The sequence below is a fragment of the Bos taurus genome, chromosome 4 (genome assembly GCF_002263795.3).
Source record: "Bos taurus isolate L1 Dominette 01449 registration number 42190680 breed Hereford chromosome 4, ARS-UCD2.0, whole genome shotgun sequence".
Taxonomy (NCBI): Eukaryota; Metazoa; Chordata; class Mammalia; order Artiodactyla; family Bovidae; genus Bos; species Bos taurus.
The window spans coordinates 73,649,556-73,793,734 of record NC_037331.1 but is presented as its reverse complement, the minus strand read 5'-3'; the positions used below and the strand labels follow the sequence as shown (position 1 = coordinate 73,793,734).

The 144,179-nt window shown below is 37.5% G+C and overlaps 1 long non-coding RNA gene across 1 annotated transcript; it reads right to left on the bottom strand.

Moving 5' to 3' along the window:
* Positions 1–58,436: 58,436 nt before the first annotated feature.
* On the bottom strand, positions 58,437–130,469 carry LOC112446400 (uncharacterized). The gene is made up of 4 exons (XR_003034384.2): positions 130,324–130,469; positions 65,049–65,080; positions 60,001–60,186; positions 58,437–59,446 (listed from the first exon to the last, which is right to left on the bottom strand). It is a non-coding gene; the product is annotated as an uncharacterized lncRNA (long non-coding RNA).
* Positions 130,470–144,179: the final 13,710 nt, after the last annotated feature.

Genomic DNA, 144,179 nt, shown 5'->3' with positions numbered 1-144,179 from the left:
GAAGCAGTATGTATCTAGCAAGGTGTACCATATTACAATTCCTATTGCTTTCTTTTGTATTATAAAATCTCTGTGAAATAGAGTTAAATCTTATTGTAGAAGAGATCATAGATTTGCTGAAAATGAGGACTGTTAGTTCCTTAAGTGTTAAAGAACAGCAATATTCAAAGCAAGAGAGTGAGGAGAAACAAGAAAAATAACTGCAGAAGAAAACATCTTTACTTAGGAAATGGCAAGGTATTCCAAATTGAAGAGGCTCTGCAAGGAAAGATAAAAGAAAGATCTACAATTAGGCATATTTCAGTAAATTAATTTCAGTGAATAAGAGAATCATACTAGCATCTAAAGAGAAAAAGTACATACATAAAACAAAAGCAAGAATCTAATTTTCATTGGATATGTCATCTCCTCCCCTTCCCTTCCTTTCCTTTCCCCCAGTGCTGGGAGATAATAAGAGTCTGATCCTATAATTGGACCTTGCCAAAATTTCCCTCTAGGCTTTTTCCGTAGTGCTGAACTGCATCCTCACTTCTTTCCTCAAATAACCAGAAGGAACATTGGTCTGAGAATTAGATTTGGTTTCTGATTCCTGCTCTGTCCCATCCAAACTTTTTCATTTTCAAGGTAGTATATTCTGTCAATTGGGACTTTGATTTCCTTGCATGTTAATCAATTTGAATTAGTTAATCTATAATGTCTGTTCTAGCTGTAACATTCTTTGATAGTGAGGTGATCCAAAACATGCTTTATGATTGTTAGAGTTTGAGAATTAACTTTGTACGATTGTTACAGAATTTGAAAACTATGTAATTTGGAAGCAGAAATCAAATGCCATGGGCATGTGAGATTTTTTATTACTTTCAATGATATTGGCAGTTTCATTCAAAAGTGTATCCCAATAACCTTCTAATTAGTTCTAGACTGACCAGTAAATATGGAAGCACATAGCATGCTTGCCTAGAGTTTGGCATTATTGGCATAATTTTTTTTTAATTTTTGGCATAATTTTAACGTCAATAGAAATTTAGTGAAAGTAATCACCATCTACAATTTGAAGACTAATGACTGCTAGACCAATTAATTAGCAAGTTTCTAATTAGTAACATTCTAAGTCAACAGAAAAATTGAATAATTTTTTTAAAAAGCCAAGAAACCAAAAATATTTTAAATAAAGTTATGTTTATAGACTACAAACACATTTGTAGTCTACCTCTTTCAGTACGATATTCAGAATCCCTTTGTGAAATCAGGAATTTGATATCAACTTCATATAGAACATAAAGAATAAAGTTCTTTCAACAACTTTCATAAATTTTTTTAAAAATGAAAAATTTTAAAATATTCATAGTCTATCTTGATATATTACAGAGTTTTAATACTTCCCTTCAAGATGAGTATATTTAACAATGAATCAATGTCAATTCTAAGAACGTACAGCAGTCAAGTTTGGAATATAGCAGTCTTCCAACAGTGACTAAACCTGAAATGAAGGCTTTGATCATTAAGTTTACAGATTATTTCAGATAAGGTAAATAGAAAGACCTAATGGACTTCCCTGGTGACTCAGCTAGTGAAGAATCTGTCTGCAATGCAGGAGACCCTGGGTTGGGAAGATTTCCTGGAAAAGGGATAAGCTACCCACACCATATTCTTGGGCTTCCCTGGTGGTTCAGATGGTGAAGAATCTGCCTGCAATGTGGGAGACCTGAGTTTGATCCCTGGGTTGGGAAGATCCCCTGGAGGAGGGCAGGGCAACTCACTCCAGTATTCTTGTCTGGAGAATCCCATGGACAGAGGGGCCTGGCAGGGTACAGTCCATGGGGTCACAAAGAGTTGGATACAACTGAGTGACTAAGCACAGCACAGCACAGTTATAAAGTAATCTTTATAAATTGAAAAGATAACCAGGACCAGGCAGAATGAAGTTCATTGAAGTTAAGTGCACTACACATATGTGCAATTGGAGAGCTGGTGGTTAAGTATAATGTTTTATCCTGCATGGTCGATACCACACACATGCCTCTTGAACTAGGAGATAAGAGTATAAAGGACAATTCAGTCCTTATAGCAGGCTTCACTGTGATGCTGTGGGAGGCAATGTAGAGGAAGGACTGTCTCGGATCACTGATTTCAAGGTTTTTCAAATGACCTCAGAGTTCATGTTTTCTAAGGCCTTAAAGGCTTTTAGGCTATAATTCCAAAGGAAAACATGGAGTAAGAATATGACATCTATAAAAACATACCTAGAATTTGAATCTTCCCCCAAATGATTTTGGACTCCCAAAATACAAAGCAATACTCTAGAATAGATAGCCTAATTTTGTCAATAGCCACAGCTGCTAATCAAAGAATTCTCTGTGCCTCACAGTAGTAGAAGTAAAGTCACTATTTTAATTCTGAATTATTCCTTAGCCAGTTTAATTGTAGAAGAAAGTGAAATATATGACATTATATAGGTACTAGATATCACAGTATTTTATTAGGTTATAGAAGATTATTAATTTGTACACCTATATCCTCAAAGCAGAGTTTTTAATTAAGCGTTTGTCATAATATTTATGTATTTTAAAATACAATTTTGGTGATAAATCCATGAAGAATTTAGAGAGTCTTTTATGATGTGTTTACTGATTTTTTAGAGCTCTTCAAATATAATAATAAAGTATTCTGAATTTGTAATAGAAAGCATATAATGAGAATGTCACCAGTAGCACTTACATATTTTAAGTTATCGTAAAATGACTTAACATTAGGGTGATATACAATATGAAAAGAGAAAAACACAATTCTTAAAATCAGACCATCCACCAAATGTGATAGTTTTTATAGGAGGAACTTGAACACAGGCATAAAAAATATAGATGCATATTAAAAACAAATACACTGAAGAGCTTAGGAAAAGACCTGCTAAACTCATAAAATAGAACTCACTTGGATTAGTAATAATTTTATAAAAGGAGATTTTCTTACATGTTAATATTAGGTTCTGTATTGAGTTGAGACTGATATAAGTCTTAGGTGCAATTACACATTGCTTTCCGTTTGTTGGCTTATTTGGGGACAATTCAACTCAGTTTCTTGAAGCCATTGTTAAACATGAAATCCTATTGATTTTAAACACCCTGTAACTGTAGAAAGAACAAAATTAACCATATTTTCTTCTTCTGAATTCTGTACTCCAAGTTCTCAGGTATATATGTTTAGGTGTGTTACCATATTTCGATAGCAAGTTGGGCTTGTATGTTCTTTGATTTTATTTACCCTGAAAATCGCTAGCAAATGAGGATTATAAGTAGATCAAAGAGACACTAAAAGGAACACTGAAAGAAGAGTGGAGAAACACATGGGAGAATAATGTGGAGAAAGTTAGACATATACTTGTATTGTTCCTTGTAAGAAATTATGAACGTTCAAACCAATGTAGTAGTATTGAGGATGAGGAGAAAAAAATAATCAACAACATTTTTTTTTGTTTGTTTCTATTTTTCCTTGTTTCATGAAAAAATTAAGGTAGCTTTTAGGGATATATAAAATGCTACAGAAAAACATCGTAGCTTATAGGATTATCTTACTCTCAAGGGGATTCATGATTGATCAATCAACAACTAGTCTAGGAAGAAGGAGAGAGGATAGTGCTTTGGCTTTTATGCTTGGAGAGTAGACATATGCAATTCTTCTTTACTGAAATAGGAAATAACATGGAGAAATTAGCTTGCCTTGAGAGAAGGTAAATTCATTTTTGTGTATATTAAATTTGAGATACCTATGAATCATCCAGGGCTTCCCTGGGGGCTCAGATGGTAAAGAATCCACCTACCTGCAGTGGAGGAGACCTGGATTCGATCCCAGGGTTGGAAAGATCCCCTAGAGAAGGGAATTGCTACTCACTCCAGCATTCTTGCCTGGAACATCCCATGGACAAAGGAGCCTGGCTGGCTACAGTCCATGGGGTCACAGAGTCGAACACAACTGAGCGACTAACACTTTCACTTTCACAAAGCATCCTGGTGAGGACATTAAAATGAGAGTTTGAAATTTTTGTTTAAGCTTCAGGAGAATGATTTGAGAGACATTAACAAAGAAGTGGCAAGTGGCATAGTAGCAAATACTTGTATCAAAAATTCCAAATAGAAACTGTCCCAAGACTCAGTGGTTTACTGACAAGTACTTTTTTTTTTTTTTATTTTGGGTCTTTGGATTAGCTGTGGCCCTGCTGAACTACAGGGTTGGCCAAAAAGTTCGCTCAAAGATTTACATAAGATGTTATAGAAAAAACAGAATGAACTTCTTGGCCAACCCAATAGATTGCATTTTCTTCAGGCTGCAATTCGTCTCATCACTGCTTCATGGGTCTCCTTATCCTGCGGTTAGAAATTTCTTAAGGGATTTTTTTTTTTTTAATTTTTATAGTGGATAATGGCAAAATGCTAAAAGAGCTAGCAAAAGCTCATGATGTCTCTTGAGACCTTGGGGTACATCAAATAAGTTGCCTTATGCTCATTGTCCAGTGACCAAAACAAATCACATGGCCAGGTCCACCATTAGAAGGACCAAGAAGTATAATCTGCCCTCCATAGAGGGAATGATGGAAATCATAGGAAACATTCTAAAGAAAAATGCTGTCTCCCACAGGGAGTATATGGATTATTAGAGTTGGATGACATCACTAAAAGTAGGTAAAAAGAGGATGATGACAGCACCCTCAAAAAACACTGATATTTAAAGAATAACCCCAAGAATGAAAATGATGGAAGGATTATCGAGGGTCCATACAATCAAATAAGGGAAGCTTCAATAAGTAGAAGGAGGAAAAAACATTGTCTTATTCAATGCAAACTTCAAGTCAGGATTGAAAGTGTCTATTGTGTAGCAGTTTCAAGGTCATTAATTAGACTTGTTTCTGAATAATGGAGGAAGAGACTAATAAATTGAGAAAGTGAAAGCTTTAGTCACTGTCGTGTCTGACTGTTCGTGACCACAATGAACTGTAGCCCACCCGGCTTCTCTGTCCATGAAATTCTCCAGGAAAGTATACTGTAGTGGGTAGCCATTCCCTTCTCCAGGGATCTTCCAAACCCAGGGATTGAACCCAGGTCTCCTACATTGCCGGCAGATTCTTTACCATCTGAGATACCAGCGAAGCCCAATAAATTGAGAAATGGAAGGGAAGTGAGGAAGTAGATGTCACTAGAAAACTACCCCTTCAAAAACCTCTGTTATGCAGTCTGAAATTGGTAAACTGCCTATGATTGAGAATATGATACTCCTCTAAAACCTCTCAGTTGAAAGTTAGAACAGTTGAAAATGATCTATTATTTGTAAATGATAAATCAAGAAAACCTACACTTTGAAATCTACTTAAAATGTTAGCTTTATATGAACCAATTGATTTATTGTGATTATTATAAAATTCAGTCAATAAAAATTTTATTCCTCTATGCCAGACATTATGAAAATATAGATGTAAAAGTAAGAATAAAACATAACACTGAAATTCAAGAAAATTGCCAGATGAAAGACCTCTGTGTCTAGAGTGATGGTTGCAAAAGCTGTGTGTGCCCATCAATTCACCTGAGAAATTCTTAAACTATATGAGGCCTAAAAAATCATGATTTACTCCAAGTACTCATTTTCCAGATTTATTCCAAAGAATGAAAATTTGATTTAATGGATCAATTTTGTGGATTTCCATTGCTGTAAGTTTATTATTTCACATCTGATATTTGCAGTTTAAAATGTAGAAGTATCAATGAAGATTGCTGCTCTCTTTGGTGGAAATTTATAAACATAAGCAGAGAAATGTGTGGAAAAGACAGAGAAAAAAGTTCTTGAATTTCATATAAGGTCAAAAAGGATGCATTGAGAAAAATTATGCATATGCATATTTAAAAGTCAAGGCACTTGAAATCATTGCTTAGCTAGAAAGACTACTCGGTAATGGTATTTACAGGAATTACTCAGTTTTCGTATCTCTTAGACTGCCATTCATCACTCTTTTGCTGCGGCTAAGTCGCTTCAGTCGTGTCCAACTCTGCAATGCGATAGACGGCAGCGCACCAGGCTCCTATGTCCCTGGGATTCTCCAGGCAAGAATACTGGAGTGGGTTGCCATTTCCTTCTCCATATCAATCCTCAGTTCAGTTCAGTTCAGTTGCTCAGTCGTGTCTGACTCTTTGCGACCCCATGAATCACAGCATGCCAGGCCTCTCTGTCCATTACCAACTCCTGGAGTTCAATCAAACACATGTCCATGGAGTGGGTGATGCCATCGAGCCATCTCATCCTCTGTCATCCCCTTCTCCTCCTGCCCCCAATCCCTCCCAGCATCAGGGTCTTTTCCAATGAATCAACTCTTTGCATGAGGTAGCCAAAGTATTGGAGTTTCAGCTTTAGCATCAGTCCTTAAAATGAACACCCAGGACTGATCTCCTTTAGGAAGGACTGGTTGGATCTCCTTGCAGTCCAAGGGATTCTCAAGAGTCTTCTCCAACACCACAGTTCAAAAGCATCAATTCTTCGGTGCTTAGCTTTCTTCACAGTCCAACTCTCACATCCATACATGACCACTGGAAAAACCATAGCCTTGACTAGACGGACCTTTGTTGGCAAACTAATATCTCTGCTTTTGAATATGCTATCTAGGTTGGTCATAAATTTCCTTCCAAGGAGTAAGCATCTTTTAATTTCATGGCTGCAAACACCATCTGCAGTGATTTTGGAGCCCACCAAAATAAAGTCTGACACTGTTTCCACTGTTTCCCCATCTATTTCCCATGAAGTGCTGGGACCAGATGCCATGATCTTCATTTTCTGAATGTTGAGCTTTAAGCCAACTTTTTCACTCTCCTCTTTCAATTTCATCAAGAGGCTTTTGAGTTCCTCTTCACTTTCTACCATAAGGGTGGTGTCATCTGCATATCTGAGGTTATTGATATTTCTCCTGGCAATCTTGATTCCAGCTTGTGCTTCTTCCAGCCCAGTGTTTCTCATGATGCACTCTGCATATAAGTTAAATAAGCAGGGTGACAATATACAGCCTTGACGTACTCCTTTTCCTATTTGGAACCAGTCTGTTGTTCCATGTCCAGTTCTAACTGTTGCTTCCTGACCTGCATACAAATTTCTCAACAGGCAGGTCTGGTATTCCCATCTCTCTCAGAATTTTCCACAGTTTATTGTGATCCACACAGTCAAAGGCTTTGGCATAGTCAATAAAGCAGAAATAGATGTTTTTCTGGAACTCATTTGCTTTTTTGATGATCCAGTGGATGTTGGCAATTTGGTCTCTGGTTCCCCTGCCTTTTCTAAAACCAGCTTGAACATCTGGAAATTCACATATTGCTGAAGCCTGGCTTAGAATATTTTGAGCATTACTTTACTAGCATGTGAGATGAGTGCAATTATGTGGTAGTTAGTGCATTCTTTGGCATTGCCTTTCTTTGGGATAGGAATGAAAACTGACCTTTTCCAGTCCTCTGGCCCTGCTGAGTTTTCCAAATTTTCTGGCATATTGAGTGCAGCACTTTCACAGCATCATCTTTCAGGATTTGAAATAGCTCAACTGGAATTCCATCACCTCCACTAGCTTTGTTCATACTGATGCTTTGTAAGGCCCACTTGACTTCACATTCCAGGATGTCTGGCTCTAGGTGAGTGATCAAACCATCGTGACTATCTGGGTCATGAAGATGTTTTTTGTACAGTTCTTCTGTGTATTCTTGCCACCTCTTCTTAATATCTTCTACTTCTGTTAAGTCCATACCATTTCTGTCCTTTATTGAGCCCATCTTTGCTTTAAATGTTCCCTTGGTATCTCTAATTTTCATGATGAGATCTCTAGTCTTTCCCATTCTGTTGTTTTCCTCTATTTCTTTGCATTGATTGCTGAGGAAGCCTTTCTTATCTCTCCTTGCTATTCTTTGGAACTCTGCATTCAGATGTTTATATCTTTCCTTTTCTCCTTTGCTTTTTGCTTCTCTTCTTTTCACAGCTATTTGTAAGCCCTTCTCAGACAGCCATTTTGCTTTTCTGCATTTCTTTTCCATGGGGATGGTCTTGATCCCTGTCTCCTGTACAATATCACAAACCTCCGTCCATAGTTCATCAGACACTCCGTCTATCAGATCTAGTCCCATAAATCTATTTCTCACTTCCACTGTATAATCATAAGGGATTTGATTTAGGTCATACCTGAATGGTCTGGTGGTTTTCCCCATTTTCTTCAATTTCAGTCTGAATTTGGCAATAAGGAGTTCATGATCTGAGCCACAGTCAGCTCTCAGTCTTGTTTTCGCTGACTGTATAGAGCTTCTCCATCTTTGGCTGCAAAGAATATCATCAGTCTGATTTTGGTGTTGACCATCTGGTGATATACATGTGTAGAGTCGTCTCTTGTGTTGTTGGAAGAGGGTGATTGCTATGACCAGTGTATTCTCTTGGCAAAACTCTATTAGCCTTTGCCCTGCTACATCAGTCCTCAGAAGCATCTAAATAGGTCTTTCCCCCTCTATTCCTCTGATCCTGTATTTGACCCAAAATGTTACCTACATTTGCCCATTCTTCAGATTCTTACAGAGTGATAGGTGTTTGTAGATTAAATATCCTTAGGGTAGATTCAGTTCATCTTCTAACATTTTTTGCTATTTACCAAAGGACATCAGACCATCAGCAAATAATTTTTTATTAATGAAATAGTTAACAACTTGTCCTGATTTTTAATGCTGTATTTTGATAAATTATCTACAATTTGACACAGAATAAATCCACCTGCAATGCAGGAGACCACAGTTTGATTCCTGGGTCAGGAAGCTCCCCTGGAGAAGGGAAAGTCTACCCACTCCAGTATTCTTAGGCTTGCCTTTTGGCTCAGCTGGTAAGGAATTCACCTACAATGTGGGAGACCTGGGTTTGATCCCTGGGTGGGGAAGATCCCCTAGAGAACAGAAAGGCTACTCACTCCAGTATTCTGGCCTGGAGAGTTCCATGGACTATATAGACCATGGGGTCGCAAAGAGTCGGACATGACTGAGTGACTTTCACTTCACTTCAAAAGCTTTGGTTTAAGGCTTCTCTTCTTTGTACCCCCATAGGATCTTTATATGCATATGTATTTTAAAATTTATTGAATTACATTAATTTCGTGCCTGTTTCACTCTATATTAACCTAAATGGGAAAAGAATTTGAAAAAGAATAGATATGTATAACTGGGTCTTCCAAGTTGGCTTCTCAGGTGGCAGTAGTAGCAAAGAACCCTCCTGCCAATGCAAGGGACGTATGAGATGTGAGTTTGATCCCTGGGTCAGGGAGATCCCCTGGAGGAGGGCATGGCAAACCACTCCAGGATTCTTACTTAGAGAATCCCCATGGACAGAAGAGCCTGGTGCGCTCTCTGTGTCTATGGGGTCACAAAGAGTCAGACATGACTGAAGTGACTTAGAATGTACACCGAGGTCACTTGAAAACAATCAGCAATAGGGTATAAGTATATTTAAATGTATAAGGGGGGCACTAAGAAGTCTAAAGAAAAATAAGAAAAGTAGATAAAATCCAGTGGTAGAAGGGAGGAATGTCTTGTGAGAGAAGAGTGGAAATATGTATGAGGGTAATCATGAGAAAACTCCTGGGCCAGTCATGTGATGCTTTCATATCTTTTTCTGTCCTGTTCTTTGTATCATAGCAACTAACCCCTGAAAAATATGTTTTCTAGGGCTCTGCCTTTGACAATGTATTCTCTAGCTTCTACTATTGCCAACTTCCCAGCTTGCCAATAACAGAATCCAAAACATTGTTGCAAGAGATGAGGGGCATCTCTTCTACTTTCTGGGATACTTTCGAACTCTTTCTTCATTGCGATGAAGTATTCTCATCAGAATACATACCTATTCTATGTACACCGATTTGTATTGATGTTGCAAGTCTGCAGTGCTTGTGCCATCATCACCACTACTGGGTTACAGAATGTCTTAGAGGTGATCAGTCTCTCACATGCTTCTGCCCATGTAAGTCACTGATCTTATCACAGACCTCACATCTAAAAGCATCTGCCTTACAGAAATGTGGAATTGCTCACTGAAACTTACATTACAGTTCAGGTTGGGAGACAACTTCCTGAAGAGTTGGGTGCTATCCTATAGAGAAAATATGAACTTTAACCTGTTGACCAAAATACACATGTCCGGGAACTTAACAGTAGAAATGGAGGTGGTCTTCTCTTATGTCACTTAACTACTCAGTTACAGAATTTTTGTCTTCTCATAATTGGAGAAGGCAATGGCACCCCACTCCATTACTCTTGCCTGGAAAATCCCATGGATGGAGGAACCTGGTAGGCTGCAGTCCATGGGGTCATTAGGAGTCGGACACAACTGACTGAACTTCCTTTCACTTTTCACTTTCATGCATTGGAGAAGGAAATGGCAACCCACTCCAGTGTTCTTGCCTGGAGAATCCCAGGGATGGGGGAGCCTGGTGGGCTGCTGTCTATGGGGTCGCACAGAGTCAGACACAACTGAAGTGACTTAGCAGCAGCAGCAGCAGCAGCAGTACTCATAATTCTGCTCTCTGCTACTTTCCCAATCATGATTTCCAAAAGGATGGTTATTATGAGAGGACACATCAATGGCTTCATTGGATTTGGAGGCTGAAAATGCCATATGGACTATATTTTGACCTCAAGAAATTTGGTGGTTTACATGTTGTTTACATGTTGAATGTTGAGGGTAGACTTCAGCAACCTAGTAAAGGCTGTGTCATTAAGGAATCAGACCCTTCAGGAAGTTGCAATAGGAGATTCTTATTTACCAAAAAAAAAATTGTTTTAAAGATAAAAGAAGTAAGAATAAAGCTAACAATAAACTGACAAGCTCTCTCTGAAGGATTCTGAAATGCTATTGAAGAACAAAATGATGACTTGAAAAAATGCTTTGGATAGGATAGACTTATTAATCATCACAATAAATATTATCTAAATTAACATATAAATTATTGAAACTGCAACATCCCAATAAAAACAATAGAATTTCTGAAGAGCTAGAAAATCTGATTATAAAATTCATATATTAAAAAGAGAAGTAACAATACCAGAATATTGGGATCAGGCAGGGGAAGTAATTAGTTAGTTGTAACAGTCTTTAAAATGTAAAATAAAGCCAAAGTAACCAACATGAGGTAATTGTACACAAATAGAAAGTAGAAACCAATGTCAAGTACAAAAATATGTGTACATATATTTATTTACATGTGTACATGTAAATAAATACATACTCAAATCTAGATTTCATATTTTAGCAGAGGAATATAGTTTTATTTAAGTTAATAAAATAAATTATCAAAAACCTAGAGTTAAATTACATTTAATGTTGAAAGAGTGGATACTTGACCTCCAAAATCAAGAAAAATGTATAAGTATTACCTCCTCCTATTGCTACTCAATAATATGTGTCATTCAAAGGAATAAAAGTCACATATATTAGAAATAAGTAAAACTGTATTTATTTGGAAACTATATGTACAAGTATTTATGGAACTTGTAGGAATGCACAGTGCACTATGAAAACTAAGGTAACTTTTGCAACTCTTTCTATACGCTATCAGCATACAACTAGAAAAGAAAAATTTTTAAATATCAGTTGTAATAGTATACAAATACAAGAAACACTTGAGATAAATGCAACAAAGATATATAAGACTTGTTAATGGAGAATTTTAAAATATAGAAGGTATTAACATAATAGACAACCCAACAGAAAATTTTGAGTAACATCCCCATAAAATATATTACTGGAAAGTAAACATATTTAAAGATATCCAACATATTTATTTATTGTGCATTTCAAACTACAGTGAGATACCACTATACATTAACTTGAATAGCTTAACGTGAAAGACTGACATAACATCAGGCAACCAGAGCTTCTCATATATTGCTGGATGGAGAGTGAAGTTTTCCAAACACTTTGGAAATCAGTTTGAATTTTTTTAAAGGTTAAACATTGTCATATAAAAAATGAAAATACAAAAATAATAGTCACATGAAGGCTTGTAAATAAATTGATTTGTATTAGCCCCAAACTGGAAACAACCCAAATCAAGTGTCCATCAGTTGATGAAATGATGAACAAATTTTGTATATTCAAACAATATAATACTGCTCAGGAATGAAGACGACTATGCTACAGACATAATATGGACAAATTGTAAAACATGATGCTAAGCAGAAGAAGCCAGGTAGTAAGAGTATATACTATGCATTTATATACAGGGTTTTAGAATAAGAAAACTAATATATAGTTATAAAAACCAGATCATGGTAACTTGGGAAGAGAAGAGGAGAGAAAGGATGAAAGGGGGAGTGAGAATACTATTTAGGTATTTATGTTATGTAAACATTCTATATCACATGGTACAATACAACTGTACACTTAAAATGGGTGAATTTTATTGCATGTAAATTATGCTTCAATGCAGCTGAAATAAACAGTCAAAGGCAAATAACAACATGGAAAATTTGTTTTGTGTGTTTCAAATCTAATTCTTAAGTATTTATATGAAAATTAATAATATAACTAAAAAATGTTAATAACCTATAAAAAGAGACATAGAATAGACACAAAAACAAAGGTAACATACAAAGACATTTTCAATACACTCTTCAGGAAACTGTAAATTAAAGTAATAAGGAGACAACATTTTAATCTAAATAATATTAAAATGTGATTATACTGCTGGTGAATTTTAGGGAAATGTCTTTTCATGTATTTTTTGCTGGATGACATTTTGATGAATTCTGTTAAAAGAGGGTGACCTTTGAGTTAGAAATTCTGTGTCTATGTTGTTACTAATAAATTCACATATATCCAAGTTGATTTACATACAGGGATATTCATTGCAGTGTTGTTTGTAATTTCATAATAAGGAGAATAACAATGTCTACAATATATAGCAGGGGAAATAAATTACGTAAAATCAATTCTGTGGATTGCTCCAGAGCCATTACACAGGATGAAACGGCTCTTCATGAATAGTGGGAAGAAGCTCCCAGATCCTGAATAAATGGTTAAGGGACAAAAACAAGGTGCAAGACCACACACACACACACTGCTCTCACACACACACACACACACACACACACACACACACACACACACACACACCCTCTCTCTCACACACACACACACACTGCTCTCTCTCTCACACACACACACACACACACACACACTGCTCTCTCACACACACACACACCGCTCTCACACATGCACACATACCTGTAGATGCTAGGGGGCAATTTTAGATAACAAGGCTGAATACTGCTTTTATTTTGGCGTTCTTTGCTCAGATCATGGTGACAAACTGACTTTTTCAGAGTGTTTTGTGATTGGGGGAAAATCCCATTTTCTAGAAGAATTATACTTGCAACCTTAATTAACTTTTAACATTTAATAATTGATCCTGTTCACCCTTCAGGATACATGACTATCAGAATAAGACATAAATGAATACTGTATCATTAGCCAGCACACATCACTATTGTACCATATTCAGAGTTGTTTTTCCTGGATTCAGTAAGCCTTTCGATCCTTTGAGAATCCAATCTTGTTAAATCCCTGCTGCTGCTTGCAGTGACTTTCAATTAATAAGGTCATTTTGTGGCCTGACATGGCAGTCCAGTCAAACTGATGTCTGTTGTGTGAGCCAAGCATTGTAATTTATCTCTGAAAAGAGCTTTTGATTGTTGCCAAAGGAGGAAATGCACTGATGAATTATGACTTTTCAGAATACTGTCCCTAATTTTAGGTGTTGGATTTTCTTAAATGATTTGCTGAAAGTATAAATGTGCAAAATGCTTGAATGACTTTTTAGTGCATGGTGTTTGAAGTCATGTGTTTGTAATAAGCACAAAGGGAAAGTCATATTAGTGGAAAAAGGAAAATAAATCTGAGAGGGGTAAAATAATATCAGTTATAGCTATTTTTTTCTACCTAAATTATTGCTGTGACTCCAAAGATTAAATCAAAATTCCATAGATAAATTATACAGAAATGTATTTAAAGCAGGGAGAGTTTCTAGGTCCTCTTTTTTTTTAATTAATTTTTATTGGAATATAGTTGCTTTGCAAAGTTGTGTTAGTTTCTACTGTACAGCAAAGTGAATCAGTTATTTGTATATATACTTTCCCTCTTTTATGGATTTCCTTCCTATTTGGGTCACCACAGAACACTTAGTAGAGTTCCCTGAGCTATACAGTAGGTTCTCATTGTATTTTATACATAGTATCAAAAGTAAGTCTATGTCAATTCCAGCCTCTCAATTCATTCTACCCCCTTTGATTTTGTCATAAGATTTAGTTATGCCAAAATATATTTTGGTAAGGATACATCATACTTGTGTAAGTTTTTTCATTACAGTTCACTGAGTTATATAATGGTAGTTGAATAAAAGTGAAAGACAAATTAGATAGAAATTTTAAAAAAGAAACAAGAGGTGATATTTTATTCACCTGAGTTTTACAATAAAAAGAAAATGTGCTATTCTAAAAAGTACAATCAATATTTAATATTCTAATTTAATAGAGTTTCACAATGCAGTTCCTTAAGGAGGTTATAAGCATAGTAAGGAAGAGAGAAAAGGAAAGAAAATATAAATGTGGCATTAATACGTGTATGTGTGTGGAGGAGGTGCTCAAATTGTAGAGATTGACTCAGACAAATTAAGAAGTCAGGGAACAAAACTGTGGAAGCATATTCTTAAAATTTAAGACAATGCATGAAGAAGGGGTGAATAAATGAAGAGACGGCAAGACAGGGAGATAATTAGGAGACAGAGACTCCAGAGGTTCCAAAGTGTTAGGTAAATTACTCTTGTCAACCATCTCCCTGAGGCTGGGACTTCAGGGTGTCATTACTTCTTATCAACACTGCTATTAAACACTCTCAGATTTCATTTGCTCTTCAGCTCAAGGAGTTCCCCAGGTGAAAGGTTTTTGTATGACCTCTAGGGGTGTGACCACATCAATTTTCACAGAATGACAGCCTGGTCTGAACTTCAGATCGGAAATTCCTACTCCTGCTCTCATTTTGCATGCTTCTTTTCCACTTTCTGAAAATTAAAGGTTTTTTTTTTTTTTTTTTTTTCCTTCTCTTTGCATTGCAAAAGGAGTCCTGTAGAAAGGGTGGTACGGGTTGCAATAGGAAAAGTCTCAACTTGTTACTGCCCTAAATCTCTGAAGCACAGTAAAAACATTTTTTTCTCTCTTTTATTTAAAATCACTTTCATGGAGAATCCATTTTAAGTGAAAAAATTAAGCTGTCTGTTAAAAGGCAAGTGTAACATTGTCTTATTATATTTTAAACTTTGAAAATTATTTCTATTATTTCTTTTATAAATACAACATAGATATAGCTAAAAATGAATGATTCAATAATTGGAGGATGGTGACATTGTGAGTTGAATAGGAAAGGTTTATTTTACAAATATACTATCTACTTTATTAAATTTTTTTTGGAAAATGCTTTGCTTGTACTTAGTATATTTCACAATAATATTGTGGTCTAGACTCTAGACAAATCAGATTTCCAGACCAATTTACTCCTCCTGTTGAACTACTTTCAGAAAAACCTAAAAAAAACTTTCTCTTTAAACATTCATTCTGATGTAATCATTCCTATGAAAAAAGAGTATTTCTTCAGAGAGTTTAAGTCCAGTCTGCCACTTGTTGGTATAATTTAATTTTATGGTTTGCATTTAGAAGGATTTTTTGTTTTAAAAAAGATGGGATCATATGAAATTCACATTTCTGAAAAATAAATTTAAAAAATGTCAATATCATATGGACCATCTGTCTGTACAATTGTTTTGTGCTGCATTCAGCCATTCTAGAGACAACGGTTATCCTTAAATACATACAGTCTTAAAAATCACAATATGTTTTATGTTGACTAATATTTGTATTTATGTAATTTCATACATTACCCAACTACCTGCGAACATTTTGATACCATCTAGTTATGAAATATTTGATTTTAGAAAAATTCTCCAGGGTAGCTTTAAAATTTGGAGAAAGGCAAGGAAATTTTGTATCTGGAAACTATTTTTCTATTCTCACTCTTTTCGTTATAACATTGTCTATTACTTGATATATTCAGTAATTACTTCAAAATCAGATCATTAGAACTTACTTAATTTACTGGTTTATTTTAGGATTCTATTATATACCTTCCCTTACACCATTCAGAGAAGGCAATGGCAAGCCACTCCAGTACTCTTGCCTGGAAAATCCCATGGACGGAGGAGCCTGGTGGGCTGCAGTCCATGGGGTCGCTACGAGTCAGACGAGATTGAGCGACTTCACTTTCACTTTTCACTTTCACACAATGGAGAGGGCAATGGCAGCCCACTCCAGTGTTCTTGCTTGGAGAATCCCAGGGACGGCAGAGCCAGGTGGGCTGCCGTCTATGGGATCGCACAGAGTCAGTTTGTATAGGCAGGCAGATTGGTAATGCTGTGCTAAGATAAATCCAAATGAATTATCATTTTACAGAATATTCTTTATGACTTCTTAAATCTTGCTAATACATACCTGAGAGACATCAGGATTTATCTGAGATGTGATTCAAACAAAATCAAATGGAAACCAGTTGTTTATTAAATGTCTGTTAAAATGGTGCTTTAGATATTGGCTATAAAGTTGGGACAGATGAATCAAATGCTTTTGAAACTACATTTAGAGACAATCATAAACAAGCATCACAGTCACTAAAACATTTTTGTAATGTCAGCAAAAGCCAGAATTGAAAGGTAGATGATTTAATTTTTCTTAATTTTCCCTAACCAAATAGTAGATAGTGGTCTTCAAACGTAAAATCACAAAAGACAACAAAATGTATTTTGATAATCTATCTGACTGCTCTATTTGAAACTTCAGATTTTCTAGTCTCCTACATTCAGTTTATCATGTGACTGGCAGCCATTGGTACACTACTCAAATAAATGATTGCGAGCCAACCATAAGGGAGACAATAGGTACAACTGACCTTTCAGTTCAGTTCAGTTCAGTCGCTCAGTCGTGTCCGACTCTTTGGGACCCCATGAATCGCAACACGCCAGGCCTCCCTGTCCATCACAAACTCCCGGAGTTCACTCAGACTCACGTCCATCGAGTCAGTGATGCCATCCAGCCATCTCATCCTCTGTTGTCCCCTTCTCCTCCTGCCCCCAATCCCTCCCAGCATCAGAGTCTTTTCCAATGAGTCAACTCTTCGCATGAGGTAGCCAAAGTACTGGAGTTTCAGCTTTAGCATCATTCCTTCCAAAGAACACCCAGGACTGATCTCCTCAGAATGGACTGGTTGGATCTCCTTACAGTCCAAGGGACTCTCAAGAGTCTTCTCCAACACCACAGTTCAAAAGCATCAATTCTTCAGCGCTCAGCCTTCTTCACAGTCCAACTCTCACATCCACACATGACCATAGGAAAAACCATAGCCTTGACTAGACGAAACTTTGTTGGCAAAGTAATGTCTCTGCTTTTGAATATGCTATCTAGGTTGGTCATAACTTTCCTTCCAAGAAGTAAGCGTCTTTTAATTTCATGGCTGCAGTCACCATCTGCAGTGATTTTGGAGCCCCCAAAAAATAAAGTCTGACACTGTTTCCACTGTTTCCCCATCTATTTCCCATGAAGTGATGGGACCGGATGCCATGAATTCGTTTTCTGAATGTTGAGCTTTAAGCCAACTTTTTCACTTTCCACTTTCACTTTCATCAAGAGGCTTTTTAGTTCCTCTTCACTTTCTGCCATAAGGGTGGTGTCATCTGCATATCTGAGGTTATTGATATTTCTCCCTGCAATCTTGATTCCAGCTTATGTTTCTTCCAGTCCAGAGTTTCTCATGATGTACTCTGCATATAAGTTAAATAAGCAGGGTGACAATATACAGCCTTGAAGTACTCCCTTTCCTATTTGGAACCAGTCTGTTGTTCCATGTCCAGTTCTAACTGTTGCTTCCTGACCTGCATATAGGTTTCTCAAGAGGCAGGTCAGGTGGTCTGGTATTCCCATCTCTTTCAGAATTTCCCACAGTTTATTGTGATCCACACGGTCAAAGATTTGGCATAGTCAATAAAGCAGAAATAGGAACAAAAGGAACAGATTTTTCTGGGTGGTTTCTATTAATTTTAGCACCGTCTTCTCTCTCATTTGAAATGTTAAATGTGTATGAATTGATAGAAAGTGTACCTTAGTAAAGGCATTTTATATTTTTGTTATCATTGTTTAACAACATATTTCCTTAGTATAAAAGACAAAGTGATAAAAATAAGCAAGAGAGTACACTAAATGAATAAAATAAGCAAGAGGGTACATTAAATGAAAATTAATTTAGTTTTTAAACATATTATCTAAATCAGCTATACCAACACAATCAAGTCAGACCTCACTGAAAAGATGTACTCAGTTTTTTTTTTTTTTTTTATTGTAACCCAAAATATATATTCAGTTCAGTTCAGTCACTAAAATGTGTCTGACTCTTTGCAACCCCATGTCCGCAGCACGACAGGCCTCCCTGTCCATCACCAACTCCCGGAGTCCACCCAAACCCATGTCCATCGAGTTGGTGATGCCATCCAACCATCTCATCCTCTGTTGTCCCCTTCTCCTCTTGCCCTCAATCTTTCCCAGCATCAGGGTCTTTTCAAAAGAGTCAGTTCTTTGCATCAGGTGGCCAAAGTATTAGAGTTTCAGCTTCGACCTCAGTCCTTCCAATGAACATTCAGGACTGATCTCCTTTAGGATGGACTGGTTGGATCTCCTTGCAGTCCAAGGGACTCTCAAGAGTCTTCTCCAACACCACAGATCAAAAGCATCAATTCTTTGGTGCTCAGGTTTCTTCACAATCCAACTCTCACATGACCACTGGAAAAACCATAGCTTTGACTAGACAGACCTTTGTTGGCAAAGTAATATCTCTGCTTTTGAATATGCTGTCTAGGTTGGTCATAACTTTCCTTCCAAGGAGCAAGCATCTTTTAATTTCTTGGCTGCAATCATCATCTGCAGTGATTTTGGAGCCCAGAAAAATAAAGTCAGCCACTGTTTCCACTGTTTCCCCATCTATTTCCCATAAAAAGATGGGACCAGATGCCATGATCTTAGTTTTCTGAATGTTGTGCTTTAAGCCAACTTTTTCACTCTCCTCTTTCACTTTCATCAAGAGGCTTTTGAGTTCCTCTTCACTTTCTGCCATAAGGGTGGTGCCATCTGCATATCTGAGGTTATTTTTATTTCTCCCGGAAACCTTGATTCTAGCTTGTGCTTCTTCCAGCCCAGCATTTCTCATGATGTACTCTGCAAATAAGTTAAATAAGCAGGGTGACAATATACAGCCTTGACATACTCCTTTTCCTATTTGGAACAAGTCTGTTGTTCCACGTCCAGTTCTAACTGTTGCTTCCTGACCTGCATACACATTTCTCAAGAGGCAGGTCAGGTGGTCTGGTATTCCCATCTCTTTCAGAATTTCCACAGTTTATTGTGATCCACACTGCCAAGGCTTTGGCATAGTCAATAAAGCAGAAATAGTGTTTTTCTGGAACTCTCTTGCTTTTTCATGATCCAGCAGATGTTGGCAATTTGATCTCTGGTTCCTCTGCCTTTTCTAAAACCAGCTTGAACATCTGGAAGTTCACGGTTCACGTATTACCGAAGTTGCCTTGGAGAATTTTAACCATTACTTTACTAGCATATGAGATGAGTGTAGTTGTGCAGTGTTTGAGCATTCTTTAACATTGTCTTTCTTTGGGATTGGAATGAAAACTGACCCTTTCCAGTCCTGTGGCCACTGCTGAGTTTTCCCAATTTGTTGCATATTGAGTGCAGCACTTTCACAGCATCATCTTTCAGGATTTGGAATAGCTCCACTGGAATTCCATCACCTCCACTAGCTTTGTTCGTAGTGATGCTTTCTAAGGCCCACTTGACTTCACATTCCAGGATGTCTGGCTCTAGGTAAGTGATCACACCATCATGATTATCTTGGTCATGAAGCTCTTTTTTGTACAGTTCTTCTGTGTATTCTTGCCACCTCTTCTTAATATCTTCTGTTTCTGTTAGTTCCCTACCAATTCTATCCTATATTGAGCCCATCTTTGCATTAAATATTCCCTTGGTATCTCTAATTTTCTTGAAGAGATCTCTAGTCTTTCCCATTCTGTTGTTTTCCTCTATTTCTTTGCACTGATCACTAAGGAAAGCTTTCTTATCTCTCCTTGTTATTCTTTGGAACTCTGCATTCAAATGGGTATATCTTTCCTTTTCTCCTTTGCTTTTCACTTCACTTCTTTTCACAGCTATTTGTAAGACCTCCTCAGCCAGCCATTTCACTTTTCTCCATTTCTTTTTCTTGGGGATGGTCTTGATTTCTTTTTCCTTTACAATGTCACGAACCTCCATTCATAGTTCATCAGGCACTCTGTCTATCAGATCTAGTCCCTTAAATGTATTTCTCACTTCCACTGTATAGTCATAAGGGATTTCATTTAGGTCATACCTGAATGGTATAGTAGTTTTCTCCACTTTCTTCAGTTTCAGTCTGAATTTGGCAATAAGGAGGTCATGATCTGAGCCACAGTCAGCTCCAAGTCTTTTTTTGCTGACTATATAGAGCTTCGCCATCTTTGGCTGAAAAGAATATAATCAATCTGATTTTGGTGTCGACCATATGGTGATGTCTATGTGTAGAGTCTTCTCTTGTTTTGTTGTAACAGGGTATTTGCTATGACCAGTGCGTTCTCTTTGCAAAACGCTATTAGCCTTTACCCTGCTTCATTCTGTATTCCAAGGCCAAATTTGCCTGTTACTCCACGTGTTTCTTGACTTCTTACTTTTGCATTCCAGTCCCCTATAATGAAAAGGACATGTTTTTTGGGTGTTAGTTCTAAAAGGTCCTTTAGGTATTCATAGAACTGTTCAACTTCAACTTCTTCAGTGTTACTGGTTGGAGCATAGACTTGGATCACGCAGGAGCTACTCCGCATCTGAGGTAAGGAGCAGTGGCTGCACTTTGCTGGAGCAGCCATGAAGAGAGACCCCACGTCCAAGGTAAGTGAAACCCAAGTAAGATGGTAGGTACTGAGAGAGGGGATCAGAGGGCAGACAGACTGAAACAACAGTCACAAACAACTAGCCAATCTGATCACGTGGACCACAGCCTTGTCTAACTCAATGAAACTAAGCTATGCCATATGGCCACCCAAGATGGGCGGGTCTGACAGAATGTGGTCCACTGGAGAAGGGACTGGCAAGCCACTTCAGTATTCTTGCCTTGAGAACCCCATGAACAGCATGAAAAGGCAGAAGGATAGGATACTGAAAGAGGAACTTCCCAGGTCTGTAGGTGCCCAATATGCTACTGGAGATCAGTGGAGAAATAACTCCAGAAAGAAAGAAGCAATGGAGCCAAAGCAAAAACAACACCCAGTTGTGAATGGGACTCATGATAGAAGCAAGGTTCAATGCCAGTAAGAGCAATATTGCTTAGGAACCTGGAATATTAGGTCTATGAATCAAGGCAAATTGGAAGTGGTCAAACAGGAGATGACAAGAGTGAACATCAACATTCTAGGAATCAGTGAACTAAGATGGACTGCAATGGGTGAATTTAACTCTGCTGCTGCTGCTAAGTCACTTTAGTCGTGTCCGACTCTGTGTGACCCCATAGACAGCAGCCCACCAGGCTTCCCCATCCCTGGGATTCTCCAGGCAAGAGCACTGGAGTGGGTTGCCATTTCTTTCTCCAATGCATGAAAGTGAAAAGTGAAAGGGAATCTCTCAGTCGTGTCCAACTCTTTGCGACCCCATGGACTATAGCCCACCAGGCTCCTCTATCCATGGGATTTGCCAGGCAGGAGTACTGGAGTGGAGTGCCATTGCCTTCTCCGAATTTAACTCAGATGACCATTATATTGACTACTGTGGGCAGGAATCCCTTAGAAGAAATGGAGTAGCCATCATAGTCAACAAGAGAGTCCGAAATGCAGTACTTGGATGCAATCTCAAAAATGACAGAATGATCTCTGTTCATTTCTAAGGAAAACCATTTAAAATATATATTGACACTATACATCTAATACTACATTATGGTATAAACATGTGTATGTGATACAATTGATGCTATAAACTTAGAATTTTCTTCCTCATTCTGACATTGGCCCATTCTCTTGAAATGCTCTCATATAATTTTTTGTAGGTGGAGATAGTGAATAGAAAAATGTGCTGCTTTTTCTAACATGGACAGTGAATAAGGATTCAGCTAAGTAAAACACACTGTGATTGTGTGGGTGTGCATGCACACATTTACTATATTTTCCAATAAAGTTTTGTAAGACAAATGACAGTATCACACCTACAGTCCTGTGACCCTGTATCATTTTACTCTAGTTGCTATTTTGTTTTAGAGAATCACAAGTAATCTTAAAGCCTTCAAGTCTAGGTAACACAAGTAGGTTCTAATGCTTCTGCCAGTTTTGATCACTACTGGTGGCTATTGGTTATGTTGAGGATTCTCAAAGCTGGCTCCTCAGGATTCTGTGTGGCAGTTGCTTGGAAATAGCTGCTATGTGTATAAGATTAGTAGTACCCTTACATCCCATTTGATATTTCAGACCTAACACAATTTATTTTTCTTTTTTTACATCTGAGCAAACAGGGTGGGAAAGATGAATGCCGTTTATTGAATATGTACTATGTTCCAGATCAGGCACTCTGCTAAGCATATTATGGCTTTTATTCCATTTACTCCTGATAGAAACTTCATGGTGGAATCATCTCCACTTTATAGGTGAGGCAGTTGAGTCTCATAGAGGTTAAGTTATGTACCTAGGACACAAAGTCAAGTCAGGACTTTCATTCAGCAAAGTAACTCCAGCTCTCCCACTCAGAATCATTTCACTGTGCTACCTTTACTTTTCCCAGGGCAATCTGCTAGATTTAGAATGCTATTTTTGGATTAGGATCTATTAGGGTTTTTTCCCATATTAATTTTTAGTTATCATGAAGGGTTTTAGATAAAATATGATGGGATACTTATGTTTTTCATTACAAGTATAATTCTCTGAAAAAGAGACATAATTTTTCCCACTGAAAAGGACTTCAAAAATCCAACCCTCCTTTTTATGCTCAAGCCCTCCCTCCACTATCACTGGTAAAAATCTTTCTAGCCTACAATTAAACAACTGTACTAACTCCAAACCTACCAAAATTCCAAGAAATAGTATTTTATACACCTGTGTGTGCTTCTGTCTGCTGAGTTATTTCAATCATGTCTGACTCTGTGTGACTCTATGGACTTTAGCCTGTCAGGCTCCTCTGTCCATGGAATTCACCAGGCAAGAATACTGGAATGGATTTCCATGCCCTCCTCCAGGGGACCTTCTCTACTCAGGGATCAAACCCCAGTCTCTTATGTCTCCTGCATTGGCAGGCAGGTTCTTTTTTTTTTTTTTTTACCACTAGTGTCACTTGGGAAGCCCTTTATATACCTATGCTGCTGCTGCTGCTAAGTCGCTTTAGTCATGTCTGACTCTGTGCAACCCCATGGATGGCAGCCCACCAGGCTCCCCTGTCCCTGGGATTCTCCAGGCAAGAACATGGAGTGGGTTGCCATTTCCTTCTCCAGTGCATGAAAGTGGAAGTTCCTCAGTCCGTGTCGACTCTTAGCAACCCCATGGGACTGAGCCCACCAGGCTCCTCTGTCCATGGGATTTTCCAGGCAAGAGTACTGGAGTGGGGTGCCATTGCCTTCTCTGTTATATACCTATACATTTTATTATTTTCAGTTAAAACCATTTGTTGTATTAGTTCTGCTAGTTACTTCTGATTCCTATGGATATGTAAATATATTATGTCAAAAATACTCAGAGATGCTGTTTCATGGAAAGAGCTCTACTTGGGGTATCAGGTAACTTCCATCCTAATTTTACTACTTCTCAATTCCAAACCTTGTAAGTAGATTACACACTCAAACGTAAAATTCTAATTTCTAAGAGATATTTAATATGTACAATCACTACTCCAGTCTGTTCAATTCAGTAAATGTTCTTCGTGGTCTTTTGTGTGATTGGTATTGTAGAGGGCTGTGAAACGAGAAAGAATAAACTGGAATGTTTGTTGATATGGAAACAAATATCTATCTGGTTGATACAGTTTTATTATTTATTATTATTTAATGTGATAAAGATATTTACAATGGTAAGGGGACATGGAGGAGAAAGAAAACCCTTAATACATTTCTGGTCCTTGTCTAAGAATAAATGCATATGTACTTTAAGAACAAAATTGCAGAAAGACAAATAAAGTGTTATAATTATTATCTATAATTATTATCATTACCCTGTATATGCTTCTTAGTCTCTTAGCCACAGAAAACAGCAGAAATTCAATAGATCTTAAAAACAAGAGATTAATTATTTTAAGAACTTGGAGGTGATTTTAGTAAGAGTAAGAGTGATCATAATTACATTGTAAGATTGCTTTAAAATGATTACTTGTGCCTGATAAAATTGTGGGGCTTTGACTGGTGACTGCATTAGAGCCATCACTCTAGACTGAAAAATTCATACCTTCTAGAAAGTGGCACTTTTAACATCTTGATACCAAATTGTTTCTCTGTAATATGAAACAAACAACACATAAATGAAACAGAAAGCAAACTGTTAATGGAGAAATTTGTACAAATTCTGTTATTCCCTGAAAACACATTTAAGTGCAAAGTAGGAACCAAGAGTAATACTCTGAATCTCTGGGTGAAAGGGACTTCCGAAGGTCAGAGGTAATATTTACTGTTGGGGTGTGAGGGCAACCTAGTGTCAAATGTATTTGATTTTCTTGAACAAAAACTTTGATGTTTGTATAGAATTTATGAATTTTGCTTGTATAGAACTCTGCATTTCCACAGTGTTAATTCCTATTTAAGCCAGCACCTATTTGTCATGAAATCTAGCAAGTGTTTCTGCAACCTAGAATTAAAACAGACAGATCTGAACACTTATTACAAAGTGACAGATTGATATTCATCAACTTGTGTTTATTTAACTGAATCTCTATGACAATATGTATGACAAAGTATCCCATCTCTGGTGAGGAAACTGGGTATGAAGTCACATATGTGTTTTTTCATGCATTATCTTTAGGTTTGTTTTTATTCCATCACTAAATTTTATCCAACTCTTTGTGATCCCACGGACTACAGCATACCAGGCTCCTCTGTCCTTCACTCTATCCTGGAGTTTGCTCAAACTCATGTCCATTGAGTCAGTGATGCCATTCAACCATCTCATTTCTGTTGCCCTCTTCTTCTCCTACCTTCAATCTTTCCCAGCATCTGGGTCTTTTCAAATGAGTCAGCTGTTTGCACTAGGTGGCCAAAGTATTGGCGTTTCAATACTTTGTTGAAGTTTCAACTTCAACATCAGTCTTTCCAATGAACACCCAGGACTGATTTCCTTTAGGATTGACTGGTTTGATCTCCTTGAAGTCCAACGGACTCTCAAGAGTCTTCTCCAACACCACAGTTCAAAAGCATCAATTCTTTGGTGCTCAGCTTTCTTTTTAATCCAACTCACATCCGTACATGACTACTGGAAAAACCATAGCTTTAACTAGATGGACTTTGTCAGCAAAATGATGTCTATCTTTTTAATATGCTACCTAAGTCTGTCATAGCTTTTCTTCAAAGGAGCAAGCATTGTTTAATTCCATGGTGGCAGTCACTGTCTACAGTGATTTTGGAGCACAAGAAAATAATATCTGCCACTGTTTCCTTTTTTTCCCCATCTGTTAGTCATGAAGTGATGGGACTGGATGCCATAATTAATTTGTTGAATGTTTAGTTTTAAGTCAGCTTTTTCACTCTCCCCTTTCACCCTCATTAAGAAGCTCTTCAGTTCCTCTTCAGGGTGGTGTCATCTGCATATCTGAGGTTATTGATATTTATTCCAGCAATTTTGATTCCAGCTTGTGCTTCATCCAGTCTGGCACTTCACATGATGTACTCTCAACCATATAAAAATTTTTTTGGGCACTGACATTGTGTATAGCTCTTGTAAGGTACAGGGGAACAAGAGGGGGTAAGAAAACTGATATGGCCTCTTTCTAGAATTTAATTCCAGAGGGAGGAATCTAAATTTAGATGATAAATAGGCATATCATTACAAGTTGTTCTATATAGGAAAAGAATATGAGCCATGAGAGAGCATAATAATAGGGGATCTGCTCTTAATTGGGTGGTCACAGAAGGCCTTTATGAAAACTGGTACTTAATGTGAGATAGAAAGAAGCTTCCACTGTGGAATGGAAGGTGAAAACGGATTTGGCTAATATAGGTTGTATAATGGGCAGAGGCATTTGAACAATTCCTAAGACAAGAAAATGGTTAGTATGGCTGGGAATGAGCGCAAGGAAGCAGGGGCAAGAGAGATGTGTCTGGATCCAAGTGATACGGGGTCCTGTTAGCCATGATCGGGTATTGAGATTTTGCTGCCACAGTACATATTGAAATCCATCAGATCAGATCAGTTGCTCAGTCGTGTCCAACTCTGTGACCCCATGAATCGCAGCACGCCAGGCCTCCTTGTCCATCACCAACTCCCGGAGTTCACTCAGACTAACGTCCATTGAGTCAGCGATTCCATCCAGCCATTTCATCCTCTGTTGTCCCCTTCTCCTCTTGCCCCCAATCCCTCCCAGCATCAGAGTCTTTTCCAATGAGTCAACTCTTCGCATGAGGTGGCCAAAGTACTGGAGTTTCAGCTTTAGCATCATTCCTTCCAAAGAAATCCCAGGGCTGATCTCCTTCAGAATGGACTGGTTGGATCTCCTTGCAGTCCAAGGGACTCTCAAGAGTCTTCTCCAACACCACAGTTCAAAAGCATCAATTCTTCGGCACTCAGCCTTCTTCACAGTCCAACTCTCACACCCATACGTGACCACAGGAAAAACCATAGCCTTGACTAGACGGAACTTTGTTGGCAAAGTAATGTCTCTGCTTTTGAATACACTATCTAGGTTGGTCATAACTTTCCTTCCAAGGAGTAAGCGTCTTTTAATTTCATGGCTGCAGTCACCATCTGCAGTGACTCTGGAGCCCAGAAAAATAAAATCTGACACTGTTTCCACTGTTTCCCCATCTATTTCCCATGAAGTGATGGGACTGGATGCCATGATCTTCATTTTCTGAATGTTGAGCTTTAAGCCAACTTTTTCATTCTCCTCTTTCACTTTCATCAAGAGGCTTTTGAGTTCCTGTTCACTTTCTGCCATAAGGGTGGTGTCATCTGCATATCTGAGGTTATTGATATTTCTCCTGGCAATCTTGATTCCAGCTTGTGCTTCTTCCAGTCCAGTGTTTCTCATGATGTACTCTGCATAGAAGTTAAATAAACAGGGTGACAATATACAGCCTTGACGAACTCCTTTTCCTATTTGGAACCAGTCTGTTGTTCCATGTCCAGTTCTAACTGTTGCTTCCTGACCTGCATACAAATTTCTCAAGAGGCAGATCAGGTGGTCTGGTATTCCCATCTCTTTCAGAATTTTCCACAGTTTATTGTGATCCACACAGTCAAAGGCTTTGGCATAGTCAATAAAGCAGAAATAGATGTTTTTCTTGCTTTTTGAACTTTCTTGCTTTTTCCATGATCCAGTGGATGTTGGCAATTTGATTTCTGGTTCCTCTGCCTTTTCTAAAACCAGCTTGAACATCAGGAAGTTCACGGTTCACGTATTGCTGAAGCCTGGCTTGGAGAATTTTAAGCATTACTTTACTAGTGTGTGAGATGAATGCAATTGTGCGGTAGTTTGAGCATTCTTTGGAATTGCCTTTCTTTGGGATTGGAATGAAAACTGACCTTTTCCATTTCTGTGGCCACTGCTGAGTTTTCTGAATTTGCTGGCATATTGAGTGTAGCACTTTGACAGCATCATCTTTCAGGATTTGGAATAGCTCCACTGGAATTCCATCACCTCCACTAGCTTTGTTCGTAGTGATGCTTTCTAAGGCCCACTTGACTTCACATTCCAGGATGTCTGGCTCTAGGTCAGTGATCACACCATCATGATTATCTGGGTCATGAAGATCTTTTTTGTACAGTTCTTCTGTGTATTCTTGCCATCTCTTAATATCTTCTGCTTCTGTTAGGTCCATACCATTTCTGTCCTTTATCGAGTCCGACTCTTAGCGACCCCATGGACTGCAGCCTACCAGGCTCCTCTGTCCATGGGATTTTCCAGGCAAGAGTACTGGAGTGGGGTGCCATCACCTTCTCCGTCAGTTTTCCCATTCTGTTGTTTTCCTCTATTTCTTTCCATTGATCGCTGAAAAAGGCTTTCTTATCTCTTCTTGCTATTCTTTGGAACTCTGCATTCAGATGTTTATATCTTTCCTTTTCTCCTTTGCTTTTCACTTCTCTTCTTTTCACAGCTATTTGTAAGGCCTCCCCAGACAGCCATTTTGCATATTGAAATTTATAAGTCCCCACAAAAACTGAACTCATTACATAATTTGTATGCTTTATATCATACTTTAGAAACTTATAGTCTTTAATTCATTCTTTGATTCATTCATTTTCTAAGTGCCAATCTGAAATATCAAGAGTCAAAGAATTCATAAGATAAATCTCTCCTCATCCTGATTTCATAAACAAATGGGGATAGGCAGGTTTCTAGAAAGACAAAGTATATCATACTATAAATTATATTAGTAATAAAACTGAAAGTACAATAACATCTTGTTAAACAAAGGATTTGCCAGGCAAGAGTACTGGAGTGGGGTGCCATCGCCTTCTCCAGTACTCTTTCCTGGCAAATCCCATGGACGGAGGAGCCTGGTAGGCTGCAGTCCATGGGGTCGCGAAGCGTCAGACATGACTGAGTGACTTCCCTTTCACTTTTCACTTTCCTTCATTGGAGAAGGAAATGGCAACCCACTCCAGTGTTCTTGCCTGGAGAATCCCAGGGATGGGGGAGCCTGGTGGGCTGCTGTCTATGGTGTCACACAGAGTCGGACAAGACTGAAGTGACTTAACAGCAGCAGCAAACAAAGGATTTAGGCCTTCGGTGATGGAATCCAGAGAGTTAGGAAAGGCTTTTTAGAAAAGAAGTTGTATACCTGGATACTCTGAAGAACTAGTAGACATATACTGAGTAAGTCAGGCATTCTAATCAGAGGGTCCAGGACCAGGGAGTTTGTTCCAGGGATGCATCTGTCATGTGCTGGGCAAAGAGGAGATAAGGCCCAAGAGATAAACTGGAAAAAAATTACTAACATGTTTAAATACCATACTCAATGTTTTAACAAGTAATCTATTAGACCAAAGTCATTTCAAGTGGGAATGTGACTCAATAAGGAGGTGGATTTCAGATGACATTTTTAGGTTTTCAGAATAATTGCTCTAGCCTCTATCCTAGAACACCATTTAGCTCCTATCAGTCTCTATACTGTTCTCTTGTGTTTTTGGAAATTTTAGTAGTGCTCATTTTTTATCATGACTATCATCCTTATGATATCTCTAAGCAGTTAGAAACCTACATTCATTATGAACATTTGATATATGCTAATCGGTTCTTATATTAGTTCCTTATGCCGCTGTGACAAGTTACCACAAACTTAGTGACATTAGAAAATCATATTCTGACAGTTCCAAAGTTCAGAAGTCTAAAATCAAGGAGTTGGCAGGGATGTGTTCTTTCTGGAAGCTTCAGGGGAGAATCACTTTCCTTGCCTTTATCAGTTTCTAGGGGCCACCTGCATGCATTCACTTGTGGCCCCTTCCTCTGACTTCAGAACTCAGCACTCCAGCAGTTGGTTCTGTGGTCACATCTCCTTTTTCTGACTTTGATCACTTTTTAATTACTTTGGCCCTCTCAAATATTCCAGGGTAACCTTTCTATCTCAAGGTGCTTAACTTAAGTACATCTACGAAGTCACCTTTCCCAAGTAAGGCAGTATATCTACAGGTTCCAGAAATCAGAATGTGGATATCTTTGGGGGCATTATTTAGCTGACTAGAGTTCTGCAAATGTCATTGCCAAATTGTGAGTTCTGAACTCTTTGAGTCCCCAAAACTTGACTGAACATTTTTATCTTCACAGCAAAGCAGGGGATGACAGAACTTTAGAGGTGCTGAGTAGGCGACAAAAAGCTGCGTGATTTCGCTTTACCTTTTTACCTGGTCGCGTTTTACTAAAGTGACATTGTCCCACTAAAGCGAATAAGGGAGACTTTGAAATTCTGCCATGTGCAGGACCCTGTGATGCTGAGATCCAGTAGAGCTTTCATTCCTGTCTTTCTTCCTCAGAAGGGAGTCTGTCACTCTGTGGGAAGCCTCTTTGAAGCTGCCACAGCTTTGGGATTGCTGAGTGCAGGGACTTCTCAAAGAAAACAGTGTTCTTTTCATTTCCTATCAACAAGGAGTTCAAGTTCAAAAAAATATGCTCTCTTTTCTTGCTTTCTCATATGTCTATTAATAGGACAGTGCCAAGGTTCTGACCAGGAGTTTATAGTAGGTTCATGGGACTAATGAGAATGGAATTAGGTTACTAGATTTTTCATCTCTTTGTGCAGTTATGAAACAACACAATGGAGACATTAATGACCCCTTGCCTATTAGTGAGATCTTACTCTTGAGGACACCAAAAAGATTTTAAAGACATGAAGTTACTGATCTTCACACTCTAATTAGCAAGAATGTAAAAAAAACTATGGCCCATTTCAAAAAATGAAGGCTACATCTGTACAAGTAACCAAATCAAGCAGCCTGAGGATTTAGTCCCTTTTTCATGTTCATATGAGTGATCATATAGTATCATGTCTGGAAAATATTTGCAACATAGGGAGTCATTGAGGAGGTTCAGCCTAGTTATCAAGTCATTATGGCATGACCTGTGGGAGCCCAGGTACCTGAGCAAAGCAGTTGATGTATTTGAAATAAATGAAGACTGCCAAACTTGCTGAGATTTTAAAGAGTTAAGGTCCGGAATCTAGGTAAGTGAATAAGCAGCAAATATTCAGAAACAGTGACGTGCTCTGGAGCATAGACATTTACCTCTTTATAAATATACTTGTTAAATACAGGTGGTTCTGAATATATATACATGTATATATATAAGTTGGTTCTGGATTTACTAGTCAATGATTGAGCAAGGGCCAGAAGCTGAAGTGAATTTCTCAGGGTTTACTGGGAGGTAAGTCAACTGATTTCCAAGTCTATAGTCATCTTGACTCACTGCCTTTTCCTAGTTAGCTTAATTTAAAATTTTACTACCAGCTTGTTAAAATTTGATCCATTGTGTTTATAACTTAGTGGGCTATTATTATCAATTTAAAGTGATGTCTATTGATTTAAACCAGATCAATGTTTAGAAATTTCAGATTTTGAGTGTCCATGGCAAATGTCCTTCAGTTCTCAGAATTTAATCATGCTCCTCACTCAGGAAATAAAGTTTAATAGTTCATTAGTTAAAAAAATTTTTTTCTGTTTTTATTTTTACACTGTAATATGTTTGGAAATCAGAATGCTTTTTTCCAAGGAAACAGTAAATGATGGTTAAAGTGACTGATTACCTTTTTAAACTCACACTTGGCTTATCTATAAGCCTTCTGAGTTTCTTTGAGGTTTTTAATGAGTGTACAGATGAGGTAAGAGGTTTTGGTTTCTGGTGGAAGTGACAGTGGAGGGGGCCCGGGATGTGGAGGGTTTACAAGTCAAGAGGGGCCTAGAAATAATTTTCCATTCAATACTACTTTTATTTCTTTAAGTATAACCCCTGGGAATCCAACACAAGCTGTGATAAGCGGGTTTACTCCCCTTTGGTAGAAGTTTTGTAGGCTATGGGGATGCTCTTGGGCACTCTCAGTGCGTTTCTTTTTCCATAAACCATGCACATTATAAGGTAATGGGACTTGGGCATTCTACACTTTCCTAGAAGTATACTTTTTATTACATCCTTTCTGGAAGGTATTTTGGACAGCATATCAAGGTCTCAAAAATGTATATAACTTTTGAAATAGGAATTCTTCTCCTAGGAATTTTGTTTAAGGAAATAATTATAGACACATGCAAAGATTTATGGTTAAAGATGTTGGGCTTCCCTGGTGGCTCAAACAGTAAAGTGTCTGTCTGCAATGTGGGAGACCCAGGTTTGATCCCTGGGTCAGGAAGATCCCCTGGAGAAGGAAATGGCAACCCACTCCAGTACTCTTGCCTGGAAAATTCCATGGACAGAGGAGCCTTGTAGGTTACAGTCCATGGGGTTGCAAAGAGTCAGACATAACTGAGTGACTTCACTTTACTTCGGGTTGTTTTATTTATGATAGTGAAATTATGAAAAGTAAAGAGGTTCAGTTTGAACTGGTCAATTGTATTGTAACCACCTGGATCCCATCAGGAGATGGAAACATACAGGGGAGGTTTGCAATAGTATCATTAAACTCTGATAAAGAAAGTAACTAATACACACACACACCCCTACACACCTGACTAACATAACAAATACATTTGAAAAAGGGATGATGGAGCTTACTGGATAGTAGAAACAAGCTGGGCCATCACTGGCAAGTAGGAAGCAACCCTCCAGAATGCAGGCAAGGGTAGTCGAAGGCAAGAATTCAGCAAGTGGTAGTCGAAGTGTACAGAGAGGTGAGAATACTTTGGGCTGAAGGGGAGCTGTAAGAGTTAGCAGAAGGCTCAGTGAGAATCCCCTGGGGTGTGGGCAGGCTGCATAGGGAACTGCAGAGAGGACAGCAAGGACACAGGATCCTCAGGTTGCAGGAATGCTGCTCAGAGAACTGTAGAGGACATCGGGGTGCTGATGTGGGTGAGACACCTTTACGGCAACAGTTGTCTGGGCCAGGTAAACCACAGAAAGTTTATTTCTAGGCCAGGGCTGTAAGGCTGCCAAAGACTCTTGCATTCTGGGGCAGTGGCTACAGCAGAGCTCTACCCATTGTCTTCACAGCCATAATGCTGACACTTCTACCTTGTGCTACAGCTCGAAGATAGCGAAGGGCCCCTTCTACCTGACTATTTCACTCCAGCACTCTGTACTAAGAGAGCTTAAAGTCCTGCTTAATAGTCCTGTTCTATTATCACAGAACATATATCAAATGGTGAATTCCAAGGTAAAGTGAAAGTGAAGTCGCTCAGTCGTGTCCGACTCTTAGCGACCCCATGGACTGGAGCCTACCAGGCTCCTCTGTCCATGGGATTTTCCAGGCAAGAGTAATGGAGTGGGGTGCCATTGCCTTCTCCAAGGTAAGAGGTGATAAATTAATAAATAGCATATACATGATGGTGAAACATAAGATAGCATTCTGTAAAGTGAACAATCCTGCAAATATATAATATATATAGTATATTCCTTTTAAGCAGAGGTTTTCTTAAATCCAGTATAAGAATTTTGAGTTTCTTAGGGTTAGAATTTCTCGCCTATAACACAACTCATTCTGTGTTCACATTGCTGACTCTTTGAGTCACTCTAAAGGAACTGGACTTTGAGTAGACAAATGCTACTGCTGTGAGTACTAACAGAAGTTGCCTTTGACCCAGGAGTCTCTTGTCTTTTGCAAGCAACCATAAATATATGACAGACTCATGTATTAAGTTGCAAGTAAAGTAAACTTTCAGATCCACCTCTATTCTTGACTCACCTGAACCAACCAGCTAACTAAACTGACCAGGAAATTTCTAGACCTGTCAGGTGCTTTTAAATAGATAAAATGAGAGAATAGATTTAGGGGCACTGCTTTAGTAATCTGGGTAAAGAAGGCTACTTTGAAGAGCCAACTCAAAGTTGAGACATAAGTAATAATAAAGAAAATGTCACTATAAAATTTCAGTGAAAAGAGTTATGTAACAGAAGGAGCAAATGCAAAGTTCCTGAGGTAGTATCAGGGTTGGCCTGTTTGAGGGACAGCTAGAAGGTCACTGTGACAGCAGTGAATGAGGGAGCCACAGGGGTGAAAGAGGGAAGGAAACAGCAGAACAAAATCCTTTAGTATCCGTAGGCTTTAGCAACAAAACAGAAGCCAGGGGAAGGATGATCTGATTGTTTTACAATGATTATTCTGCCTCTATAAACAGGTGGCTCACATGGTAAAAATCTGCCTGAAATGTAGGAGACCCGGGTTTGATCCCGGGTCTGAAAGAGCCCCTGGAGAAGGGAATGGCTACCCAATCCATTATTCTTGCCTGGAAAATCCCATGGACAGAGGCTCATAGCAGGCTACAGTTCATGGGGTCACAAAGAGTTTTGGACATGACTGAGTGACTAAGCACTCAGTCACTCACAAACAGGTTGGAACAGAAGGATTAACGGTAGAGGAAACCATTAGGAGAGGATCAATATAAGAAGTTTGATGATTGTGGCTTGGATCAGCATTCTAACTAAGAAAACAAACAAACAAAAAATCTAGTTTAAATCAGCATTTAAACATAATAACGAATAACTTTCTAATATAAGCTCTGACATGTGATGTCCAAAGAGAAACAAAAGCTTTTATCATGGAATGTTAAAAGGTGTTTGAATTCATGCTTAGAGATCAGAAGTGCTTTGTAAAAGATAATGAATCAGAAATTTCAGTCAAGTGTTATTATGTTCATCTGGCATGGAAAATAGGTATGAAATATCTTTAAGAGCCTACACGTTTATAGAAAATCTCAAGGGGACTTGCTACATTAGGACCAGATAAAGAAAAATATGTTACAACTGATAGTTCAGAAATACAAAAGATCAGAAGAAATCTTTGGGGGTGATCAAAACCATCTCAAGAAAAAGAAATACAAAAAGGCAAATGGTTGTCTTAGGAGGCCTTACAAATAGTTGAGAAAAAAGAGAAGCCAAAGGCAGAAAGGAGAAAAGGAAAAATATTCACATCTGAATGCAGAGTTCCAGAGAATAGCAAGGAGAGATAAGAAAGTCTTTTTAAGTGAACAATGCAAAAAAACAGAGGAAAACAATAGAATGGGAAACACTAGAGATCTCTTCAAGAAAATTAGTGATATCAAGGGAATATTTCTTGCAAAGATGGGCACAATAAAGGACAGAAATGGTGTGGACCTAACAGAAGAAGAAGATATTAAGAAGAGGTGGCAAGAATACACAGAAAAATTATACAAAAAATATTTTATTAACACAGATAACCATGATAGTATGATCACTCACCTAGAGCCAGACATCCTGGAGTGTGAAGTCAAGTGAGCCTTAGGAAGCATCACTATGAACAAAGCTAGTGGAGGTGACAGAATTCCAATGAACTATTTCAAATCCTAAAAGATGATACTCTTAAAGTGTGGCACTCAATATGCCAGCAAATTTGGAAAACTCAGCAGTGGCCACAGAATTGGAAAAGATCAGTTTTCATTCCAATCCCAAAAAAGGCAATGCCAAAGAATGTTCAGACTACCACACAATTGCACTCATCTCACACGCTGGCAAAGGAATTCTCAAAATCCTTCAAGCTAGGAGTCTTCAACAGTATGTGAACCAAGAACTTCCAGGTATACAAGCTGGATTTAGAAAAGGCAGAGGAACCAGAGACTAAATAGCCAACTGCTGGGTCATAGAAAAAGCAAGAGAATTCCAGAAAAACATCCTACTTCTGCTTCACTGACTATACTAAAACCTTTGACTGTGTGGATCACAATAAATTCTGGAAAATTCTTAAAGCGATGGGAATACCAGACCACCTGACTTACCTTCTGAGAAATCTGTATGCAGGTCAAGAAGCAACAGTTAGAACTGGACATGGAACAACAGACTGGTTTCAAATTGGGAAAGGAGTATATCAAGGCTGTATTTTGTCACCCTGCTTATTTAACTTCTATGCAGAATTCATCATGTGAAATTCTGGGCTGGAAGAAGCACAGGCTGGAATCAAGATTGCTGTGAGAAATATCAATAGCCTCAGATATGCAGATGACACCACCCGTATGGCAGAAAGTGGAGAAGAACTAAAGAGCCTCTTGATGAAAGTGAAAGAGGACCGTCCCAGTGCACCAGCCCCAAGCATCCAGCATCGTGCATCGAACCTGGACTGGCAACTCGATTCCTACATGATATTTTACATGTTTCATTGGCCCAGAGGGATGGTATGGGGAGGGAGGAGGGAGGAGGGTTCGGGATGGGGAACACATGTATACCTGTGGCGGATTCATTTTGATATTTGGCAAAACTAATACAATTATGTAAAGTTTAAAAATAAAATAAAATTAGAAAAAAAAAAAGAATAAAGGGAACTGAAAAAAAAAAAAAAGAAAGTGAAAGAGGAGAGTGAAAAAGGTGGCTTAATATTCAACATTCAGAAAACTAAGATCATGGCATCTGATCCCATCACTTCATGGCAAATAGGTGGGGAAAAAGTGGAAACGGTGAGACAATTTATTTTTCTGGGGTCCAAAATCACAGCAGATGGTGACTGCAGTCATGAAATTAAAAGACTCTTGCTCCTTGGAAGAAAAGCTATGACCAATCTAGACAGCATATTAAAATGCAGAGACATTACTTTGCTGACAAAGGACCATCTAGTCAAAGATATGGTTTTTCCAGTATCATGTATGGATGTGAGAGTTGGACTATAAAGAAAGCTGAGCACCAAAGAATTGATGCTTTTGAACTGTGGTATTGGAGAAGATTCTTGAGTCCCTTGTACAGCAAGGATATCCAACCAGTCCTTCCTAAAGGAAATCAATCCTGAATAGTCATTGGTGGGACTGATGCTGAAGCTGAAGCTCCAATACTTTGGCCACCTGATTTGAAGAACTGACTCATTTGAAAAGACCCTGAGGCTGGAAAAGATTGAAGGCAGGAGAAGGGGGTGACAGAGAATGAGATGGTTGGATGGCATCACTGACTCAATGGACATGAGTTTGAGTAGGCTCCAGGAGTTGGTGATGGACTAGGAAGCCTGGTGTGCTGCAATCCATGGAGTCACAGAGTCCGACATGACTGAGTGACTGAACTGAACTGAAAATTCAGTCCTAGCCCTGATAGTCCCCTTACAAGATGGAGAACCAAACATTTTTAATAGCTTTTGCATTTTTGTTGCAACTCTTAATTATGACTGTATAGATAGATGCCAGGTATGCACTTCAGGGTGTGTAGTTATTTGAAGACCATGCTAATCAGAGGTGCATATTTTCTGTTCTTTTCTCTCTGGCTTTAGGTGCTAGGGTGAATTGTTTAGGCATCAATATAAGAAAATAAAATGACTCCTGTCTGAAGGATTCATTGCCATGCCATAAAAGCATTTTTAATATATAATTGTTCTCTCTCATCACAAATGTTTTCACCACAGAGATAATCACCTTGACTTATAAGGAAGGTATGATCATAAGAATAAGAATTTGTCATTTAAACATTCCATAGTCACTGTCTGTAGCACTGCTTGTTTTTTGAAAGAATAAAGCAAAATAACAGGTTTTACATTCATTAAAAATAACATGTTTTTAATAAAGGGAGATGAAATAAAATGTTGCACTTGTTTTAAGTTTTAAAACTTACTTTAACAATGATACTTCTAAAGTTAGTATCTTACCTAGCATACATTTTAGTTTTTTTTCACATTAATCTTTCCTCCAACTATCTGGTACCCTTTGATTTATAAACTTTAAAAAAAGATTATAAATCAGGAAAGGGTCAAATCACAAGGGCTATGAAAGAAAGTACAGATCTGAAATACATTCATGAACATCAAAAAAAAAAAAGTTAAAAACAAGTTTGTAATTTACAGCTGCCTTGAGGCAGCGATAACTAATACACTGAAAATTTACCCATTTTATGCATCTATTTTGCTTGTTTTACTACTTTGCTTTTCATAAAAAACACATTTATTTCAGCAACCTTCACTTCTTTTGGCATTTATGTGATCTCTGAGCTATGTGTGAAAATACACATATTTCTACTTTACAATTTTTATTGAAAAATTATTTCTCTTACAAATTTATATCAATGCTTTTTTGTTCTATGCTAGAATTATTTTCATTGTTCCTTTTTCTTTCAGTTACTTCAGAAAGTCAGTGTTACAGCTTATTTACTTTAACATCTGCTTTAAATCTTTTTTTAAATTGCCATTTGAATAATGTTTTATCATTATCTATAAAGAGGAAGAAGTGGAAATTTTCAGAATCACAGGTCATACCAATTATTTAATAAGAATAACACTGTAGATTACACCTAAATGACACTGCCTTCATAAATACTCGATGCGATTCACAGCTGTAACCTAATGAGTTTTCATATTGTTCCTGGGAGTCAGTGGAATAGTGTGAACAAATGATTATTTTCATATATATGATAGTAGTATACACTTGAGCAGAGTAAACAGAAGCAGGTGGCATCTCAGTACTTGCTTCCCAAAAGAATAGCCATGGAGACACTGAGGCTTGGATTTCATATTTTATTGAATAAAACTTTAGATAATAAGGCAAGGGCCTGTAGCGGGTACCTCCTGCTTTTGCCTGCTTAGTGTTCATTCTAACATCTTCTGGTAAGAGCATCCATATTTTTTCAGTCTTGCATGTGTATTTAAAATGTGGCTGTCTGAATCCTGCTTTGATGATGGTGCCTTGATGCAGGCCTGGTCCTTTAGGACCTTACTTCCTCTTGAGTGCAGTAATTGATTCAATAATTTACAAGTAACTGATTCAGTAATTTACAAGCAACCACTCAATTTACTGTTCTGTCTACCAGATACCTCTCAGTCTTCCTTTGTGGCATAGTCCTTGTTGTCACAATTTGAGAACTGCAGAGGTAACTAGGAGTCTCTGAAGAGATCTAGGTTTAGGGTAAGGGAGAGAACCTAACTACACATCCTAGGCTACTATGCTTTAAAATTCCTTAGAAACCAAGACTAAAGACATTAAGATGAGTTCTTGATTGGGGAGACAGGTAGGATGGTGAGTTGGCAAGAACAACAAAGCCTGTTGCTAACAGTAACAATATCAGAGTAAGCTATAGATTAAAAATTCCTGATTCAATAAGGCCCCTCTGGTGGACCAAATGCAACCACCCTAAGTTCTACTCAACTCTGAAGGGAGTGGTATTGACAAGAAATTAACACAAAAAGGTTTATTATTGTTCATGCCCTATAACAATACCTGTAAAGTAATCTTCTATCCTTATCCCACAGGAGTCAAGGAATTATCTGTTGACTACAATGAGTGATTTGATTCCAGAAATTGTGTTTTTAAAACACTTTTTAGATAGTGTCCTCACCCAGACTAGGAAGCTCTGATTCATCCAAAGTTTGCCACACACACACAAAGAAGTTGGCTCTAAAATCCTTTCATTCAGTTCAGTACCCCTAGTCATGTCCAACTCTTTGCTACCCCTTGGACTGCAGCATGCAAGGCTTCCCTGTCCATCACCAACTCCCAGAGCTTGCTCAATCTCAAGTCCATCGAGTCAGTGATCCTTATGTATTATAACTGTGGTATAACATTTGATTGTCTGTCTTTAGAAGTAAGAACATACATTTTTAGTTAAATGTAAAACTGAAATAGGAGGGAAGTGGGCAGGTGGTCACAACCTTTAAAAGAAAGACATGGCTATAGGACATGACAAAAACTAGTTACAGCCAATGAGGTCCAAGATGGCAGATGTGACATCCAATAGACCTTGAGCTTCATCATATGCTCATTGTAATATATTAGCATGCTAAATGAAACACTCATCAGTACTATGACAGTTCTGAGGCTAACCATAAAAGGTCAAAAAGTGGGTGGTAGCTCAGTTCCTGGAAACCATGCCCCTTCCCCCCAAATAATTGTAATAATCCTCCCATTCATTAGCCTATGAAATTACTCAGCCCATTAAAAACTAACCGTGTTGTATTTTGAGACTCTCTCTCACCTTCTGAGATGCCTCACACTCTGTCTGTGGAGTTTCTTTTTACATAAATCTTCTTCTTACCTATTACTTCGTCTCTGAATTGTTCCACAGAAAAGAAAGATCCTTAAATCCACCTGCAACAGAACCATCTTAAAAGTTTGATAAACATGTGCTTTTTGATCCATGCAACAAACATATTTCAGAATAGGTATGGATGTATAAAAAAGTTGTGAAGGTAATAGAGTCCAGATAAACACATGGCCAGTTTCTCTTCTCATTAAAATGTTATGACACAGTTTCCCAATTAATGAAACAGTAGCTTTACATTATCCTAAAGTCCATATCTTATTCAGATTTCCTTAGCTATTACCTAGTTCGGTCCCAATATAATCCCATCCAGGATATTGGATTACATTTAATTGTGTCTCCTTAGGCCCCACTTGACTTTGACAGTTTCTCCAACATTCCTCAATTTTGATGCCCTTGATAGTTTTGGTGAGTACTGGTCAGATATTTTGTAGAATGTCTCTTAATTGGGATTTGTCTGATGTGTTTCTCATGGTTAGACTTGGGTTATGGGTTTTTGGGAGTAGGAACCACAGAGGTTAAATACCATTCTTGTCACATCACATCAAAGATAAATACTACCAACACGATTTATGACTGTTGATGTAGGTCCTTTATCACCAAGGCTGAAGTAGTGCTTGTCAGGTTTCACTACTGTAAAGTTACACATTTTTTGCTCCTTGTACTCTTTGGAAGGGTTTCACTATTGTGCAACACAAACTTACATACTGGAGAGTTATGCTCTACCTCCTTGAAAATGATTATCTACCTTAATTATGTAGTATTCTTCTGCAAGGCAGATTTGTTTGCTCTCTGTTTATGTAGTCAATCTCCTATCTGTATCAGGATAGACTCTAATTATTTTATACTTCAAGTTGAGTTATAATCCAATGCCACTTTTTTGATTATCACATTGTTCCAACTTTGAGAGTAGTAAGCTTTTTAAAGTGGTCCTGTGTCTCTTGACATACCCCCAATCACTGTGGGTTTTTTCCAGAGTACTTTCTGGCATTATAAGGTACACCATGCTCATCTTGTATGTTTCCTGCCCCAGCAGAAAAATAAGCCATTTTTCCAAGAAGCCTTAGTTCCTTTATCAGAGGATAATATTAGAAATAAAGATGAGTGCTAGGTATGATTGTTACTAGTAGTGTTAGCTGCTCAGTCGTGTCTGACTGTTTGCAACCCCATGGACTGTAGCCCACCAGGCTCCTCTGTCCATGGAATTCTCCAGGCAAGAATACTGGAGTGGCTTACCATTTCCTTCTCTAGGTGACCTTCCCGACTCAGGGATCAAACCTGTGTCTCCTGCAGTGCAGGCAGATTCTTTACTGTCTGAGTCACCAGGGAAGCCCAAATATAATGTAAGTGCTATGTACACAGTTGAGTGGCAATTCAAGTTTTGATTGTTACCACTGGGGTGCCATTATTTCTAGGCCCTCTCAGCTGACAGATCAAATAAATATATTTGCATATATTAATTGGTATATATACACATACTTTTAAATATTAAGGTATTTATTAAATATTAAGGTACACACATACCTACAGCTATTAAGCTAAACTTGATGCTGTATTGGTGTTTCCCTTACCACAAGGATCATTCTGGCCTTCTTCTCCAGCTTTGCTGTAATTGTGAATGTCAACAGTGTGAAACTCAGCTCCCATCATGCATTATTCATTTGCTTAATTATTTAATTATAGTATAAATGTGTAGTGATTTCAGAATTGTTTACTCATACCCCTTTGGTAAACAACTTTATCAGTTATAGCAAATTTTCATGTGTAGTTCCTTTTTCCTTTAGTCTTACAGAAACCACACATTTCTGAAGTTATTTAGCTTAGCCTCCTTGCCTCTTTAGATTGTTTCATGTATTTGCACTGTAGTTAGGTTTTTGTGTCACAGCCTATATTTCATCCTGGGGTCCTCAGCTTCCTAAATATTTTCATCTTTAAGGTTCGTTCTTAAATGAGGGTGTAAAGTTTTAATTGTTTTGACAAAAACATAGTTTATATATCTACCATTTAAGTATCACATAAAAATAACCACCCTAAAAAATTCCTTGTACCTTGTCTGTCTCACCCTCCAGATCTCTCCTACCCCTAAACCTTTGGCAAACACAGATCTATTTACTGGGTTTCCCTGGTGGCTCAGTCAATAAAGAATCCACCTGCAATGCAGGATACCTGGGTTCTGTCCCTGGGTTGGGAAGAAACCCTGGAGGAGGGCATGGAAACCCACTCCAGTATTCTTGCCTGGAGAATCCTCATGGACAGAGGAGCCTGGCTACAATCTATTTACTGTCTCTATAATTACTTTTTGCAAATACCATATAAATGAAATCATGTAGTATGTAGCCTTACTTCACTTTTCAGTAAGGAACGAAGATTCATCTGTCTTTATATGGCTTGAGAGCTCATGCCTTTTTCTTGCTGAAGAGTATTACATTTTATAAATATGCAACATTTCATATATCTATTTACTTCATTGTTTCCTGTTTTTGGTGATTATGAGTAAAGGTGCTGTAAGTGTTCGTGTGTAGGTTTTTGACTGAACTTAAGTTTTCACATCATATGGGTATATACCTTGGAATGTGTATGCTAGATCATATGGAAAGACTACATTTACTTTTGTAAGAACTGCCAAACTGTCTTCCTAAGTGACAGAACATTTTGCATTCTCACCTAGCACTGAAAGTTAACATCTATTGTTATTGTTAGGTTTGGGGATTTTGGATATTCTAATAGGTATGTTGTGGTATTTCATGGTATTTTTATGCAGCCTTTTCTTAATGACAAATGATTAGTTCAGTCACTCAGTCATGTCCAACTCTTAGTGACTGCAGCACGCCAGGCTTCCCTGTCCATCACCAACTCTCAGAGCTCGCTCAAAGTCATGTCCATTGAGTCGGTGATACCATTCAATTATCTCATCCTCTGTCGTCCCCTTCTCCTCCCCTTCAATCTTTCCCAGCATTGGGGTCGTTTCCAATGAGTCAGTTCTTCGCATCAGGTGGCCAAAGTATTGGAGTTTCAGCTTTAGCATCAGTCCTTCCAATGAATATTTAGGACTGATTTTCTTTAGAGTTGACTGCTTTGATCTCTTTACAGTCCAAGGGACTCTCAAGAGTCTTCTCCAATATCACAGTTCAAAAGCATCAATACGTTGGCGCTTAGGTTTGACAAATGATACTATGTATATTTTCATATGTTTATTATTTCTATATATTCTTTGGTGACATGTCTGTGTTCTTCGGAGAAGGCAATGGCACCCCACTCCAGTACTCTTGCCTGGAAAATCCCATGGATGGAGGAGCCTGGTGGGCTGCAGTCCCTGGGGTCGCTAAGAGTTGGACTCAACTGAGCGACTTCACTTTCACTTTTCACTTTCATGCATTGGAGAAGGAAATGGCAACCCACTCCAGTGTTCTTGCCTGGAGAATCCCAGGGACGGGGGGAGCCTGGTGGGCTGCCGTCTATGGGGTCGCACAGAGTCGGACACGACTGAAGCAACTTAGCAGTAGTAGTAGCACCTGTGTTCTTATCTTTGCCTATTTTATAAAATGGGCTGCTTTAAGTGTTCTTAGGGTATTTTAGATACAAATTCATTATCACACATGTATTGTGCAAAATTTTCTCCCAGTCTGTGGCTTATCTTTACATTCTCTTATCAATGATTTTCACAGAGATTTTAAATTTTAAAAAGTCCAAACTATCAATATTTTTATTTGGGATTGTGTTTTTGGTCCTGTATCTAAAAACACTTTTACTAAGGTCACATAGATTTCTCCTGTTTTCTTCTAAAATTTCGATACTTTTGCATTTTATATTTGTATATAATAAGTTCAGAAACATTCCCCCCCCTTCTGTATTTTGGAAGATTTTGAGAAGGAGTGGTGTTAATTCTTTTTCACATGTCTGAAGACATTGTGTCCTGGGCTTTTGTTGGAGTTTTTTAAAATTACTGATTCAATTCCTTACTGGGAATCACTATATTTGGATTTTTTATTTCTTCATGATTCAGTCTTGGTAGGTTGTATATTTCTAGGAATTTATCCATTCCTTCTAGGTTGTTCAATTTGTTGGTGTATAATTGTCTCATGATTCTTTGTGTTTCTGTGGTATCCGTTGTAACTTCTCTTTCATTCCTGATTTATTCGAGTCTTATTTTTTTCTTGATTTCCTTTAGGATTTACTGGTTTGATCTCCTTGCCCCCCAAGAGACTCTGAAGAGCCATTTCCAGCATCACAATTCAAAAGCATTGATTCTTTGGCATTCAGCCTTCTTTATGGTCCAACTATCACATCTGTACATGACTACTGGGAAAACCATAGCTTTGACTATGCAGATCTTTGTTGGCAAAGGGATGTGTCTGCTTTTTCCATACGCTGTCTAGGTTTGTCATAGCTTTTCTTTCAAGGAACAGTTGTGTCTGACTCTGCAACCCCATGGTCTGTCCATGGAATTCTCCAGGCAAGAATACTGGAGTGGGTTGCCATTCCTTCTCTAGGGGATCTTCCCAACCCAGGGATTGAACCCAGGTCTCTTGTATTGCAAGCAGATTCTTTACCATCTGATCTACCAAGGAATCCTGCCTGCAGTCTCTGTCTGCCGTGATTTTGGAGCACAAGAAAATAAAATCTGCCACTATTTGCCATGAGGTGAAGGGACCAGATGGCATTATCTTAGTTTTTTGAATGTTGTTGTAAGCAAGATTTATCACTCTCCTCTTTCACCCTCATCAAGAGGTTCTTTTGTTCCACTTGGCTTTGTGCCATTAGAGTGGTATCATCTGCATATGTACTCTGTGTAGACATTAATAAGCCGGGTGACACAACATACAGCCTTGAAGCACTCCTTTCCCAATTTTGAATCGCTCTCTTGTTCCATGTCCATTTTTAACTGTTGCTTCTTGTCTTGCATACAGGTTTCTCAGAAGATAGGTAAGCTGGTCTGGTATTCCTATCTCTTTAAGGAATTTTCCACAGTTTGTTGTGATCCACACAGTCAAAGGCTTTATCATAGTCAATGAAGCAGAAGTAGATTTTTTTTTTTTAATTCCCTTGCTTTTCCTATGATCCAACAGATATTGGTAATTTGATCTCTGGTTACTCTGCCTGTTCTAAATCCAGCCTGTATGTTTGGAAATTCTTGGTTCATGTACTGTTGAAACCTAGTTTGAAAGATTTTCAGCATTACCTTGCTTGCATGTGAAATGAGTGTGATTGTATGGTAGTCTGAACATTCTTTGGCATTGCCTTTCTTTGGGATTGGAATGAAACCTGACCTTTTCCAGTCCTGTGGCCACTGCCGAGTTTTCCAAATATGCTGGCACATTGAGTGAAGCACTTTAACAGCATCATCTTTGAGGATCTGAAATAGCTCAGTGGAATTCCATCACTTCTACTAGCTTTGTTCATACTAATGCTTCCTAAGGCCCATGTGGCTTCCCATTTTAGGATGTCTGGCTCTAAGTGAGTGACCACACCACTGTAGTTATCCGGGTCATTAAGAGCTTTTTTGTATAGTTCTTCTGTATATTCTTACCACCCCTTCTTAATCTCTTCTGCTTCTGGTTAGATGTTTATGAATGTATTCTCCCCTTCACTTCTCCAGGAACCATCTTTCTGTGTAGTTATTATTCTCTATTGTTTTCATTGGTTTCTATTCTGTTTTGTCTTAATTTTTCTTGTGTATGCTTCACGTTTATTTTCTGTTTTCTAGTTTTATATGGTAAAAGCTTGTGTTATTACTTTTAGAGCTGTGTTATTAGTTTTTCTAGTCTTATATCGTAAAAACTTGTGTTATTAGTTCTTTCAATATGTGTATTTAGAGCTATTAAACTTCTCTAAGCATTGCTTAAGTTACAGCTCACAAATTCTGAAAATAATTTTTATTTTTACTGAGTTAAAATCATTTTCTATCCATAACTTGCCTCAGTTTTGTATTCATTTTGCTAGTAAAAGTAAAGTGTAGAAAAAGTTCTTCACATTAACTTTTTTTATCCTCCTACATTTATAATCAATTGTCATAGCTTCTTAGAAGTGGTACATTTAAAGCCACTTCAGAGTGTGTTATAATTTTGCTTCAATTGTAAAACAATTTACCATATTTTTACTTGCCACCTTGTTTCTCTGTGATGTTCTAAAGTTCCTTCTTTTATCATTTCCTGTTTATGAAATGTCCTTTAGCTGTTCTTTTAGGGTAAGTCTGCTGGTGAAAAATCTCTTAGTGATCTTTATTCTAGAATGCCTTAATTTCTCTTCTATAGGGTATTTTTATTGGAGCTAAGATTTTTGGTTAATCGATCTTTTCTTGGATTATCTGCAAAACACAGTGCCATTTCCTTTTTATTTCCATAGTTTTTGATGTAAAATCCACTGCTATTTGAATTTTCTTTTCCCTGTAGATATGGTTTCTTTTCTCTCTGGTGCCTTGTAACATTTTATACTTAGCTGGCAGAATTTTAATTTTTTGTGTCTTTGCATTGATTTATCTCATGTATGCCTTGTTAGCTCCTTTAAGCTGTAGTTTTATATTTCCTGCCATATTTGAAAAGTTTTTAGTCATTTCTTCAGTACTTTTTCATTCCTCCCCTCTGTCTTCTTCTTCAATGACATAAATGTTAGGACTTTTATTATAAATCTCAATGTCACTGTACTTGTTTTTTTTGTTTGTTTTTAGTCTAATTCTCTGTTTAAATTAAAGAACTTCTATTTTTTAGTCTTTCAATTTCAAATTTTTTCCTCTATCTCTTCCACTCTGCTTCAGAGCCTATCCACTGAGCGTTTTATGTAGTATTACACTTTAATCTTCTAAAATTTCCATTTGTCTACTTCTTTTTCTTACCTAAAGCTTTCTATTTCTTTACTGAGGCTTTTAATTCTTTCATCATTCTCAAGCATGTGAGTAATTGATTTTGGAGCTTCTTTATGACAGCTGCTTTAAAACCTTTGTGACATAATTCTAACAAATTGTTGTGTTCATATTGAAATCTTTATTTTCCTTATGGCTGTTATAGCAAATTACCACAACTGTAGTGGCCTAAAGCAATATAACTTTGTTATCTTATATTTTTATTGGTCTCTCTAGTTGAATGTCACTGTATTGGCAAGGCTGTATTCCTTTCTAAAGGCTCTAGGGGAAACTTTTTTCCCTTATCTTTTCAAGCTTATAGACATTTCCTGCATTCTTGAATTGTAGCTCCTTTCCATTTTCAAAGCCAATAATGTCTGGTCAAATCTTCAGTTGTATCTCTCTGTCAATGATGCTCATGCATTTGTCTTATATATTTAAATAAACCTGTGATTGCATTGAGCCCATCTAGCTTAAAGCCAGGTAATTAGCAATCCTAATTCTATCTTTTATGTTTTTGTTTTTGTTTTTTTCATTTAACCAAACATATCCACAAGTTCTGGATGTAGACATCTTTGGCAAGGGGCATTATTCTATTACATTAATGCCCCCAAAGGTTTACAACCTTATCACACACAAAATGCCTTCATCCATCCCATTCAAATATTCTCCTAAATCTCAACTTATTACAGCATCAACTCAATCTCAAAATCTTTATCATCTAAATCATAGAATCTCATGAGTCCCAAATCTCATTATCTAAATAATAAATATAAGGATATAGTGAGTCTCTGAGTATAATCTATCCTGCAAATTAAAGTTGCTCAGTCATGTTTGACTCTTTGCAACCCCATGTACTATACAATTCATGGAATTCTCCAGGCCAAAATACTGGAGTGGGTAGCCATTCCCTTCTCCAGGGGATCTTCCCAACCCAGGGATTGAACCCAGGTCTCCCTCTTTGCAGGCAGATTCTTTACCATCTAAACCACCAGGGAAGCACAATTCATCTTTATTTGTGAATCTTTGAAATGCAAAAATCAAATTTTCTGTTCAAGAATATAGTGAGAGAGGCATAGGATAGTAGTTATAGATATTCACATTCAAAAAGAGGAAAAATAAAGGGAAAACACAGTTACTGGCCCCAAGCCATTTTCAGATATAGTTGGGCAAACACTTTTTGTCATCAGTTCAGTTCAGTCGCTCAGTCGTGTCCGATTCTTGGCGACCCCGTGAATTGCAGCACACCAGGCCTTCCTGTCCATCACCAACTCCCGGAGTTCACTCAGACTCACGTCCATTGAGTCAGTGATGCCATCCAGCCATTTCATCCTCTGTCGTCCCCTTCTCCTCTTGCCCCCAATCCCTCCCAGCATCAAAGTCTTTTCCAATGAGTCAACTCTTTGCATGAGGTGGCCAAAGTACTGGAGTTTCAGCTTTAGCATCATTCCTTCCAAAGAAATCCCAGGGCTGATCTCCTTCAGAATGGACTGGTTGGATCTCCTTGCAGTCCAAGGGACTCTCAAGAGTTGCCTGGGAATAATCTTATGAGGTTCACAGATTCACTCTTTGAAATCACAACTCTGTCATGGGGTTTTGACTTCATCTTCTGAGTCATTTGTCCCTTTTCATGGATAGTAGAATATGTCTACAGCTGAATAGTGTTATCAACCTATTATCCTGCTTATAAAATATTGCAGGTTCAATAGCCAACTATCATTTTCCTTCCTTCTCTTTCAAGCCAAAGCGGTAGAGTTTCTACTCTTAAAACATTCTGAGGCACCTTGTAGATCTCGCACATATGCCCAAGCGATTTACTATATTATCATGAGATTTGTACACAGGTTTTTCTTGAAACAATCTTCTCTATTTTTTATTTTTACTGACATAGTAGAGGGAATTAAGTCAACCTTTAATTTCTTTTTTTATTGAAATATAGTTGATTTTACAATATTGTATTAGTTTCTTGTAAAAAGTTAAGTGATAGTTATACATACATATTTTTTCCAATTCTTTTCCATTATAGATTAGTATAAGATATTGAATATAGTTCTATGAGCTATTTAGTAAATCCTTATTTAATCCCTAATTTCTTTAAAAAGACTTCTCTAACAGCATACTGTGAACTTTTGATCCTTTGAAAGTATTAGAAAAAACCCTAAAAAGCCCAAATCTCAGATTTTTCTCTATAGGATACTTGGACAGAAAATCTCTTAATTTCAGCATCTTGGTTTCTTTATCTTTAAAAATCTGTCTCTTAATTTATCTATTTCTTATTGCATTTTACTAAAAGCTCAAGAAGAAATAAGGCCAATATTATGCTTCAACACTGTTTGGAAATCTGCTTAAATATCTACTTTTTTTAATCCTAAAATTTTTTGCTTCTTCTTTACATTTTTTTGGGGGGGTTATATTTTCTGTCAGAGAAGGCAATGGCACCCCACTCCAGTACTCTTGCCTGGAAAATCTCATGGACAGAGGAGCCTGGTGGGCTGCAGTCCATGGGGTCGCACAGAGTCGGACACGACTGAGCGACTTCACTTTCACTTTTCACTTTCCTGCATTGGAGAAGGAAATGGCAACCCACTCCAGTGTTCTTGCCTGGAGAATCCCAGGGAGGGGGAAGCCTGGTGGGCTGCTGTCTATGGGGTCGCACAGAGTCGGACACGACTGAAGTGACTTAGCAGCAGCAGCAGCAGCATATTTTCTGTATTTTTGCTGAGTCATTATATTTTGCTGTTTGATTTAAGCATGTTAACAGGTACTTGTTGAACATTTATTCAAATGATGTCAGCTTAATGTCTTTGTCAGATAATTCTAACATGCCTGTCACCTTTGTTGTCTTCTCCTGAGATGTTTGTGGTTCTTTGAGATCTTTGTGGTTCTTGTTATGATGAGTGATAGATTTTTTTAAATTGGACATTTGGCGTACATTTTTATGAGACTCTGAATCTTATTTAATGCTATGTAGTTGTTTTTCTCTGGTGCTGTTCCTGCCAGGGATGAGGGGTGTTATCTCATCACTGACACGTGAATATAGAATATGCTTTCTCCATTTGGCTCTTACTGAGCCAAGGGAAACAAGGGAACATTCTCATTACTGCTGGGTAGGAGTGGGAGTTCCAGCTATTTACATCGTCATCACTGACACCACAAATAAGGACACTTTATTATTGGATGAAAAAAGGAAAGGTCTGGTTTTCTGCTTGGCCCTGATCAAAGTTTGTTCCTAGTGTCTATTAACTGGAGGCATAGGAAGAGGTGATCAGAGAGAGATAGCACAATAATTTTGATGAGCTCAAATATTTCCTTTATGACCAAAAATGACTGAGATGTTGATGTAGGCTGTAAGGACGTCATGCTCCAGTTTCTTTATGTTTAAAAATTTGTCCCCTTGGAGAAGGGAATGGCTACCCACTCTAGTATTCCTGCCTGGAAAATCCCATGGACAGAGGAGCCTGGCAGGCTACAGTCCATGGGGATGCAAATAGTTAGACATGACTGAGTGAATATTACTTTCAAATTCTTTAACCGCATCTTTTCTATCCAACTTTGAAACTAGAGAAGAGTAATTTTCTTTCTTTTTTCTCTTAGCTTTCTAAATTCTGAAACTATTTATACCTGCTTTGAATTTCAACTTTACAAATAAAAAATACATGTTATGATTAAAAAAATTGTCCCTTAATTTATCTCTTTAAAATTGCAGTTTACTAAAAGTGCAAGAAGAAATTAGGCCATACTATATTTCAACACTTTGCTTGGAAATCTCCTTAGCTAAATATCTAAGTTTAAAGAAGTGAAGGCAGAGGTACTATAAAATAACATATGTAGGTGTTGATATTTCCATGAAATTTTGGTGCATTCATGGAGAGGAAGACTAAAATATTCAACAAATAAATACAGATGATGGCACAATCTAAAAGAGCTTCAGTAGAATAGTATTTTTGAGGAAATATACAAGAAACATTAACTGTGAGTATCAAAAGGGCAACTATCCACTCACTCTAAGATCTGTCAAGAATAGAGAAGAATGAAGAATGCTTTTTTTCCTTTAAATCAGAGAATAATTTCTTTACAATATTGTGCTGGTTTCTGCCATACAGCAAAGCAAATGAATCATAATTTTATATATATATATATAAATATAAAAATCCCCTCCTTGTTAAGGCTCCCTCCCCCATCCCATCCCACCCCTCCAGGATGTCACGAAACACCAGGCTGGGCTCCCTGTATTATATTAAAGCAGCTTCCCTCTAGTTATCCATTTTACACATGATAGACTATATATGTCAATGCTGCTTTCACAGATTGTCCTCTCCTTTCCTTCCCCCACTGTGTCCACACATCCTTAGGAAGAATGCTTCTGTATAAACTGTTTTAGCAATGTCTTTGGGTTACAGCAAGGTTTTCAGTTCAGTTCAGTCACTCAGTCGTGTCCGACTCTTTGCGACCCCATTGACTGCAGCATACCAGGCTTCCCTGTCCATCACTGACTCCTGGAGCTTGCTCAAACTCATGTCCATTGAGTTGGTGACACCATCCAACTATCTCATCCTCTGTCATCCCCGTCTCCTCCTGCCTTCAATCTTTCCCCAAATCAGGGTCTTTTCCAATGAGTCAGTTCTTTGCATAAAGTGACCAAAGTATTGGAGTTCCAGCTTCAGCATCAGTCCTTCCAATGAATATTCAGGATTGATTTCCTTTACAATGGACTGGTTTAATCTCCTTACAGACCAAGGGACTCTCAAGAGTCTTCTCCAACACCACAGTTCAAAACTATAAATTATTCATTGCTCAGTTTTCTTTATTGTCCAATTCTCACATCCATACATGACCACAGGAAAAACCATAGCATTGACTAGACAGACTTTTGTTGGCAAAGTAATGTCTCTGCTTTTTAATATGCTGTCTAGGTTTGTCATAGCTTTTCTTCAAAGGAGCAAGTGTCTTTTAATTTCATGGCTGCAGTCACCATCTGCAGTGACTTTGGAGCCAAAAAAATAAATTCTTTCACTGTTTCCATTGTTTCCTCACCTATTTTCCATGAAGTGATGGGACCAGATGCCATGATCTTAGTTTTTCTGAATGCTGAGTTTTAAACCACCTTTTTCACTCTCCTCTCTCATTTTCATCAAGAGGCTCTTCAGTTCTTCTTCGTTTTCTGTCATAAGGGTGGTGTCATCTGCATATCTGAGATTATTGATATTTCTCCTGGAAATCTTGATTCCAGCTTGTGCTTCATCCAGTCCTCAATTGCATGATGTACTCTTCATATAAGTTAAATAAGCAGGGTGACAATATACAGCTTTGACGTACTCCTTTCCTGATTTGGAACCAGTCTGTTGTTCCATGTCCAGTTCTAACTGTTGCTTCTTGACCTGCATACAGAATACTCAGGAGGCACGTAAGTTTGTTTGTGATCCACAAACAAACTTTTGTTTGTTGTGATCCACACAGTCAAAGGCCTTTGCATAGTCAGTAAAGCAGATGTAGAAGTAGATGTTTTTCTGGAACTCTTGTGCTTTTTCAGTGATCCAACAAATGTTGGCAAGTTGATCTCTGGTTCCTCCACCTTTTCTAAACCCAGCTTAAGCATTTGGAAGTTCATGGTTCACGGACTATTGAAGCCTAGCTTGGAGAATTTTGAGCATTAATTAGCTAGCATGTGAGAGGAGTGCAATTGTGTAGTAGTTTGAATATTCTTTGGCATTTCCTTTCTTTGGGATTGGAATGAAACCTGACCTTTTCCAGTCCTGTGGCCACTGCTGAGTTTTCCAAATTTGTTGGTATGTTGAGTGAAGCACTTTCACAGCATCATCTTTTAGGATTTGAAATAGCTGAACTGGAATTCCATCACCTCCACTAGCTTTGCTTGGAGTGATTCTTCATAAGGCCCACTTGATTTCACATTCTAGGATGTCTGGCACAAGATTACACCATTGTGATTATCTGGATCTTGAAAATTTTTTTTGTATAGTTCTTCTGTGTATTCTTGCTGTGTCTTAATATCTTCTGCTTCTGTTAGGTCCATACCATTTCTGTCCTTTATTGAGCCCATCTTTGCATGAAATGTTCCCTTGGTATCTCTAATTTTCTTGAAGAGATCTCTAATCTTTCGCATTCCATTGTTTTTCTCTATTTCTTTGCATTGATCACTGAGGAAGGCTTCTTATCTCTCCTTTCTGTTCTTTGAAGCTCTGCATTCAAATGAGTATATCTTTCCTTTTCTCCTTTGCCTTTAGCTTCTCTTCTTTTCTCAGCTATTTGTAAGGCTTCCTCAGACAACCATTTTGCCTTTCTTTTGCTTGGGGATGGTCTTGATCATTGCTTCCTGCACAATTTCATGAACCTCCATCCATAGTTCTTCAGGCACTCTGTCTATCAGATCTAGGTCCTTGAAGCTATTTGTCACTTCCACTGTATAATCATAAGGGATTTATGTCATACCTGAATGGTCTAGTGGTTTCCCCTACTTTCTTCAATTTCAATCTGAATTTGGAAGTAAAGAGTTCACAGTCTGAGCCACAATCAGTTCCCAGTTTTGTTTTTGCTAACTGTATAGAGCTTCTCCATCTTTGGCTGCAAAGAATATAATCAATCTGATTTCAGTATTGATCGTCTGATGATGTCCATGTGTAGAGTCTTCTCCTGTGTTGTTGGAAGAGGGTATTTTCTATGAGCAGAGCTTTCTCTTGGCAAAACTCGGTTAGCCTTTGCCCTGCTTCATTTTGTACTCCAAGGCCAAATTTGCCTGTTACTCCAGGTATCTCTTGATTTCCACTTTTGCATTCCAGTCCCCTGTAAGGAAAAGTACCTCTTTTTTGGGTGTTGGTTCTGGAAGGTCTTGTAGGTCATAATGCAACCGTTCAACTTCAGCTTCTTGAGCATTACTGGTCGGGGCATAGACTTGGATTACTGTGATACTGAATGGTTTGCCTTGGATATGAACAGAGATCATTCTGTCATTTTTGAGATTGCACCCAAGTACTGCATTTTGGACTGTTTTGTTGACTATGAGGGCTACTCCATTTCTTCTAAGGGATTCTTGGCCACAGTGGTAGAATAATGGTCATGTGGGTTAAATTTGCCCATTTCATTTTAGTTCACTGATTCCTAAAATATTGACGTTCACTCTTGTCATGTCCTGTTTGACCACTTCCAATTTACCTCGATTCATGGGCCTAACATTCTGGGTTGCTACACAATATTGTTCTTTACAGCATCGGTAACTACTTCCATCACCAGTCACATCCACAACTGGGTGTTGTTTTTGCTTTGGCTCCATCTCTTCATTCTTTCTGAAGTTATTTATTCACTTGTCTCCAGTAGCGTTTTGGGCACTTACTGACCTGGGAAGTTCATCTTTCACTGTCCTTCTTTTTGCCTTTTCATACTGTTCACGGGATTCTCAAGGCAAAAATACTGAAGTGGTTTGCCCTTCCCTTCTCCAGTGGACCACGTTTTGTCAGAGCTCTCCACCATGACCCATCTGTCTTGGGTGGCCCTACATGGCATGGCTCATAGTTTCATTGAGTTAGACAAGGCTGTGGTCCATGTGATCAGTTTTCTGTGACTGTGGTTTTCATTCTGTCTGCCCTCTGATGGATAAGAGGCTTATGGAAACTTCCTGATGGGAGAGACTGACTGTTGGGGAAACTGGGTCTTGTTCTGATGGGCAGGGCCATGCTCAGTAAATCCTTAATCCAATTTTCTGTTGATAGGCAGGGCTGGAGGCCTCACTCAATGCCCCCAGCCCTGCAATAGCCTACCGCTGACCCACACCTCTGCCAGAGACTCCTGGACACTCATGGGCAAGTCTGGGGTAGTCTCTTGTGTGGTCACTGCTCCTTTCTCCTGGGTCCTGGTGTGCACAAGGTTTTGTTTGTGCCCTCCGAGTCTGTTTCCTCAGTCCTGTGTAAGTTCTGGCAGCTCTACGGTGGGGTTACTGGTGACCTCTTCCAAGAAGGCTTATGCCACACTTAGGTCTGCTGCACTCAGAGCCCTTGCCCCTGTGGCAGGCCACTGCTGACCCGTACCTCTGCAGGAGACACTCAAACACTCAAAGGCAAGTCTGACTCAGTCTCTGTAGGGTCTCCTGGTGTGCAGAAGGTTTTGTTTGAGCCCTCTCAGCATCTCTGGCAGGTATGGGGTTTGATTCTAAATGCAATTTTGCCCCTCCTACCATCTTGCTGGGGCTTCTCCTTTGCCCGTGGATGTGGGGTATCTTTTTTTTTGGTATGATCCAACATTCTTCTGTCCATGGTTGTTCAGCAGCAAGTTGTAATTTTGGAGTTCTTGCAGGAGAAGATGAGCGTGCGTCCTTTTACTCTGCCATCTTGTTTTAGCAAGGTCTTCGGGTTACAGCAAGGTTTGGATTAGAGCAAATAATATGAGTAGCTTTCAGAGAAGAGATAGATGACTAAATTGTACTCGTATCAGAACGTGAATTATAAACGAAATGGTGGTTAGGGAATCACAGCCAGGTGGAAAATGGTGCTGATGACAGATGAACAGACATATGCTCTGTTTTATATCTAGATTGTGATCACCTTTATGGGAGGCTTGAGTTTTTGGCAGTGACTGATATGTGCAGCAATGTAATATAATGAGGTTAGTTTGGTTGGTCTTTCAGGAGACAGAAAAACAATATCCTCTGGAGATTTCACTTAGGCAGTTAGTCAGATATTTTATGTCACGGCTAGGGAAGGGCCACTTTGCATAGACTGTGGAAGTGAACAGGCTTTCTTTAAAAACTTCAGCAGGTGATGTCTCATTTGGAGTAAGCCAGGACAGCTCACCAGCTTCCTTTGAAACTTGTTAAAGAGTGTGTTTCAGTTAAGACTTGGGTAGGATTTACTAAGAGCATGTTGACCTTTAGGAACTTCATTTAAATCCCTTGAATAATTTAAAATCTAATAAAAAATGTAGCAATGCGAGATTTGTGGTAACTCTGATATGAGAGTTGCAAAAGTGACTTATCAATGACTTCATTGAGAAAGGATCATTGAGATGATAACTTTTTTATCTAGCTCTAATACCAACACATAAAGCAGAAGGCCATTCTTGACAGGAGTTTCATGAGCAAAGTTGGGAAAGCGGTAATAGAGACTTAATGAAGAAATATCATCTCGAGATGTAATGGAAGGAAAGCAAAAGCACATAAAGAATGTGATGAAGATATTCAAGAGAAATAGAGGTGAGAAGGGAGAAAAATAAAATAATGGAGAAAAGGTTTAAATTTGTAAATAAAATTTGAGAAGGAATTTTATGATTTGTCTGGAGAATTTTGTAGAACTGCAGAATTTAGTATCTGAGGAGAGACTAAAGATTTTGAATTTCTAACAAGCTCCCAAGGTGAGGTCAGAGCTGCTGGGTTTTGGAAAAAAAAGTTTGAGTAAAATGGGAAAAGTGAGATAGAAAATAGAAAACAGAAGAAAGGAGAATAATGGGGTGAGACAAAAATAATAGAGTTCATTTGAGGTCATTGCTCTATATCTATTCTGCTGTATCTTGGTTAGTTCTTAAATGGCATAAAATTTCTGATTCACTTGCAGTCTTTTTAGTTATGATCTTTTAGAGGGAGCTTGAAGTTGCTATTTGTAGGAAAAAATAAAAGTAGGAAAAATCAGACATGTACAACATTTTGAAGGACCCAATGTTCTTTTTCTATTTGCATCCCCAGGAGGCTTCCAGAATCCCAGCTGTTTCCCCAGTGTGGTTATCCAGCCTGGCACATACTTCCTCCTCCTTAGCTAAGTCTAAGTTCCTTGCATTTTTGATGGAAACTCTGGCCTTATAGAAAGCATTTAATTCAGTGAATTCACATGAATTTTTAATAACTATCATGCATTTAATCCTGTTGGGGAACTTGTATTTTAGAGAAAAGTTTGCTTACTCAAGGGTAATAAATCTTAAATAGCACATCATATTTGGGTGAGGCTAACTTTTCTCATCCTCATAAATAATCTCATGGACCACTATTCTTCTAGGAATAGGAGATGTAACACTCTCCTGGTGCTCTTACATGGTTTTCTCAAAGGATTTTCAAACATTCTGAATTTTTACTTTTTTATAGTAGTACAAAGAAGTTAAGATTTTGTTTACTCTTACTTTTAATATATATTATGAATAGATTCAACTCAACCTAGGTTTAAAAAAAAAGTATGGCTATTTCTTTTTGAAAAATTTATATATTATTCTGTTTTATTACAAGTCTCTTCCAGAATTTGTTTTGGTAACAGAATGAGGTCTGCCATCACCCACTACTTCTGATAATAATAGTGACTTCCATGCTGCACATTTTTCAGTTTTTGTTGTACTTCTGCCACTGCTCCATAGTGAGAGGAGCAGATGATTTCTAGCTATTGTGTGGCTTTTTCTTCCCTTGGACTTTCTGGTGTGCTCAGTTACAGCTCTGTGTCAGATGTTTTCCAACTAAACAACAATTACATCGCTTTTTTTCTTCAGTTCTGTGGTGGATGTCTTAGTCACTGGCATGCAACCAAGCTGGAATGAAGTCTCAGAGATATATTTCAACTTGCAAGGTGATCATGAAGGTTGGCCTTGTATTTGCATAAGGCAGTTTGTATTTTCTTATCCTTTGCCTACATGGCTTTACTTGCCTGATGGAAATCAGCTGCCTCTTAATGTGTGTGACTTCACCCAAATATTATTTTCAATTTTGGTATTTTCCAGGCAAAAATTATATTATATTTTGGCATAGAAAGTATATGAGCCTGCTTTTGAGCCACCTATCAGGGACCTTGTTTTAAAAAAAGTGATAAGGGAAGAAAATGAAGCTGAAATCCATTTGGTAGAGATAGTAAGCAGTCTGGACATCCTGGTTCACTTTTTTTTTTCACTTTTTTTTTTTAATTCTGGAAAATTATTTATCATCTTTCTTTTATAACTTCCTTCTTTTTGTTTTATTTATTTTTAAAATTTTAAACATATCATGGGTATACAGTGCCTGCTTTAAATTTAAAGAAGTTAGAAATAGCTTTTAAAATCACCATACCCATATAATCCCCACCAATATTGTTATATCATTGGGCTATGTTGTCTGAGAGAATTTAGACTATTCTTTCAATTATTTCTTTTAAAGCTTATATCTTTTCTTATTAGTTTTCCCAGGATTATCAATATAATTGAAAGTCATCACCAGATCTTATTTACTTGACAGTTACTCTCAAAACATATATAATGCACAAAAATCCTAGAAACATGGACTACCTTTATAAAAAATCTTCATGAATTCACTTTAAAGTTTGCCAACTTATGCTATGAAGCTCTGGCCCAAAGCAAAGCAGATTAGCTGATATATTTATTCTTGCCTCAATTGTTGCGTTTTATGACTAGGTGAAGTGTTTTCAATTTTTGCTTTCTTTCTCTTCCTGTTTGCATAATTGCTTACTTTCTCTGTTTTATAATTTCATCTCTTTCATCTGTACATAGTTGAGAGAAATAGCTGTAAGAAAAGGGTTATTTCCTATTTTCCTCAACAATCTACTTTTCAATTATTCAGGTTTCCAAAAAGAAGAGCACAAAGTAAGACATATGTACTAATTTTATTCAATGAGTGTGTGGGGTGCCATTTTACAGAAACAAATGTGAGGATAAAAGACAAACAGGGCAGAGTGCACTGCAGAGTTGACAGTTTTACTGGAAAGTACAGCTGGTTACAAGGGTGAGGAATCTTCTAGGGGAGAAGAGTTTATCTGGCTTCTTTCCATTTCCTATCCATTGTTGGTAAAAATTCATTCTACAGGGCATTAATATTTTCACGTGATGTCATCTGGCTCTCCCAGTCATTGCAGAAGTCAGGTTCCCTATGATTCCCAACAACCATGGCGGGCTAGCAAACAGGTATGAACGAGCAGCTCTATCTGCCTGTAGGTCAGGTATGAAGAGGGTTCTGCACATCTCATCATCAGAGACAATTGGAAAGCTCCAGAGTGGCAAGCTGGCAGTGTGCACAATTAATATTGAGGAAAGGCTGTGTTTTGCTTGGCTTGAGAGGAATGGGTGGGGAGAAGCCAACTGAGCTGCAAAATGGTCCCCCATCATTTGTGATGAAGAACTCAGAGTTCTACGTGCTTTTATCCATTGAAGACTGAACCAACCTTCCTCTCTATGTGGGGTCTAAGAGTGTCTTCCATTTTTTATTGGAAGAGTGTATTCCATTTTTATTTATCTATTTAAAACACTTTCCTGAGGGTTAGTTTTATATTCTGGATTAGTACAAAGCATTGTGATACTGCTTCTCACTCCTTTCTAGAGGTGCCTCACATTCAGATTTTCCTGTCTAATCATTTATCTAAATTCTTCAAAGGAACTTTCTCTCCTCATGTGTTCATTAACACCTTCTCACTTTGCAGAGTCCAAGCAAAGAGTTTCTAGATAGGGTCAAATAGTATCTTAATCAGTTCTGGCTGCTTTAACAAAATACCATAGACTTATGTGTGAGGGGGTGTCTTATATATAGAAATTACTTCTTAAAGTTCAGGGACTGGAATTCAGATCAGGTTGTCAGTATGGCTGGGTTATGGTAAGGGCCCTCTTCATTGTTGCAGACTGTTGAGGTCTTGTGTTAGTGTGGCAGAAAGTGATCGAGCTATATGTGTGGCCTCTTCTTGTAAGATCACCTGATCACCTAAAAATAACATCATAATGAGAACTAGGTTTCAACATATGAATTTTAGGGAGACACAAGCATTCAGTCTGTAACAAACACCCAATTTGACCTAATTGATCTTTTCAGTTACCCCCACATCGGAAAGTCTAAAAATGGAAATGGTATACTGCATTTTTACATAGTGCTTACCAAATATATAAAAGGCTTATGATTTGAAACTCAGTAGAATTTCAAAATATATATTTCCAGTTAAAATCACTTCTGCCTTTATTGAAGGACTGACTAGAAAGAGTGCATTATTATAGAAAATTTGAAAAAGAATAATAAGATATTTCCTTATCCTTCTATTACCTTCCTCCCTCCCCTCAACCTAGGGTCAAAGTAAATCTTATGCTTCCTTGTATTAAGGAGAAAGGAATTTATTTCCAGTTTTACCTGTAGCTAACTGTGGAATTTATTCATATGCTAAGCCATGGTTCTTTTGGACTTTCAAACCACACAATGTATAAATCAAATCATCTTATCTTTTTGAGATGTCTTTTTGTAGATAGTTAGGTTAGCTTGTGCTTTACCTGACTCCCACCCATCACATGCACAGTTTGGCTTCCTTGGCGTGTTCTGATGATAGGAGGAAAGTTGATAGGAGTGGCGATCACAGACTCACTCAACCTGTTCCTTTCAGAGAATGCTGTTAGACCTTTTCCTTTTACTGAGCAAATCCTCTTATGTCTTTGAAGAAAGAAGGTGGTTCTCCCTGCCTGTTGAGCAAGTTCAATTTAAAACCTTGTGGGGAGAATTTCACAGCATGCAAGCAGAAACAGTTTTATTGCCTCTATTTTCAGAATCTCTTTTCAAATTACAATAATATGCCCAAGAAGAATATGAGAAAAGACAATCTTTGGGGGGCTAAAACAGAGCTTTTATCTTTTAAACCAAAAATATAACTAAAGAAATCACTTGGCTTATAGGAGTTTATTTTCCAATTTTAAATTCTATATTTCAGGAAATTTTACAGTCTTGTGGATGTGAAGAAAGAAATGCTTGTATAAAGAAACTCTTTTGTATAAAAATTGAAACTCTTTATAATCTTTTATCCAGATTGACAATCCTCTCAATTTACCACCTTTGGAAATAGATAAATTTTCATTTCCACAAGAAAGATTTTTAAAAGATATTGTATTAATGTGCACTTAAATTTCCTTCATTTCAAATGTATTATATAGTACTCATTTTTATTATTCATTATGCTTCAGAAAAGCTTCATTTAGCTCTTGTGTTTCATAATCCCCTAAGAAGTTTTCATTCATATTCTTAGGGGAAATTAAAGCATTTATATTTTTATCAGCATGATTGAGGATTATTATAACTCAAATAAGGATATAATGCTAAATATTGGTTTACATAGAATAGCTTACTTTTAGTTTCTTACTGTTTCTTACTGTAAAATTAAAATTAAATTAAATTAAAATTAAAATGTTTCTTACTGGAAAATTAAAATTTGTTGCTTCTAATATTTAGCATGAGAGCTGGGCCTAGCAATTGAAGTTAGATCAATCTCTGTAGAACTCAAAAATTGTTGTGAAAAACTCACAGTGAATTAAGCAACATGGAGGATAACTACTTTTGCATGTTTGGGAATTGATGCGTTGATTAATGCATCAACTAATTTCATGCATAATCTACTTCCTAAATGGAATTCTTTGAGGATTCTGGATAATGTTTACATATACACAATTAATGATGAATTTATGCAGGGGAAATCAGGTACTTATGTATTTGGCTATGAGAGCAATTTCTAAGTAGATAGTCACTTCCTTTGTTGGTACATTCTATAGTACTTGATAGGCTTGCAAAACTGTAGCATAAAGATGAAAATCTGTATTTAGAACTCTGCCCAGTTCTCTGCTATTTTACTGCTAACACTTTAATAACTCGCTCTGAAATGATGATAGATAAAACAAACTGACTTTCTGTTTAAGTACTTGCCCTTTTCAAAAAATGAAAACAGGCATATTACAAATGCTAAAAGAAAGCTCACTGATACCTTAGCAAAAATGTAATATTAGTTTTTGGCTTTTTGAAGAAAAAGGAGCACTTAAGATATAATCAAAATAGTATTTTTAAATTAGTCATGAAAAAGGTTTTTTTTTTTAATGCATTAATTTTTTAAGCAATTCTCCCTAAGTTGAGTCACTAATAACTAAGATCTATAGGAGATATTTTAAAGTCTGAAATAAGATGAGATAAACATCTCTAGGCAACTAAAATAGTTATCTTAGAGTGTAAGAGAACTGACACTCACCCATAAACAGAAATCCAGGAACTTAATAATTAGAAGGGGGAGGCATCATAACTGCAAGGCAAATATCTACATCCATCTATCCATATTTTAAAGTGAGATTGGTTATTTTGTTCTTCAGTTGCTTGCCTATTAGAAACCACCACTAAGAGGGCGCTGGCACCACTAGGGGCAAGTGATATGATACAAAGAGAGGGAAAAAGCTGAATAGATGCTATCAAGAGAGGAGGAAAAAGTGTTTCAGGTAGCTGGAGACTGGGTAGTATAAGGATAAACAATCTATGGATGGGCCCAAAAGTTCTATGGGGTTTTCGCATCACATCCTATGGAAAAACAACGAGCTTTCTGGTGAGCCCAGTAATAGCCCCAGGCACCCCTGAGAACATCACTGAATTGTGTCGTGGTAATATTTTGGCCACCTCATGCGAAGAGTTGACTCATTGGAAAAGACTCTGATGCTGGGAGGGATTGGAGACAGGAGGAGAAGGGGACGACAGAGGATGAGATGGCTGGATGGCATCACCCACTCGATGGACATGAGTTTGAGTGAACTCTGGGAGATGGTGATGGACAGGGAGGCCTGGCGTGCTGTGATTCATGGGGTTGCAAAGAGTCAGACACGACTAAGCGACTGAACTGAACTGAACTGAAATGAATAGGAAAGTGAAGGTGTTAGTTGCTCAGTCGTGTCCAACTCTGTGACCCCATGGACTGGGGCCCACCAAGCTTCTCTGTTGGAATTCTCCAGGCATGAATACTGGAGTGGATTGCCATTATCTTCAGAGGATCTTCCTGACCCAGGGATTAAACCTAGGTCTCCTGCATCGCAGGCAAAGTCTTTACCATCTAAGCTAATAGGCAAGTGCATAATAGTAAAAACTTTGTTTTAAACAAACAAAAAAAGTTTAATCTATTTATTTTGGTAAATTCACTTTTAAATACAGTATTCTCTGACAGTGCCAACTATTTTTTCCAGTATTAGATAATGCCTTTTAATTTTTTTAGCATATAAGAAGCTTGATTAGATAGATATCATCACTCAATGAGATCTTATTTCAAATCCTCCAGGTTAGCAAAACTTAAAGTCTGAAAATAGTAAGTGCTTAGGCAATATCGTGTAATGCAAACTCATAACATGCTAATGGGAGTCCTGAAAAACAAGAACAAGCTAGTAAACTGGAATGTGTATGTGCAGAATTACAACCACCCATAGAGAAAGATCATTCATGTATTAATGCGTATGGAAAAGAGTGTTCTTAGTAGCACTGCTGTAACTGAAAAGAAAAAAAAGTGGAGGAAAAAAATAGTCATCAAAAATAAGGCTGATTATTAATTATAGTACAATTACTCAATTGTATACTTTAAAGCACTGAAAATAAATAGGAGCCATATGTAAAAAATATATGTATCTTAAATAATATTGAACAGAAAAATAAGCTTATAGAAGATTAATTGCAATCTGATTTCATTTTTATAAAGTTCACTGCAAGCTGAACTAAATAATATGATGAAGTTAGTGTTGTGGCAAGATACAGTGACTTTTCCCTTGAACGATGTGACGTGGCTTTGAACCATATGGGTTCACTTACATGCAGCTTTTTTCAATAGTAAGTAGTACAGTACTACACAATTAGCAAATACAGAGCCACAGTTACAGAGGGTGGTCATCCCTAACATCTGTGTTGTTCAAGAGTCAACTATAGTTGAAACATACTCTGTGAGAAGAGACCTAATTTCTGTGTATAGGAAGTTTACTCCAAGTGAAATCTCAGATATGGTTTGCAGGTGAGTTTTTATTTTTATATGAAAACATTGTTTCACTCCACCATCTTTAGTGATGAGAGCTTCTCTGTTCTACTATTAGTTGATAATGTGTGCCTGAGTTCATGTTTGGTTGCTGACTCATATTTGACTCTTTGCAACCCCATAGACTGTAGTTCACCAGGCTCCTCTGTCCATGGGATTTCCCAGGCAAGAATATTGGAGTTGGTTGCCATTTCCTTCCCAATGGGATCTTTCCAACCTGGGGTCAAACCACATGTGTGCCGCCTGGGAAGCCCATAGGGGTGCATGGACCAATGCAATTAGTAGACACTGAGAGTTATTAGAAAGAGAGATGAACATTATTTGTATTTATTTTAAAAATAAACTTAAAAATTAAAATCTTTTGTGTAGATTAACAAGGGTATCTGCCTTTATTCCACAGATGAGATTTTCCTATGCCGAATGTAGCTCCTGATCTGTTGTAAGGAAAAACTGGGTTTCTCATTATATAGAAGAGCAACTTTCACTACAGTGCTTGGTAGTTTCTATCATCTTATCCATGATTTCATTAACAACCAAATTCACCCTCATATCACATGTGATATGAATAATGTAAACATCAGCGATGTACCAAACCTTGACTGAAATGTCAGTTCATTTCTACATGTAAACTGTAAGAGTTTGCATGTAGAAATGAACTGACATTTCGGTTTACATGTAAACTGTAGTAGTACAGTACTACATAATTGGTAAATACAGAGCCACAGTTACAGAGGGTGGTCATCCCTAACACCTGTGTTGTTCAAGGGTCAACTACAGTTGAAACATACTCTGTGACAAGAGACCTAATTTCTGCGTATAGGAAGTTTACTCCAAGTGAAATCTCAGATATGGTTTGCAGGCGACAGTTTCCATGTAAACTGTAATAGTTTACATGTTTACAGAATAGACTATTCTACGTGTAGAATAGTCTCTTTCTTGGGTATATGATGAGGTTAAAATAGTACATGTAACAAGAAATCTGTTTAAATTTTAAATTAACAAGAAGATTCTTTAGCAGTCTACTCCCAGGTGGCTCAGTGGTAAAGAATCTGGTGCCAAGCAGGAGATGTGGGTTCAATGCCTGGGTCAGGAAGATCTTCTGGGAAAGGAAGTGGCAACTTACCCCAATATTCCCATCTGGGAAATCTCATGGACAGAGGAGACTGGCAGGCTACAGTCCATGGGGTCACAAAGAGTCAGACATGACTTAGTGACTAAAAACAAACAAAATTAATGATGAAACTTGTCTACGCATGTACAGTATTGAGCTAATGACAACATGAAGCCCTCGTGATTAGGGAAATTTTCAAAATCTTAGCACCAAAAATATAAGTAAAAACTATTATTTATTTCAGTTGGAATATCTGAAATTCAGTACAAAAATGTATGTTTTAGAATGTTTTCACTAAACTTGATAAATGTCCAGCAGGTGATTTTGAAGTTTCTACTTAGTAGTAAAAGTTAAAACATTCTACCATTGTAGAAAGAACAGCATAATATTTACTAGTCACGTACCTTGGTCAGGATTTCATGTTGGAAAACAATTCCTAAATTTAAAAAACAAAGTGTATTTAATGTATTTGAGAACACTGTATTGAGTTTAGAAGTTTTGCTATATGGTAGGTATAAAATAGATTCAAAAACCAGTCTCAGATTGCTTGACACAGACTTTCTAGTAATGAAACTTATAATTTCTGGTACATTAGCATTCTATGAAAAAACAGTAAGTTATTTAAAATACAGGTTTTCTTTCATAACAAAATATTTTAAGGTAAAAAATTGAAAATGTCATTATCAGTGTTAGAACTAGTTTATCTGAGATTTTAAAAATAATTTAATGTAGGTGTCCAGCTATAACTACATACCTATAATGCATTCCTTACATCATTCAGAGAAACAGTTTAGAAACAAAGACGTGGAAACCCAAAGTGAACAAAATACTATGGGTATCATCAGTATGGTTATTTTTGTAAAAACAGGACCTTTACTAGCAAAATCCCTGAATATTAAGTAATGACATGGGTATGGCTTTTATATTTCTATATTAAAAAGGTTACCTGGATATTAGGGTAAAGAACAAAAATAAATAACAGAGTTAGACATAAATTGAACATTTTATTTTCTCCAAGCCAGCAGTTTTATATTATTTGACACTTTCTGTGATATAGTTGTCAGTCATGTGCTATCTACCAGATTGTTCTAAACTTAAAAACAAAACAATTTGTCCCTTAAAAATGTATCTGTCTAACATAACTTCTGAAGAGGAAATACATTTATGTAGTTCAAAATGTGAGAATAAAAAGTACTATATAGTGAATAGTCTACTCTCTCTGGCCAGTCTCTTAGATATTCTTACAGACTTTATGCCTTTCTCTTTTCACACAGAATTTAACATATTATACAAGCTATTCAAAACTTAAATTTCTTTTAAAAAACACTGATCTTGGAGGTCTTTCCATATCTATACATATAATAAGTCATCATTCTTATTTTTAAAACAACAGCTTGTGATTCTTTATATGGATTTCACACAGTTAATTTACAACCCCCCAACTGGTGAATATTTGTAGTAGGCTGTGTCATTGTTCACACCAATATCCATTTCCTGACTTCTGAGATCACATTTGTCTAGTCCTTTCCAGCCACATGTCTTGTTTTGACCAGTGAAATATGAGTGACAATGATGTATCACTTACGGTAAAAACTTTAAGGGACAGTGAATATTTTTTGTCGTATTCTGTCTCCTTCCCCTTCTCTCTCAACCAGACAAGAGAACCAGTACAATTCCTTTTCAACCTGGAAAAAGGTACTCCTTCCATATGAGTATAATAATTAGGACCTGTGCTAAACGCTATGTGTGAATGAGAAACACAATTGCTAAAATGCACAAAGCATATATTTTTTCATTTGTTGCCATAGCATTACTAGATGATCATAATTGATATGAAAAACGATACCAGAATTTGTGCACTACCATAACATAGACCTGTGTGTTGTCATCATCCTGGTTAGGAAATAAATGGCAAGAATTGTTTTGAGTTGGAAGGATAGAGGTCTACATTAAGTTTTGGAGAAACAGTGATAAAATGGTAGTCTGCAATAACTTGACAAGTCACTAACATCCTTCATAGTTTGGTGAAAAGATTGGGAAACAGAATATGAGTAGTGTGGGTTGTCTGTTAACTAGAAGAAGAAGAAAAAAGCCCAGAGCAGAAATTGCCAGTTTGAAAGGGAAAGTGGAAAGGAAGATAGTCCTGAGTTAGGACTTGTGGTTTGTAAGTGGAAATTGTGTCTTGATTTCTAACAATAAAAGGCAAAATTAAGAGAAAAAGCCTGTGAAATCAGCCTTGTAGCAAAGATCATATAAAACCTATGGACCATAAAACAAGAGCTGGGAACAGATTAAGTGGCTAGAAGTAGATTCAGTGTGTTAGAAAGACAGTTTATTTTAAAAAAAGAAAGAAAAGATAGAAAAGAAAAAGAGTAAGTGTACTTTTCTTTAAGACTGATAGCTCAAGGCAGGCACAGTTACGTATACATAGAGGGGGGTGTCTTAGGAAGAGTTGTGAGTTTGGCTATTTGTATTTACATAGTACTGGTTGAAATCAAATCAAATAAGAGGTCAACAAATTATTTCAGAGAGTTATCCTATTAAGACAAATGCTAACCTGAACTGAAGTAGACTGTCGTGTTTCTAACACTCTGTGGGCAGAAAATGGGCTGAGAAAGCTTTTCACCACTTAAAAAGTTGTCACATATCTTCTTCAGTTGTAGCCTAGGAAGATAATGGAAAAAGAATTGCCTCCCAGAGCGGGTACTTAAGGATCATGGATAACTGTGGCATGGGGACCGCTTTAAGGAAGACAAATCAAAGGCTTACTCTCCAGTTTCAGGACAAATGGTCTTTTCTCTATATGACCAGCGTGAATTGGCCTTGCTAAATATGAGTAATTGTTGTATGTTTCTCGCTATTTCTCCATCTAAATGGAGGTGTTCATAGCAGAGTTGTTGTCCTTATTTCACTAGTGTGTTTCTGGTAGAGAGTGTCCATCTGCACGTGGTAAATTGGAATGACTGAGACCTAGGGCTTCAATAGCAAAGAAGTAAATTGATGATGTGTTCTAGTAGTTGCCATTGGAGGGAGAGCAGTGAGTATCTGAGAAAGGAAACCAAAGGTTTGTGATCTGAAAAGAAGACTGGTTAGTCTAATTATAGTTCATCAATATTTAATTTCCTACCATGGAAGAGAATCGTAATCAGATTCCTTCTCTCATTGGCCAAAATTGGCCAAGTGCCTTGCTTCCCACCCCCCACCAAAAAAAAAAAAAAAAAAACCTAGAACTTATGTGGTCAGAATTTTTATAGCATGGGGTATATTTTGTCATTTTCTTTTCCATCACTGCAGCCCTCACCATTTCCAGACAGTTCCTGTTCCATAAGTAGATGGATGAATTATTTAAGCAGAATCCACATAAAACTTTACTGCTTTAAATGATTAAAATCCTCATGTTGTCTGTTACTTCAGCCTAATGTAGCCTACTCTGATATATAAGCTTTCTCCAGCTTTTTGCTCTAACAAATAAAACTACAATGATTTAACATACATCATTCCAAAAATGTGTCAAGGGACCTGAAGTTTAAATTCTCAAAAGTGGAATTACCACTTTTTGTTTACTAGGTGTTTATGAGATGCTTATTTATTAACACTTGACAGGAAAGTTCTGGTAGTATGTTTAAGATGGTGAATCTGGAAAGCAAACATTTTGAAAATGAGCAAAAATATTAATGTTTGTGAAAAAAACTCATACCTTGGAAAAAGCACTGTGTAAATTGTTTAAAATAGTTCTATGTGATTCTGAAGCATATATAACTATGTATTATAAAAAAATTTTATCTTCTATAAAGTTATAGATTCATAGAAATAGAATTTTCCAGCAAAGATTAAACTCTTCCATACAAAGAGTTTCCGTTTCAGTGGGTTTTGTACCTAATTAAAATATCTGTAACATCCGATTGTTTGAAAAAAACTATGTAAGGAAAGTATATATGCATTCACTAAGGAAATTAAGGTACTAAAGGGGGAAAATCATATGATAACATTGCCACATGTGTAAATAATATTTGCTAAGGTTCAGCACTCTGTAGTAGAAGAAACTCAACTAGGAATATAGGTAATTTCCTTTACCTAATAGATGGTATCTAAGAAAATATTTGGTAGACATTATTATTAATGAAATACTGAAAACTTTCTGCTTGAAATTAGGAATAAGAGGATGATGCGAGCTTATGACATTTCTATTAAACATTGTATTAAAGATCTTAACAGTGTTGTAAGTCGTGAAAAGGAATGAGAGACAGATCTGCCATTATTAAGACGACAGGACTGTGATTAGAGAAAATCCAAGAATGAACAAATAAATTTAGCATGGTCACTGACTATAAGATCAGTATATAAAATCAACTGCCCACCTATATCAGCAATGCACAACTAGAAATGACATTTCTAAAAGTTATCAACTAAGTGGGGAAAATATTACCACTTTATAATAGATAAAAGCCAGGAAATTTCTAGGAATAAATCTAATGTATACGATATCTCCACATCATAATTTTTCAACAGCAGCATTACAGAACTGCAAGTGCTACCACTGTATATAAAAAGAAGTGGCATACCATCAAGAAGAAAAATTAAAGTAGGCCTAAATATAGGGATTTATGATGTTTACTGATTACAATGTTCGGTACTATAAAGATGTCAGTCCTATATAAATTGATATGTAGCTTTACAGTCATCCCAATAAAATGTCTACCTATTTTGCCTTTTTGGAAATTAACTAGTTGGTTTTAAAATTTATATGAAATGCAAAGGAGAATCATTTAGGTAACAGAAGATGAATTTGGTCTGTGCTGTATTTCTCACACTCCCAAGGAAGTGCTTTTCCTCCTCTGACAAAATGAGGGAAAATCCAATTTTCTTTGTCATCACAATTTGTCAAAATACCTTTACCTCCCCTTCTCTGTTGACAGTCTCTGCAGTCCCCTTACTGTAATGCTAGGAAATCTTTCTTTTCTTGGCCTAGGGACTTTTAATTGCTTCAAAATGTAGTGTAGAAGGCATGGGTAGCTGAATTAAAGCTTGCTTAATGTTTTCTCACATAATTAAAGCCTGTATGAATTAAATAAAGACCTCCTTTGATCCAGTAGACAAAAGAACCTTCTTAGAGTTATACCTTTAACAAAATAACCTTTAATAGAACTAATATCAATACATCTCAGTAAGACCAACTAATTGATATCTCTGCTTCCAAGAATCCAAATGTCAACAAACAAAATTTACAAAGTCTGGACTTTAATCTTCTATTCATATATGACTCTTTCTTACTCTCAGTATGCCTTTCCCAATAATTTTCGATCTCATCAAACTCCTGGTCTCAAGATAAATTTCTGCAAAGCTTTCTCAGCCTTCTCATTCTGAATCAGGTGCTTCTCCTCTGTGTAATCTAGGGATGCTGCTTATTTCTCTCTCATGGATCATTGTAATGTAAATGTTGTGTTACAGAAATTTCAAATGCAATACATTTGTATTCAGTTCAGCTAAGCTTCCGAATAAAACAGACCCCAGTGTCTCAAAACCAATACAATGTCTCAAAACAACAGCAGTTTACTGATCACTCAAGTTAACAGTTCAAGGAAAGTGTGTCTAGTTCTTAGGTATCTCATCCATGAACTGAGGCATCATCTACTTTTTCTAGGACAGGACAGTCACTTGCATTCAGTGGCAGGAGACAATAAAACAAGAAATATGTACAGAGGAATTTCTTGTCTAGGTGTGGAAGTGCTACACATCACTCTGGCTATATTCCCTCGTGCAGAACTCAGTTAAGTGGTTCATTTAACTACGGTGTATCTGGGAAATATAGACTGGCTATGTGGCTAGCCACGTGGTTTATGTTCAGTTCAGTTACTCAGTCGTTCCGACTCTCTGTGACCCCATGGACTGAAGCACTCCAGGCTTCAAGATCTGTCAAGAATAGAGAAGAATGCTTTTTTTTTTTTAATTGCAGAATAATTTATTTACAATGTTGTGCTGGTTTCAGCCACACAACAAATGAGTCATTATGTATGAGTCATTATATATATAATCCCCTTATTCTTGAGTCCCATCCCACCCCTCCAGGATGTCACAAAACACTAGGCTGGGCTCCCTGTATTATATTATAGCAGCTTCCCACTAGTTATCTATTTTACACATGATAGACTATATACACACACTACTTTCTCAGCTTGTCCTATCCTTGCTTTCCCCCAGTGTCCACATGTCTTGAGAGAAGAATGCTTCTATTTGAGACTACTTTGGAAATGTCTTTGGGTTACAGCAAAGTGTTCAGTTCAGCTCGTCACTCAGTCATGTCCAACTCTTTGCAAACCCATGGACTGCACAATGCTAGGCTTCCCTGTCCATCACCAACTCCCAGAGCTTGCTCAAACTCATGTCCATTGAGTCAATGATGCCATCCAACCATCTCATCCTCTGTAGTTCCCATCTCCTCCTACCTACAATCTTTCCCCAAATCAGGGGGAAAGATTTCCCCAGTCAGTTCTTTACATCAGGTGACCAAAGTATTGGAGTTTCAGCTTTAGCATCAGTCCTTACAATGAATATTCAGGACTGATTTCCTTTAGGATGGACTGGTTGAATCTTAATGCAGTCCAAGGGACTCTCAAGAGTTTTCTCCAACACCAAAGTTCAAAAGCATCAATTCTTCTGAGTTCAGCTTTCTTTATAGTCCAAATTTCACATTCATACATGACTAATGGAAAAAACCATAGCTTTGACTAGATGGACCTTTGTTGGCAAAGTAATGTCTCTGCTTTTGAATATGCTGTCTAAGTTGGTCACAGCTTTTCTTCCAAGGAACAAGCGTCTTTTAATTCCATGGCTGCAGTTACTATCTGCAGTGATTTGGAGTCCCCCAAAATAAATTCTCTCACTGTTTCCATTGCTTCCCAATCTATTTGCCATGATCTTAGTTTTGTGAAGGCTGAGTTTTAAGCCAACTTTTTCATTCTCCTCTTTCACTTTCATCAAAAGGCTCTTTAGTTCTTCTTTGTTTTCTGCCATAAGGTGGTGTCATCTGCATATCTGAGGTTATTGATATTTCTCCTGGAAATCTTGATTCCAGCTTGATGTATTCTGCATATAAGTTAAATAAACAGTGTGACAATATACAGCCTTGACAGACTCCTTTCCCAATTTGGAACCAGGCTGTTGTTCCATGTACAGTTCTAACTGTTACTTCTTGACCTGCATACAGCTTTCTCAGGAGGTAGGTCGGGTGGTCTGATATTCCCATCTCTTTCAGAATTTTCCACAGTTTGTTGTGATCCACACAAAAGCTTTGGCATAGTCAGTAAAACAGAAAGCAGATGTTTTTCTGGAACTCTCTTGCTTTTTCGATGATCCCAGGGACATTGGCAATTTGATCTCTGGTTCTTCTGCCTTTTCTAAAACCAGCTTGTGCATCTGGAAGTTCACAATTCACGTACTGTTGAAGCCTGGCTTGGAGAATTTTGAGCATTACTTTGCTATCATGTGAGATGAGAGCAATTGTGCGGTAGTTTGAGCATTCTTTGGCATTGCCTTTCTTTGGGATTGGAGTGAAAACTGACCATTTCAAGTCTTGTGGCTACTGCTGAGTTTTCCAAATTGGCTGGCATCACCTCCATTAGCTTTGTTTGTAGTGATGCTTCCTAAGGCCCACTTGATTTCGCATTCTAGGATATCTGGCTCTAGATGAGTGATCACACCATCGTGGATATCTGGTTCATGAAAATCTTGTTTGTATAGTTCTTCTGTGTATTCTTGCCATCTCTTCTTCATATTTTCTGCTTCTGTTAGGTCCATACCATTTCTGTCCTTTATTGTTTCCATCTTTGTTTGAAATGTTCCCTTGGTATTTCTAATTTTCTTGAATAGATCTCTAGGTTTTCCCATTCTACTGTTTTCCTCTATTTCTTTGCATTGATTATGGAGGATGGCTTTCTTATTTCTCCTTGCTATTCTTTGGAACTCTGCATTCAAATGAGTATATCTTTCCTTTTCTCCTTTGCCTTTAGCTTCTCTTCTTTTCTCAGCTATTTGTAAGGCCTCCTCAGACAACCATTTTGCCTTTTGTCATTTATTTTTCTTGGGGATGGTCTTGATCATTGCCTCCTATACAATGTCACGAACCTGCATTCATAGTTCTTCAGGCACTCTATCAGATCTAATCCCTTGAATCTGTTTGTCACTTCCATTGTATAATCTAGTCATAAGGGATTTGATTTAGGTCATACCTGAATGATCTAGTGGTTTTCCCTACTTTCTTCAACTTCAGTCTGAATTTGCCAATAAGGAGTTCATGATGTGAGCCACAGTCAGCTCCTGGTCTTATTTTTTTCTGACTGTATAGAGCTTCTCCATCTTTGGCTTCAGAGAATATAGTCAATGTGATTTCAGTATTGACTGTCTGGTGATGTCCATGTGTAGAGTCTTCTCTTGTGTTGTTGGATGAGGGTGTTTTTATGACCAGTGTGCTCTCTTGGCAAAATTCTGTTAGCCTTTGCCCTGCTTCATTTTGTACTCCAAGGCCAAAATTACCTGTTACTCCAGGTATCTCTTGACTTCCTACTTTTCACTCCAGTCCCCTATAATGAAAAGGACCTCTTTTTTGGGTGTTAGTTCCAGAAGGTCTTGTAGGTCATCATAGGACCATTCAACTTTAGCTTCTTCAGTATTATTTGTTGGAGCATAGACTTGGATTACTGTTTACTGAATGGTTTGCCTTGGAAAGAAACAGATCATTCTGTCATTTTTGAGACTGCAACCAAGTATTGAGTTTTGGGCTCTTTTGTTTACTATGAGGGCTAGTCCGTTTCTTCTTAGGGATTCTTGCCCACAGTAGTAGATATAATGGTCATGTGAGTTAAATTCACCCATTCTAGTCCATTTTATTTCACTGGTTCCTAAAATGTTGATGTTCACTCTTGCCATCTTCTGTTTGATCACGTGCAATCTACCTTGATTCATGGACCTAACATTCCAGGTTCCTATGCAATATTGTTCTTTGTAGCATTGCACACTGCTTCCATCACCAGTCACATCCACAACTGGACATTTGCTTTGGCTCCATCTCTTCCTTCTTTCTGAAGTTATTTCTCCACTCTTCTCCAGTAGCATTTTGGGCACTTACTGACCTGGGGAGTTCATCTTTCATGTCCTATCTTTTTTGCCTTTTCATACTGTTCATGGGATTCTCATGGCAAGAATACTGAAATGGTTTGCCCTTCCCTTCTCCAGTGGACCACATTTTGTCAGAGCTTTCCACCATGACCCATCCATCTTGGGTAGCCCTACATGGCATGGCTTATAGTTTCATTGAATTAGATAAGGCTGTGGTCTATGTGATCAGATTGGTTAGTTTTCTGTGATTGTGGTTTTCATTCCGTCTGCCCTCTGATTGAGAAGGATAAGAGGCTTATGGAAACTTCCTGATGGGAGAGACTGACTGAGAGGGAAACTGAGTCTTGTTCTGACGGGTAACCATGCTCAGGAAATCTTTAATCCAATCTTCTGTTGATGGGCAGGGCTGTGTTTCCTCCCTGTTGTTTAACCTGGAGGCCTCACTCAGTGCTCCCAACCCTGCAGCAGGCCACCACTGACCCATACCTCTGCTAGAGACTCCTGGACACTCATGAGCAAGTCTGGGTCAGTCTCTTGTGGGGTCACTGCTCCTTTCTCCTGGGTCCTGGTGCACACAAAGTTTTGTTTGTGCCCTCCAAGAGTCTGTTTCCCCAGTCCTGTGTAAGTTCTGGTGACTCTACAGTGGGGTTAATGGTGATCTCCTCCAAGAGGCTTATGCCATACCCAGGCATATAAAAGCCTCTAATATAAAGTTCAAACAAATTCATTGTTTCTTGATGACAATGAATAATCCAAAATGTGCTTAATTATATTTCACTGTAGTCCTAATGGGTGTCATTATATTTCATTTCATTCATTCTCTGAATCTGTAACATGTAGAATCTTCATTTTACTCATTTGATTATGGAGTCAAAGGAAGATCATTCAGCTCTTTGAGGGTACTAGCTCAGCAATATGCAAATGGACCTTTCTCCACTCAACTGCATTGTTTTTAAATCATTGCCCTCATCTAGATAACAGTATTTTTTACATAATTGATTTTGAAAGTCACACTTACCACCACCACATTATGCTTCTTTATTAAAACACTTTCTAAAATCTAAGTTTTCAAAATTTATAAATATGCTATTCTCTTAATTGAGTCTCCAATATGAGTCTTTTTTTAGAGGCTCCCATTTCCTAGGGGTTGAAAATGAAATCCCAATATGGTGTTCAATGCCTTTCATACTCATGATTGCTATCTCCAACAGCCTTCCCTCTTCTCTTTACCCTTCTCCTCTGTACTTCAGACACAGGATACTGTTCCCTGCCCTTGAATAAAACAGGCAATTTTCAGTGTCATTCTTTCTTTCCTCTGCCAAAAATTAGCCTTTTCCCTTACCCCTTCTCTGCCTTCTTGATATAGGTGTTCTTAAAGGTATAACTCAAATGTTATACATTTTGCAAGGCTTCCCTTTCTTAATACCCATAATCTCAATCAATCACCATTTCCTTTTTGCTCCCACAGGAAATGTTTCTATTTGTTTTATAGCATTTATCACTGCAGACTTGCATTGTAGTTACTTGTGAATGTATCTCTTTCCCTTCAGATAGACTGAAATTCTTGATAGTAGTTAGAACATCTTATCCACCTTTTTGTCTCCAGTGTATGTACACAAATAAAACAGTTGTGGTATTGAATTCTAACAATCTGGGTACTTGTTTTATTAATGTTTTAAGAAAAAGTAAAAACCCAAAAATCTCTTATGTGTTTTTCTTTGATTCTTACAGAGAGACCTTAGAAATAGTTCTTGGGAAGTTTGAGAACATTTTGTAAACAAATATAAAAATCCACGTGTGAAAAGGGAAAAGAAAATATGTGTTAATGTTAACAACCTAAATGAATCTTTTAGAATAGCATTAATCAAGTGTTGTAAATGGATATTGCTTATATACTGCTTTAAAACCATATAACCTAAGCCACATGGGCTCCGCTAAGAATATGCAATGAGTATTTTAAAATTCTATGTAGATATACTTCAGGATGTGAGTGATCTATATACCAAGAATATATTTTCTATGGTTATGAAGGAGGGCGAAAGAACTTACTAGAAAATATATGGATGAATACAAATTTGCCTTTGACGGGCTTATGCAAGAAAGACAGCTAAGGTAGTTTATCAGTGACTGACAAGTACTTTGCAAGTCAGAAGACTGTTTTTTTGACTCTAGAATTAGAGGTCAGAACAACCTTTTTTCAATGGAGAAGGCCAACTTTTGCCTTTTTCCAGACCCTTTCATCTCCTATATAGACTAATTTCTGCTTTAATCAAAGAGTATTTTACAAAGAGCTCCAGGTCTACCAGATGGTGAGTATAAAATACATCTTCCTGCCAAAGATGTATTATATATTGTCTGTTATATAACAGTGTGAGCTGTGAATAGCCCCTTGTCCCCTGAGAATCAAACTTGTACCACCCACTGCCTTGGCCTGGGGTTCTTCCTCTGTGACTCTGCCTGGTACCAGTTGTCTGCTGTAGCTGAAGTCTTACCTAGAACTTCAGCTCTATTGTTTGCAGCTCGGATACTTTAACACTGTATGAAGCCCTGTTCTCTGGGTGATGAATCCTTTTCTGCATCTTCAGTACTAACTAAAAGCTTACAGAGATAAGCTTTCAACCTCAGACCTATTTTCTCCTATTACCTACTTTCTGGCTCTGTGCCTATGATATAGGTTTTGGCTTGGACTTCAACTTCTGACTTGGTCAAATTAGGGAAGGCTTTGTCTCTTAAGTCACTAAGCATAGAATAGCAGGACTCTCCCTTCCCATCTTATTTTCCAAAGAGCTAATCCTACAAATTGGGTCCATTTTCCCAGCTTGCTCTTATCTGCCTGTTTCTGCCCAAGTGGAAAAGATCTTGAAGTTTTTTGATCCAGTTTTGGCCTACATAAATGGTTACTTCAAAACGTTCCAATTTTTGTTTGCAGCAGCCACTCTTTTATCTGCAAATGAACATAATTTGTCCCTTGATTCCTCTTATGCAAGTGACCCAAGCCATATGACCTAAGCAATAATCACATGTGTTTTTGTGCATAATCACACTGCATGTTGCAAGTCTCTACACAGCATAATGTAGACATATTTAGAAGCTTTCATTCCTGTTTCTGTAGCAGATGTGAGCTTGTCTGTTACTCTGACATATTTAATGCCTATTAAACTTGTAGCTACTTTCTTTTCTCCTCCTCCCTTCTCCACACAGTCAGGGTAAGGGTATTAAGGCAGCTGGCACAAAGGAAATATCACAGTATGTCAGATTATGATATTTTATCATTGAATTTTGAAAAAACTAGCTGTGTTTCCTTAGGCAAATCATTTACCCTTTCACTGCAGTCATTTCCCTTATCTGTAAAGTGGAATAATTATATATTTTATTCTGAGAATTTAGAATTGGACTCAATGTAAAGGACTTGTTACAAAAGCATATTAAAGGCTTAGTGGATGTTAGCTATGATTATGGTAAACATTTTAAATGTTTATTAAGTAAATGAGACCAAATAAGAGCTCATTAGAGTAAGAAAACAAAGGGAAATTATTGTTTATGGAATACAAACTAACACTACCTGTGCACATAAAATCCAGGAGGATATTTTGATGTAATGATACTTTGAAAAGGAAAAAAATTGTATTATTTATGTTAGAAAGACATTAGAAACATAGCGAAAAAAACATGTATAGAAGAAAGTTTCAGTAGTATAATATGTTGTCAAGTTGGCAAATTAAAGGTAATAATTACAGAATGGTGATATTTACATGGTTCCTCTTTTTAGTTCATCCTTTTCAACAAAAAATTAGACATTTATTCATGAACAAAAGTACTTGTGTGGAAGTTGTGGGATCCAGCACCATATGCCAAGGGACCTATGAGGAGTCATTTGAGGAGTCTTGCCCATCTGAGCATCTAGCAATAAGTAGACCTTAGGTGTGGACTGTGGAACCAAAAGAGAAGCAAACTTACAACCTCTTTTGCTACAGTTGGGAAAAAAACCTGAACTGCTGACCTGGGCAAATTCTCACAGATGAGAGATTTATGAAGTCCAGCCTTCCTGACGGGAGATTCCAGCATGCAACTGGTGCTATGGAGATGGTAAGAACAACTTCAACAGTGTTGTCCCTCCCAAAGAAAGACTATACAATGATGACCTATCAGGGGGTGGTGCCCTGTCTCATAGGAGAAAAGGAGAGCAGTGAATGATTGCCCAACTACCCTGTTTCTCTCTAGCAGCGCTCAGAGTCCTGGGGAATCCAGTCCATGACTGGAGGACAGAGGAGATCAGGAAAGAGAAAAGTTTAAATAACATTAAAGGGAAACAGACCCTGATGCCTGTGCTCAGCAATAAATCCACTCATGAGCATGGGGAGTACCACACCTGTCACACAGGAGGAGTACTTCCTACTGGGGTCAGTAGTCATCCTGGGTACCCTGAGCACTCTGCACACCTCCTACCACTTTGCAGTCAGCTCCTGGTGTAGTAATGAGACCAAGCTCCAGTAGACAGAATATATTCAGATAAACTAAGAAAAAAGAGAAGGCCCAAATATCATAAAGGAACGAGGAGACATTATGACTGACACCACAGAAATACAAAATATAATGAGACTACTGTAAACAGCATAATGTCAATAAATTGAATAACTTAAAAGAAATAGAATCCTAGAAACACACAACCCACTCATCTGCATTGGGAAGAAACAGAAACTGTGAGTACACATGTAATGAGTAAAGGGATTGAATCAATAATCAAAAAGCTACCCGCACAGAGGAGCCCTAGATCAGAGGTTTCACTGGCAAATTCTATCAAACTTTTAAAGAAGAATTTTTTCTTATCCTTCTCAAAGTCCTCTATACTTGCAAACTTAAGGCTAGCATTACTCTTTTACCAAATCCAGGAAGGGACACTACAAAAAAAATGAAAACTAGAAATTATCCCTGATGAACACAGATGTAAAATTCTCAACAAACTATTAGCAAAGCAAATTCAACAGCACAGTAAAAAGGGTCCTTCACTAGGAACAAGTGGGATTGATCCCAAAACCATCTCAAGGATGATTCATCAAAAACAAATGGGGAGGAGGGTTCAGGATGGGGAACACATGTATACCTGTGGTGGATTCATTTTGATATTTGGCAAAACTAATACAGTTATGTAAAGTTTAAAATAAAATTTAAAAAAATCAATAAATGTGACACACCACAATAACAGAACTCAAGATAAAAATGATCATCTCAACTGATGCAGAAAAAAATGTTTGACAATATACAATATCTTTTCCTAATAAAACTGAGTATAAGGAGAATATAATATAAAAGGACATATATGGCAAACCCACAGCTTAAAATAATATTCAATGGTGAAAAACTGAAACCTTTTTATTTAAGATGAGAAATAAGACAGGGTGCCCACTCTCACACTCTTATTTATCACAATACTGATAGTCCTAGCTGTAGAGATTAAGCTAGAAAAGACAATAAAAGGCATTCAAACTGAAATGAAAGAAGTAACATTGTCATTTGCAGATAATATGATTTGAACTCTTAAAGACACAATCAAATAACTGCTGAAACTAGTCAATTAATTCAGCAAACTAAAAAGCAAAATAAACAGCCAAAAAAGGCAAACTATGTGATGGAAGAAAATATTTGCTATTCATATATATATATATATATATATATATATATATGCACACACACACACATATACATATATAGGATGGGGGCTAATATCTAAAATATACAATGACCCTATACAGTTGGATAGGGGGAAAAAACACCAATACAATAAAAAGGTCAGGGGAATTAGATATTTTTTTCAGCAACATCCAAGTGATTAACAGCTACATGAAGAGATACTCAACATTATAAATAATTGGGGAAACAGAAATCAAACCCACAGTGAGCTGTAACCAAACACCTCTTAGAATGGCTATCACAGAGACAAGAGATAACTAATATTGGCGAGGATGTGGAGATAAAGGAACCCTTCTACACTCTTGGTGGGAATGTAAATTGGTTCAAACACTATGGAAAATGTGGAGGTTCCTCAAAAAATTGAAAATAGAATTACTATATGATCCAGCAATTGTATTTCAGAGTATATACTGAAAGGAAGTGAAAATAGATATTGAAGAGATATATGCACTCCCATGTTTATTGCAGCATTATTCTCAATAGCTAAGATATGGAAACAACATGAGTGTTCATCAATACATGAAAGGATAAATAAAATGTGGAATACAAACATACAGCTATTATTCAGCCACGAGAAAGAACATCCTGCCATTTGCAACAGGAATGGACCTTGAGCACATTATGCTAAGTGAGATAAGTGAGACACAGAAAATCAAACACTTTGTGATCTCAATTCTGTGTGGAATCTGAAAAAGCCAAACTCATAAAAACAGAGTAGAAATGTGACTGCTAGGTGCTGGGGGTGGGAGAATTGGGGAGATACTGTTTAAGGTAAAAAATTTGCCACCAATAAAGTCCTGGATGTCTAATGCACAACATAGTGATTATAGAAATAATACTGTCTTCCAGTTGCTAAGAGACTAGATCTTAATTATTCCCAACATACACACAAAAAGATAATTATGTGATCTGATAGAGGTGTTAATCATCTTGCAATATATAAATGTATCAATAAACACACTGTATACCTTAAACTTACAGGCTGTAGTACTTCAGTTTTGTCTCAATTAAAAAAAAACATTAAAGTAATAAATGATACAAGCACTGTGTATTCTAGACCAGCCTGCTTAACATAAAGTTCTATGTGGACAGAAATGTTCTTAATCTGCAAGACCTGCAATGGTGGCCAAGAAGTACACCCCAATACTCACAGCAGCACTATTTACAATAGCCAAGATATGGAAGCAATCTAAGTGTTCATCAATACTTGATTGGATAAAAAGATGTTATGTGCATATATAATGAAATTTTAGCCATAAAAAAGCAATCAAATCCTGCCATTTGCAACAACATGGATGGACCTGGAGATTATTATGCTTAATGAAATATGTCAGGCAGTCATAAAAAGTGTATGTACTCAGGTGTTCAGTCGTGTCCGACTCTATACCCCCATGGACTGTAAACTGCTATGCACTTCTGTCCCTGGGGATTCTCCAGGCAAGAATACTGGAGTGGATTGCCATGCCCTCCTCCAGGGGATCTTCCCAACCCAGGGATCAAACACAGGTCTACCACATTGCAGGTGGATTCTTTACTGTCTGAGCCACCAGGGAAGTCCTAAAAAGTGTATATTATCACTTACATGTGGAATTTAAACAATAAAACAAAGGAATAAAGCAAAATGGACTCACAGTTATAGAGAACAAACTAGGGGTTACCAGTGGGGGACAGAGGATGAAGAGATGCAAAATACTATGTATAAAATAAACTATAAAAACATATGTCACAGGGAAACACCTATAATTTTGAATTGAGTATAAGCTATAAAAGTATTGAATCACTATGTTGTACATCTGAAACACATAAAATGTAAATCAACTATACTTCAACTTAAGTTAATTCACTAGTGAATTCTGGCTAATGAAACTAAGGATAATATTTTAATTTTAGATTTTACGTATTTAGTAAAGAGAGGTAGAGAGCAATAAATAGTTAATTTCTCTCATTTCCACAATTTAGGTACCTGACATATGTAAAAATACACAGAATCTCTTAATGCAAAATTTGGATGAAAACAGCATGGTTTCTGAAGGAGAAAACATAACATGAGTAACTTTTGCAGTTTTAGAATAGGATCAATACATATGATAAGAGACAGGTTAATTTATATTTTGCTTTCATTTTTGTCACACATGCTAACATTTTTGATATCCAAAGACCCAAGAATTTTGTATTATCATGCAGTTATTAATAATTATTAATCAATGATTAATGATCTAGGGAAAAATGATATTCTGAATAGCCACTAATTTTTTTTTACCCCAGGCATTGGTATACATTTCATTGATATGTGTATGCTGTTTGTTTTCACAAGATTTTTAAAAATTAACTTTATCCATGAGCTTCACTATTAATAATTACAAAATCTGTCCTGTCTATAAAACCTGAATTATTTATGTTTCCACCAGCCAGCCTTAAACCTATTTCTGTCTTGTTTCCTCTTCTACTACTTTCTATTGTGAATTTTAGAACTACTTAATAAGCTCTTCACTTACATAATTTGGTATCTATATTCTGCTAATCCATAGGAATTTAAGTTATATTTGAGTTATATTCTTAGAATGATCTGTTAATACATAATTGTTGTATTACATTCTTAATAATGAGTTAATAAAAATAATTCTTAATTATATTAATGGGCTTCCCCGGTGGCTCAGAATCTTCCCCGGTAAAGAATCTGCCTGAAATGCAGGAGACCTGGGTTTGTTCCCTGGGTTGAGAAGATCCCCTGAACAAGAGAATGGCTATCCACATCAGTTTTCTTGTCTGGAGAATTTTATGGACAGAGGAGCCTGATGGGCTACAGTCCGTGGACTCGCAAACAGTTGGACATGACTGAGGTGACTGACAGTAACAATCATATTAATGTAGTGAAAGAGTTTTATATCTCCAAAGACTTTATTTCTTTAGTGCATCAATAGTTTATAAAACAGATTCTAACAGAAGGATTTTCTTAAATTTGTCAAAATTGGGAGTTAACAAAGTACTTCAATTCTCTGTTGACATTGTAGCACAGAACCCCTACACTTGTCATTGAAAATTCCATTTGATTTCTCACAAAAGCATTGTGTTGATATTTAGATTGTATCAACAGACTTGAAAATGTTAGATCTATAATACATATTTGGTTTATGGCATTTCTCTAATTCATTTATTTTTCCATTAAATCATTTTTCTTTAGGCTTCTTTTATTTTTCAAAGGAATATGTTCTTTTGACTTTTCAATCATAATTTATAAACTTTTCATATCTCATGCTTCAGAATGTGAGTTCATTTTTATTTCACAAGTCTGTATACTTCTAATTATTCTGAAAATAACTAATTAAGAGTGAAATCTAATTAGATGAAAATAACATTGGCAGTTATAATTGTCTGTTCAGATTTGCCATAAATATGATTATTTTTAATATCAAGTTCACCAACTGAGTTTTCTGTGAGTTCATCATAAATATAAAAATTTTAGTCTGACTTTTTGTTAAAAAAAAATCAAACTATATGCATGTCTATGTCTTTTCAATTTTTTAAAAGACTAAGAATGATTTTCTTAAAACTTGTATTGTTTCTGAGGAGCTGCATATACTTTTCTTTTTTCTTCCAGTTTTATTGAAATACAATTGACATACAGTACTGTATAAGTTTAAGATATACAGCATAATTATTTGACTTACTATATCATGAAATATTTACCTCAATATTTTCAGCAAATATCCATCATCTCATATAGATTCAAAATTCAAGAAATAGAAAAAAATATTTTCACTTGTGAGAACTCATGATTTACTCTCAATAACTTTCATATATAACTCATACCAGTGTTAATTATATTTATCATATTGTACATTACATCCCTAGTACTTACTTATAACTGAGAGTTATTACCTTTTGACTACCTTCACCCAATTCCCAAACCCCTGCTTCTGGTAGTCATAAATCTAATCTCTTTTTCTATGACTTTATTCTTAAAGTATAGTTGACCTACAGCACTATGTCAGTTACTACTACACTACATGGTACTTCAATATTTCTATGCATTTCAAAACGGTCATCATGTTAAGTCTAGTCACCATGGCATATCATTTCTCTAAAGAACCTAAATACTGACCCAATCCAGAGAGACACAGATTTATTCAGTCTGTACTGCATAACCTCATCTATTTATTCTGACCTATTGTTATACAAAAAGTATTTTTACAAAACATATTAGCAGATCACATTTTTTCACATTCATTATTTTCTTGATATCTCTGAAATGATTGGTTGCTTCAAGTTTACTGACTGGTTGGTGTACACACGTGACTCTGTAGACATCCACCCTTACTCCTCTCCAGATTCACATGCACTTGGATAATAGTGTATCCAGGCAATCCTGTCTTTCTGGGAAGTTATCATGTTCATCTAATTATACAGAAATTTATCCATGAACTTTCATCTTAGTGAAATAAGTGAGAACATATGGAAACACAGGTGTTTGATTCTTCATGACTGAATTAAACCTACATCATGTGTTAATTGTACAAGGAAACTTCTATATCATACTAGAAAAGATGTATAAAGCTTGTATGAGATCAGATGATTCTACTTTTTAATCCACAAGAATTATTTTCACTGTAAAAATAGGAAGATAATTTGTAGGGTGGACATTGTAACAAATATGCAAAATTTCCATGAAACATGAATGAATGTGTAAGTGTTCAAGTCATGGTTCTTTTTATTACAGGGTAGTATATAATAGTTTCATCAAGACACCAAAGAAATTGGTTGCACACACACACACACAAATAGCAATATACAAGAACCCAGCTTCCCCATCCTCCCACAAAGATCAATGACTGGACAGCTATTCACAGAAAAGACTCTGGTAGATCACTTAGGAAATTTTAGCAATACCATGGAACAAAAAGTCAGAATAATCACACAAGAGAAGAAGCTTCATTTCACCTGTATCATCACATCTGGCAAGTCCGCATTATTCTGTGGCAAGAAGGAATTTCCCAGCTAGAAAGTTTCTCTCACCAGGAAAAGAAGCATAGTGTGAGAAACCAGCCTCTCCAAGCACTGTGCAAAGGTCCTACCAGAGTTTTACTCTACCCAGACTGTCAAAGCTGAGGAATATAGAGTTGGCAGGAATGAGGAAAACAAGCAGAGACTACTATTAGCAGTCACACATGGGGCATGATTGTGGTTCAGAGAGACGTTCTAGCCAAACCCAGCAGCTTCTCTATGATAGCACAACCACTGCAAACCCCCTGCAGGGTATCACCACAGAAATGTCTGCATTCACTAATGCCAACCACCTCACTCCCTCTCTGCCCTGCCAGCTGTACACTATAACCAGCCTCCATAGCAGTGTGCACACCACAGAAGAACACACCAACATCAGGGCCCCTTCTCATGGGTGCAGATCACACTCAGTGCTTGCTGGCCACCACCATGTCTACAGTGCGACAGCCTCTACAGCAGTGCACCTGTGTGTTCCCAGCTAAACCCCTATCACTGGCCTCAAGTGCAGTGTATAGGCTCAGGGGGAGAGTGTGGGGCTACATGTGACTGCACTGATCCCAGAGGCCATACAATTGCTTGCAGGCCCAGCCTTCTGTCACAGCTGACACCACTGTTCCAACTTGTAACTAGCCCTTCCACATGTGTACCTGCATGTCCACCCACCTGATCCTGTCACCGGTCTCCACTGCACTGTGCACACAGACATAGAATGTGCAGCCACAGGAGAGCACCCTGACAGCCAAGGCCTTGACAGCTGCAAGGAAGCCTATAGTTGGTTCTGGCCTTGCTACCTGCCTCAACCCCAATCACTACCAGAGTGTCTGCCCCTGCTTCTGCCGCTATATAGGCAACTGCAGTTGACCCACAGAGCCAAGTGTGTGAAAACCACTGTCTTTAGCCATCACTGCTTCCTGGTTCTTAGCTACTGAAATGAGAAGAGCCACTTAAAGACCCTGTGGACCCACCACAGTGCTCACCAAGGACAACACAGTTGTTGACACTGTGGACACTAGTGACCTCAGAGACATAATACTCTGCCCAGATTGGATGTTTTCATGTGCTCCTGAGCTTGAAACCCTATACTAACAGACCCAAGGTCACAGCATGATGTAGTGAGCTCCTATTCACAGGTAAAACTTTTCCCTTTTTGAAATCAATCCATTAACTCTCGAAGAGGTAGCTGCTGCTTCAAATGTGCAGACATCTACACAAGGCTACAGGGATCACAAAGCATCAGAAGAATATATCTACAAAAGAAATATAGCAAAACTATAGTAACTGACCACAAAGAAATGGAGGTCAAAGAAATCAACTGTTCATATGCTTGAAGAGCTGCAAGAGAACACAGATAAACAACTTAACATCAGAATACAATACAGGACTAAAACAGCAGTTCATAGAGAAAACATAAAAGAACCCAATAGAAACTTTGGAGATGAAGAATACAATGACTGATCTGAAGAAATCAATAGAAAGCTTCAATAGCACTCTTGAACAGGCAGAAGAGAGAAATCAGCAAACAAGAAGAGTCTGAAACGACCCAACCTGAGGAGAGAAAAGAATGAAGAAACCTATGAGAGTTAAGGACAGGACATCAAATTGATAGTGTATGAACTACTGGAATCTCAAAGGAAAGGAGAAGGGGGGAAAACGAAGAAAGCTTTTTAAAGAAATAATGGCTGAGAACTTCTCAAACCTGGGGAGAGATTTGGACATCTAAGTTTATGAACTGAGAGGTCACCTTAAAATTTCAATCCAAAAGGTTCTTCTCCAAGACATATAATACAACTGTCTAAAGACAAAGAGAGAATTTTAAAATCTTCAAGAGAAACAAATGATTTTTCTCATACAAGGGCACTGCAATAACGCTGTCAGCATGTTCCTCAGACACTACAGGCCTGGAGAGAATGGGGTGACATATTCAAAGTGATAGAAAAAAGAAATTACCAACCCAAAATACTTAAACCATGAAAGCTGTCCTTCAGAAATAAAGGAGGAATAAAGACTTCCCCTAATTTAAAAAAAGCTGAGGAAACTCATCACTACTAAATATGACTTACCAAAGAAAAAAAAAGTTGAAAGGAGTTTTCAAGCTGAAGCAACAGATCTCTGGTTAATTGGTGAAAACATACAATACTAGCTGAACTTTATTGTATATTAACACAAACTGAGATGCTAACTTAATTCTACAATAAAGAATAAAGGACAAAAGTATTAAAAGTAGCTTTAGTATAAACAATATGCGAATGAATACAAAATAAAATAAAGATATAAATGGTGACAGCAAAAAAATGTGGAGTAAAAGAATACTCATATATGTGATTAAAATTAAAATTTTATGAGTGTAAAATACACCTTTTTGTGTATGTATGTGTATAGTTTTTATCTAAGTCTCATGAAAACCACAAAGCAAAATCTACAATAGATAAGCAAAAGGTAAATAGAAGTGGATCAAAGCACATGACTGATGAAAATTAGTACTTTACAAAGACAGGCAGCAAGAAAAAAAGAAAAAAATGAAGTACAAATAGCCAGAAAACAGAATAAGGTGTCATTTATAAGTCCTTACATAACATTTATACTCTAAATGTAAATTGAACTGAATTCTACAGTCAAAAGGTATAAACTGTCTGGAAATAAAACAATCAAATAATACCCAAATATATGCTGCCGAGTAAACTCATGTCAGCTTTGAGGACATGTATAGGAGTAGCCCTTATGGTAAACAAAAGCTCCAAAATGCAGTACTTGGGGGCAACTTAAAAAATGACAGAATAACACCAATTTGTTTCCAAAACAAATCATTCAACATCACAGTAATCCAAGCACAGACGCCAAAGAAGCTGAAGTTGACTGGTTCTATGAAGACCTACAACACCTAGTACTAACACCACAAAAGAGATGTCCTTTTCATCATAGGAGATTGGAATGCAAAAGTAGAAGGTAAGTTAGGCCTTGAAGTACGAAATGAAGCAAGGCAAAGGCTAACAGAGTTTGGTCAAGAGAACACACTGGTCATAGCAGACACCCGTTTCCAACAACACAAGAGACAACTCTAGACATGGACATCACCTGATGGTCAATACTGAAATCAGATTGATTATATTATTTGCAGTGAAGATGGACAAGCTCTATACAATGAGCAAAATCAAGACCTGGAGCTGACTGTGGCTGCACTCCTTATTGCAAAATTCAGACTTAAATTGAAGAAAGCAGGGAAGAACACTAGGGCATTCAGATATGACCTAAATCAAATCCCTAAGATTATACAGTGGAAGTGATGAATAGATTCAAGGGATTAGACATGGTAGAACAGGGTTCCCTGAAGATCAATGGACAGAATTTCATAACACTGTACAGGAGGCAATGACCAAAATAATCTCAAAGAAAAAGTAATGCAAAAAGGCAAAGTGATTATCTGATGAGGCTTTACAAATAGCTGAGGGAAAGAAAAGAGCAAGGCAAAGGAGAAAGGGGCAGATATAGTCAACCGAGTACAGAGTTACGCAGAATAGGAAGAAGAGATAAGAAGGCTTTCTTCAATGAACAATGAAAAAAATAAAGGAAAACAATAGAATGGGAAAGACTTAGATATCTCTTCAAGAAAATTAGAGATATCAAGGGAATATTTCATGCAAGGATGGGCACAATAAAGGACAGAAATGGTAAGGACCTAACAGATGCAGAAGAGATAAAGAAGAGATAAAGAAGAGATGTCAAGAAAACACAGACTGTACAAAAAAATCTTAATGGTCCAGATAACCATGATGGTGTGGTGACCCTCCTAGAGCCAGACTTCCTGGAGTGTGAAGTCAGGTGGGCCTTCAGAAGCATTGTTAAGAACAAAGGTAGTGGAGGTGATAGAATTCCAGCTGAGCTATTTAAAATCCTAAAAATAATGATTCTGTTAAAATTCTGTACTCAATATGCCAGCAAATTTGGAAAACTCAGCAATTGCCACAGTCCTGGAAAAGGTCAGTTTTCATTCCAATTCCAAAGAAGGGCAATGCCAAAAAAATGTTCAAACTGCCATACAAATGCACTCATTTCATAAGCTAGCAACATAATTCTCAAAATCCTTCAAGCTGGACTACAGCAGTACACGAACCAAGAAATTCCAGATATACAAGCTGGATTTATAAAAGAAAGAGGAACCAGAGATCAAATTGCCAGTATCCACTGAGTTATAAGAAAAGCAGGAGAATTCCAGAAAAATATCTACTGCTTTATTGACTATGCCAAAGCCTTTGACTGTGTGGATCACAAAAAACTGTGGAAATTTCTTAAGGAGATAGGAATACCAAACCATCTAAACTGCCTCCTGAGAAACCAGTATGCAGGTCAAGGAGTGACGGTTAGAACCAGACATGGAACAGGGACTGGATCAAAACTGGGAAAGGAGTATGACAAGGCTGTACGTTGTTATCCTTGTTTAACTTATATGTAGAGTACATCATACAAAATGTTGGGCTGAATGAATCACAAGCTGGAATCAAGATTTCTGGAAGAAAAACCAACACCCTCAGATGTGTGGATGATACCACTCTAATGACAGAAAGCCAAGAGGAAATAAACAGCCTCTTGATGAAGGTGAAAGGAGAAAGTGAAAAAGATGGCTTAAAATTCCACATTCACAGAACTAAAATCATGGCATCCACTCCCATCCCTTCATGGCAAATAGATGGGGAAAAAGTAGAAACAGTGATGACTCTTATTTATTTCCTTGAACTCCAAACTCACTGTGGATGGTGTCTGCAGCCATGAAATTAAAAGTTACTTACTACTTGGAAGGAAAGCTATGACAAATCTAAACAGTTTATTAAAAAAACAGTACTCAGAAACAGTACATTGGACAAACGTCCATGTATTCAAAATTATGGTTGTACTAGCAGTCTTGTGTGGATGTGAGAGTTGGACCATAAAGAAGGCTGAGTGCTGAAGAGTTGATGCTTTTGAACTATAGTGTTGGAGAAGACTCTTGAGAGTCCCTTGGACTTCAAGGAGATCAAATCAGTCAATCCTAAAGGAAATCAACCCTGAAAATTCATTGGAAGGACTGATGTTGAAGCTGAAACTCCAATACTTTGGCCACCTGATGTAAGAGCTGACTCAATGGTAAAGACCCTGATGCTGTGAAAGATTGAGGGCAGGAGAAGATGGCGACAGAGGATAAGATGGTTAGATGGCATCAATGACTTGATGGACATGAGTTTGAGTAAACTCAGGGAGATAGTGAAGGACAGGGAAGCCTGGCATGCTGCAGTCCATGGGGTCCCAAAGAGTCTGACATGACTTAGCCACTGAATAACAACTATAGTGATGGTCTATAAAAGAAGGGGTGAATCTATTTCTATGTGTAAATATTATATAACTCAGTTTCCACTTTTAAACACAGTGTCCAGGATTTATTCCAAAATTTGAGACATAAAAATGCATGGGGAAAAAGAAAGATCCATTGTCAAGAGACACTCAATCCACAAAACCAGGCCCAGAGACTATCCTGAAACTTGAAATATCAGACACTAAAATAATGTACCTTGGCTCAGTGGTAAAGAATCTGCCTGCAACGCAGGAGAGCCAGGTTTGATCCTTGGGTCAGGAAGATCCATTAGAGAAGCAAATGGCAACCCACTCCAGTATTCTAGCCTGGAAAATCCCATGGACAAAGGAGCCTGGCAGGCTACAGTCCAAAGGGTACAAGAGTCAGACAGGACTAAGTGACTAAATTACCATCACCACATGATTCATATATAAAAAATTATAGTAAAATGAAAATATAGAGAACATGTATGAAGAGATGAGGAATTTTATCAGAGAAAATTAAAACTATTTAAAACTACAGGAAACTCAAGAAATCAAAAGGTTATCAGAGAAGAGGTGTCCTACTAGTAGGCTTTTAGCAATAAAATGAACATGTTCCAGGAAGAATCACTGATCTTTAAGATAGTTTAATATAAATTATCCAAACTGAAAGACACAATGAAAAACATAATTTAATAGAACATCCAAAACATTGGGATACTGTCAAACCATCTACCACATGTAGAATTGGTATCTTAGTAACGAGAGAACAAGATGGAACTATTTTAATACATTATTGACTAGAAACATTATAGCCATATTCATTAGTGTCTTCAAAAATCCCCCGGGCAATAATGTGTTAAGAGATAATAGTCCAGAATTTTTCAAATTAATGAATTTCAACAAACCAAAGTTAAATACCCTTTCCCAAATATAAAGAAAAATTCTGCTTAGGCATATCATAGTCAAATTGTGGAAAACAGAATGATAAAGAGAAATCTTGAGGGTATACTGTGAATAAAAAACAAATGTAACAATTTCAACAGAAGCACCATGAGAAAATTTGAACCAGAAGGCAAAAGAAGTAAAAACATGGAGTGCTAACCACTGGCCTATCAAGGAATTCCTCTTTTTTTCCCCCATTATTAAAGACAAAGGTATGGCATCCTTAAAAATGGGGGGAAAAAAGAGGAATTTCTTGGTATTCCAGTGGTTAGCACTCCATGTTTTTACTTCCAGGGACCAAGTCTGATGCCTGGTTGAGGAACTAAGATCCCACAAGTTGTGTAGCATGTGCCCACACACATTAAAACAAAACAGAACCCTGTCGATCCAAGATTATATACAACAGGAAAATAGCTTTCAAAAGTGAAGGAGAAATAAATGTATTTTCAGATGAATGACTGCAGAGACCTGAATTATAAGAATCATTTGAATAGATGCACAAGAAGCACTTGATAAAATTCAACATCTATTCATGATAAAAACTCTCACCAGTGTGAGTATAGAGGGGACATATCTTAACACAATAAAAACTATTTATGACAAACCTACATAATACTCAAAGGTTAAAAACTGAAACCTTTCCACTAAAATCTTTTTTTTTTTTAATTTTTTTCTTTTCTTTTTTTTTCTAATTTTATTTTATTTTTAAACTTTACATATTTGTATTAGTTTTGCCAAATATCAAAATGAATCCGCCACAGGTATACATGTGTTCCCCATCCCGACCCCTCCTAAAATCTTAAGCTAGAAAAGGATATCCACTTTCACCACTTCTATTCAACATACTGGTGTAAGTCTTAGCCACAGCAATCAGACAATAAAAAGAAATAAAAGTATGAAAATGATAAGAGGGTAAAATTGTTATTTTATGCAGATTACATGATACATATATAGAAACCCTAAAGACTCCTCACAAACACTATTAGAGCTGATGAAAACATTCAGCAAGGTAGCAGGATACCAGATCAACATATAGAAATTGGCTGCATTTTTTTTTTACTCTAAAATGAAATATCAGAAAGTTAAAAAAAAAATCAATCCCTTTCAAATTTGTGTCAAAAAAAAATCTAGGAATAAACCTGATTAAGGAAGTTAAAGACTTATATGCTGGGAAATATAAAACATTGACAAATGAAATTGAAGATGATTCAAAGAAATGGAAAGATACCCTGTGCTCTTAAATGGAAGGAATTAATATAGTTAAAATGGCCAAACTACATAAAGCAATTGACAGTTTTAATGCAATCTTTATCAAATTACCCATGATATTTTTCACAGAACTGGAACAAATCCTAAATTTTTTTTTGGAACCACAAAAGACCCACAATTGCCAAAGCAATCCTGAGGAAAAAGAACAAAGCAGAAGGCATAACCCTCCCAACTTCAGAAAATACTACAAAGCTACCATAATCAAAACAGCTTAGTACTGGCATAAAAATATACACATGGATCAATGGAACAGAAAAGAGAGTCCAGAAATAAACCCACATACCTACAGTCAATTATTCTTTGACAAAGGAGGTAAGAACATACAATGGAGAAAAGGTATTCTCTTCAGTAAATGGAACTGGAAAAATTGGACAATTTTTATAAATTGTTTTATAAAACAAATTTAAACATTCACACCATATATAAAAGTAAACTCAAAATGAATTAAAGACCTAAATCTAAGTCTGAATAGTATAAAATGAGAGGAATACACAGGCAAAACACTCTATGACATAAATTGTAGTAGTAGTTATTGAGATCTGTCTTCCAGAGTACTGGAAATAAACATGAATATAAATGAATGGGAGCCAAATAAAGTTAAATGCTTTTGTACAGCAAAGGAAACCATAAACAAAATGAAAAAACATTTCTCCCTTATGGAATGGGAGAAAATATTTGCAAACAATGTGACCAACAAAGTATTAATTTTCAAAATATATAAACAGCTCACATAGCTCAATATCTCACACACATAAAAATCTAACTATGTTAAGACACCTAAATAGACATTTCTCCAAAGAAGACACACAGATGGCCAATGAGCATGTGAAAAGATGCTCAACATCACTAATTATTAGAGAAGGGAAAACCAAACTACAATGAAGTATTACCTCATAGTGGTCAGAATGGCTATCATGAAAAAGTCTACCACGGATAAACACCAAAAAGGGTGTGGAGATATGGGCGTGCAAATTTGTGCAGCCACTATGCAGAACAATATGAAGGTTCCTTAAAAGAGAAAACAAACACACAAAAAACTAAAATATAGTTACCATATGATCCCATAATCCCACTCCTGGACATATACCTAAAGAAAACCATAATTTGAAAAAATATATGCACCCCAGTGTTCATAGCTGCACTATTTACAATAGCCAAGACATGGAGCCAACCTAAATGCCCATCAACAGATGAATGGATAATGAAGATGTGGTGTGTGTGTGTGTGTGTGTGTGTGTGTGTGTGTGTGTGTATGTATATACATATATATAATGAAATGGAATATTAGTTGTGAAAAAAGAGTGAAATAATACCATCTGCAGCAACATGTGTAGACCCAGAGATTATCATACAAATGAAGTAAATCAGAGAAATAAGGGATATCATATGATATGTCTATGAGTAAAAAAAAATGATATAAATTAACTTATTTACAAGATAGACTCACAGACATAGAAAAGAAACTTACAGTTACCAAAGAGGAATGGAGGAGATAGAGATAATTTAGAAGTTTGGGATTAACAGATACACAGTACTGTAAGTAAAATAGATAAACAACAGAGTCCTACCATATGGCATCAGATACTTTATTCAATATCTTATAATAACCTACGATGGAAAATAACATTAAAAAATATGTATGTATTCTTTTGTACTCAGTTGTGTCCGACTCTGTGACCCTGTGGACTGTAGCCCACCAGGCTCCTCTGCCCATGGAATTTTTCAGACAAGACTACCAGAGTAGATTGCCATTTCCTACTCCAGGGACTCTTCCTAACCCAGGATTTAACGTACATCTCTTGCATCTCCTGAATTGGCAGGTGGACCTGGGAAGCCCACGGATGTGAATCAGTTTGCTATATATCTGAAAAACTAATACAACATCATAAATCAATTTTACTTCAGTAGAAATTAAAGATAAGAAAAAACCAGAAATGTTAAAGTTCATCAAGTGGAAGCCATATCAGAAAGAAATGTGAATCCACACAAAATATAAGAGAGAGATGGAAAATGAGTATATTTAAAATGCACTTTGTGTTAATTGCTCAGTTATGTCTGACTCTTTTTGACCCCAGAGACTGTAGCCTGCCAGGCATCTCTGTCCATGGAATTCTCCAGGCAAGAATACTGGAGTGGATTGCCATTCCCTTCTCCAGAGGAACTTCTGAACACAAGGATCAAACCCTGGTCTCCTACCTTGCAGGTAGATTCTTTACCATTTGAACTACAGGGAAGTCTTAAATGCATTATTTAATATAAAATTATTATAAGATTTGTAACATATAGAGAACTAAGATGCATGATAATAATACCAAGATTAAGTGGAAGATGTAAAAAACATGGAGCTGTCAGGTTCTTCTACTGCATGTGAGTTGTAATAACCATATTTGAAATTGCACTGTGATAAACTAAAAGTGAATTTTAGAAAATCTATAGCAACCAGCTTCCCTGATGGCTTCCCTGGTGGCTCAGATGGTAAAGAATCCACCTGCAATGCAGGAGACCTGGGTTCAATCCCTGGGTTGGGAAGATCCCCTGGAGAAGGAAACAGTTACCAACTCCAGATTCTGTCCTGAAGAATTCAATGGACAGAGGAGCCTGGTAGGCTACAGTCCATGGGGTCACAGAGTTGGACACAACTGAGTGACTTTCACTTTCACAGCAACCAGTACAAACAAAACAAAAATAAAAGTTGGTGAGGAGACAAATTAGTACAAAAATCCGGATAGAGAATGAAGAAAAAGAGAATATGGGACAAATAGCAAGATAAATTTTAACTATACAATTTTTTTATTAAATGTAAACCAGCTAAAAACTCTAATTCAAAGCAGAATTACTATACTCCATAAAATATAATACCTAAAAAAGATGCTGTCTATAAGAAATTAAATAGAAAAAAAATTTTTAATGTAAACTGATGGAAAAATATGTGTACTGTGCAAACACTAATCAAAAGCAAGCTGAAGTGGCTATGTTAACATCAGATAATGTTAAGCCACAGAACAAGAAATATGATAATCGGGGATGAGAGGGACATTACACAATGACAAAAGAAAACAATTAATGAAGAAAAGAAATGTCCTAGATTTATCTGCACCTAACAAAAGGATCTCAACCTATGAGGCAAAAATTAGTATAATTAAAACTAGAAATACATACAACTACAGTTGTAATTGAAGAATTTAACACTTTGCTTTCAATAATTGATGTAACAAGTAGGTAGAAATCTATCAGGATACTGATGACCTGAACAACTTTTAAAATCTCATAACCAGTTGATAGGGGCTTCCCCAGTAGTGTAGAGAGAGTGAAGTTTCTCAGTCATGTTCGACTCTTTGCGATCCCATGGACTGTAGCCTACCAGGCTTCTCCACCCATGGGATTTTCCAGGCAAGAGTACTGGAGTGGGTTGCCATTTCCTTCCCTAGTAGCTCAGCTAGTAAAGAATCCTCCTGCAATGCAGAAGACACCAGTTTCATTCCTGGGTTGGGAAGATCTGCTGGAAAAGGGATAGGCTACCCACTCCAGAATTCTTGGGCTTCCCTGGTGCCTCAGATGGTAAAGAATCCGCCTGCAATGTGTGGGACCTGGGCTCGATCCCTGGGTTGGGAAGATCCCCTGGAGGAGGGCATGGCAATCCACTCCAGTATTCTTGCCTGGAGAATCCCCATGGACAAGAGGGGCCTGGTGGGCTACAGTCCTGCTTCTGCTGCTGCTTAGTCACTTCAGTTGACTCTGTGCGATGCTATGGACTGAAGTCCACCAGGCTCCTCTGTCCATGGGATTTTCCAGGCAAGAATACTGGGGTCGGGGGGGGGGGTGTTGCCATTTCATCCTCCAGGGGATCTTCCCGACCCAGGGATCAAACCTGCATGCTCTGCATCAGCAGACAGATTCTTTACCACCAAGGCACCTGGGAAGGCCCCAGAAAATATTAGTATATAGTAACCAAAATAAATGACTGACAGTGAAAAAGAGGAGAAAAAATAATTGCCCGTATCAGAAAGAAGGGCATATTGGATTCTATAGACATAGGAAGTGAAATAAGAAAATATCGGGAATTACTTTTTTTTCAATAAATGTGACAACTTGTGGTGGACCGATGTCCTGAAAGGCACAAAATACCAAAATTCATTCAAGGTAAAAATCATATATGACCAAAATTTCCCTTTATCTGTTCAGAAGTTTAAATCACAGTTAAAAAACTTCCCACAAAGAAAACTCCAGGTACAGGTAGCTTTATTTATAAATTCTACCAAACAAATGAATAAATAGTAGATATTATACACAGGTTTTCAAGATAATAAAATAAGCAAAACATGTTCCAACTCATTTTATGAGGCCAGCATTATATTTCATACCAAAAGCAGACCAAAACCATCAGAAAGCTAAAGACTGATATCCTTTATGAAATGTCTCTGAAAAATATTTAGCAAATAAAATGCAGCAATAGGATGTTTTCAAAAAACAAACAAACAAACAAACATAACCAAGCCATATGTTAGGAGGCACAATTAAAACAATAAAGGATATGAAGCCAAATTGGGTTCTATTCAAATGGCATTATATACTTCCTAGTCATGTGACCTTGGGCAAGCTGTGGAATCTCTCTAAACATTGGTTTCCCCATCTGTATGATAATAATGCACACTTTAGAGGATTATTGTGATAATTAAATAAGCAAAATATAGTGTATCTAACAATTCCCAGGATATAGGTACATCTGTTTTTTTTTCAAATCTACAATTAGATATATTGAGCTCTAGTGAAAGAGGAGAGTGACAAAGTTGGCTTAAAGCTCAACATTCAGAAAACTAAGATCATGGCGTCTGGTTCCATCATTTCATGGTAAATAGATGGGGAAACAGTGGCTGACTTTATTTTCCTGGGCTCCAAAATCACTGCAGATGGTGATTGCAGCCATGAAATTAAAAGACGCTTACTCCTTGGAAGGAAAGTTATGACCAACCTAGATAGCATATTCAAAAGCAGAAACATTACTTGGCCAACAAAGGTCCGTCTAGTCAAGGTTATGGTTTTTCCTATGTTCATGTATGGATGTGAGAGTTGGACTGTGAAGAAAGCTGAGCACCAAAGAATTGATGCTTTTGAACTGTGGTGTTGGAGAAGACTGTTGAGAGTCCCTTGGACTGCAAGGAGATCCAACCAGTCCATTCTGAAGGAGATCAGCCCTGGGATTTCTTTGGAAGGAATGATGCTAAAACTGAAACTCCAGTACTTTGGCCACCTCATGGGAAGAGTTGACTCATTGGAAAAGACTCTGATGCTGGGAGGGATTGGGGGCAGGAGGAGAAGGGGACGACAGAGGATGAGATGGCTGGATGGCACCACCAACTCGATGGACGTGGGTTTGGGTGAACTCCGGGAGTTGGTGATGGACAGGGAGGTCTGGCATGCTGCAATTCATGGGATTGCAAAGAGTCGGACACAACTGAGGAACTGAACTGAACTGAACTGATACTTGGAAGCTTAGCACAACATCTTCTAGAACTGATTATTGAAAAATTGGTTAATTGAAATAGAATTTTAAAAACTGTGTTCTGCTAATATTTTAGTTGTTTTCTTAATTTGTGTAGAAAATGATAATTTTTAACCTATTGAAAAAAACAGTTTAGGTTGCTAAGTATACAAAACAGAAGAAACAGAGAAAATGGGGAAAATAAATGATCAATTAAGGGACATAGATATATTATGGAAATTAGTTTTTAAAAAGTAGTTAGGGAAAGACAGAATATAGGATTAAATTTGTGTAGTGATACTTCAGCATACTTGGATAGCATTTATCATGGGTTATTATAAAGAAAAACACCAGCCTGACCATTGATAAAGCATTCATTCTTATCCTAAAGAGAGAGAAAAAAAAACAAACCTAGAAGTAGTAATTATTACAGTAGTATAAAGAACTTTGACTATATTTTCTCCCTTAGGTATGTTTGAAGAGTTTGCTTTTCTTTTGAACCAAGAGATGAGAGAACCACTTCATTTGTTGGGCTGTTGTTCAAAAATTAAAATTGCTATTGTAGAGAAAACTAGCCATTTTATATGTTTCTATAAGCAGAGTAACACTTAAATCCCTCAGCTATTCTCCAGTGCCAATACAGGAGATGTTAAGAGAAACAGGTTTGATCCCTGAGTCAGGAAGACTACCTGGAGATGGAAATGGCAACCCACTCCAGTATTCTTGCCTGGAAAACCCCATGAACAAAGGAGCCTGGCAGGCTACAGTCCATAGCATCTCAAGGAGCTAGACATAATGGAAGCTACAGCAAACAGCACAAATTCTACGAAAAAAGAAATTATTATTATCAAAAATAATAAGCCTCAGAGAAATTTAGAAAATTCATCAAGCTCATATAATTAACAATTCTGGAGCCAAGGCTGAATTTATCTTCACTATTTCAACTTTTTGTTGATGCTGATACCATATAGTTATCTGTCACTTCATGACAAATAGATGGAGAAACAGTGTCAGACTTTATATTTTTGGCTCCAAAATCACTGCAGATGGTGACTGCAGCCATGAAATTAAAAGACACTTACTCCTTGGAAGAAAAGTTATGCCCAACCTAGACAGCATATTAAAAAGCAGAGACACTACTTTGCCAACTAAGGTCCATCTAGAAAGTCTATGGTTTTCCAGTAGTCATGCATGGATATGAGAGTTGGACTGTGAAGAAAGCTGAGCGCTGAAGAATTGATGCTTTTGAACTGTGGTGTTGGAGAAGACTCTTGAGAGTCCCTTGGACTGCAAGGAGATCCAACCAGTCCATCCTAAAGGAAATCAGTCCTGAATGTTCATTGGAAGGACTGATTGTTGAAGCTGATATTCCAATACTTTGGCCACTTGATGCAAAGAGTTTACTCATTTGCAAAGACCCTGATGCTGGGAAAGATTTAGGCAGGAGGAGAAGGGGATGACAGAGGATGAGATGTTTGGATGGCATCACCAACTCAACGGACATGAGTTTGAGTAACTCTGGAAGTTGGTGATGGACAAGGAACCCTGGTGTGCTGCAGTCCATGGGGTCTCAAAGAGTCAGACACAACTGAGCGATTTAACTGAACTGAATACATATGATGTTTAAATTTGCTTGAAAATGTTACAACTTTATTTATTGTTCAAGACCCTATTATGTATAGGTGACAAGACTGAGGTCAAGAGACTTTGCAGTTCTCCTAAGCAACACCTAGTTGAAGAAGTAGAATTCAAATCTCAGCCTTTATCTCTCTGGCTTCATTCTGAATAATGACAAAATCAAAGTTGAGGATCTATTTCTTCCCAAATGTCCTTTGCAAATCTCTATAATTTCAAATGTCCTTTATTTGATAATGCCTGGCTTTTTTCTACCTTGAGTTGCCCAGGAGAAAGCAATTGTGATAACTATGAAATGACTGTACAAATTCACTGCAGTGAAGAATGAAAATTTCAGATAGAAAGAATGGAAATGACCAGTCCTAAAATCTTATCACCTCAACTTCAGAAGGACTGAAGCTGAAACTCCAATACTTTGGCCACCTAATTCGAAGAACTGACTCATTAGAAAAGACCCAGATGCTGGGAAAGATTGAAGGCAGGAGGAGAATGGGATGACAGAGGATGAGATGGTTGGATGGGATCACTGACTAGATGGACATGAGTTTGAGCAAGCTCCAGGAATTGGTGATGGACAGGGAAGCCTAGAGTGCTGCAGTCCATGGGGTCACAAAGAGTCAGACATGACTGAGCAACTGAACTGAACTACTTCAGAAAGTGCTTCTAAGGTACTTTACTGTTAAAGTCCAGTACTCAATGCTGGATGCAATATATGGGATTATAAAAATGTGCTAAAATAATCATTAATAAATAAATTTCAGGAGTGCCACATATAAATAGGAAATAACATTGGTAGGGTTTAGTCTTGAAGGCAAGGATTATGAATGTCCACTTGATGATACATTAAAAGAAATGAGTGATGTCAAAAATCTATATCATAGCAATATAAACATTATTTTATTTATTATAGATGTTTTATTATTTCTTGTAAAACCTTTGAAAAATGTTATATTATAGTTTTAACTATTAAATAACAGTAGTACTGAGAATGCTACTTGAATTTTGACTCTATACTTTTCTGGTAAGACTTTATATTAAAATGTTCCTATTTGAAACTTTAATAGCTTGTTAATCCAAGAGAAGACTAATTCATTGGAGGGTGCAGAACAGGCTACTGCCTTTTCAAAGCCCCAAATCCTTTAAACCTCTTTTCTCCTTCATTTTAGAAACATGAATAGCATGACTCAAATCTGGCAGGCAGTTTTTTTGCAGGTTATTTTTTTTTCTGTCAAAATTTTAAGTAACATTTTTTATAAGTCTTTATAATAAGCAAATGTGTGTGGAAAACTCAGGTGTTAAATGAAGCCATGCAAATTAGCCATCTGGATTGAAAAATATTGTTTTACTTAATATTGAGCTTAACAGATTTATAGATTTATAAAGAATCTTTTAGCCTTTGCAGTTTTCCAGTATATGTGATCAATCCTTATGATTCTTCACATGGAAATTAAGCTTGAGAGTTGGGAATAAATAGGGGACATAGCCTTCATATTTCCATCCACATCTCAAGGCACTTATTTTGGAAAGAAAGACTAAAATAATAGTGCCTAAATATATATATATTTGAAAATACTTGATTTTTACCCAGTAGTTTTTAAAGAATTTCAAGAAAGGCTGAGAGCCCACCATTGTGGTTCAGTTTTGGCTGTGTGAACATAAGTGTTTAAGAGCTCTGCTGATGGTAACTGTGAGAAAGGCTGACATGATAGAAACAAATGAACCTTGCCACTGATGGACAGGGAGCTTATGCAAATCAGACAACCCAGAGATCCTACCATTTAAGGAGGAAACATGGCATTCTTCCTCCCAGAGCTTGCTCAAGCCTTGTCTATCCACATGTCTGAGCCATGTCACTCCAAACGTTAAGAGAGGGAAGGGAAGCGAAAGGCAAACAGATTGATGCCCCATCATTCATTGTTTCACAAATAATGTTTGAAATGTTTATTCTGGTATCTATGATCTTGCATGTTCTAACTCTAACTTTCCAGTTTGTGTTGCAAAAATTCCTATACATTTCTCTTTTGTTCCACTCAAATGGAACTCATTACTGCTCCCCACACATGCCATATGCTTTCCTCTCTAGGTGCCTTTCTCATTTACCTTATTCAAATCTATTCCCTCTCCCTAGTAACCAGTTCATTTTCACTATTTAAATTTATAGCATTGAAGTGTGATTTACAAGCAAGTGTATGTGCATACTAAGTTGCTTCAATCATGTCTGACTCTTTGCAACCCTATGGACTGTATGTAGCTGGCCAGGCTTCTCTGTCCATGGGATTCTCCAGAAAAAATACCGGAGTGGGTTGCTGTGACCTCCTCTGGGGATCTTCTGACATGGGGATGGAGCCTGTGTCTCATGTCTCCTGCATTGGCAGGCAGGTTCTTTATCATTAGTGCCACCTGGGAAGTCCTTACAAGCAAGTAGATGCACACATTTTAAATGTTTCAGTGAATTCTGACACATTATCACTGCATTCAAAATACAGAATGTATCCACATGATTTTATTCATGAATCTTTACTAGCAAATTTGCTGTAACTTCTATACCCCTTCATATGCACCCTGCTGCTGCTGCTGCTGCTAAGTCGCTTCAGTCGTGTCTGACTCTGTGGGACCCCATAGACAGCAGCCCACCAGGCTCCCCCATCCCTGGGATTCTCCAGGCAAGAACACTGGAGTGGGCTGCCATTTCCTTCTCCACACATACACCCTAAAATGAGGCAAAGACTTATCTGTCTTCTAACACTACAGTTTTGCTTTTCTAGAACTCCATATACATGGATTGATATAGTACTTACCCTTTTTACTGATTTCTATCACTCAGCATACTTTGTTTTTTTTTTTTTTTTTAAGATTCATCTATGTGATTACTGCCAAGTAATAAACTATTGTACAAACATTACCAAAATTTGTTTCTCCATCTACTGTTGAACATTTGGTTATTTCCAGTTTTTTTAATATTCTGAGTCAAACTTATGAATATACATGTGTAAGTTTCTGTGTGCCTATATGCCTGTTTATCTTTGATAAATGCCTAGGATTAGGATTGATGAGATTGATCTTCCCAACCCAGGGATTGAACCCAGTTCTCCTGCATTGCAGGCAGATTCTTTACCAGGTGAGCCACAAGGGAAGCCCATGAATACTGGAGTGGGTAGCCTATCCCTTCTCCAGAGGATCTTTCCAATCCAGGGATCGAACTGGGATCTCCTGCATTGCAGGTGGATTCTTACGAGCTGAACTATCAGGGAAGTCCCAGGATTGATGAGTAACAGTATTTAAGTTATTAAGAATTTGCAAAAATATTTCCCCAGCTGGTTTTATCACTTAAACTTCTATCAGAAATGTTTAAGTTTCTCAATTACTATACATATTCGCCAATACTTGGCACAGTCATTCTTTCTTATTTTAACCATTCTAAAGGATGCTTATGTGGTATATGGGTGTGGCATAGATTTTATGTGCATCATCTATGTGTTAGGTGCTCAGTTGTGTCAAACTCTATTCAACCCCATGGACTATCCCCACCAGGCTTCTCTTTGTCCATGGGATTCTCTAGCAAGAATACTGGAGTGGATTGCCATGCCCTCTTCCAGGGGATCTTCCCAACCCAGTAATCAAACCCAAGTCTCCTCTCCTTCATAGAAGGCAGACTCTTTACCATCTGAGCCTAATAATGCTGAGCATCTTTTCATGTGTTTTTTTAAGCAATTAATATGTCATATTTGGGCTTCTCTGGTGGCTCAGATGGTAAAGAATCTGCCTGCCATGCAGGACACCTGGGTTTGATCCCTGGGTTGGGAAGATCCCCTGGAGAAGGGAACAGCTACCCACTCCACTATTCTGGCCTGCAGGAGTCAATGAACAGAGGACACTGGCAGGCTACAGTCCATGAGATCTGTAATTAATTTTTTAAGCAATTAATATACCATATTTAGTGAAGTCTCTGTTCAAGTCATATATAAATTATTTTGTTTCTTTTTAAGGATTCCTTAGAATTATATTGTTTATGAATAAAGATATATTTTCTGCTTCTTTTCTACCTACACCCTTTTTTTTTTCTTCTTATATCATTGCACTGGTTAGGGCCTCAATACAATGTTGAATACAAATGCTGAGAGTGGAATGCACTTGACTTTTTCTCTATCCTGGGTGAATACATTTAGTCTTTCAACATTAAGTACAATGTTAGCTAGTTTGCCACAAGTTATTGTGTTGTGCTTGTTGTTTATCATCAGTGGGAGTTACATTTTGACAAAGTATTTTCTGACTCTGTTGTTACAATTTAATGGTTTTACTTTTTATTAATATTGTAAATTATAATAATTGTTAAGTTAACCTTGAATTCCTGGAAATTGGTCAAAAATCTTTGAACTCTATACTTAGTCATAAGTTACTCCTGTAATATTGCTGGACCCAGTTAGCTAGCAAATATTATTTCTATGTTCATAAAGGATATTGGTTTGTGCTTTTGATTTTTTTCTAGCTTTACTGAGGTATAATTTACATAAAGTTGTAAGCTATTTAAAGTGTACAACATGATAATTTGCTGTGTCTGCATTGTGAAAGAACTTCCCCCGGTGAGTTAGTTAACATATCCATCACTTCACGTATTTCCTCTTCTAGTTTTTATAAAAGTATGCATAAAATTGATATTTCTTCTTCGATGAAATTAGCCACTGGAGCCACATGAATCTGGAATTTTCTTTGTGGAAAGTTTTAAACTACAAATCCAACTAACATAATAGATGTAAATGATTCATGGTATGTATTTTCTTTTCTTTTTTTTTTTTTAGTGTTTTGCTAGTTTGAAAATTGTCTATTCCATATATGTTGAATTTGTTGGCAATTAGGTATAGTAGTTTCCTATGATGATTTAACATAGGATCTTTTTTCTGAGCTGTCTAGGGGTTTTTACGTTTTTATCTTTCAAAAAATAAGATTTTAGGTACATTTATTTTCCTCTTTTTTTCTCCTTTGCTTAACTGATATCTATTCACTTAACATTTTTTATCCCCTTTCTTCTGCTTCCTTTGACATTAATTGCCTATTCGTGATTTTTGAGGTACTGCTACTGCTGCCGCTGCTAAGTCGCTTCAGTCATGTCTGACTGTGCAACCTTATAGACAGCAGCCCACCAGACTCCCCCATCCCAGGGATTCTCCAGGAAAGAAGACTGGAGTGGGTTGCCACTGAATCCAATCAATCACTAATATATATATATGTGTTTATTAAGTATAAGTGACTTGGTTGTTGGAGTTGCTTATTAAAATCACAGGAGTTCTGCTCTCTAACTTTGTCTCTAATTAAAGGTCTTAACCTTTCAGGGCTGTCCTCAGTTCAGTTCAGTTCAGTTGCTCAGTCATGTCCAACTCATTGCAACCCTATGAATTGCAGCATGCCAGGCCTACCTGTCCATCACCAACTCCCGGAGTTCACTAAAACTCACATCCATTGAGTCGGTGATGCCATCCAGCCATCTCATCCTCTGTCATCCCCTTCTCCTCCTGCCCCCAATCCCTCCCAGCATCAGAGTCTTTTCCAATGAGTCAACTCTTCCCATGAGGTGGCCAAAGTACTGGAGTTTCAGCTTTCGCATCATTCCTTCCAAAGAACACCCAGGACTGATCTCTTTTAGAATGGACTGGTTGGATCTCCTTGCAGTCCAAGGGACTCTCAACAGTCTTCTCCAACACCACAGTTCAAAAGCATCAATTCTTCAGCGCTCAGCCTTCTTCACAGTCCAACTCTCAGATCCATACATGACTACTGGAAAAAACATAGCCTTGACTAGATGGACCTTTGTTGGCAAAGTAATGTCTCTGCTTTTGAATATGCTGTCTAGATTGGTCATAACTTTCCTTCTAAGGAGTAAGCGTCTTTTAATTTCATGGCTGCAGTCACCATGTGCAGTGATTTTGGAGCCCAAAAACAAAGTCTGACACTGTTCCTCCATCTATTTCCCATGAAGTGATGGGACTGGATGCCATGATCTTTGTTTTCTGAGTGTTGAGCTTTAAGCCAACTTTTTCACTCTCCTCTTTCACTTTCATCGAGAGGCTTTATAGTTCCTCTTCACTTTCTGCCATAAGGGTGGTGCCATTGCATATCTGAGGTTATTGATTTTTCTCCCAGAAATCTTGTTTCCAGCCTGTGCTTCTTCCAGCCCAGCATTTGCTTCTTCCAGCCCAGCATTTCTCATGGTGTACCCTGCATATAAGTTAAATAAACAGGGTGACAATATACAGCCTTGACGTACTCCGTTTCCTATTTGGAACCAGTCTGTTGTTCCACGTCCAGTTCTAACTGTTGCTTCCTGACCTGCATATAGGTTTCTCAACAGGCAGGTCAGGTGGTCTGGTATTCCCTTCTCTTTCAGAATTTCCCACAGTTTATTGTGATTCACATAGTCAAAGGCTTTGGCATACTCAGTAAAGCAGAAATAGATGTTTTTCTGGAACTCTCTTGCTTTTTCCATGATCCAGCAGATGTTGGCAATTTGATCTCTGGTTCCTCTGCCTTTTCTACAACCAGCTTGAACATATGGAAGTTCACGGTTCACGTATTGCTGAAGCCTGGCTTGGAGAATTTTGAGCATTACTTTACGAGCATGTGAGATGAGTGCAATTGTGTGGTAGTTTGAGCATTCTTTGGCATTGCCTTTCTTTGGGATTGGAATGAAAACTGACCTTTTCCAGTCTTGTGGCCACTGCTGAGTTTTCCACATTTGCTGGCATATTGAGTGTAGCACTTTCACAGCATCATCTTTCAGGATTTGAAATAGCTTAACTGGAATTTCATCACCTCCACTAGCTTTGTTCATAGTGATGCTTTCTAAGGCCCACTTAACTTCACATTCCAGGATGTCTGGCTCTAGGTGAGTGATGACACCATCGTGATTATCTGGGTCATGAAGACCTTTTTTGTATAATTCTTCTGTGTATTCTTGCCACCTCTTCTTAATATCTTCTGCTTCTGTTAGGTCCATACCATTTCTGTCCTTTATCAAGCCCATCTTTGCATGAAATGTTCCCTTGGTATCTCTAATTTTCTTCAAGAGATTTCTAGTCTTTCCCATTCTGTTGTTTTCCTCTATTTCTTTGCATTGATCGCTGAGGAAGGCTTTCTTATCTCTTCTCGCTATTCTTTGGAACTCTGCATTCAGATGTTTATATCTTTCCTTTTCTCATTTGATTTTGGCTTCTCTTTTCACAGCTATTTGTAAGGCCTCCCCAGACAGCCATTTTGCTTTTTTGCATTTCTTTTCCATGGGGATGGTCTTGATCCCTGTCTCCTGTACAATGTCACAAACCTCTGTCCATAGTTCATCAGGCACTCTATCTATCAGATCTAGTCCCTTAAATCTATTTCTCACTTCCACTGTATAATCATAAGGGATTTGATTTATGTCATACCTGAATGGTCTAGTGGTTTTCCCTACTTTCTTCAATTCAAGTCTGAATTTGGCAATAAGGAGTTCATGTCTGAGCCACAGTCAGCTCCGGGTCTTGTTTTTGCTGACTGTATAGAGCTTCTCCATCTTTCTCTTCAAAGAATATAATCAATCTGATTTCGGTGTTGACCATCTGGTGATGTCCTCCTGAGGGCGCAGGAGGGCTGAGAGGAGCCACTCCACATTCAAAGTCAGAGGTGCAGCAGTGAGGAGATATCCCTTGTCCAAGGTAAGGAGCAGCGGCTGTGCTTTGCTGGAGCAGCTGGGAAGAGATACCCCACGTCAAAGGTAAGAGAAACACTAGTAAGATGGTAAGTGTTGCAAGAGGGCAACAGAGGGCAGGCACACTGAAACCATAATCACAGAAAACTAGTCAGTCTAATCACATGGACCACAGCCTGGTCTTACTCAATGAAACTAAGCCATGCCGTGTGGGGCCACCCAAGATGGGTGGGTCATGGTGGAGAGGTCTGACAGAATGTGGTCCACTGGAGAAGGGAATGGCAAACCACTTTAGTATTCTTGCCTTGAGAACCCCATGAACAGTATGAAAAGGCAAAATGATAGGATACTGAAAGAGGAACTCCCCAGATTGGTAGGTGGCCAATATGCTACTAGAGATCAATGGAGAAATAACTCCAGAAAGAATGAATGGATGGAGTCAAAGCAAAAACAATACCCAGTTTTGGATGTGACTGGTGATAGAAGCAAGATCCAATGCTGTAAAGAGCAATATTGCATAGGAACCTGGAATGTTAGTTCCACAAATCAAGGCAAATTGGAAGTGGTCAAACAGGAGATGGCAAGAGTGAACATTGACATTCTAGGAACCAGTGAACTAAAATGGACTCGAATGGGTGAATTTAACTCAGATGACCATTATATCTACTACTGTGGGCAGGAATCCCTTAGAAGAAATGGAGTAGCCATCATGGTCAACAAAAGAGTCTGAAATGCAGTACTTGGATGCAATCTCAAAAACGACAGAATGATCTCTGTTTGTTTCCAAGGCAAACCATTCAATATCACAGTAATCCAAGTCTATGCCCCAACCAGTAACTCTGAAGAAGCTGAAGTTGAACAGTTCTATGAAGACCTACAAGACCTTTTAGAACTAACACCCAAAAAAAGATGTCCTCAGTTACTATAACCTGAAACTATGAGCCTATGACTCATGCTTCATTGAGTATGTGAGCAACAAAATGATGTTTCTGCAGCGGTCCAGTAAGATATATGGATAGGCACAAGCATTAGATTCCCCACAAAATCCCATGGGAACTTTGCTTGAAATGTCTGCCAGCTCTTGGGTCTTCTCATACTTCTACCTATATCTGATTCTGGGCACTATTATTTTAATTCAAAAGAATTATTAAAATATATTTTAAAACAGCTAAATGGAGTGATATGTGATATTTTTAGAGGGAAAGAATCAAAGAAGTTCTATTTATTTATATAGTTTTACAGAGAGGCTTATAGAGTTTTATATATCTACATTTATGGCTTTATGTATATATAGAACAAACATATGCATCTGTAAATATATATATATATACACAGATGTACATTTTAATTTCACTGACCTATAATTTGGGTGGAATTCCAATTCCAATTAAAATTACAGTTTTTTGCTGGCTTTCTTTTATAAATAAACTATTCTCAGAATCTTTCTTTAAAAAAGGATTCTGTTCACAGACAAATTTGTCCCAAACTGGCCAGTTTTCTGAGACCTGACTGTTAAGTTTTACCTCCAACTCAGAACAAAAATTCCGGAGGAAATATGCTGTATGAAAATGTTGACTATCCCTGCTTCCTTGGTTCCTTTGTTGGGGGGTGGTGGGGTGAGGCAACTGGCATGAAACATCAATTGATGCATTACAGTTAATATAACTCACCTCTCTGTTCTAAGGTTATCCAAGTTTGCTAAGAAAACAAGTTGAGTGTTAGCATAGGTTTAATAAATAGTCACTTATAGCTTATTTTGATAGAGAACTTTGTTAACCTGTAAGACTGAACTTCAGCATATAATTTCCTTCATCAAGAAGGTTCAAGATCAAGCAGTACATGTTGAAAATTGTGTCTTAAGTAAAATACTGACACATGACACAGGCAAAGGATGGACATGATTTCGCTAATATTAAGGTAGCACCTGACTAGGTTCAGAGTGTTGCTGTTCAAGACAATGAAATAGTTGCCTGTACTTGGGCAAATGTGGGTGAAATGAGGTGTAAAATGTGCTCTGTTAAAAGTCATACCTAAGAAGAATGACAAAGATGTGAACATTGAAATGGAGAGCAATAAGGAAGGCAAAGCTTATCAGAGCTGCTGATTATAGACACAGGTCATGAAACTGCAAAATAGCATTTATAGACAGCAATCTTACAGGGCAGTACCTGTTCAGATGTAACCGGAATCATGTGCATTTTTATTTCTGTTGCAATGATCATCCCTCTGCTGGTGCAAAAGTACGTTTGAAGCTTGGAGATGACTAAATTTACTAATGTGAAGGGACTGGAAATTTCTCAAAAGGGAAGTGCCTGCTCTGTGGGGAAGGGAGAGGAATAGACGGCTTCTATGGGGGGTGATGGTGGTAACCCCAGTAATCTCTTGAGCAGAGAATATGGTGGCCAACTATTGACTTTGTTTGCCAAGAAGCTGAAGCAAGGGAGGAAAAAACCTTAGTTAAAGCTATCCTTAATAATCATGCCTCCCAGTTATATTTCCTTCCTACTTGCTTCACTGTCTCCAAAACAAAACAAAATGGTTACTCAGAGTGGAAGGAATAAATTGGGAAACTGGAATTGACATATACACACTACTATATATAAAATATATAACTAATAAGGACCTAGTGTATATAACAAGGAACTCTACTCAATACTCTGTAATGACCTATATGGGAAAACAGTCTAAAAAAAGACTAGATATTTGTATATGTATAAATGATGCACTTTGATGTACACCTGAAACTAACACAACATGGTAAATCAACTATACTGCAATAAAAATTTAAAATGAAGTTCCCTCTTTTCTCTATGTGCTTACTGTCAATATACCAAAGTTATTTTTCTTTCCTTTTTTTAAACTAAATTTCTTTTTTTTTTAAATTTATTTATTTATTTTTAATTATTATTTTTTTTTACTTTACAATATTGTATTGGTTTTGCCATACATAAACATGCATCCGCCATGGGTGTACACGTGTTCCCCATCCTGAACCCCCCTCCCACCTCCCTCCCCATACCATCCCTCTGGGTCATCCCAGTGCACCAGCCCCAAGCTTCCTGTACCCTGCATTGAACCTGGACTGGCGATTCGTTTCTTATATGATATTATAAATGTTTTATGCCATTCTACCAAATCATAACCCCCGCACAGAGTCCAAAAGACTGTTCTATACATCTGTGTCTCTTTTGCTGTCTCGCATACAGGGTTGTCATTACCATTTTTCTAAATTCCATATATATGTGTTAGTAAACTGTATTGGTGTTTTTCTTTCTGGCTTGCTTCACTCTGTATTAAATACTCCCTATTGTATTGTCAACATTTATTTCCTAGAAGAGGCAGTACTTTGTTATTATTATGGCAAAGATTTTGGTGCTCCAAAGATTTTGATCACCAAAGATTTTGTGGTCAAGAGAGTAATAATAATAATAATAATAAATAAAAATCCCTGACCGAATAATGTTTCAATAAAGTTATTTCTGTCTTGCAAGCTAAAAATTGTTAAAAAAAATCAAGCATATTTGGAAATCATTGAGTTTCATTGTGGTTATAGCTGGCTTTTTTTAATGATAGGTTCTAGACTTTCTGTTCTCAGAACCTGCTTGTTCCTTGTACCTCAAGTCCAACTAAATGTGGCCATTTTCTCTCTCCAGGTGATTCACACAAGCTGGGATTTGGTTCTCACCTTCAAAGAAAATGTCCTGAAGTAAAGGAGAGTTTTGGTGCAGTCTTCAAAGGATACATTTTCTAGCTGCTGCTTGTGTCTACTTGTGTTCACTGTCTACTTTTCCAGTCTGGATTCTGCTCCTTCTTGGGCTAAGATTCTGAGGCCTGCTGCCTTCCTTCTTAAGCCTGTAAGGTTCTCTGGTTCCCGTTAGCTTTGTAGGCTGCTTTGAGCATCAGTGACTTCTGATATCATAAGCATATACTCGTATTCCAATTCTGATTCTTTGGGTACTTGATCCTCAACTCAACCACTATCACCAACTTCCATACTCAAGGGGAGCCTTTCCCCATCTTTTTGGTTCCTTTTCCTAATGCCAGCTTCCCTGTTACACCTCCTGACTTCTGAGCACATAAGCTGTTGCCCATGGCCTGGCACCAACAGAGTAATTGTGCCATCAAATTGTTGAACATCTTGATGCTGTCTGGACTACCCCAAAGATGAATATGAATGAAGCTGCTATTGAGTTTGAACAACCTTGAGTCCCTGGTGAAAAAAATGGATAACCACTAAAGTTACAGAATTTTGAACTGAGTGTGATAATCTAATCAGCTCTCCTCTGGAATCATAATGAAAAGATATAATTATACTTTTAATTAGGAAATTATCATAATTTGTATTGAAATAAAAAAACAAGGTGAAAGTTGACTATGAAAAAAATAAAATCACAGTATCTAGACATCGTTTATTTTTGTGTGTGAATATATAAAAAACTAGACACATTTGCCTAAGGTAAAAACCAAGCAAGATTGTTATAGCCAAGCATAGTTCTAGAGTCTTCACATGTATTATATGACTTAATCTTTATATCCAGTGAGTTAGAGAGAAATAGTTATCAGCCTGCTGCAGAAATACATTTCTGCAAGGAGAAGTTAAAAAATGTACTCATATTTACGGAAATGCTAATAAGCAAAGGAATTTGAACTCAGTCTGGTTCGCTGCATGGTCTGGTCTGGTCTCGTCTGCATGCTGGTATGGTCTTAACTATTAATATATTGCCCATTCTTTTACCAGTAAATGTAAAGGAAAAGATAAGGAAGGATATGTTCCAGGGCACCAATAGTGTTCATTCCTGGAGAGTAGATTAGGAGGGAGGAAAGATGTGAGAAAAACTTTACTTTTCCCTCTATAATTCTTCATTATTTTCATTTATGTAGCTCAAAAAGTCATTAAAATTAGCAAAGTCCTTTCTGTGGTATAATTACTACTGACTTTAAAGACTGGTTTTTGATAGAGTCATAGGTAAATGACAATCTCAAATTTACATACAAGTCACAAGGACAGTGCAAAGACATTTTTCCCTGATGATATTTGAGATTCTATGGCTCTACAACCCTTGAATATTTTAGTGTGTCTTCCCTACAAACAACACATTCTCCTAAGTAACCAGAATATCACCATCCAAACCAAAATATGACCATTAGTACATTACTGATATCTGAGTAGTCATTTGGGTTTTGTCACTCCAATAATGTCTTTATAGCAGAAGGATCACACAGAGAACCACAATACATTTAAATGACATGCCTCTTTAGTTTCATTCAATCTTTAACAATTCCTTGGTCTTGGTTTTTATGATCTTGACACCTTGGAATGTTACTGACTAGTTATTTTGTAGCATATCCTTCTACTTAGAATAGGCTCATGTAAAACATAGGATACTGTTTTCTTGATTACAGGCTACAGCATGGCAAAATATTTTAACTTATCTAGTTATTGATGATGGTCACGTTGATCACCTGATTAAGATTGTGTCCACTATCACTATAAAGTTATTCATTATTTACTTGGGACTAATATGTATTCTGTGAGGAGGTACTTTGAAACTATGCAAATACCCCTATTTCATTAAACTTCCAATTTTCCCCTTATTTATGAGAACATAGACACATGGATTCTGGTTTTATTGTTTATTCTTGTTTTATTCCATGACTTATAACCCATTAATGATATTTAGCTTGATTTTAAATTGTCCTACATTTGGCCTGTGGTAGATACTTCAAGCTGGCTCTTCTATCCTTTTGACATGTCTTCATCACTTTTTCTTTACTTTATAGCCCAAGATATTCTGGGTTCCTCTTCTTTATTCTCCTGTTACAGCCATGCTCCTTTCCATGGAGAAGTGACACCAGACACACTTGTTTGTTTTAGGCAAAAGACATAGACTTTTTTTCCGCCCCTGAAAAACTTGTGGAAACAGATTCTGGGTGGAAGTTGAAACTGAAATCATAATCCAAGTATAGTCTTTCAAGGACAAGACTAAAGAAGATTGAATACAGTGCATTTTACATTCATTCCAAAGTCCTTCTCAGAATCCCCTTTTGAAAAAGTTTTATTTTTCTTCTCCTTTAATATTACCAAGACATTTTGTTTCTGAGAACTCTTGACCTAAAGTCATTGCTATTACAGATCTCTGGATCTCAGGGGAAACTGTTGGGCTAAAAGAAAACTAAAGTAAGGATCCCTAAACATGAGAGAATGGAACACAGATATATTGAATCTCTGTGCTCTCCATTGATCCAAACAAAAGAAACTGGCTTCCTATTTATGTGCTTAAACATGACCTCAGGCCCAGGTTGGAAAGTAGATTTTCCTTTCTTCTCACTTACAGCAAAATGAGTAGATGATACTGAATAAAAATTTTCAGTTCTAAAAAGTAGCACAGTCTGAATTACAAGTAAACAAGTAGTCACTGAACAGCTTTCTAAAAACAGAAGAAAAATCTCAGTTGATTCCAATGCATAATTAATCTGTAATACATCACTATTATCTTATAAGCTATCCTATAATTGGGGCTTCCCTGTAGCTCAGTTGGTAAAGAATCTGCCTGTAACACAGGAGACCCGGGTTCAATCCCTAGGTCAGGAAGATCCCCTGGAGAAGGAAATGGCAAACTACTCCAGTATTCTTGCCAAAAGAATCCCATGGACAGAGGAGCCTGACAGGTTGCAGTCTATGGCGTCGCAAGAGTCGGACATGACGGCGACTAAAACCACCAACCATCCTATAATTAGATATACTTTATAATAAAGATTATATAATCTGAGTAATAATAGATAAACTATGTATTCATATATATATTGTCTCACATTCTCCTTGAGAAACCTAGTGAGACAAGTATTATTCTCATATGACAGATGTAGAAGTGGAATCCAGAAAGTTTAAGAGATCTGCCACGATCACCAAGCTGCTAACTGGTAATGCAGTATCTTCCAATTACAAATTCTTACTTCTCTTATAATCATCTGTACATACCGCCTCCCCAACATTTACTTTTTGCCCAGTCAATTTTTTTTAAAGACTATTTTTTTAGAGCAGTTTTTTAGGTTTACAACAAAATTAAGAGGAAAATACAGCAATTCCTATATACTTTCTGCCACCATATAAGCATAGCCTCCTCCATTCTGAATAAACCCCCACTGGAATGGTTCACTTTTTTAAAAACAAAGATGAACCTTCATTGACACATCACAATCACCCATAGTTCATGGTTTACCTTAGAATTCACTCAGTGCTGTACATTTAGGCTTCCAAGATGGCTCAGTGGTAAAGAATCTGCCTGCCAGTGCAGAAGCCAAGGAAACACAGGTTAGATCCCTGGGTCAGGAAGATCTCCTGGAGGAGGAAATTGCAATCCCCTCCAGTCTTCTTCCTTTGGTAATCCCATGGACAGAGGAGCCTGATGGGCTACAGTCCAGGGGGGTTGCAAAGAGTCGGACATGACTGAAGTGATTGAGCATGCATACATGATATACATTCAATAGGTTTGATCTCATCATCTTCATAGTTGGTCTTTTCCAGAACATCATATAGCTGGACTCATACAGTATATAGCCTTTTCAGATTGGCTTCTTAGTAATATGCATTTAAGTTTCTCTTTCTCTTTTTATAACTTGATAGTTTATTCTTTTTCAGCACTGATTAATAGTTCACTGTCTGGATATTTCACAGTTTATTATCCATTCGCCTACTAAGGGGTGCGTTGGTTGCTTCTAGGTTTTGTCAATTATGAATAAAGTGTCTGTAAACATCTGTGTGAAGGTTTTAGGATAGACATAAGTTTTCAATTCCTTTGAGTAAATATCAAGGAGCACTACAGTCAGATAAGACAGGAGAACATTTAACTTTGTAAGAAATCACCAGAGTCTTCCAAAGTGACTGTACCATTTTGCAGTTCTACCAGCAGTGGGTGGGAGTCTGTGTCACTCCACATTATCACCAGCATTTCGTGTTGTCACCAGAGCCAGTGTTCTAGGTTTTAACCATTACGACAGTTACACAACCATGTTTTAGGAAATCATTTTAAACTTTTAGTTGAGTTCAGTTGACCAGATTTGACACAAAAGTCACCTGAAACTGATCAAAATGATATTAAAGCATTAAGAGAATTACATTTAAAAAATATATATATTTTTTCTAAAACAAGTAGAATCAGTAGGCCCATGATTATTCATACATAATAAAATAGATTTTTATCTCATGCGGCTTTTTAGTCATCATATATGAAAATATTTGTTTCCCGGAGCAAAAGATGGGTGAAAGGCCATGATCCAGAGAGAAAAACTCAACATTAATAATTTGATGATTTCTAAGAGAAGTCATTGTGGCAAACAAGATTCTGAAGACAGAGAAAGCAAACTGAGATTTAACTAGTCATGAAATTAGATGTTGATTATTTCTTTATTCTAAGTATTGTTTCAGCTTCTGTCACAGCTGTTATAAGAAAGCACTTGATTTATAGAGTCAAGAACCAATGGGGAACTTGAAAGCTGTGTTTCGTTTTGAAAATTCTGCCTATTTGGGGAGATAATGCAAAATGTTTCTATCAACCAGTGTGTGAAAATTTCACATAATTGTCTTTTTGGCCACATTAGATCCAAGACAGGAGAGAAACAAGATTTCATAGTCCTTTTTAAATTAAGTGATTTCTTCACAGCATTCCCAAATATTCAAGAAAGTGAAAAATATATTTTCGACATTTGTTCCTTCTCCAAATTGTATTTTCTGTAGAAGCAAGACAAATGAAAGACATGTTTTTAACTACCCCATGCTGTTCAGAGCACTGCAGTTTGTGAATTTTTAAGTGGAAATGGAAATTGTTTTTATTTCCCTGATTTTTATTTGCAAGTTTCATGCCCCAGACCTGTGTGCCTTCTGATCAAAAGTGACAGCTAGAAATAGCAACCCATTTAAGAGTGACACATTGTGTTATACTCAGCGCATCTCTAGTTTAGGGAATTAAAGAACAAAAAAATATGTGAACAGAGGAGGGAGAACTACCATTTATCTTGATTTTTTCCCCTCTACATCTAAGTTAAAAGTAAACCTACATGCTATGACACCACTTATGATTCAAAATAAATGAACTGCGTTAGAAGCTCCTATGTTTATTCCTGTTGTCTCTTTCCTGAATATTCTACCTCAGTGTTGCCTAACTTTCCCTGCCAAAAGCTAAGCAAAAGAAGTCATACAAAAGATTAGAGGAAGTAGAAAAATTCTCAAAGGGATAACTGATTTATATTTCCATCTGTAAAAAGACAAAGTTCCTCTGAGTTTAACTTCCTTACACAGAACTACAGAAGCATCATGTATGAACCCTGAAATTATATCAAACACTGCTGATCAGCTCAGTTTACTGATTGTTTAGTTATGTCTGATTTCTAAATCTATGTTCAAATATATCATTCCTTCCTATGAGGAAGAAAAGAAGATTCAGACGCCTTTATTTTGTTGCTATTGTGTTTTAAAGTAGTTTTGGGGGGATATTTTGTTTCCTCATAAATAAATGAATGCATAAAACCCCTCTTGTTCTTATCTGGGAACATTAAAATAATGAAGTTTTATCTTGTGCATTTAAAATGAGTTTTAACAGAATATCTAACATTGGGTTTTGCTAAAATGAGTCTGAGACAAATATTTGGATACAGGTGTTGTTTTGGGGAAAGTAATCCCAGGAAGCAAAACTGATAGATGAGAAAAGTAAAATGCAAAAGGGAAAGCAAACAGAAGGCTGCATAAGTGAGTTGACCATCACTAGGGATAACCAGTACTCTCCCACAGTTGCCTCTGGGAAGTCTCATAAAATACATCTTGGAACTACCTACCCAGGTAATGAAAGGCAAGAGTCTTTGACCATCAGTTCCTGTACCACTTATTATGGTAGGCTCAGGAACTACTAATCACCCTGGACTTCCTGGGTACACATGCATGAATCCTGATCAGGATGTGGCAGGGTTTCATATACAGTGGTGTCAAAGAAGTACCATAGCAGAAATCAAGAAGTATTCTGTGTGTTTTGAGGTGAGGATCTGCATTTGGTCTGTGTAATACAAGCCTTCTAGCAGTTTGCCAGAGGCTCCAGTTAGCATCTGTTACATAATAAATAAGGTTAGTACCGTTGGATCTGCGGGGTCATATGGCCTGCATAATTGAGAATCTTCTCCATAGTCTGGACCTGTAACTTGGACCTGGAATTACAAAGCAGCTTCTTTCTCTGGACCCCACTTCAGATTAGTAGAGTTCGCAAGTCACCCATTAATATAAAAATCTGCCAAACCTGGCTTGTGGGCCAAATGCAGTCTGCTACTGAAAAAAACTTGCTACTGGAACAGCAGCACACCCATTTGTTTATGTACCATCTATTGCTGCTTTTGTGCTATCAATAGCAGAGTTGAGTAGTGGCAACAGAAAGCATTTGGTTTGCAAAGACTAAATATTTACTAATCTTATTTTCAGAGCAAAAGTATGTTAACTTCTAGAATAATAAATGGGAGAGAGGGACATTTTCATAGGTGTATTATATATGTTTAAAATTGGAAAACAAAACAAAACATCAAGTGATGTGGCTTATTATGAAAAGTAGCTGTTGTAATGTGCAACTTTTCTCAGTGTGGAAGGTGCCATATTAGAGCAATTCTATTAAGTCCTTTTCAGGTTTCCCTCATGGCTCAGATGGTAAAGAATCTACCTGCAATGTGGGAGACAGAGGTTTGATCCCTGGGTCAGGATGATCCCCTGCAGGAGGGCATGGCAACCCACTCCAGTATTCTTGCCTGGAGAATGCCCATGGACAGAGAAGCCTGGTGGACTATAGTTGCAAAGAGTTGGACACAACTGAGTGACTAAGCACAGCACATTAAATGCTTTTAATTGGTTTAACTGATATTAAATAAAGTTGACTCTGAACACCACAAATTTGAATTGTGGGGGTCTAGTTACACATGGATTTTTTTCAATAAATATGTACTATAATACTATACAATCTGTGGTTGTTTGGATCAGTGAATGCAGAAGCCTGAATGCAAAAGGCCACCTGTAAACTTATAGACAGGTTTTCCACTGAGAGGAGTGCCAACTCTCCTAACTCCCAGGTTGTTTAAGAATCAACTGTATAATCTTATATGCAGATATAGTAAATGAGGGTCTCTTTAAAAGGTGACCTAGATGTTACCTGAATCTGAGTTTATTGAATCGGTAGATGACTGACTTGATCCTGATAACTCCTTTATTCAATGTTTTCTTATGAGTTAATAAACACCAGCCAACTCAATATACATATAGTAACACCTTGCCCATATTGTTCAAGGGCCACAGTCACTACACCACTATTTTGCATCATTTCACAATCCATGGATGAGAATCATGGTAATTGTGATGCTATCCAGTATCAGTGGATTTCACCATCCCACTTACCATCAAGAAGTATGTCCACATTGCTGTCTGACCTGTGGTTTATCCAGCTTTATAATCCCATTCTAAAGGTCTGCTTACTAGGGTTGCTTGAGGCATAAATCAGATTAGTCTAAGCTTGGGTTCTCTGAAAGCAGAGCTGGAGACAAAGACTTACATGTAGATCATTATCTTAGAAATATGACCCCAAGGAGCAGGAAGGGCAAATGTGTCCTGAAGCACAAAAGTGGGTAAGAATTAATACAAAATAGGCATTATTGAGCTGACCACTGCTACAAGGAAATGGCACGTAGATACACAGTCCCATGTGACTTCCTGAGGATATTTTTGAACTGTGCTTGGAACATTTGAGCATTAGTTTACTAGCGTGTGAGATGAGTGCAATTGTGTGGTAGTTTGAGCATTCTTTGGCTAAAGAGCCTCTTGATGAAAGTGAAAGAGAGTGAAAAAGTTGGCTTAAAATTCAGCATTCAGAAAACTAAGATCATGGCATCAGGTCCCATCACTTCATGGCGAATAGATGGATAAACAGTGGAAACAGTGGCAGACTTTATTTCTGGGGGCTCCAAAATCACTGCAGATGTTGACTGCAGCCATGAAATTAAAAGACACTTACTCCTTGGAAGAAAAGTTATGACCAACCCAGAAAGTATATTAAAAAACAGAGACATTACTTTTCCAACAAAGGTCCATCTAGTCAAAGCTATGGTTTTTCCAGTAGTCATGTATGGATGTGAGAGTTGGACTATAAAGAAAGCTGAGCACTGAAGAATTGGTGCTTTTGAACTGTGGTGTTGGAGAATACTCTTGAGAGTCCCTTGGACTGCAAGGAGATCCAACCAGTCCATCCTAAAGGAAATCAGTCCTGAATGTTCATTGGAAGGACTGATATTGAAGCTGAAACTCCAATATTTTGGCCATCTGATGCAAAGAGCTAATTCTCTTGAAAAGACCCTGATGCTGGCAAAGATTGAAGGTGAGAGGAGAAGGGGATGACAGAGAATGAAATGATTGGATGGCATCACCAACTCAAAGGACATGAGTTTGAGTAAACTCTGGGAGATGGTGATAGACAAGGAGGCCTGGCGTGCTGCAGTCCATGGGGTCGGAAAGAGTTGGACACGGCTGAGCGACTGAACTGAACTGAGGCATTACATTTTAAAACTATATTAGTCATAGAGGAGTATTGATCCACTTTCATAGGCATTTCACAACATAACTGAAGTCTCAGAGTGGGACATGAAGGGTTCATTGCATGGGTTCAAAGCAAGGGGATAGCAGGCTGCACCTGTGTAAAGCCAGTAATCTCCACACTTAACTTGACAGGAAAATTGATGAACCTAATGGGAGATGCCCGATAGATTATATTCAGTTCAGTTCAGTCGCTCAGTTGTGTCTGACTCTTTGCGACCCCATGAACCACAGCACGCCAGGCCTCCCTGTCCATCACCAACTCCCAGAGTCCACCCAAACCCATGTCCATCGAGTCGGTGATACCACCCAACCATCTCATTCTTTGTCACCCCCTTCTCGTCCTGCCCTCAATCTTTCCCATCATCAGGGTCTTTTCAAATGACTCAGCTCTTTGCATCAGGTGGCCAAAGTATTGGAGTTTCAACTTAAACATCAGTTGTTCCAATGAACACCCAGGACTGATCTCCCTTAGTATGGACTGGTTGGATCTCCTTGCAGTCCAAGGGACTCTCAAGAGTCTTCTCCAATACCACAGTTCAAAAGCACCAATTCTTCAGTGCTCAGCTTTCTTTATAGTCCAACTCACATCCATACATGACCACTGGAAAAACCATAGTCTTGACTCTGGAATTTACCTGTTTTTGATAAAAATAGCTAAAACCATAACAGATATATATATATTATATATATACAGTTAGCCTATCATCAGCAGGTTGCACATATGCAGATTCAACTAACCTCAGATGGAAAATATTGGGAAAAAATTCCATAAAGTTCCAAAGAACAAAACTTGAATTTGCCATATACCTGGCAACTATTTACAGAGCATTTACATTCTATTAGGTATTATAATAATATAGAGGTAAATTTATAGTACATTGGATTATATGCAGCAGGTTATATGCAAATACTATGCCATTTTTAAAAAGATACTTGAGAATCCATGGATTTTATTATCTGTGGGAGTCCTGAAACCAATCCTCAATGGATACCTGGGGACAACAGTATTTATACTTCTAACAATCCAGCTTCTGGTACAAAGATGTAATCCAAAAACAAACAAAAAGACAAAAAAAAAAAAAATCCAAGTGATTCTACTATAACAATCAGTTTAGAGGAAGCAATGGAATGTTTTATGTTTTTATAATTAGGCAAAGGAACTGAATAGACACTTTTTCCAAAGATGGCATACAAATGGCCAACACGTATGTATGCACATATGTTCAATGTCTCTAATCAAAGAAATGAACATCAAAGCCACAATGAGATATCATCTTTTATCAGTTAGAATGGATTCATCAAGAAGACAAGAGATAAAAAATGCTCATGAGGACTTAGAGAAAAAGAAACCCCTGTGTATTATCAGAGGGAATGTAAATTGGTACAGTTGCTGTAGAAAACTGTATGGAGTTTCCTCAAAAAAATGAAAGGAACTACCATGTAATCCAGCAGTTCTAATTCTGGGTATTTATCTGAAGGGAAAGAAAAAATATTTGCTCCCCTATATTCATCACGGCATTATTTACAAGAGATAAGACATGAAAAATCCCTAAGTATTCATCAATGAATAAATGGATAAAGAAAATAGGATACACTCATACATTGCAGACAGACGCTTTACTGTCTGAGCTACCAGGGAAGCCACACTCATTACTCAGTCATAAAAGAGAAAATCCTATTATTTGGGACAACATGGATAGACCTTGAGGGCATCCATTTTAAGGAAAATAAACCAATCAGAGAAAGACAAATACTGTGCAGAATCACTTATATGAGGAAAGTTAAAAAAAAAAATCATGGAATATAAAAGTGGTTGTTGGCAGCTGGAGGTGGGGGAAGAAAGGGGAGGTTGGTAAAAGGATATAAACTTTCAGGTATAGAAAAATAACTTTTAAATATGCAAAAATATTAGCAGCCTGAGGATGTGAAATATGGTGACTATACTTGATGGTACCATATTATACAAAACTGACCCTTGAACAACATAGGTTTGAAATGTCTGGGTCCCCTTACATATAGATTTTTTTCAGTAGTAAACACTGCAGTACTTCATGATCTGTGGTTGGCTGAATTTTAGGATCCAGAGCAACTGAGGATCTGGAGGGCAGATTATAAATTATACTGGGATTTTTGACTGTGCAGAAGGTCGGCATTCTTAACTCTGGCACTGTTCAATGGTCCACTGGATTTGAAATTTGCTACAAATAGAAGTAAATGTTCTCAACAAAACAAAAGCAAAATTGAGATGATGGATGTGAAGATATCAATTAACTACATGGTGGGGGTTCTTCTCATAGTATATGAACAGAGATTTTTAGAAGAAACAAAGTAATGTTTTGTTTGTGTAATTTTGCTGTGAGAGCAGCTCCAGTTGTTGTAGAGTTGCAATGTCTAAAACTAATAGGAAGCTCACTATCTTTCAGGTTAGAGAATTTACAGGCGGAAAGTTGGAGAAAACAAAACTGTTGTAGAGTGAAGTATGTCAGACACAGAAAAACAAATGCTATATGATATCACATACATGTGGAATCTAAAAAATACAACCAACTGCCGCTGCTGCTAAGTCGCTTCAGTCGTGTCTGACTCTGTGCGACCCCATAGACGGCAGCCCACCAGGCTCCCCTGTCCCTGGGATTCTCCAGGCAAGAACACTGGAGTGGGTCGCTATTTCCTTCTCCAATGCATGAAAGTGAAGAGTGAAAGTGAAGTCGCTTAGTCGTGTCCGACTTAATTTAGCGACCTCATGGACTCCTCTGTCCGTGGGATTTCCAGTGAGTATAACAAAAAAGAAACAAACTAGTGGTGACCAGTGGGGAGAGGGAAGGTGGGGAGGAGCAATATTGGTAGGGAATTATAGGCATGAAATAAGCTATGAGAATATATGATACAACACAGGAAATATAGTTATTATTTTATAATAAGTATAAATGGAATATAGCTTTTAAAAATTGTGAATCACTATATTATGTACCTACAACATAATATTATATGTCAACTATACTTCAAGTTAATAAATACATAAAATTAAAATAGTAAAAAACAATAATAATAGTAATAAAATGGAGTATAGGTCCACACACTGCATTGATTGAAAGGACATTTTTGAGATGTGGAAATTTGAATACTAACGATATTTGATACCATGAAGAAATCATATTTAAATATTTATGGTATGATAGTGGTATTGTGATTTAATTAAGAACCTTTTTAGAGATACATACTGAAATTTTTATAGATAGAATTATATGATGTCAATTTTCCTTTAAAGTAATACTAAGAAATGGAAGTGATTAGGGTATGAATGGGAGAAGGCAATGGCACCCCACTCCAGTACTCTTGCCTGGAAAATCCCATAGACGGAGGAGCCTGGTAGGCTGCAGTCCATGGGGTCGCTAAGAGTCGGACACGACTGAGCGACTTCACTTTCACTTTTCACTTTTATGCATTGGAGAAGGAAATGGCAACCCACTCCAGTGTTCTTGCCTGGAGAATCCCAGAGACAGCGGGGCCTGGTGGGTTTCTGTCTATGGGGTCGCACAGAGTCGAACACGACTGAAGCGACTTAGCAGCAGCAGCAGGGTATGAATAAAGCCTAATTGGCAGTGAGTTAATAATTCTTAGGACTAAGTAATAGGTGTTCGTTATATTATCTTGTTCATTTTCAAATATGTTCAACATTCTCCAAAATGAGTGAGTAAGTGAAAGTCTCGTTGTGTCAGACCCTGTGACCCCATGGACTATATGATCCATGGAATTCTCCAGGCCAGATTACTGGAGTGGGTCACCTTTCCCTTCTCCCGGGGATCTTCCCAACCCAGGGATTGAACCTACATCTCTTGCGTTGAAGGCAGATTCTTTACCAGCTGAGCCACAAGGGAAGCCCAAGTATACTGGAGTGGGTAGTCTATCCCTTGTGCAGGGGATCTTCCCGACCCAGGAATTGAACCGGGTCTCCTGCACTGAAGGTGAATTCTTTACCAAATGAGCTATCAGGGAAGACTGTAAAACTTTAAAAAGTGAAAAGAGGAACTTTAAAAGGAAAATACCAGTGAATTTCAAATATAAAACCTCAAACTGTAAAATTCCTAAAAAGAAAACTTGATGGTATAAAATCTTTGACTTTGGTTTAAGCAAATATTTCTTAACTGCAACACTAAAAGTATGGTAAACTTAAAAGCAATAACAATAAATTTGACTTATCCAATAATTTTTGCTTTTTGAAAGATGATAAATAACACTTTATCATTGGGAATAAAACTCCAAGCCATTGACTGAGAGAAAAAGTTTGCAAATCACATATCTGATAAAGACTTGCATCTAGACTGCAGTGTCTCAAAATTCAATAAAGTAACAATTCAAGAAAAAAAGGGCAATGTTTTGAATACCTAAAGAATCTACATAAATGCAAATATAAAAAGAAAATAATGTCTAACAACAGTCATTAGAGAAAATCTAAACCACTATGAGATTTACTATATATCAAGTAGGTTCTCTAATATTTTTAAAAAGGACTATCCCAGAACTATTTGCCAGGATTTAGTGTACTGAAAGCCATATGCACTGCTGGTAAGAATGTAAAATGAAACAATCCTTTGGAAAATAGTTTTGCCATGCTTAAAGTGAAATGTACACCTATTTTAGTACTTTGTCATGCTAGTTATAGGTATTAAGAGAAATTAAAAGCACATGTCCATACAAAGAATTGTACATGAATGTTCATAGCAACGTTATTTGCAACAGACAAAAACTGAATCTTAATAGCTAATTGATAAAGAAACTATGCTAAAGCCATACAATAAAATACTAACTAAACAGTGGGAAGAAAATGAACTGTTTTGCTAGTAATCATATGGATGAAGGTCAAAATAATTACGCTGAGTGAAATACCAGCAAAATGGAGTATATAGTACATGATTCCTCTTACATAAAATTCTAGGGAATGGAAATGAGTATTAGCAGACAACAGATCAGCAGTTGCCTTGGACTGTCAGGAGATGGAGCAGAGAGGTGCAGGTGGTAGGGACTGCAAATGGGCATGAAGACATTTTGAAGGTTGGGTATGTGCTCATTTTCTTGATAATGCAGATGATTTCAGGTTATATACAAATGCAAATCTTAACCTGAGAAATGTATATGTTCAGTTTGTTACAGTGCAATGAGGCATGTGTGCTCAGTCCTGTCTGACTCTTTGCAACATGGATTGTAGCCAGCCAGGGTCCTCCCGCCATGGAATTCTCCAAGCAAGAATACTGGAGTGAGTTGCCATTTCCTTCTCCAGGGACTCTTCCCAACTGAGGGATCGAACTCACGTCTCCTGTGTTGTCTGCATTGGCAGACAGATTCTTTACCAGCTGAACAGTGCCATATGTTTCAATAAAGCTGCTTTTTAAAAATCAGAGGATACAGGAGAATAAATCTGGAAAATTGGAGTTTGTGTAATTTGAAGTTTAAAATGCTTGTAGTTTGCTTACTTTAAGAATTTAGTATAAGAATGTTTGTTTAAGAGTAAAGTACAGTTTTGTAGCCACCCAGCGGTCATCCTTTCCTGTTTTGATAATGGCATACTTATTCCTGTGTGGGTAATTGACTCTTCCTCATTGTCTACAGTCCCAAAGAGACCCTCAATAAATTTCCCTGACCCTCTTCATTAAGGAGGAGACATATAACCAAAATAGAATTAGTGGACTTTGTATCTCCCTAGGCATTGATTTTTAAGTGAAGAGATTTAAGGGGACTAAAGCAGTTGGAGTTTATTAATCTTGGCTGTAAAGACTTAAAACAAAATAAAACAAAACTGCAAATGAGTTTCTATAACTAGAACCCTGAAGCTTCCTGTTGTTTTTTGAGCCTGGTTCCTACTGTTTTCTGAGCCTGGTTCTATATCAATTTCCCCACCCACTGCCTTTTAAAAAATTCTGTGAGCTAGCTGATACCTTTCCAATAAATTATTTTTATGCTTAATTTATCTAAATAAAGTTTTAGTTATTTATAGGAAAAAATATAAAAAGGAAAAAATAAATGGGGAGAGAGACGTCAACTGTAGTCTCTCTCAAGTTGTATGACTGAAATATTTTCCATACCCTTAAAATCTTGCTGAATAAAATAGACAACATTGCATTTTTAATAAAATAGTGAAGATTGGTATGCTTGGGGAAAAACAAGAGCTTCCAATCATCCTCAAGTAAGAGTTCAGTCAAAGAGATTAAAAGAATCCTTTCAGACTATTTCCACTAGTGCTTTCTTATTTTTCATTTGTCTTGTTGTTGATAATGGGGGAGGTAAAGAGGTTTCATGTATCTTTACCACTCAGTCATCACCTTGGAATACTGGCTTTCCTAGGGTTACTGGTTTCCTAGGGTTAGCTGGAGCTTTGACCCTAAATTGCATGATCTTTTTTTCCCCTTCTCCTTTGTAGACAACCTCCCACATTTATTCTCTGTGTGTTATATTTTGCACAGAGCTATCTTAGGCCTCCTTTTTTCTCTCATCTACACATCTTTCTTGTGTGAGCTCATCTATCTCCAAAGACTTCTGTGATTATCTAGTACTCGGTGACCCCTAACTCTATCTTAGATCTCTTACAGGTCTAGACTCATTAAGCCTCTTGCTTGTTAGACATCTTAAGCATTTAGTCACTCGGTCACATCTGACTCTTCGAGACCCCATGTACTGGAGCTTGCCAGGCTGCTCTGTCCGTGGGATTTCCCAGACAAGAATACTGGAGTGAGTTGCCTTTCCTTCTTCAGGGGATTTTCCTAATCCAGTGATCGAATCTGGGTCTCCTGCATTGCAGGTGGATTCTTTACCATCTGATCCACCAGGGAAGCTTTAAATGAAACATGCTCCAAACTGAACTCATCATCAACACAACCTTAACTCTGTTCCTATTTTCATGTCTCCTGAATTCACTAACTTATTCAAAGCCCCTTTTGTTCATGCCCCAACCCAAATAATCATCAAGGATTACTGTGCCATCTGCAGATTAAAAAAAAAAAGTATCATTTTCAATAAAGAACAAGACCTACGAAGGCAGGGGTTGTGCCAGTCTTTTTCAGTGGATGCATCTTGAGCATCTAACACAATGTCCAGCACATAGTAGACATCTTGATATTTAAACTGATAAAAAGATATTAGTTATCCCAAATTGTTTTAAAAGTCTAGAAGCTTGGATAAAAATGCTCCAGAAAGTGGGCATAGAGGGAACATACCTTAACATAATAACGATCATATATGAAAAACCCACAGTAAACATTATTCTCAAATACGAAAAGCTGAAAGCATTTCCTCTAAGATCAGAGACAGACAAGGAGGTCCACTCTCACCACTAGTATTCAACATCATTTTGAAAGTCCTAGCTGCAGCAATTAAAGAAAAAGAAATGAAAGAAATACAAATTGGAAAAGAAATAGTAAAATTATCACCGTTTGCAGATGACATAACATTATACATAGAAAATCCTAAAGATGCCACCAGAAAACTACTGGTGTTAATCAATGGATTTGGTAAACTTGCAGGATACAAATAAATACACAGAAATCTCTTGCATTCCTATACAGATAGCAACAAAAAATTAGAAAGAAATTAAGGAAACAATCCCATTTACCATTGCAACAAAAAGAATAAAATACCTAGGAATAAACTGACCTAAGGAGGCAAAAGACCTGTACTCAGAAAAGCATAAGATACTAAAGAAAGAAATGAAAGATGACATAAACACATGAAAAGATGTGCTATGTTCTTGGGCTGGAAGAATCAATATCATGGAAATAATTATACTACCAAAAGCAATCTACAGATTCAGTGCAATCCCTATCAAATAACCAATGGCATTTTTCATGGAATTAGACCAAAAATTTTTACAATTTGTATGGAAACACAAAAGACCCCGAAGAGCCAAAGCAATCTTGAGAAAGAAAAACAGAGCAGAACAATCAGGCTCCCTAACTTCAGACTAAACTATGAATCTACAGTAAACAAGACAGCATGGTCCTGGCACAAAAACAGAAATACAGACCTGTGGAACAGGATGGAAGCCCAGAGATAAAACAAGACTCTTATGGTTACTTAAACTAAGACAAAGGAAGACAGTACGTACAATGGCGAAAAGCCTCTTCAGTAAGTAGGGCTGAGAAAACTGGACAGTTACATGTAAAAGAATGAAACTAAATGAAACTACAACAGCCTCTGGGGCTTCCCTGGTGGCTCAGTTGGTAAAGAATCTACCTGCAATGCAGGAACCCATGTTTGATGCCTGTGTCAGGAAGATCCCCTGGGGAAGGATATGGCAACCCACTCCAGTATTCTTGCCTGGAAAACCCCATGGACAGAGAAGCCCGAGGGATACAGTCCATGAGGTCACAAGAGTAGACACAACTTACCTACTAAACCACCACCACCACCACAAGCCTCTAACACTATACACAAAAATAAACTCGAAATGGATTAAAGAACTGAATGTAAGGCCAGGCACTATAAAATTCTTAGAGAAAAACATAGGCAGAACACTCTTTGACATTAATCCCGGCAGGATTTTTTCTGACCCACCTCCTAATGAATATAAAAGCAAAATTTAACAAATGGGACCTAGTTAACAGCTTTTGCACAGCAAAGGAAACCATAAACAAGACAAAAAGACAACCCTCAGAATGGGAGAAAATATTTGCAAATGAAACCACTGATGAAAGATTAATCTCCAAAATTTAGAAACAACTCATGCAGCTCAATACTTAAAAAACCAAACAACCCAATCAAAAAATGGATGGAAGACCTAAATAGACATTTTCCAAAGACATACAGATGACCAAGAGGCACATGAAATGATGCTCAACATCACTCATTTTTAAACAAATGCAAATCAAAGTACAATGAGGTACCACCTTACACCAGTGAGAACGACCATCATAAAAAAAATCTATAAACAATAAATGCTGCAGAGGGTGTGGAGAAAAGGGAGCCCTGTTACACTGCAGGTGGGAATATAAATTGATACAGCCACTATGGAGAACAATATGAAAGTTCCGTAAGCTGAAAATAGAACTGTAACCCAGCAATCATATAACCCAGCAATCCCACTACTGGGCATATACACAGGGAAAACCATAATTCAGAAAGATACATGCACCACAGTGTTCACAGCGGCACTGTTTACAAGAGCCAGGATATGGAAGCAACCTAAATATTTATCAACAGAGGAATTGATAAAGAAGATATGCTTACATATATACAGTGGAATACCGCAGCCATAAAAAGGAACAAAATTGTGACATCTGCATAGATATGGATGAACTTAAGAGACTGTCATCAAAGTTAGAAGAAAATATATATATATATTTCTCCATATATGTGGAATATAGAAAAATAGTACAGATAAACCTATATGCAAACATAAATAGAGACACAGAGGTAGAGAAAAAAGATATGGATACCAAGAGAGAGAAAGGGAAAGAAAGGGGATGGGAGATGGATCGGGAGGTTAGGATTGACATATATATATATTACTATGAATGGGATAGATAACTAATAAGAAATTAATATATAGCACAGGGGAAAATGAAAGAAGTTACAATCTGTTTGTAGGACATCCATTAAGTTAATCCTAAAATGTATTCCAATATATATTCAGTTCAGTTCAGTTCAGTCACTCAGTCATGTCTGACTCTTTGCGACCCCATGAATCACAGCACGCCAGGCCTCCCTGTCCATCACCAACTCCTGGAGTTCACCCAGACTCACGTCCATCGAGTCAGTGATCCCATCCAGCCATCTCATCTTCTGTCGTCCCCTTCTCCTCCTGCCCCCAATCCCTCCCAGCATCAGAGTCTTTTCCAATGAGTCAACTCTTCGCATGAGGTGGCCAAAGTACTGGAGTTTCAGCCTTAGCATCATTCCTTCCAAAGAAATCCCAGGGCTGATCTCCTTCAGAATGGACTGGTTGGATCTCCTTGCAGTCCAAGGGACTCTCAAGAGTCTTCTCCAACACCACAGTTCAAAAGCATAAATTCTTCGGCGTTCAGCCTTCTTCACAGTCCAACTCCCACATCCATACACGACCACAGGAAAAACCACAGCCTCGACAAAACAAAAATGGCAGCACCTAATGGATCTGGTGCTTCCCATTCCAGTAATTACATGAATAAATAGACTCTTGGTCCCAACACATAGTTATTTTCCTTAACAGAATCCCCTTAGTGGTATTTAGGCCACATGCAGAGAGACTGGTCAAATGAGAGCCTAGGAGGAAAGGGCTAAAAATTTCACTTTGTTGAACAAGGGAGGCAGAGAATGCAAAATCTTTTATTTGTTAGTTACCACCCTTCTAATGACTTATTCAAAGTTCTGAATTTTAGGTTTTCAGTGCAATTGGTGATTGTATTTAAAAAATCTAAAAAATAACCCACCTTTAAATACCACTGTCTTACAAAAGAATCTGCAATCTATCTGTACAAGTCAAAGGTATCTTTTATTGTATTACCTTTAAAAAAAAAAGATATGTAATTTAAATAACCACAGCCTGAAGGACTCTTTCAACATTTAAGCAAAATGGATTACCTCAATTTACTGAAAAGTGTATTTATTCTGAGGAAATACATTGAGTTCCTTTTGTACAATTCTGACTTGACAAAAAGAACACAAAACATAATAAGTAAAACAATGGGTTGGCCAAAATGTTTGTGTTTTTCCATTGAGATTTTATGGAAAAAGCCTAGTGAACTTTCTGGCTAATTCAATACATAGATTCCCTGCTGGTTTCCTTATCAGAGTTATGAATGTGGAAAAGAAGATGTGAAACTACAGAGATATTCAGATTCACTCCAATACAAAGATTTTACTCTGAGCTATTTGACCTCCTCATCACTAATGCAAATGCACTGTATTTTACAACCATCTCCTACTGTGCTTGTACCCTTTGTGTTGACATGATCAGTAACAGGATACCTCCAACATTCCGATTTCAGATTATGACCTCACCTTATATTGCTTTGGGCTTCCCTGGTGGCTCAGTGAAGAATCCGCCTGCAATGTGGGATACCTGTGACATGAATAACAAGAAGTAGGCCAGGGTAAAGTCATGGGGAAGGAGTATTGCAGGCAGCTGTTGTTGTTCAGTCACTAAGTTATGTCTAACTCTTTGTGACATCATGGACTGCAGCACACCAGTCTTCTCTGTCCTTCACTATCTCCTGGAGTTTGCTCAAAGTCATAACCATTGAGTTGGTGATGCCATCCAACCATCTCCTCCTCTGTTATGCCCTTCTCCTCCTGCCCTCAATGATTCCCAGCATTAGGCTCTTTTCCAATGAGTGGGCTTTTCTTACCAGGTGGCCCAGCAAATGCAAGGGTATGAGTCTGGGACAAAGGTGTTGGCTTAGAAGAACAATAAGACACTAAATGATTAACAGTCAAGTGGTAGAGTTTGGCAGGGATCAAGTCATAAAACAAAATTATATGTAGAATGTGATAATGCTTTTTGCAAAAACAGAAAGGGATGATTTAATCTTCCTGTAAACAAACTATACCCTTCTGATCTCTAGCTTTCTCTAATCTGTTTCCTCCTGACACTATGAAGATGTGCCTGTAGTCTCACTAAGGGCCAATTCTGTGCTTCTGGCTTGTACTGTACCCCTTCGTTCCCTCCTAAACATTTCACTCTTTTGTTACCCTCTCATTATCTAATACCAACACTTTTTTTTCTGTTCTATTGAATAATTTACACTAACGTGCTCTGGTATTTCTAATCTTACAAAAAAATATTACTTAAAAGTCTCAGGTTTTAAATTACATTCTGCACTTACATTACATAACAGCATTTGATTCTTTTTCATACCTTTCACTGTAACTGATAATGGAAAAAAAGTCCAATGCTGTAAGAGCAATATTGCATAGGAACCTGGAATGTTAGGTCCATGAATCAAGGCAAATTGAAAGTGGTCAAACAGGAGATGACAAGAGTGAACATCGACATTCTAGGAATCAGAGAACTCAAATGACTGGAATGGGTGAATTTAACTCAGATGACCATTATATCTACTACTGTGGGCAGGAATCCCTTAGAAGAAATGGAATAGCCATCATGGTCAGCAAAGGAGTCAGAAATGCCATACTTGGACACAATCACAAAATGACAGAATGATCTCTGTTCATTTCCAAAGCAAACCATTCAGTATCACAGTAATCCAAGTCTATGTCCCTGCCAATACTGCTGAAGAAGCTGAAGTTGAATGGTTCTATGAAGACCTACAAGACCTTCTAGAACTAACAGCCAAAAAAGATGATGTCCTTTTTATTATAGGGGACTGTAGGTCAAAGTAGGAAGTCAAGAAATACCTGGAGTAACAGGCAAATTTGGCCTTGGAGTACAGAATGAAGCAGGGCAAAGGCTAACAGTTTTGCCAAGAGAACAAACTGGTCATATCAAATACCCTCTTCCAACATCACAAGAGAAGACTCTACACATGGACATCACCAGATGGTCAATACCGAAATCAGATTGATTATATTCTTTGCAGCCAAAGAGGGAAAAGCTTTATCCAATCAGCAAAAACAAGACTGGGAGCTGACTGTGGCCCAGATCATGAATTCCTTATTGCCAAATTCAGACTCAAATTGAAGAATGTAGGGAAAACCACTAGACCATTCAGGTACAACCTAAATCAAATCCCTCATGATTATACAATGGAAGTAACAAATAGATTCAAGGGATTAGATCCAATAAACAGAGTGCCTGAAGAACTATGAGCCGAGGTTTGTGACACTGTACAGGAGGCAGTGATTGAGACGATCCCCGCAAATAAGAAATGCAAAAAGGCAAAATGGTTGTCTGAGGAGGCCTTACAAATAGATGAGAAAAGCAGAGAAGTTAAAGGCAAAGGAGAAAAGGAAAGATATCCATTTGAATGCAGAGTTCCAAAGAATAGCAAGGAGAGATAAGAAAGCCTTCCTCAGTGATTAAGGCAAAGAAATAGAGGAAAACAATAGAATAGGAAATACTATAGATCTCTTCAAGAAAATTAGAGATACCAGGGGAATATTTCATGCAAAGATGGGCTCAATAAAGGACAGAAATGGTATGGACATAATAGAAGAAGATATTAAGAAGATATGGCAAGAATACACAGAAGAACTGCACAAAAAAGATCTTGATGACCCAGATAATCACAATGGTATGATCACTCACCTAGAGACAGACATCCTGGAATGTGAAGTCAAGTGGGCTTTAGGAAGCATCACTAGGAACAAAGCTAGTGGAGGTGATGGAATTCCAGTTGAGCTATTTCAAATCTTGAAAGATGATGCTGTGAAAGTGCTGCACTCAATATGACAGTAAATCTGGAACACTCAGCAGTGGCCACAGGACTGGAAAAGGTCAGTTTTCATTCCAATCCCAAAGAAAGGCAATGCCAAAGAATGCTCAAACTACAGCACAGTTGCACTCATCTCACATGCTAACAATGTAATGCTCAAGATTCTCCAAGCCAGGCTTCAACAGTACCTGAACCATGAACTTCCAGATGTTCAAGCTGGATTTAGAAAAGGCAGAGGAATCAGAGACCAAATTGCCAACATCTGTTGGGTCATCGAAAAAGCAAGAGAGTTCCATAAAAACATCTATTTCTGCTTTATTGACTATGCAAAAGCCTTTGACTGTGTGGATCACAACAAACCGTGGAAAATTCTTAAAGACATGGGAATACCAGACCACCTTATGTGCCTCCTGAGAAATATGTATGCAGGTCAAGAAGCAACATTTAGAACTGGACATGGAACAACGGACTGGTTCCAAATTGGGAAAGGAGTACGTCTAGGCTGTAGTCACCCTGCTTATTTAACTTACTGTCACCCTGCTTATTTAACTTCTACTCAGAGGACATCATGCAAAATGCTGGGCTGGATGAAGCACAAGCTGGAATCAAGATTGCTGGGAGAAATATCAATAACCTCAGATATGCAGATGACACCACCCTTATAGCAAAAAGCCAAAAATAACTAAAGAGCCTCTTGATGAAAGTGAAAGAGGAGAATAAAAAAGTTGACTTAAAGCTCAATATTCAGAAAACTGATTGTGGCACCTGGTCCCATCACTTCATGGGAAATAGATGGGGAAACAGAGGAAACCGTGACAGACTTTATTTTGGGGGGCACTCCAAAATCACTGCAGATGTTGGCTGCAGCCATGAAGTTAAAAGACACTTACTCCTTGGAAGAAAAGCCAACTATTATCAACTTAGAAAGCTTATTAAAAAGCAGAGACATTACTTTACTAACAAAGGTGCGTCTAGTCAAAGCTATGGTTTTTCCAGTAGTCATGTATGGATGTGAGAGTTGAACTATAAAGAAAGCTGAGTGCCGAAGAATTGAGGCTTTTGAACTGTGAAGGCTTATGAAAGCCCCTTGGACAGCAAGGAGATCCAACCAGTCCATCCTAAAGGAAATCAGTCCTGAATATTCATTGGAAGAAGTGATGATGAAGCTGAAACTCTAATACTTTGGCCACCTGATGTGAAGTATTGACTCATTGGAGAAGACCCTGTTTCTGGGAAAGATTCAAAGTGTGAGGAGAAGGGGTCAACAGAGGATGAGATGATTGGAATGTATCATCGACTCAATGGACATGAGTTTGTATAAACTCTGGGAGTTGGTGCAGGACAGGGAGGCCTGGCATGCTGCAGTCCATGGGGTCACAAAGAGTCGGACACAACTGAGTGACTGAACTGACTGACCCTTTCACAGAATACTTAAGTTTAAGTTATACTGGTTTTCTCCTTGTCGTCATCTCACATTCTCCCATCTCCTTTCAAGGTTTCTTTCATCAGGCTTTTATCCTCCACTTTGCTAAAACTGCTCTCATTAATTTCTATTAACAATCTCATGCTTCCCAGCAGAATTTAACACAATTGACAACTATCTAATTTAGTATCTATCCAAACTTTGGATATTGAAGGACCCCAGAATTTGATTTTAAGCTTCATTCTTTCTCTAAAAAGCCTTCCAATGTAATCTCACCTAGTTGTGCTGCTTGAAATAATGTGAACTGGGCAATAAGTTCCAAACATATGTCCTTGCATCTAATTTTTCCTCTGAGCTCCAAATTCATAAACCCAGCTGTCAGTGGAATGACTAATAGACATCTCAAATTAAACATGTCTAAAATAGAACTTTTTGATTTGTGTCTCCCTCCCTACAACAAGATTTTCCATCAATCTTTCCTATCTCAATAAAGAACACGATCATTCACTCAGTTGCTCAAAACAAAAAACCTTGAGGTCAGTCTTAATGCCTTTTTTTCCTTCACCACCACTTGTCTCGACACACACACACACACACACACAAAACGTATACTTCAGTATTAAATCATGTCAGGTTTGCCTCTAATATACACACCAGATTTGATCATGCTTACTTCTTCATTGCTGTTCCCCTAGTCTAAGACACTATCATCATTCATTAGGCTATGACATTGACATCTACACCGAGTTTTCCACGTAAGTAAATTTGGTCAGGTAAAATTCATTCATTGATGGCAGCCAATGCATCTTTTACAATGTAGATGAAAATTAGATGTTTTCAGCCTTGCTGAAAATCTTTCTATAGTTTTTCAGAGCACTTTGAAAATTCAGATCCTTATTACGTTCTACACATCATTTTGTTTTATGACTTGATCCCTGCCAAACTCTGCCTCTTGATTGTTAACCACTTAGTGTCTTATTGTTCCCTCCAAACCAGCCCCTTTGTCCCGGATTCATACTCACCCTTGTATTTTGCTGGGCTACTTGATACGAAAAGCCCACTCATTGGAAAAGAGCCTAATGCTGGGAAAGATTGAGGCCCAGAGAAGGGCATAACAGAGGATGAGATGGTTGGATGGCATCACTGACTCAATGGGTATGACTTTGAGCAAACTCCGGGAGATAGTGAAGGACAGAAGAGACTGGCATGCTGCAGTCCAGGAGGTCGCAGAGAGTCAGACATAACTTAGTGACTGAACAGCAACAGCTGCCTGCAATATTCCTCCCCCAAGGCTTTGCCTTGGCCTACTCCTCATCATTCATGTCACAGCCTAACTGACAAACATAACTCTGTTGCCTCCTCATGTCCTGTTTTATTGCCCAGATTTTATTTATGTCACTTTGCAAAACCTAAAATGATCTTTTTATGTATTTGTTCATTCGATGTTTTTCTACTGTTCCCCTCCTACCCCAGTATATGAATGTCAGATGAACAAGGACCTTGTCTGTTTCTTAATCCTACCTTGAGTACTGACAATATCAGAAGCTACTACATACCTTGATAAAAATTAGTTGAATGAATGGATAGGAATGAGTATGAAATATGCACAATTAGTGAAAGAAGATATTCTTATAATGATCTTTATTTAAATAACAAAGTAAAAATTTTGAAACTTTTGCAAATTCTAGTCTTGTGTTGTCAAAGGTAGCAATTTTAAGTGGTAAATTCTGTAATTTTCATGTTACACTTACTCCTAATACTGTCATTATTACTAGGAGTTATGGTACTTAAGAGAAGAGCTAATACCTATCCTGCTCAAACTCTTCCAGAAAATTGCAGAGGAAGGTAAACTTCCAAACTCATTCTATGAGGCCACCATCACCCTAATACCAAAACCTGACAAAGATCCCACAAAAAAAGAAAACTACAGGCCAATATCACTGATGAACATAGATGCAAAAATCCTTAACAAAATTCTAGCAATCAGAATCCAACAACACATTAAAAAGATCATACACCATGACCAAGTGGGCTTTATCCAAGGGATGCAAGGATTCTTCAATATCCACAAATCAATCAATGTAATACACCACATTAACAAATTGAAAAATAAAAACCATGATTATCTCAATAGATGCAGAGAAAGCCTTTGACAAAATTCAACACCCATTTATGATAAAAACTCTCCAGAAGCAGGAATAGAAGGAACATACCTCAACATAATAAAAGCTATATATGACAAACCCACAGCAAACATTATCCTCAATGGTGAAAAATTGAAAGCATTTCCTCTAAAGTCAGGAATAAGACAAGGGTGCCCACTTTCACCATTACTATTCAACATAGTTTTGGAAGTTTTGGCCACAGCAATCAGAGCAGAAAAAGAAATAAAAGGAATCCAAATTGGAAAAGAAGAAGTAAAACTCTCACTATTTGCAGATGACATGATCCTCTACAGAGAAAACCCTGAAGACTTCACTAGAAAATTACTAGAACTAATCAATGACTATAGTAAAGTTGCAGGATATAAAATCAATACACAGAAATCCCTTGCATTCCTATACACTAATAATGAGAAAACAGAAAGAGAAATTAAGGAAACAATTCCATTCACCATTGCAATGGAAAGAATAAAATACTTAGGAATATATCGACCTAAAGAAACTAAAGACCTATATATAGAAAACTATAAAACACTGGTGAAAGAAATCAAAGAGGACACTAATAGATGGAGGAATATACCATGTTCATGGATTGGAAGAATCAATATAGTAAAAATGAGTATACTACCCAAAGCAATTTATAGATTCAATGCAATCCCTATCAAGCTACCAATGGTATTCTTCACAGAGCTAGAACAAATAATTTCACAATTTGTATGGAAATACAAAAAACCTCGAATAGTCAAAGCTGTCTTGAGAAAGAAGAATGGAACTGCAGGAATCAACCTACCTGACTTCAGGCTCTACTACAAAGCCACAGTTATCAAGACAGTATGGTAATGGCACAAAGACAGAAATATAGATCAATGGAATAAAATAGAAAACCCAGAGATAAATCCACGCACATATGGACACCTTATCTTTGACAAAGGAGGCAAGAATATACAATGGATTAAAGACAATCTCTTTAACAAATGGTGCTGGGAAATCTGGTCAACCAATTGTAAAAGAATGAAACTAGAACACTTTCTAACACCATACACAAAAATAAACTCAAAATGGATTAAAGATCTAAACGTAAGACCAGAAACTATAAAACTCCTAGAGGAGAACATAGGCAAAACACTCTCTGACATACATCACAGCAGGATCCTCTATGACCCACCTCCAAGAATATTGGAAATAAAAGCAAAAATAAACAAATGGGACCTAATTAACCTTAAAAGCTTCTGCACACCAAAGGAAACTATTAGCAAGGTGAAAAGACAGCCTTCAGAATGGGAGAAAATAATAGCAAATGAAGCAACGGACAAACAACTAATCTCAAAAATATACAAGCAACTCCTACAGCTCAAATCCAGAAAAATAAATGACCCAATCAAAAAATGGGCCAAAGAACTAAATAGACATTTCTCCAAAGAAGACATACAGATGGCTAACAAACACATGAAAAGATGCTCAACATCACTCATTATCAGAGAAATGCAAATCAAAACCACTATGAGGTACCATTTCATGCCAGTCAGAATGGCTGCGATCCAAAAGTCTACAAATAATAAATGCTGGAGAGGGTGTGGAGAAAAGGGAACCCTCTTACACTGTTGGTGGGAATGCAAACTAGTACAGCCACTATGGAGAACACTGTGGAGATTCCTTAAAAAAACTGGAAATAGAATTGCCTTATGATCCAGCAATCCCACTGCTGGGCATACACACTGAGGAAACCAGAAGGGAAAGATACACGTGTACCCCAATGTTCATCGCAGCACTGTTTATAATAGCCAGGACATGGAAGCAACCTAGATGTCCATCAGATGAATGGATAAGAAAGCAGTGGTACATATACACAATGGAGTATTACTCAGCCATTAAAAAGAAAACATTTGAATCAGTTCTAATGAGGTGGATGAAACTGGAGCCTATTATACAGAGTGAAGTAAGCCAGAAGGAAAAACACCAATACAGTATAATAACGCATATATATGGAATTTAGAAAGATGGTAACAATAACCCTGTGTACGAGACAGCAAAAGAGACACTGATGTATAGAACAGTCTTATGGACCCTATGGGAGAGGGAGAGGGTGGGAAGACTTGGGAGAATGGCATTGAAACATGTAAAATATCATGTATGAAATGAGATGCCAGTCCAGGTTCGATGCACGATACTGGATGCTTGGGGCTAGTGCACTGGGACGACCCAGAGGGATGGTATGGGGAGGGATGAGGGAGGAGGGTTCAGGATGGGGAACACATGTATACCTGTGGTGGATTAATTTTGATATTTGGCAAAACTAATACAATACTGTAAAGTTTAAAAATAAAATAAAATAAAGAATACATTATCTTTGAGAAATTTCATACACATAGGTACATGAATTTATATTTTTATAACTATTATTTATAGAAACCCCCCCAAATTCTGAATTTAATAAATTACAGGTATTTTCCCTTTTTTTTTTATAATATTGGAACTAATCTCCTCTGCTACCACCAGTGAAAAAGTAAAAAGCCTTAAAAATAGACTTTTCCAATTGGTGCAAATATACTATTAATATGTTCTATTTCTATTGTAGCTCAAGCTAATTGGAGGAACAATCTAGGGGGAAAAAGGGAAATTTTGCCTTGTTGATCTAGAAATTTACTGATATCCTTGTTGAAAGAAAGTCAAGCTTAGGGAAAGGAGTAAAAAGAGCTGCCAATCATGAAATACAACTATACAAGGATTTCAGAAAATCCTCTAATAGCAAATTTTGACATTATTAAATTATGTCACTTAAAGACTGAAGATAGACGGTGTGTTATCTTCAAGCTATTTTTTAAATGTCCCTACTTTGATTCCTCTATAGCTCACATTATGTTCATTCATGGATGTATTCCACTTAAGCTTCTAAATGTCTTATCATCCCTTCCAGCAATTTAAATAGCTCTGTTTCTAACAGAGACTATAAAGCACCAGGATGATATAATCATAATTTCAATCTGAGAACTTTCCTCTACAAATGAGTTAGCACACATTTGAGGTATGAATCCTTTAATTCTAAGTTTATTTAAAATAGGTATATAAGATGAGGCTCTGTTATAAAGTGAAAATATATTCTCCATAACTTCTTTGATTTCTAGCCCTCAGAACAATAAAGATACACATACTCTTGCATATACCTAGGGGAGACTTGAATAAGTATAAAAAATAAATAAGTCTTGGAAAGTTATTTTAAGAAAAGGCCTCATTTTATAAAAGATGCTTGGACAGCTTCCCTATCAATATTTGTCTAGCAATGGACTCGGCTCTTCTATTGTCAAGTGTTAGTTCATACCTTTGTCATCCAATTCCTTGATCTATTAACTAATTTTTTTCTATATTATTCATTATAAATTAGGCACTGACACAGGCACAGGGGATAAATACCCAAGTTAAAAAATTTGTTCTAGCCAAAATACTTTAAAATCTAGTGGAGAGATTCACAAATAGACTAAACACTGCACAATGGTATCATTATTGCTACAATGGGAATATACATATACAGTATGTTCTAGTCTGCCTGAAGTATTCAGGGGAGAGTCCCAGAATCTGCTCATACCTATAGCCAACCATCCCTGAAAATGAGTCCTGTCTGCTCCAGTGCAGGCATATTTGAAAGGATTGGAGATCACTTAATGCAAAGACTGTGTAACAAGAACATGCAGGAAAACTAAGGAACTGAACTACAAAAACTAGAGCTCAAAACATGTTGAGATGTCTGCTGTTCTACTGATGGGTGGCAATTATATAATATTATATAATAATTGAAAAACTAGAGCAAGATTAAGTGACTGCAGATAAAGTGGTCTGAGGTCAGTGGTCTAGGACAGAGTTCCAGTAGCCAAAGGGATCACCAGATTGGTTGGCAATTTGCTGCTTGATTCCATCTACCTTCTATTTTTTCACCCATGTGAGAACTAGGTCTGAAGCAATGTGTTCAGGGTTGCTTCTGATTGCTTCAAAACTACTGGAGAGTATGTAGAAAGAATCAAGTTCAATTCAGTTCAGTTCAGTTCAGTTCAGTTCAGTCGCTCAGTCGTGTCCGACTCTTTGCGACCCCATGAATCGCAGCACGCCAGGCCTCCCTGTCCATCACCAACTCCCGAAATTCACTCAGACTCACGTCCATCGAGTCAGTGATGCCATCCAGCCATCTCATCCTCTGTCGTCCCCTTCTCCTCCTGCCTCCAATCCCTCCCAGCATCAGAGTCCTTTCCAATGAGTCAACTCTTCGCATGAGCTGGCCAGAGTACTAGAGTTTCAGCTTTAGCATCATCCCTTCCAAAGAAATCCCAGGGCTGATCTCCTTCAGAATGGACTGGTTGGATCTCCTTGCAGTCCAAGGGACTCTCAAGAGTCTTCTCCAACACCACAGTTCAAAAGCATCAATTCTTCAGCGCTCAGTCTTCTTCACAGTCCAACTCTCACATCCGTACATGACCACTGGAAAAACCATAGCTTTGACTAGATGGACCTTAGTTGGCAACGTAATGGCTTTGCTTTTGAATATGCTATCTAGGTTGGTCATAACTTTTCTTCCAAGGAGTAAGCGTCTTTTAATTTCATGGCTGCAGTCACCATCTGCAGTGATTTTGGAGCCCAGAAAAATAAAGTCTGACACTGTTTCCACTGTTTCCCCATCTATTTCCCATGAAGTGATAGGACCGGATGTCATGATCTTCGTTTTCTGAATGTTGACCTTTAAGCCAACTTTTTCACTCTCCTCTTTCACTTTCATCAAGGGGCTTTTGAGTTCCTCTTCACTTTCTGCCATAAGGGTGGTGTCATCTGCATATCTGAGGTTATTGATATTTCTCCTGGCAATCTTGATTTCAGCCTGTGCTTCTTCTAGCCCAGCGTTTCTCATGATGTACTCTGCATAGAAGTTAAATAAGCAGGGTGACAATACACAGCCTTGATGTACTCCTTTTCCTATTTGGAACCAGTCTGTTGTTCCATGTCCAGTTCTAACTGTTGCTTCCTGACCTGCATACAAATTTCTCAAGAGGCAGGTCAGGTGGTCTGGTATTCCCATCTCTTTCAGAATTTTCCACAGTTTATTGTGATCCACACAGTCAAAGGCTTTGGCATAGTCAATAAAGCAGAAATAGATGTTTTTATGGAACTCTCTTGCTTTTTCGATGATCCAGCGGATGTTGGCAATTCGATCCCTGGTTCCTCTGCCTTTTCTAAAACCAGCTTGAACATCAGGAAGTTCACGGTTCACATATTGCTGAAGCCTGGCTTGGATAATTTTGAGCATTACTTTACTAGCGTGTGAGATGAGTGCAATTGTGTGGTAGTTTGAGCATTCTTTGGCATTGCCTTTCTTTGGGATTAGAATGAAAACTGACCTTTTCCAGTCCTGTGGCCACTGATGAGTTTTCCAAATTTGCTGGCATATTGAGTGCAGCACTTTCACAGCATCATCTTTCAGGATTTGAAATAGCTCCACTGGAATTCCATCACCTCCACTAGCTTTGTTCGTAGTGTTGCTTCCTAAGGGCCACTTGACTTCACATTCCAGGATGTCTGGCTCTACGTGAATGATCACACCATCGTGATTATCTGGGTTGTCAAGATCTTTTTTGTACAGTCTTCTGTGTATTCTTGCCACCTCTTCTTAATATCTTCTGCTTCTGTTAGGTCCATACCATTTCTGTCCTTAATCGAGCCCATTTTTGCTTGAAATGTTCCCTTGGTATCTCTAATTTTCTTGAAGAGATCTCTAGTCTTTCCCATTCTGTTGTTTTCCTCTATTTCTTTGCATTGATCGCTGAAGAAGGCTTTCTTATCTCTTCTTTGTATTCTTTGGAACTCTCAAACTTTTTGGCAAAAGTTTTCTCTATCCATTTTATAGGAGTAAAATTTGAAATCACAGGCAGACACCATGCTCCAAAGATGCTGGATAGGTTCCTGCTCATGGTTTGATCCCTATATATCCCTGTTAGAATCCCATACTCTCTATGTCCTGCCCAGCTACCTCGGATGTAGACCTGTTCTATCTCATTTGGCTATATTATAGTCTATGTGGTTCTCAGAATCTGAAACTGACCTGCATGCTGCTATTGATTTATTATTTCTAAGGGATTGATTAGAAGGAGAAGGAAATGGCAACCCACTCCAGTACTCTTGCCTGGAGAATCACATGGAGGGAGGAGCCTAGTAGGCTACAATCCATGGAGTCACAAAGAGTTGGACACGACTGAGCGGCTTCACTTCACTTCACTTCAAGGGATTGATCACCTCCATTCTCTATATCCCAGAGAAGGGGGATTCCTGCCACCAACATAACTGGGGTCCATGTCTACTTTGCTTGCTTTCTCATCCTGTTATCTAGAACAAGCTATTCAAGTTTCTTTGAACTACTCCTCTGACAATTTTACATTTCTTCTAATCCTGGATTTTGGAAGTGAATAAAAATTTCTGATGTCAAATAAGGATGGGCCTGCCACTAAACCAGCTACTTAATTATTTACTTTTATATGAATACATGCATCTATAATATATACTTTTTTAAATAGGAGCTTCCATATTACATATATACACAGGCACACATCTTTAAACAAAAAGTAGGAAGTCATTACATTTAGTTTTATACATATATAACTAAACACACATTTAGTTGTATATATTTGTTGTTTTTGTTGTTCATTTGATAAGTGGTGCCCGACTCTTTGTAACACTACGGACTGTAGCCCCAGACTCTTCTGTCCATGGGGTTTCTCAAGCAAGAATACTGGATCGGGTTGCCATTTCCTCCTCCAGGGAATCTTCCCAACACAAGGATCAAACCCATGTCTCCTGCATTGGCAGGCAGATGGATTCTTCACCACTGAGCCACCTGGGAAGCCCTATACATTTACATATATATAACTAATGTGATGTTTTCCTCTATTTCCTCACTGCCTACCCTCAGTAATAGTGTGAACTATTTTTTTCTTCTTTCATTCTTCCATAAAGTAGTGCCTATATTGCTTACTCTGTATTGGGTCCTACTCTTAATTTATGCACATTAATTCAATTTCTACAACAACCATACTGTGTTATCTACCATTATTATCCTTATTTTATAGATGGAAACAAAAAGCCTGAGGCACTAAGAGATTAAATGACTTTCTCCAAGTTTCAAATCTACTAGATAAAAGATGCAGGATACAATCCAGGCAACCTGGCTTCCTATTCAAGATTTTAAAGAGTGACTACATCGGACATGAGTTTTAGAAAAAGTCCTTATGACAGCACTGAAAATGGACCAGTTTTAGGGGAGAGAGGTTGTAATATGGAAGGGAAGAATGAAGTCAGATACCAGTGAAGAGATTATTTATATCAAAAAGGCAGTTTTGACCTTAGGCAGTATCATTGCTGATGAGAGAAATGCTGATAGGAATCAATAGGACACAATGACTGACTAGTAAAATGGTCTTGACTTGCCCTGACATTCTTGATGGCATAAGAATAAAAAAGTCAAATGATTGACAAAATTTCTATCAAGAATCAAATATAATACTTGACTTCACCCAGTTTTCAGAATTATTAAAAATTCCATCTTTCATGTCCTCTAAGGATAGGTTGATATTTCCCCCCAGAACTTCATTACTCTAAGTCTGATTAAATCTTTGAAAATCACATCTAAAGTAGTCTGCACTCCAGATTTATATTGAACTGAAATAAAAAGAAACACATGATCAGTAAATGGCATGGCATTTTGCAATTGTAACCATCAATATATGGTAGACACCATTTGAATACAAGAATTTAATGTGTCATTTTCACACATGCTTGCTTGTTTGATCTCTCTTATATTCATTTGTTTTAAAGGAAAAAAAAACTCATACCATAGGTTCTATTGTCTTGTAAAATTATGACAAGATGATAAATTAAATTAGTCATGATTATGCATTTGATTACATGATA